This window comes from Ammodytes marinus (genome assembly GCF_949987685.1).
Source record: "Ammodytes marinus genome assembly, chromosome: 3".
In the NCBI taxonomy this organism is placed as follows: Eukaryota; Metazoa; Chordata; class Actinopteri; order Uranoscopiformes; family Ammodytidae; genus Ammodytes; species Ammodytes marinus.
Window position 1 is genome coordinate 11,074,753 of NC_137232.1, and position 144,179 is coordinate 11,218,931.

At 42.9% G+C, this 144,179-nt stretch overlaps 1 protein-coding gene across 3 annotated transcripts; it reads left to right on the forward strand.

The window, feature by feature from the left end:
* Nucleotides 1-26,748: 26,748 nt before the first annotated feature.
* On the forward strand, nucleotides 26,749-86,961 carry LOC307271374 (ephrin type-A receptor 4-like). Of its 3 annotated transcripts, XM_080053800.1 has the most exons (19): nucleotides 26,749-26,891; nucleotides 28,647-28,714; nucleotides 31,694-32,357; nucleotides 51,606-51,761; nucleotides 58,506-58,841; nucleotides 65,341-65,465; nucleotides 65,614-65,773; nucleotides 67,291-67,402; nucleotides 70,153-70,211; nucleotides 70,744-70,857; nucleotides 71,791-71,976; nucleotides 75,948-76,009; nucleotides 76,883-77,092; nucleotides 78,528-78,677; nucleotides 79,098-79,294; nucleotides 82,430-82,588; nucleotides 83,082-84,435; nucleotides 86,073-86,566; nucleotides 86,597-86,961. In XM_080053800.1, exons 1-17 carry the CDS (start codon nucleotides 26,795-26,797, stop codon nucleotides 83,194-83,196), a joined length of 2,970 nt encoding a protein of 989 aa, XP_079909926.1. In that variant the 5' UTR covers nucleotides 26,749-26,794; the 3' UTR covers nucleotides 83,197-84,435; nucleotides 86,073-86,566; nucleotides 86,597-86,961. The 3 variants fall into 3 exon arrangements, with proteins under 3 accessions (XP_079909926.1, XP_079909925.1, XP_079909927.1); XM_080053799.1 differs by having other exon boundaries at nucleotides 86,073-86,961; XM_080053801.1 differs by having other exon boundaries at nucleotides 70,156-70,211; nucleotides 86,073-86,961.
* The last annotated feature ends 57,218 nt before the right edge of the window (nucleotides 86,962-144,179 follow it).

A 144,179-nucleotide genomic window follows, 5' to 3' on the forward strand; every position in this document is an offset into this window, starting at 1 on the left:
GCCGCGGCCCTGTCAGAGCGCTAACCCGTGACACAGATGTGACAAGGACATGAGATGTTGCGCTATACGGTTCTGACCTTGTGTCATCTGCAGATTTGGCAGGATCAGCTGTTTTTTTTTGTTGTACTTTTTTGAGATTTATGCGCCGAGCACGTCAATGAGTTTCATGGTGTCCGTGACTGTGAGTGCAAGAAAACATCCTGGCGCACACACACATATACTCTCTCTCACACACACACACACACACACACACACACACACACACACACACACACACACACACACTGTTTTTCTCAGTTTTAGTTTTTGATTTCTGTTCCTTCCTATATCCTTTGCAAAATGCGCTCCTCAGATTTTTTTTTTCTGTATATGCATTTTTTGGGGCCATTAAAAACCCTTTAAGTAAATGGTTCCTTATATCCCTGGATTGTCCCTGATAAGTATCAGCCCTAATCTACAAGTGTTTAATGGACCGCATAGCATTTCTTTATTAGACATTTAAGTTCACCAATGGATAAATCCGACTGACTTCAGTCATTTTGTTTTCTAGTGCCACCAGCAGCAACCATTACAGACAATTAGCATGATAAAGTTTGCATTTAGCTCAAAGCACCACTTTCCCTATACATCTTTACAGAACCACTAGTGTCGTTGTAAACTCTTGCAACAAATGACATATTTCTTTCTGTCATTACATTGTTTTAGAACTCCTGTCATCATCAATGGAGCACTGAACCCGTCCTTTATCTGTGTGTAACCCACCTGTCTTCATTTCACATACACTTTATTTAATAGCTGTCTCGTCTTCTTCTCTTCCTCCCATTTCTGTTTCTCTGTCCCCCTCCCATTTTCATTGTATCACGTCAATCACGTTCTAAACAGGCTACGGCAGCGCAACATTGTTGTTGATTTCATACATGTCATACGACACAATTATGCTAATGGCTCCGTGAATGGATTTCATGTAGAGTCGGTTGGGATTTGTCATAGGGGAGGCAGTTTGGAGACTACAAAGAGGGCTGTCATCTCTGTTTGGCCATCAGCTCCACATCTCTCATTAGCAAATGAGAGATGTGACAGTCCTGCTGCAAAAAAAAACAAGTGCTGATTTCTTTATAATGGACACACTAGAGAATTGTTTTTAGATTAGTTCAAAAGATTTGTTCCCCCCTTTTAGCTGTTTAAATGTTAATTTGCAGTAACAGCAGATTTTTGTAATCAGACTTAATTGCTGTAAATGTTGGCGTATGCCTATTTTAATTTACATTTTGTGTATGTGAAGGTGTTTTTGATGTGACATAAGCGGTGTGGATTTAGCACATTCTCAACACTAAAAGGAAAGACAAGCAAACGTCTGGCCAGCAGAAAAATGCAAACACACACTGCTGGTTTTGGGGTTTGGCACGACTTGTGTGACCTTAGTGTCCTCTGTGTAAGAACTGGAGTGAACCTGAATTCCACTCTCTCCATTCATAACAACACACCCTTTGCAATTAGGTGTTCCTTTAAGAGACGCCGATGGCGAGGGGAAGCTCACTTTGTGCTTCACCAGCGCTGGCTGCTCCTGCTTCAGCGCAATCATGGTAGCAATCATCAGAGCTGCTCCTCAAGTATAGCATTTAAATCAACCTCGGCTTCCATTTCTAGGCTCTGACAGAAGTAAAAAGCTTTGAAAAGGTTGACCTTAAAGTTCTGTATACATGGTTTGATGCATGGAATAAAGCATGGTGTACTGGAAGATAGCTGTGTGATGTGTTTTATTAGTGGACCTGAATTGAAGCTTTAGACCCTTTTACATAGCAATTCTGGTACATCGATAATCCGCCAATATGCCAGTTTTGTACATTTAACTCTGACTGGACCAAGCAAAGCAGGCCTACTGTTGGATCAGTGTGTGCATTTACACCTAGTCCACATCCAAAAATGAAAGAGGGGCGTGAGATGCAAGAACTGGTCCTATTGACACTGCAGGGCGAGGCCGTACAATTCTGGAATATTCAAATTTTTCACTGGCAGTGTAGTAAAGGGGCTATTAAAAACATTTATCTGCTCCATGTTGTTTCTATTGATAAAGTTATGATTACAGTACATGTGTTGCCCTGTTATGAAGGACTGCTTTACTCACTTCTGTGCTTTTTCCCTTATTCATCATAGGAAGGCCTGTACATACAGTGTATTGGATCAGGTTCCCTATCTGGCACACAGTTGGGAGAGCTACAGGTAGAGTATTGGTTTTACAATTTGTTTTATTTCCTTCTCTCAGCCAGGAGGCTTCACTGTACAGCTCAGCCTGCTGTCGGAGCTAAAAGCCGCATTTCATTAAACAATAAAGCATGAGTTCCAATAAAACATGTACACAGGCAACATGAGGGATTGCTCCACGTTTTATGTCCTCAAAGTGGAAAGCTGCCCCTGAGTTTACGGAGCTAAGACAGAGGCGGACGCTCACTGTGCTGCTGCAGTCTGGCTCACAGCCACCACAGTACCAACAGCTACTGCGTTATAGTCAGTATGTTGCAGACAGGGAGCTGGGAGTATCTGTGCTCTGATTGCCCCACCATGCCTAAACTGAGTCACCGTGCTGCGGGGAGTCTCACCGGCGCGAACTGTTACTTTTTGTTTGACAGTGTTGCTGATGCCAGTGCGGGGGGAACTTGTTTTGTGTGTGCGAGGAGAGTGCCGGACTTAAAACTACTTTTTTCAAAGATAATGAAACATTCTCTGCCAACAGGAAAAGGGCAGCTTGACTTATGTTATCCTAATGCTATAACGGGGTTTGAAAGCTCCCTCATTCACTCTCTAGTTCCTAAATGACAAACACTCAGTGGGAGTAGAGTTATGGATTATTATGTTTTGGTGTAATGTCAAAAAATTGATAATTAACCACACTTAAAAAGGAGCCAATACATACTGTATACATTAGGGATTCAGTAGAACACATGCATCTTGATTTTCTTTATTGATTTGTGGGGAAAAAAGGCTAGAGTGTAAGGGGTTTATTTCCATGTGTTTCTTGTCAAATAATGGGAATGGGTACTGCAGTCATTGAAACTTCTCTTTCAGGGCTTAAGTGGTCACTGAAGTGCTTATAGATTTTAATGTATTATATAGACTATCGGTTGAGACGTCGACATAATTAGCTACACAATGTTTCTTTAATGGCTCTGAGCTTGAGGTTACATCTGAAAGTTCTTTCCCTTCTCCGGCTAAAAATATAAAATTTCCAATAAGTCTGCCAAAAATGCTTCTGTACTTTACTATATGTTTTTATAGCACAGTACGTTCAAAGGGAAAGTTTGTCGTTTTGAATCTGACCGATGCATATTTACTGTTTGTTTGATGTGGCTTAGTGGCACTCCTCGTATGTACAAACCTAGCAGCCGCGAAAACCCCGGCTCAGCTGCTGTGGTGGGTGGCTGTTGTTAGTTTGCAAATGTGTGTGTGTGTGTGTGTGTGTCTGCAGCTGACAAGGTTTAGGGTCCTTCTAAACTCCGGTGAGATCCTCTGTAATTAGCCTATTGTCTCTAAGGCCAGATGCCCCCCCAAAGAGCCTTATTAACCTCCCTGTATTAACTGTGCTGGGCCCAGCCGGGACAGTGACCAGGGGAGTGCTGCTCTAAATTAGCCTGCCTGCATGTGTGCTAACCTTTCCCTGTGGTTGGATCATGGATGCAGTGCAGGGACAAACAACCCAGAGTGTTTGCCATCCTTTCACGCTATAGTATGCAGTACGTATAGTGCAGAGTATACATGCAAATGTGTGGAGTGCACCTCTTCTTTTTCAGTGAACACTGCCTATAGTCAAATAGCCTAGTGTCAGTGGTGCATGTGGCAGCTCACATATATACTCCAAATGACACATTTAGCACTTTTACACAATACATGGGAACTAATGTAGTAAAAGCACAGGATATTCAAGAAGTAAAAAGTAAAGATATGTTTCCTCATGTTGAAAACGTGGATATATTTACCAAAACCTTCTGGGATTTATTTCCCCAGGTCGTTTCAATTTAAAGCCTCATCCTTTTAAGAACAACTAAAAGTGCCATTGTGGAGAGAAAATGAAATGTTCTGCTCTAATGAATGGTGCGCTTGGAAACGACTATCTCCTTTTAAAAAACAGGAAATGTTCAGGGTTGACGTCTCTGAAATTTTTATAGCAAATTGCTTTTCCATTAAGAGTACTTTCAAAAATGAGTGATGAGAAAAAAGAAAAAAATATCAGGTCTTCCTGAAAGAAAAAGAATTTAACCATCAGTCTTTGAAACTGAGCTGCATTAAATTGAGAGAGAGAGAGAGAGAAAGAGAGAGAGAGAGAAAGAGAGAGAGAGAGAGAGAGAGAGAAAGAGAAAGAGAGAGAGAAAGAGAGAGAGAAGATAAAGTGGTTGAATGAGTGGAGAGGCGAAAATGATATATGAATGAATTAGATCGGCTTACAGTTTGAGTAAATCCTGAACAGAAGGAGACAGTGCAGTGGGATGGAGACTGTGTGTGTGTGTGTGTGTGTGTGTGTGTGTGTGTGTGTGTGTGTGTGTGTGTGTGCTGGTCAGAGGTGGCGTTAGATGAAATGCCTGCCTCTCTGGTGACCCCACTCCCATCCGTCATGGTAGGTAAACAGACCCCTGTCACCCGCTGACACTACACCAGCACCCTGATCGCCTCAGAGTGCCAAGTTACTTACGGGTGGGCTTCTGCGGATATCAAGGACACACACACACACACGCACACACACACACACAAACACACACACACACACACACACACACACACACACACACACACACAAACACACACACACACGCACACACAAACACACACACAAACACACACACACACACACACACACACACACACACACACACACAAACACACACACACACAAACACACACACACACATATAGGCACAGCAATAAAACAAACCTTAAATTCTCCGTAGAACACAAACACACACGAAGAAGATCAACACACACATTTCCTCCTGGCTGTGGGGACCAGTGTGAGGTGCCTGGCAGTTTGTTGTCACATTTGTGACAACAGTGATGGGCTCTTCCACCACCTGGCTCAGATTAGCACCCGATGCCAGATGTATATATTTTCCACAACACACACGCACGCACACGCACACACACACACACACACACACACACACACACACACACACACACACACACACACACACACACACACACACACACACACACACACACACACACACACACACACACACACACACACACACACACACACACACACAGAAAGAGAAAGACCGTGCTACAGGAATAGGGGTGGTAGTAGTGGACCTGAGCCTGGCAGCCAGAGAGCAGTCCGGAGCGTGACATGCATGATTGAATGAGCGAAGCATCTGCTCTCCTTCCCCGGCCTCCTGAAATAACAAAAGCCTGATTTGAAAATCCGCTGCCTAAGGCCCTGGTTCATGCCTCATATGTGTCTGGGTGTGTGCAGGAGCCCTGTACCTCGCTGCAGTGCTTGGCTGCAAACTTGTCAGTGATAAATGTGGGGAAATTAAACTTTTCTAGATGCTACGCTGAGGAAAAAGTCCCTGGCCCCAACTCCTTCTTTTTGGGGGTTTATTTATTTAAAAAACTCTTTTCTGGAACGTTAAGGAAACACTCTCACCTCATGGTGCATTTAATAGTTGTTTTAAAACGCTCAATCATAACACATGGTTTTCAACAACCGATTGAGTTTGCTCAGTTGTCATGTACTCTTTTTTTGTAGGGAGTAGGAATGTTTTGTAAAACAAGAAAATAAGTCATTGAAAGTTACATTATACATAGCCTATTTCTCATGCAGGAGTATTCAATCACATTCCAAGATAACTTTGTTCTAACGCTCTAAAACTACACTCCTGTTTTGATTATCGCTACTGTTCAACAATGATGAATATAAATCTATAGATATACGTACATATAAACTCAACAAGTCCAGGTAGCCATGCTATTATGGTTATTACGGTAACGTTTCAAAAGGTTTCTTCTGAATTAGATATTTGTTTTAAAGTTTTCATTAACGACTTTACAGGGGCTGGAAAGTGGACTGTTACCATTAGACAGGCTAACAGTTCCCCCCTGTTTTCAGTCTTTATGCTAAGCTAAGCTAGCCGGCTGCTTGCCGCTTCTACATATTTACTGCGCATATAGGCCTGCCTACAAGAGTGGTATCATATTTTTCATACTTTGTAGGCTACTGCATGTGTTGCACAAATAGAAATCCCACTTGGATAAATACAGTTCTATGTCATTGTGATAAAGCTAAAAATGCTCCCTCTAGATGTTTTTAAAATGTAGAACTATCCCTTTAATGGTGCATTAAATACCTGTAATAAACATTAAGCATTTTCTTTTGTCGGTTGTTCAATGGAAGATATTTCTGCATATTTAAAGTTGTGTGTCCGACGCAGACCAAACAAAGGGAAATCTCCTCGTAAGGCGCATCTTTAACATTTGCATATGTTGTTGACTGAGGTCACATAGTCAAATGAATAAAAAGATGGACCAAGATTTAGAGGCAACCACATGCCTATTCGTGAGCGTATGTGTATGCATGTGTGTGTGTGTGTGTGTGTGTGTGTGTGTGTGTGTGTGTGTTTCACCCCCATCCTGCCATCTTTCAGCCAGCCTGCTTGTGTGTATTGACACCAAAGTGAGGACACCATCCTGTGTGATCAAATGATCGGTTCTCACCTGACCAATACATGAATCAATAGAAAGACAATGAGAGCAGGAAGTGCAGTGGTGGTGAGAGGAAACACGACAAATGCGACTCAGTGTGGAACAAAGGTTATTGTGGGACACACAGTCTATCTGGCTTCATAAACTGTATGTGCTCGTGGTAGAAGTCAGACTGTTGAGCTGCTTTGTGGATTTCCTCATATGCCTTCACTGCTTCCAAACTAAACACAAATGTCAAGGATGTCACGCTGTTCAATATTTTCATAGTGGAAGTAGATTAATAAATGTCCAACAACATACCCCTTGTGTAAAAGTCACTTGGCTGCACATAACTCTGAAGAAAAGCACATTCCATTCACTATTCTCTACAGAAATGGTAGTGTAATGCATTTCCTTTGAAAATTCATGAGCGGGGCTATAGATTATGCTCTCAAAGCACAATTTTCCAGCAATTAAGATGAGATAAGACTTTAATAATCCCCCTGGGGGAAAGTGGGCCACTGACTGAGGCAACAAAGAGACGGTTATAATGGGAGAACAAATACATGATTTCCATTGTTCCTACAATAGTTAGGTAGGATATAAAACCACTTTATTCAAATTCTAAGTAGCATATCCGAATGGTTTAAGTGTTGACTTTGTCCTTGTTTTGCATGGTGCATGGTGCTGGGAGCAGGGTCGCACCAGGCCAACTTTACCCCAGAAACAGTCTCACCTCAGCTGGTCCCCCCCTCCCACACACACACACACACACACACACACACACACACACACACACACACACACACACACACACACACACACACACACACACACACACACACACACACACACACACACACACACACACACACACCTCTGCTCTCACACCAGCTCCAGTGTTCAACTCGTTATCAAGCCGTTAGTCTTCACTGATCTTCAAGAGCTTCTGTCTGAACCAGCCCACCATCTCCATTCACCCTCCAATAAACACTCTACTGTCAGCCAGTGGCAAATCTGACCCAGGATCAGTTCAGCTGTACCACATGCTGAGTAGGCCGAGCTTTCACACATTTTTTAATTTGACCAAGTGAAAGTCATCCATTAGGGAACTAGTGAAGAGTGATCAAGTGTAAGATAAATATGTAACCAAACAGCCTTTATCGCGCTAGTGTAAAACTGATGAACAGAGGTATTCACAAGTGCTTTTAAATTCAAAATTGATTTACAAAAACGATCAAAGGTTAAGTTACTGGGCCTGCAGTAAAATGTCCCATATTACTTTATCATTTATATGTATGACATTATTATTTTGTTATTATTGGTTTATCACTAATGTAGCTATTTTTAACTGCTATTGATAGCTACAGTATATACTTTTGTCCAGTGGTTGTCAACCTACTGTATAGGGTTAAGGCCCCTCCAAAGTGTCACAGAATAAATCTGAGGTTTATAAAACAGTTATACGACACATATGTGTATTCATGTTAAAGACCATCTCTATCTTTTCTTCTTTGTCGAGCTCTTTGGGCCTCACAAAGTTATGCATGAAAAACATCTGAGGAGTTTCGAGGTGAACTTCTTACAACTCATGGACATCTGAGCCATGAGACAGGGCCCCCAACTGGACACTGGTTTATTGTAAGGGGCCACCAGCCAAAATGGTTGGGACAGCGCATGGTATATTGGAGTATCATATGTTTTTAATGTGACCTTTTCCTTCAGCTTACTGAAAGTACAAAGTAATGTGGTGGAGTAGACGTAAGGAGCATAAAATAGATATATTGAAGTCACGTAGTAAGTACCTCAAAATTATACTAAAGTCTGGTGCTGGTGTTACTCTGCACCACTGTTCACATTTTATAACAAATTTAACTTTAATGAATTCATTTTATATTTTTCATCAATGGACATAGAATTTCATGGGCTGATCATGTGTTTGGCTGAGAAAAATATAGAAGAAATATCTACAAACTAACCAGTAAGTTAATGTACATTAATATCTCCTCCTAAATGTATTGGAAAAAACTAATAAAGTGGCACAACATTGACATACTCAAACAAAGTAGCGGTACCTCAGAGTTACATTCCAACCTCTGCTGCCTGCTGTTATATCAGTCTGTTGTTCCGTAGAGAGTTGGGTAGAGAAAAAACTGCTCTGAGGTCAGTTTACCAGCCTCATTTCACCCAATAAGCATCCTCCAATTAGTCAAGTGTCAAGTCAGTTGTTGCAGTCGTAACCATCTGATCTACTGAGCGGAGCCCATGTGTGGCCAGGGGGAAGACAAAGGAAACAGCTAAAAACACTGCCTGTCTAAAATCAGAGGGACTGTCAGAAGAGAGTTAAAAGCAGCAGGGTGGACCAACAGGCTCTTGCTCTCACCTTCAACCACCCCCCAACGTATACTGCCGTCGTTATCAGCAAATGAAGAGGGGATGGGAGGTCTGGGAAATGGAGGAGGAGGAGGGGGGGGGAGTGATAATGCATCGATATCTTGTTGACAGTTAAGTTGCCTGATGGGCTGGCCTCTGTCCGACAGGCCTTAACCACAGAACTAGCGTTGACGTGTGTCGCTCTTTGAAGAGACAAACCGGGGTTCCTGTGTCACTTTTGTTGGAGCAGGAAGTTCAAAATGATCATCTTTTTACGAGGGCCCACGCTTGTGTTACAGGACGCTTCTTGACATGTTGTGATGTGTCACATTGTCCTTGGTTTCCGAGTGATTCAGCCACAGAGGATGGGGGAAAGTAACTGTACATGACATGCAATTTCCTGATTGTCTAAAGTGGACAACACTAGGATGAATGTCATGGGGGAAAAACATAATCATATGGAGCTCAAACTCTCATCCCAGACACAAGCTCCAAACATCTGCTGTGAAACTTTAATTTTTTTAACGATGTAATAACTCAAGTCAGTCGAGGAGACACGTTTCATGTTGGAATTCCTCACCTTCCTGCACCAGTCTCAATAGCCCGTGTCTTAACTTACTTTTTAATGGTGTGATATTTTCAACAGGGGCTGCCCCTTTTTGCAGAAACATTGCTCCATCATTTAGCTATTTCTGCCACACTGCTGCACACAATCTAACATTTTAATACGCAAACCGACTCGTTTATTGTGCTGTGCCTCAGCGCAGAGCGACCTTGAGCCTACGGTTGGTTGGTTTCTCTGCCTTTGCTATGTCGCTCGGCAAAAGGCGCTATGTGGGCCGCGGCGCTGAAACCCAATAGGGGCTCCATATTAGCGGGCACTGAGTGAAACAGTCAACGGCACTGTTTCAAGGGAAGCAGTGGAGCTTTAACACCTACTGTAACGCCCTGCCCTGCTTCCTGCTCTGGATTACATCAAGGCTTACAGTATATATATATAGGACACACGCACACGCACACGCACACGCACACACACACACACACACACACGCGCGCACACACACACACACACACACACACACACACACACACACCGTAACAACCTGCGGTATTTCCTTTCCAACGTACATGTTATTCTAATCTGTCAATTGTTATGTTAACGCACAAACAGCAAAACACTTAAAGTACTGAGCATTACTGAGGCAAAACCCACTATTCCGAACAGTGATGATATGCCCTCACACACACGTACACACACCCCCATCACATGCACCCTTTTGTTACATATTAGGGAACTGGTAATGGAAAGCTACCCACCCCCCCCTCCTCCTATGGGTGCTGGCCTCATTTTAGTAATTACTGTGTGGAAGGTGTAATGGAAGCTTTACCCCCCTTGAGCAACACACAACCACCAGCGTGCCGCACACACTTTAACACACATTCAAACAGTCTCTTATAAGTAGTTATGTATTTCACCTTGTTCATCTCTTCAATGTTACAGGCACAGTTTCGATTGGTAGAATTCTTCACACTCACACACACTCACGCGCACACACACATACACTCACGCACACGCGCACAAGCACACACAGGCGTACATGCCATCTGTCAAATGGCCAGTCCTATCTGTTATCAGCATGTCTTGGCCCTGTCATACCTGCCTGTCGTCTGCAGCCTGTGTCCCAGAATGCCGGGCCGATAAGCCTGAGTGTGTGTGTGTAAGCCAGTCAAGCATTAGTGTGTACTTTTAAGATCTCCCACTCATACACTTTTGAGGAGTTCCCACGTTCCAACTAGTTGTAGTTCAACCAACTGGCCAGCTATTAGACCAAGCCATCGCATTTTAGCATGACTCACACAGACACCCATATCACTGTTGTTCGGATGCGGACATGAGACCGCATGCTTCTAAATAAAGGCACAAGGGACATATAGTAAGAAGTCACACTGTAAAAATACTGACACATCATAACTGAGCATGAAAAAAGGCTTGACTATTCAAACTGCTACTTGTCATAGCGATGATGAATACTGATTTTTGTCTTTTTTGATTCCTGGTTAATTTCCCATGTCAACTCCAAATATGAATACAAGGGACAGCTAGTGCTTGCTTATAGACTGAATAAATGTTTCACACTATAGCTGTAGCAGTCTGGAGGCTTTTTGAGCGACAGTCAAGACTTATTTTGTTTTTTTTCTCCTCCTGATAGTCCTTGCGATATTGCAATGTGCTGCCTCAGGAAAAAAGGACTGGCATGCAGGAACAAGTGCCCAGAAATACCAAAAACTGGATACAAGTTCCTGTGAAAATCCCTAAAAGGCTCTGTGAATCCTGCAAAAGGTTCCTGCTTTGGAAAAATGGACACAGGCAGTGACTGTTGCACTGTGATTTCCGAAACCATTTTGCCGGGTGTAAAGACAAAAAGCTTTCCCTGAGTCCAAGAACTAGGGACTTAATTTTTTGTCCTCTGCATTAATTCCTGGCTTCAAAAAAAGTATCCATACTGGAAGTAGTATGGTGACAGAGTTTTTAATTTGGTGGAATGTAAGGGGGCAGTATACTCCGTTAAAAGTGCTACCCCGAACATTTTACAAGGTGTGATCATCAGGGGGCTGTGTATGACCACTTATGTAACATTCCCAAAACCAACAATTTAACATTCATAAGCACTTCACGTCAGGATTGGTCAAATGAACGGAGGTGAGAAAAGCGTCTCTAGCTCTCTTTTACCATTCTTGACAAAACTACCAATTCCTCACTTTTCACATCAACAACAAGATTGCAACACATCAGAAAATGTGCACCTTTTTAAACCTATTTAAGAAATATCACGTGTACCGCCCTTTCTATGACAGCTGGCTTTTCACCTCACATTTGAATGGGGCTGTTAAGATCATGATCAATTTACCAATATGGTTGGACAACACGTCACACGTTCTGAAAGAACATGCACATTTCTATCCATGGTTCCTTGTCCTAATCACCATCGGTCCCTAGATGTGTTGTTGCAACCAGAAATGCAACAAAATAATTGTTTTGTCCTCAAGCCTGTTGTTACCTAGTTCCTAATAATATTTCTTCAAAAAGGGTACACTCTTATACTAGTGTGCCATATTATCCAACATTCCAACATAAAAAGCAACAGTCACTTATCATGCACCATCCACCATCATACATTGTCTGAGGAGTAATGTCCAATATTGTTAATTATACTGTATACTTTATAATACAATACTATATTATTATAACAAACATCACAGGTTGTATTACTAATAGTCTCTCTCTTACACAAACTGTTACACACACACACGCGCACACACACACACACACACACACACACACACACACACACACACACACACACACACACACACACACACACACACACACACACACACACACACACACACACACACACACACACACACACACACACACACACACACACACACACAAGCCTAGAGCAAACAGGAGGGGACTGGGGGAGACACAGTGGTGCTTGGAGGTGGGTGGCACTCCTCAGCGGCTCTCAGTAATAAAAGGCGAGCGCGATTTGAAAAGGCTCTATTGTGGCTTCAGTCTGTTTTTCCACGAGGGTAGCATTCCTCCCAAATTGGACAAAAGAATTTCAATGGGGCGGCTAATGGACTGTGATTAGATAGCAGGAGAGGGAGAGAGAGAGAGAAGGAGGGAGAGAGAGAGACAGAGAGAGAGAGAGAGAGAGAGAGAGAGGTGGGCCTTGTTGGGATGGGGGGCTGAATGCTGCTGCTATGTTTAGTAGTGGGGGGGGGGGTTGAGTTTCATCCATCCAGAGAGAGAGAGGGGGCGATGGGCCAGGAGATTACCCCATTTACCTGCAACCTTTGAGGGGGAACTGGAGAGGAGCACAGGGGGGTTTTATTGCGGAGGTTAGGTTGCGAGGGGGGATCACACAGGAGACTCCACTCCAAAAGGTATATCCGTACATATAGTGCTGGGATGGATGGAAGCCCACCTGCTTTTAACTGTAAGTGGATTTAGGGTTACTCAAGTGGCTTAATGCAAGCTTATACTCACTGTTGTGCAAAGAGACATTGCAGGACTATGCAGCAAGCTACACAACACAACGATGCTAAAAATAGGACTGCGGCGATGTACATTTTTCCCAAACTATAAGTGTAAGTTTTAGAATGATAGACAGATAGTCAGAAAGGTACAATTAGTAAATAGCATCTTATTGTACAATGCTGCTACTTCCACCTTCCTCTAGTCCTCCTTGTATACATCGAAGGATTCTGTTGACACTATTAACTTGCACAGTCCAGGACAATTATGTTATTACTTCTATTTTAAAACCAGAAGTCTCAAGACAGGTTTCATTTCAATACCTGTGTGGAACATAACAGCCAAGAGACAAGATAACGTGTCCTTGAAACAGAATGTGTGGCTTGCTTGGTGATATCAGTCCCATGATTTGTTAATGCTGTGTTAGCCCTATCAGTAAAAGGTCACAGGGTCTTGGCTGAGGTGAAAGGAGGGTGGGTGGTTCCTCCTTATCATCCACCTGTCTGTGAGTTGAGACAAACAAGGAGCCTGTCAATTATTAGCCGTGCTACTGTTGACTTATTCATCCATTAAAAAAATAAGTGCAGAAGGTGCTGGAAATGCCCCCTTATACTGTGTGCTTTTATGACTTGTAGTTAATGCTATCTCGTAACTGTGCAATGCATTGTGGGCTTTTTTTTAATGTTGTTTGTCAAGTGAATGGATTTTTTCTTGTTTCTCGTCGTCATTAGTGGCTCTCTTGACATGGTTGTTTCACGACTCTGGTCCAGACTGAAATATTTCTACAACCGATGGGTGGATTTGCCATGGACGTTTGTACGGACATTTTGGGAATCCAGCAGACTTTGATGATCCCACAAAATATTTGATGGATCATGCCGCAGATTTTTTCGACGTGCATTAACGGTTCTCAGACAATTAAACCCTTATCGACTTTTAGCGATCCCCTGACTTTTTCCCTCTGGCGCCACAATGGTGTTCAACATTTGTGGTTTTCAGTCCAATGTCTGGACAACTATTGAATTGCTATTACATTTGGTTGGTATACAGACATTCATTCTTCCCCTGGGATCAATTGTAATAATTTTCGGTTGTAACTCAGCCATTCATCTATAGCATCAGATCATATTTAGTGCTAATTAACGAATGCTATGCTAAACCCACCACGCAGACTCTTACATAAGTGTGTGTTTACTGCATCTATCATGTCAAGATATCCATGTCACTGTGACTCATTTTGTTGTTCTTTCACTTTTGTTGGTCACACTTTTCAAAAGTTGTTCATCTTGAAAAAAGGAGAACTCTCCTCTCTTTCCCTTTATTTCTCAAATCCATTTCCCAACCGGATAGTCTGGAAAATACTCATTTCAGAAGTTTTTTTTTTCAATAGTCAAAATCCCATTTCTATTCTAAATAGATGGATCTCTTAGTGGCCTCTTTCCATGATCTCCTTCATCACATTTTTCTGACTCCCAATTCCACCGGAATGAAAACATTTCAAATAGCTTCCGTCTTCACAAGTGGACGCACGGAGCACACACACACACACACACATAGACAGACACACACACACACGCATGCACGCACGCACACACACACACACACACACACACACACACACACACACACACAGACAGACAGACACACACACACATACACAGACACACACACACACACACACACACACACACACACACACACACACACACACACACACACACACACACACACACACACACACACACTCACAAGCACACACACATACTCACAAGCACACACTCTACTCTTACCTTCATCCCTGTGCAGATAAACTTCCACGGCACACTAGCACATACATGCTGTCATTCTTTTCCAAATTGGATAGAGACACTGGTGTGCCATATTTACATAAGTAATAACAGGCGGCTGCTCCAGGGGGCTAGCAGCTCCTATCTCACAGCACAGGATGGGTAATTGCTATTTTGGCACTGAGGTGCTACCTGTGTGTGTGTGTGCTTAGGTGTGTGTGTTTGTGTGTTTGTGTGTGTGTGTGTGTGTGTGTGTGTGTATGTGTGTGTGTGTGTGTGTGTGTGTGTGTGTGTGTGTGTGTGTGTGTGTGCAAGGAGGGATCATCTGAATGAGAATCAAAGTAAGATTGGGGAATTCATTCATTCAGGGGATTTGTGTGTGCATGTATGGAAGCCTGCATATTTGGATTGTGTCAGAATAAACCTCCTTTTCTTTTTCTTCTTCTTCTCGTTTGTATTTGCAGCACATGTGCCGATGACTGTGTGTGTTAGTTTGGGTCCAGCGGGAGACAACAGGCTGCATCTGAAGCACACAGCTCCTCAGCTTGATATTTGGTGTCGGGCTGGCACAGTTTGTTATCAGCACACATTGTCCCGTAACTGCAAGCGTGCTGCAAGCGTTTTAGAGGGTTGGTGTGACTGGATCGCCCCTACCTCGCTTGATCATTCTCTTTCTCTGCCCATCTGTGCGTGTGTGTGTGTGTGTGTGTTTGAATATGTTTATTTCAAGCAAATACGTGGGGAGCTGTCCGTTGCTGTGGCTTACTCTGTTTCTCTGTGAATGTGTATGTTTTGAGTTTGTTTTACGTCTTTGCATGTGTTTTTGAGCATAGATTGTGGGAGCTGCGTGTCCGTACTTCCCTATTAGTATGCTCAGTGTGTGTATGCAAGAGTATGCTGTTGTACTTATAAGAACCATTTAAAAAAATATAATCAACGGAGAAGGGACTAATTTAAGATTTAGATTTATGCTGGGCTTCATGTTAGTGGAATTAATGCAGGTAATACAAGGTCTTCACACGTATAGTAAGTTAAACTGCGTTGTAGTGTGTGTACGTGTATGTGTGTGTGTGTGTGTGTGTACGTGGCTGTGTGTGTAATCCTCAGTGCTCTTGACAGCTTGACAGCTCTCTCCTCCTCTGTGCAACTCAATAAGCTCATGTCAGTGTGCAGCGGTGGGACGCCATAGCAACCAGCCCACCTTTAGGTGATTACCATGCTCAGCCCTACCTCACCCAACCTCCTCCATCAACACCCATGGTGCAAACACAGAGCACCCTCGGGAGAAGGAGGGAAGAAGAGGAGGAAAAGGGAAGGGAGAAGTGGAAGAGAAAAGCTGATCGGAATATTTTAGCGTAGCATCCCTGCATCTCTAAACAAGAGTCCATTTGCTGCTGCACTGTGGGCTGTGCTCAAATATTCTCACATTTTCTGCCTTAACTTGAGAAAAGGGAGCATCCATTAAGTTTAATTGTATGCATTTTTCAACCTCACTGAGCCTGCAAAGTATGTTAATCATTTTGGCGTGAACCAGACAAAGTTAATTTAGTCTACTTGGGGAATTAACAGACAGAGGTCATAATGTTAAGTCATGCTGTGTTCTAATGGTAGCAGGTAACATCTGAGTTATTGTGTTTATTGTTGACGATAAATTCCTCTCATTAATAAAGCTAAAAAAAACACAGCACATAAGAGTTGGAAAGTAGTAGTTCATGCAATGCCCTAACCATGATACACAGTACTCAAGGCTTGAAGGGCTAGTTGGACATCCTCGACTGACTTCCAATGGTGGAGGAAGAATTCTTTAAACTTTTTGTTCAAATCGAAGAAGGGTTTGACCTTCACTCTCAAGTTCCCTTTCTTTTTTTTTAATCAGCACACAAAAATTCCATTCATGTGTACAAATGAGTGCAATGAGACATTGCCCAAAAGTTCTGCACTTCTACTTTTCAATAATCCTTGGCCCTTTCTGTAATGTCAGGCAATTTGCATTGCCTTCAAGTGTGGGCACTCAAGAGCAGGAATTTACCCTTTTGCCATCAAATATGGTTGGATGCCACTTTACTAAGGGAACTAAGTTGTCTAAAGCATACTTAAACCTTAAATCCAATCAAACCAAAGCACTATATCACATATACTTTCTCATGTGTAGGCCATAAATGACACCACCTATTTTGTCCAGGGAATAAGAATGCACCACTCTGACTTTTCCTCTCCTGATTATTCAAAGGCCTAATACCAGACACCAGTTTTTTCAGCTAAATGTGATTACTATTCCCAAATGTTAAGCCGTAGATCTCACTCGATGGAACTCATTGGGAGAATTCTGATGTAAGAGATGAGATGCGAGCAGCAGCCCACCATGACTAAAGTGAATGGCTGATTGTGAGCAGTATGGATTCAGCTTTTGTCTGTGCTCGCGCATTGAAGCTCGTCTACAGGTTGATTGTAAAGATGTGTGTGTGTGTGTGTGTGTGTGTGTGTGCCTGTGTGTGTGTGTGTGTGTGTGTGTGTGTGTGTGTGAAATACTTTTCTGCATCTGAATGAGCATTAAATCAGGGCTGTACAGTGCGACAGTTTTGATCGCATTTGCTACTGAAATTGATCACGTGCGATGATGAATACGAATCCATTCGCATTCGTGCGACAGGTTGATAATGAGGAGAGGCTGTCTTTGAAACACAGAGGAGAGATGCACAACACTGCTTAGAGTGCTCTACATTAACACTGCGGGTAAATGAGTCTTAGGCAAGTAAGTTATTGAGTCCACCCTCCACTTTGGCTGGTGAAAGATGTGTGCTCGGGACCTGTGCGCGATTCTAGGTATAACAACTTCACGGCTTCAACGGCAATTACCGGAAGGAGACGGCACATTACCGCAGTTAAGTTAGCGCGTGTACAAACAGAACATTTCCTGTGCGCCTTCACATTAAAAGCCTGTTACTAGCCAAACGTGAGTTGACTTTTATTTTGAAGCCGGTAAGAACAGGAAGTTAGCGCTTTTTTCTAGCTTGAAAGGCAACTCCTTCAGCTGCAGAGAGCAGTCAACAGTAGCCTAGTCTATTTAAACAAAGTTTTAAATAGGCCACTGAAAAGCTACTCCCAACACATTCACAACAACCTATTTAATTTATCCTAAATTGTACCAATATGTATACTTATTTATTTAATAGGCTATGTTTAATGTTTTAAAGTTTGGTTTTAATTAACAGAAGGACATTATAATAATAATTCTGAATCAGCAAAAAATTGCAATTGGCAGGTTAGATTATTTTTTCTAAATTGCAATCAGTGCACCCCTATTCATTTTTCTACAATTATTACTGCACACACTAGGATATCATATTAATTGTGAATCTCAAATGAGACCAGGATGACATGCTCAAAGGTAATTAGAGCAAAATGCAAGGGTTAAGGTTATGCAAGTTTTCAATCATAGCCTACTTTGTGTGCTACCAAATTTATTTTTGTGCTACTGAATGTTTTTGCTTGCTAGCACCAGTGCTACCACCTAAAAAAATAAGCGTACAGCCCTGTCATTATATTGCTGACTCTGATTTGTATTGTATTCACCGTCAACCAGGAGATGGTCCATTTAAAAAAATATCTTCCTTTCTTACAGTAATGCATAGTATAAAGTAGCAATTCATTTGTTAAAGATACAGCATTACAGATCCCAGGGTTAAGACAGCTTTACAACCTGAATTGCATCTTTTTTTACCTTACACTACACTAAATCCAAACACAGCTGCCTTAACCGCAACACAAGTACGTAAGTAGTAGTATACTTTATACATATAAAAATAAAACGATAAAGCAGATGCATTCCTGAAATACAATGCTTCATAATGGTGTTGCATTCACTGCCTAGTCGCCTCAGGTTGTGGACGAGGGGAGGAGGCTTCTCACATTTACATCATCTTTAATTATTATTTTTTCCATCATTGGCATCAATCCATGTAATGAATGAGCTGATTTATGGACCTAATCAGTTAAAGACTGCACAATGTGTGTCATTTAACATCAATAAATCAGCGGCTCATTAATTTGCTGGCCTCTTGCTAGTTTTGCATATTGTGACAGTGGGATGTACTTGGCGGTACAAGGTTTTAATGTTTAATTGCTAAAAAGAAAACAGGAAGAGCAGGCTGTTCCCCTTGTTCAGCAATGGTACTTAAGTGTTAAGTAACAATATCGGAGATTTTACCGTAACCCACTTGAAAATGTAGTCTTAAACAAACAATACAACTGGCATGAGATACATAACTGAACGTGAGTGGACTTGTTTATAATGATCATATTAAGTAGCCACAATTCTTCTTTCATTCGCTCCAGTCTGTCTGAGCGTAACAGCTGATGGCCCCAAGTGCTCAATGTGTCATTCTAAACTCCCACTACCTTCTGTGCTTTCTCCTGGTTCTCACTAAGTTAGGAGATGACATCAGTTGGAACACCAACTCCCATCAGCAACTCGCTGCGTCAAGTTCCACGGTTCAGCCAAGTGTCAGTTTGTGTGTGACTGTGACGCTGGTGTCTACATCTGCGCTCAGAGTCGTAAAGTCACTCTTAAAACAATATATCAGACGATGAGAGAGAGAGAGAGAGAGAGAGAGAGAGAGAGAGAGAGAGAGAGAGAGAGAGAGAGAGGGAGAGAAGTCTGTACAGGGTTTTAATTAATGCAAAGTGACTGAAATGTATGCACGTTTAACTGCATAAATAATCCACATACACTTTCACTAACACACCCACAGCCTGGGGGTAGTGGCCTTATGGATGGGTACTTGTCCTCCGTATCTTCCCCATCCATACTGTTGCCTTCACATCACCGCCTTTGTCTTTCCCTGAGTATAATGCTTGGGAGGTGCTCCAAAGCACCTGACAGCGAGCCATACAATAACTCTGAGACACCTTCAATCATCTCTCCTGGGGCGAGTTTTTCACTTTTTATGCTGCCAAATGTCTTTTTCGTGTGTAATCTTTTACATAAGAAAATTCTAAAGCTGCCTAGAGTTAGAGGTGATTTGTAGCCCGAGTTGATGCTTTGAGCGTTGAGTGACTGCGCCGCCGCAGACATCTTAATGCACCTAATGACAGCAGCTTAATCTGGCAGCCAGATGAGAGTTTGCTGGATCATTACCCAGCCCCTCTAACTACCAAAAATGATGCTTCTACAACAAAACAGAAGGATAAGCGGGTTTTTCTGATAGAGTTACAGAGATTGATTTGTGACTTTGATACAACGTTGCTACCTATACACTTCATCAAACAAGATACAGCAACTTGTAAACGATGTGCATTAGTCACAGCCTAAGACATACAAGTGTTCATAAAATTCACATTCACTTACACTCTGCTTGTTTCTACCACTTGCCAGAGAAAGGCATGTAACTTCAATATGTCTGGATCATAGAGAAAATAGGGTTTTACAGTGTGGCATTAGATAACCTGTCTGTGTGAGCGCACACCCCCTGCTGTTAAGTCTCAAACCAGTGGCATTTCACAGAACAACAGCGCAGGACGGGAGAGTGAAGGGTGATAAACAACAGGGTAGAGGTACAACAATAGGACCCGCTTTGGTAATTCTGAAATGACACAAAGGCTCTTTTCCACCACCACAGAGAGGGCTTGCGCCTGCTGGGCTGGACTGCCGGACCTGCCGCAGCGCTTATTGACTGACACCCTGCAGTCAGGGGATTGGCTGGGTGGCAGGGGGCACCAATAGGTTAGAGAACAGCCAGCCACATGGCATGGAGCACAGGGATGGATGCTGCATGGCGGGCGGCCGGTTGAGCGTTTCAGAGATGACATGGCTATGCTATATATGTTTTTTTGTGAGTTGTGGTCATCTTTTTACTTTTCATGCAGTTGTATCACACCTGAAGACATTTGCTCATGTGGTGTCTTAATGTAAATGGAAACATTACTCAGAAACTGCTCAGTGTGTTTTCTAATGTCACAGGAAGGATTTTTTGAAACTTTTTTAAACGGCAGAGCAGTACACCTGATTGCTACAGAATGTCTAGCTAACGTAGAACTAAAGGTGTTCTTTTTAAGCCTGAATACTGAACATGTTTGTAAATCTCTGTGTGACAGCAGCGTCCGCCACGTGTCTCACGTTTAAATGTAAATGTGAATAGAGAAAGGAAAGTGACTGGTCAAGCAGCGGTTTTGTGAGATAAACACAGACTAGGATAATTATGTTTGAAGGTTCCCAAAAGCTGTCCTGAGGAGATAAAGAGCAGACAGTGGACGGGCATTATGAGTGCTGTAAATGGGAAATACTGAAAACAGGCATAAGATAGGCTATGTATTTAAAAGGAGACATCAACAAAGGATATGGAAAAGCATGCAAATAAGAGTTATTTTAAACATTATATATACAGGGTATACAGTATATAGTACTGTACAGTAACACTGATGACAGATGCGTAAGTGATTGTCATTTTGAAATGGATGATCAGTAAATTATGTTATGATAATGTGCTTAAATGAGCTGGCAAAATTAAAGGTGGAGAATGCTTGTCAAAATGTATTCTTTGTCCAAATCAGTGAATATCTCCTCACGATCCGCTACCTGTCCATACTGTGTTTGATCTGAAAAAAAATACAACTTTAATACACTACCTTGGCTCTGTAAAAATGAAAACTTAAAATTGAGTTGCTGACCCCACATTCAATGGGAGATGTACGTAGCCTAACTTGCAAAACCTCCTCGGGATATTTGGATGATCATATAGGCAAAGATAAAAAATAAATAAATAAATCCCATCTTGTATTAAAAAAAAAACATGTCTGTATATATAGCTAGCTTGTGAGTTTAAGTGAGCAATATTTTCCAGTCCAGTGGATTTTATCTCATCTCTGACATTCTGGTTGAGAGCTTCATCTCCCGCTGCTCCTTTGATCTGCTCTTCCCTTTCTGCTCCGGTCTCTACACTGACTCCCACTCGCTCTGACCTCCGGGGACCCGCTTCCTTAATGCAGGACCCAGGAACACTGCGTGAAGCTGGGGGGGGATCCGAAGGTGTTGGGCAGGGCTCCGTAGCCTGGGGGTCACAGGGCCAGCAGGAGGGGAGCTGAGGGGCTTTGGCTGAAACAATGGCCTAAACTGTATGAAGGGAGGTGGGAGAAGAAAAAGAAGGAGGAGGAGGGAGGGAGGGTTGGAGCTTTTTTGCTTTGCTGACAATCTAAAAGTGTGGTGCACTTCCTGAAAAGATGGGGAAGATTGAGCCCTTTCAACAGATCTGTAGGTGTCAATTCAGCATGAATGAAAAGAGTGCCACCTGCACAGTAACTCAACACTACAAAATAAAATGTAATCTATGAGGTAAACTTCTAAAAAATTGTTACCACACATATATACACAGCATACGCCAATGGGTTGGTAAACCCATGTGGTGATATCTTCAAACATTCATCAATTCACAAGCAAACAATAACATCAATCCCAAAAACGTGGACACAATAATCCAGCAAATATATGCATATGCAAATCAGAAAACTCTACATAGTATACCCCAACGTTGGGTGGTAGGATGACCTACAAGAAAGGTGGCCGACCAGTAACCATGAGATTGCTGGTTCGATCCCCGGCACCGGACAGGAGGGTGTTAGTTGTTAAACTAGTTGTGGTTGGTATTACGTCTACGGTGCCCACCATCTCTACCATTGTGTCCTCGAGCAAGACACTCAACCCCAAACTGCTCCAGGGGCGCTGTACTACGGCTGACCTTGCGCCCTGGCCCCATCCGAAGTGTGGTAACTTGAGAGGGGATATGCGGGGACACACATTTCGATGTAACCATTGATTAATTAATTAATAATTAATTAACTAACTAACTAACGTAACTTAACATCAAATGTACTTCATATGAAAGGACACATTCAAATGTTGTAGATTATGGAAACAACTCCACACATATAAACAACATTATATTAATAGACACTTCTATGTCATCTAAAATCAATAGTATACACTACAATCAACCAAAAGCTTTACCCACAATGTGTCTCTAGATTTACAACATCTCTGTTAAAGAATACTTATATTTCATTATATTGATTGAGTCCCATGGCTGTCGTAGTCTGATGTGTAAAGGTGTTGAAACTCTCCCTGTGGAGAAGTAATTCATATTATTAATGATTTAATATTAATGTCACCTCCTCTTGTGGGCGTTCTAACATGCTCGACGGCGATGTTGCTCAGGGATGACACTGGCTCCATGACTAACTATAATAACAGGACTATCTCAACAGGAGAACTGATTTGATTAGTGCAGCATGGACAGATAAAAGCAGTTGATGTTTGTGAGGCTGCTGTGTAAGAAAGCCTCTGATTTTCTTCTAAGCTGTGGCAGTTCTCAACGGTGTGCCTTATATTGAAAAATGCTAAAATGCAGGCAACAAGGTGATCACAAGAAGCAACCTAGTACTCACACACACCCAATGTTTGATGTGAACAGGAGATGTCCTTGTTGTTGGATAACATAAAGTTCACACTTCAATTCATTTCATATAATCTATTTATAGCGCGTTACCATAAAACCATGGTATGGAGCACAAACCTACACTTATAACAAAACAAAGCAATGGCACATATATATCATGGTCAAAATACAACAAATATTACTCAAAACAATGGGAGGACATTTTTTAAGAAAGCACATATTTTACCAATAACTCTTGGCCCATCTGACCTCAAAAGTAAAACTAATTTAAACTTAGATGGGCAGTTCATTTAATACAGGTACTATTTCCTATAATTCATTAAATGCACATACTTACATTCAAACAGGACATGCTATTTACATTGTTGTTATTTTAGTGTTTCTCAAATGAATTTTCTTTTAACTTTTTCACTCATCTCTCACGAGTTTAAACATCCCTCTTGGTAGAGGGAGACATAACAGATAGCCAGTTTGAATCAAAGGTGATAGAGGTCCCGAATATCAGCAAATCGGTCGATATACGATTGTTGAATTTATTAGTGTGAGCTTGTGTGTGTGTGTGTGTGTGTGTGTGTGTGTGTGTGTGTGTGTGTATATTTGCTGCAACAAAGGATTTGGACTTGGTGTGCATGATTGGCACACAATGCAGATGTGTGGGCAGCGGATGCCATCTGGAGAAAGCGGAGTGGGCTGGTATAGAGGAAGGGGGGTAAGTTGTGCGGCTACTTACCCCCCTGAAATGGCTGGCTTGACAGGAAGATAAAGGAAATGATGGGAGTGTAATCAATCAAAAACACTTTGACACAAATAAGAAGAAACAAGAGAGCCAGCCCGCCCACTCTTACCCTGTCCCAACCACCATCACAGCCCTTCATCGTAAGACCACGGAACTTTTGTTTTACCATTTGGTTCGAAAAGATCAAAAGCGGCCCTCCAGGTCCCCCTCTGGCTTTTTAAGGTTACCAGGCTTTTCGTCAGGGGAAAAAAACAGGGGAAAGTGGCCCTTCATCTGGGGATGTAGTTTTGGACAATCAATGTTCTGGTGGGTAAATTGGCCAATTTCGGTAGAGCACCAGGTGCTTTGTGTGCTTCATTACGCCGGTCCGAAATCTACTTCTGCAGGAGGGACCATAACACCCCACAGAGGCACAGAATCACATCCCGGGAGACTCTCACAAAGCCCACACACACACACACCTTTGCATCTATTCATTCTAAGTCAACCTCATTTTTCTTGACCCACCATCATTTCCTTGAGCAATCCAAGATTAGGACTCCATAAGTGCCTTCCCAGACCAGTTATCCATATAAAAACACCATACTCTGTCTCTTACTTTGAGTGGCATCTGTGAGGAGAAAAACAAAGCCACGCTATGTCTGTAGAATCAGTTGAGACAAAGGCAGGTCTATTCGCAGTGAGAACAGCCCAGTGAGAAAAACTCCTAGACGTGTCCTTGTATGGGCAGAGGTAAACACATTGTAGCCAAGTCTTGGAAGTTTACTTGAGGTTGCTTGGGACAGCTACATAAAATGGCATGGGAACTTGAGCGCGTGCAAGCTGTCAAACGGGCATGCTGAAGGCTACAGACAATTTTTATCCACTCAAAGACACATTATGTGTATGGCACTGTATGGAGACGAGGGGGAAAGGGACATTCACAGGACACCTGCTGTGTGTAAGGAACATTTCTTCCATCATCAAATGGAGCTGCCATAATTCTAAATGCATGCATTCATTGCAATTTGAAAGATTGTAGGGTTTCACATAACAGAAATAACAATAATTAGATACTTTTTTTTTAAATTTGTGGAATGGCATTCTGTCGAGGCTCCCCACACTTCAGAATCATCAGTGGCCCTACACACTGATAGGGATCAAATGACTTGCCTAAGGACACTTCAGCAGAGTGGATGCTTCACAGCTGAATCACTGTCTTTGTAAGGCTGTTAAAGGCCACATTCCACTCTTAACAGGAGACACAATATTATAAAGGTGCCGGTTGTGATTGTGGAAACTGACCTGTGGTCAGTGGCAGTGGCGTGTGGTGATGCAGAACGCCCTCACCTGCCCACTCGGTGACAATCTCCTCTGCGGAATCGTTGAAAGGAATTGCCTGCCAGTCGCATAAAACAGGGCACATCTCATGGGAGCAATGGAAGACTTGTGTGTAGGAGGACATAAAGACAGAGAGAGAGAGAGAGAGAGAGAGAGAGAGAGAGCACCCCAGGCAAAAAGAAAAAGGAAAACCTGGACACAGCTGGCTTTTGACAAACACGAACAATGCAGCCTTTGTTTGAAGAAAGGCTGCAGATGTAACATCCATTATATTTGTGCACATCATTCACCTTTGCTGCCTCCTCATCACCAGGACCCGGCCTGCTCTGTAACCTGTGCTGACGGACGTATCCCTGTGCACATTTCATCATAAATATCCCCTTAAAAGCCCCAATAATATTAGAATAATAGCAAGCGACAATAATCCAATACAAGCTCACCACCGATCACAAAACGGGCATTGTCAATTCCACAAAGTGCAATGCCATGTATAGTGCTATGGTAGGTCATGCCCATGCTTGTTCTTTAATCCAATTGTGGAGGCAGAACAGGCGTCGGTATCTCCGCTAGGTGGCGACCTTGCTCCGATGCGGCTCACCTTGGACAGCGCTGCGCTTGACTGGAGCCCAGACTTACATGGCAGGATCAGCACAGTCAGTGTGGCTGCTGCTGCTGCTGAGGAAAACACAGAGGACAAAACTGACGCATTGCATTTTATGCATACATACATTTATAGTCGAGCAACAGTCTGTATTTTTCGTTTAAAGCTAAGAAGGCAGTGAGTTAAACTGACTTAATTTCCTAGATAAACTGTGCTCTATGGATTCTGGGCAGCGCGCACACACTTGCACATACTCTCGTTCTTTACCCCCACTGTTGACAAACAGGACATTTCCCCCCCGCAGTTTATTTTTGTAATGTCAATAGGTGACTCACAGTCATGGTGAGTTTTACATCACCTCTGTACCTGTGTGGCCAAAAATGTCGTGGAGAAATGCCACCTCGTCACACAGTCACCAACTCGCCGCGTCACTGGCTACTGGTCTTCTCTGGTAAATAGAGACTTTTTTCGGGGGTGTGCAGGGGGGGTTTGCAGGGGGGGTAGTTAACGATTATTTGCGCCCCCCCTTTTCCCCCTCCACTAAGTTTCCCATATGGATTGACGCGTCAGAGCGCACAGAGTGGACCCGCCTCCTGCCTGGCTGTGGTGCGCCCGTTGCGTCTCTCTCCCCGTCCGCTTCAAATCCATATTCCACTGGGAAAGAGAGAGAGAGAGAGAGAGAGATAGAGAGAGAGAGAGAGAGAGAGAGAGAGGGAGTCTGTGTGTGTGTGTGTGAGAGAGAGAAGGATTTGGGAGAAGAAGAGCAACGAAAGAAAAAGAGGAGAGGAAAAAACGGGAACAACGACACACTAAATGGCACTCATGGCAGGGATTTTGTTCACGGCCACCTTTCTCGTTTTTGGGATTTCTACATTTGTTTCGTCGGCACGGATATATCCCCCAAATGAAGGTAAGGTTGTCGGGAGAAAAGAAATAACTGCCAGCGGACTTCTGACTTCATCTCCGCGCTCCGTCTCTGTCCTGTGTTTGCGCTGCGGAGCTTCACTTCTTTGGTACGAGTCTAAATGGTGGCAAACACCGACAGACAGTGCACCTTTTACGCAGTGACTTTTTGCGGGGTTTTGTGTGAACGAAACTGGAATGAGAAGTGCCTGTCCAAATGCGCATCGGCTGTTTTTTTTTTGGCCACGGCTCGGGTCTTGGATCGTACCAGCTGCAGAAAGCCTGGGAGCAGGCAGGGATACTTGTAGCCCCCCGTTAACGTGCTGATCTCTCTGTTAGGCGAGAAGGTCAAGCCGATATGCTCAACAACAGTTAAATCTATACCCTTCCGGACATGTATTGTAGAAGAATATTTAGGCACAATGGATAAAGACAGTGTGGAGAAAATTCGACACACATCCGACAGGCAAAGCAGCTCTTTATCAATTTCAGAATTAATGTGCACACGGTGATCACTCCTGCTGTCAAGGAAAAACACAGTCCTACAAGTTAGATGGTGCTGCTCGGTGAAGTACGATATACACGACGGATTAAAGAAGAGCAATTGATAGAACACTGTTTTATGCTCTACCAGGTTGCCACACGCTTGGTGAAATTGCGACATAAAAACTGCGAGCTGTTTAAATTGAGCACGGCGTGTCCTACACGAAACAAGCGCTCGCCTCGGAAGGTTTCGGGAGCGAGAGGTGCCTGCTCACAGGGTCCCGGGGCGCAGCACTGTGTATCCAGTTTCAAAATGTTAGGCCCAATACAACCTATAGGTTACTTTCCAGTGAAAACACTAATAAACACAGCACTTTATTTTCTTTAAAACAACACCATGGGTTGCATTGTATCCCTGCTGAATTGCGCTCTCTAGTTCTGCCATGCTCGGCAAAGCGCAAAAATAAAAAACTGTGGAACACAACACACCCACAATGATCAGTAAGGTTAAATATGAAAGATGTTTCAGATGTAAAATGGATCAGTCTGTTCCAACTTATAATTTATACCGTGGGTTTATATAACGGGCGTAAATTTATTAATTTAAGCAGAGCAGTTCATTTGGCATTTTGCTCACACCGCATTCAAAACAACACCTAGACAGACTATATAGGCACTCGATGCCATTTAATTCAATAGAACATTATTCGATTAGTTCACATGAATAATCTTCAACTTTTTTGAAGAACATTTTGTGAATTTTTCTGAACGTTTTTTTTTCTTTCAGTGTAATTTTAAATGCGTATTGTTCTTCAACGACCAAGTTTTTTTTATTGCCGACGGCTCCCTGATTGATTTCGATCCCATCAAACGATCAATTGTTCAGAGCCGACGCTGAGCAAACTCACTAATATTGGTTTTAAAAAAGACACTGGGGGAAATTCATTTGTCATTTGTACACAATCTCTTTTTCTCAACGGAAATCAATCACAACGACACGCGTAAAGGGCAGCGGGGAGTTCTGCATAACAAGACGTTTGCCCGTTTATCATTTGCAAGACGTTGGCCAACAAGTCTTAATCCTCTCTCTCTGTACTGACATTTATCATGATGATATTTTCCTATACATGATATATCGCTTTTACAGTTATTTCTAGTCATTAAGCCCCCCTTTTTCCTCCAAAGTGTGTCAGACCTAAGTGGATTATACATGCCAATGCTGATGTTGTATGGACTGTCTGAGACTGCATGCTCACTTCTCCCTGTTCTTGTTTTCCAGTCACGTTATTGGACTCCAGATCTGTACAGGGGGAGCTGGGATGGGTCGCCAACCCAACAGAAGGAGGGGTAGGTACTGCAAAGAAGTGTCCCCTTGTTTCGGACGCATGGTCCCCTATTGAGCAAAAAAAAAAAAAAAAAAAAATGGAGAGATAATATCCACTACTGGCAGGAGCTCTTGAGTGGACTGCCAAATAGATACACAGCTCTCTTTGATAAGACTCTGTCCTGGTGAGCCCCTTTTTGGGAAATATCTTTGGTAATGATTTATTGTGCAGCTGTCTGCACTGTAGGGATAGGAGGCTCAGGGTGAGATCAAGGCATAATTTCACTCCCAGCACACTCTTTTTCACACACTAAAATATGGCTAAATGTGAATTTGCCATTTTGTTCTGTATAGAGACACTCTGGAGCACCCTCCAGGGCCCCCATGGGGTGCCCGGAATCCACTTTGAGAACCACCGGTCTATAGGCACCCCCCCCTCCCCCCAACCCTCTTTCTCCTGGCTTCCCCTCTCTCTAACCACGCTGTAATGGTCAGATGCAGGGGCCGATACTGCAGCGGGCGTCAGGTTTCCTGAATAGACGGTGGATTGAATCGGTCTTTGTGGAGAAACTTTATATCCCTTTCCACCATTGAGTCGAAAGAGAAGCGAGCGAGAGAGAGGAACTTGGCAGCAGAGAGAGAGAGGGTCCTCTCTCTGGAATGGATGAATAAAGGGGAAGGTGCAGCGGGGTTTTAGCTCTCGCCGCAGGATGACTGGATCTGGCTATAAAGAAACGGGATAGGGGTCAACCAAATGCATGATCCCTCAGTCTAATTGGGCTATCTACAGTGGCTCTGATAAGAGGGAAAAAATAGGGCCAAAGTGGCACACTGCGTGCCACAGGCATAAGAGGGTTATAGGAAAATGTAAGGCTATTGCCATGCCTTACATTTGCAGTCAGCAATAGGGAGAATGCTTGTTGTCAAAATAACTTCTTGTCAAAACCTGTACGTTCTTGTGTGTGTTGAAAAATAAATCCAGTGTTAATACACAGCCTATGCTCTCTGAAAGGGCATGTTGCTCGCCACAGTGGGCTACCTTTGTTTACATTCCCTTTGTTTACATACCAGTTTACAGGGCCTAGGCTGTGTATTAACACCAGTTATTTTTCAGTAGCATTTTGTGAGGAGATAATTAACTGATTTTGACAAATAGGGATTTTGACAACAAGCAATCCGCAGAATAGGAGACTCCACCTTTTACTCTGTCTTTATTTGATCCTATAGAAATGACCAACATTGGATTTGAATGCCATGTTGTTTTAAAGTGAGGGGTGACCTTAATTAATATTTCACATTTAAAAAAAATCAGTGTTGAGTAAGTCAGCGTTCCTTTGTCCATTTATTCTACTTACAGAAATGTGATGATGAGCCCAAGCTAACCTTTTAATGATGTATGAGAATTACTACAAATTTGCAACAATCAGCTTAACTAATGAATTCCAACCCAGGGGAAACAGAATTTCACCTTGTGCAGCTGTTGCAGGCTCTGAGTGCAAGCTTCCCTGAATGAACTTGGCCAGTGCTGTGCTCAGCCCCCCCCCCCCCCCCCGACCATTTTATCACAAACAAGTGATTGACAGGGTCCTGGCAGCCACAGCAAGCCAGCATTCACCCTCTCATTACCACCAATTGGCCTTATTCTCCCTCTTCCCTGCTATCGGGGAAAGGTACGGCCTTATCTCAGCGCCCGCTTGATTTCCACAACAAAAGGGGGACTAAAGTGAAGAGAGCCGAATGGAATGGAACAGCAGGGAATGATAGACATATTCTCAAATCATACAGCCACAGCTATGTTTAGCATTATCCCACCCTCCCTTGGGGATATAGGGCTTTAAAACCAGATTGTTTATGATAAGGCGTCAAATCAAATCTGGCAGCATAACCCATATCCTCCACTATCCCATTATGACTCTTTTTTTTGCTATGGTTTTTCTAAATGGCTGAAGCGACGGCAGCCAAAGGCCTGTCTGCTCTTGTTTACAGCCCAGCTCAGTCAAAGACTTCATTTAAAGCACACAGTGAAAAACTTAGGAGGGGAACACAGCGCTTTGAGCCTCTCAAGACGTGCTCGTGTTTGCTCAACAGGGATCTGTCGAGAAGGGGGAACTTTATCATAAGTAAAACAAACATTCCCTCCCGGCAATAATAAGCCAGGCCGCGCCGGATAACGTAATCCATGCGCCCCACGTCGACGACTCCTTCTCTCTCTCTCTCTCTCTCTCTCTCTCTCTCTCTCTCTCTCTCTCTCTCTCTCTCTCCTGTGAGTTCATACTAACAACACCGGGGAACATGTGTGGCTCTGTAGCCCAGTACCCGTCATGTATGTAGATGAAAAGCAGGCAAACATTAGATCATTACCTAATGATCTTAAGAAAGAAAAAAAAAAGATTTTCATTCCTGCTTTTTTTTCTCAGGCCTTTCAGTGTAGGAGTGTGTGTGTGTGTGTGTGTGTGTGTGTGTGTGTGTGTGTGTGTATGTGTTTGGAGGATGTTGTATACCATTCCCCAATTAATTGAATTGAACACATTACAGAGGTATGGAACTTATTACAAATATATTTTCTCGCAAAGAAAAAGCCATAAATATTTATATATCAAATATTCTTTATTAGGACCTAACAAGTCCATTAGGTGCCACATATAAAATATGCTTCCAGTTTAGCCCTCAATTAATTGCTCTGCTGAGACTCAGATATTGACTAATCTTTCTTGCGTGCCCTTTTGCACATTCTTAGACTTCCAGGTCTTTTGTGTTTACTTGCACTGTCCATTTTAATGAGGAGATCATTTAGTTGTATTATTTCATTGATGGCCTTAACCTTTAGCAATCCAGTCATGACTTTGTTATGCCATTTTCAAACAGTTTTTCCCATAATGTCTCAAATAACCAAATTAAACAATGTTTTGGAATTCAACAACCCCAATCAATTTGCAGATTTGCCAAAGAGATCAGAATACCCTTGTAACAATGTTGTAATGTTGTGTCCTTTCCCCATGCAGTGGGAGGAAGTGAGTATAATGGACGAAAAGAACATTCCCATTCGGACGTACCAGGTGTGTAACGTCATGGAGCCCAGCCAGAACAACTGGCTCCGCACCGACTGGATCCCCCGAGGCGGTGCCCAGCGGGTCTACATCGAGATCAAGTTCACCCTGAGAGACTGCAACAGCCTGCCGGGGGTGATGGGAACCTGCAAGGAAACCTTCAACCTCTACTACTACGAGTCCAACAACGACAAGGAGCGCTACATCCGGGAGAACCAGTTCGGCAAGATCGACACCATCGCGGCCGACGAGAGCTTCACCCAGGTGGACATCGGCGATCGCATCATGAAGCTGAACACGGAGGTGAGGGACGTGGGCGCCTTGTCCCGTAAAGGCTTCTATCTGGCCTTCCAGGATGTTGGAGCGTGTATTGCCCTGGTGTCCGTCAGGGTCTTCTACAAGAAGTGTCCTCTGGCGGTGCGTAACTTGGCCCAGTTTCCCGACACCATCACCGGAGCCGACACCTCCTCGCTGGTGGAGGTTCGCGGCTCATGCATGGATAACTCAGAGGAGAAGGAGGTACCCAAGATGTACTGCGGGGCCGACGGAGAGTGGCTGGTGCCCATTGGGAATTGCCTGTGTAACCCTGGATACGAGGAGCGCAATGCAGAATGCCAAGGTAAAGAACTGACGTTTGTCTTGTGTTTTTCTTTTGGGAGGAGGAGGGGGGGGACTAACTCTTTCTCTATTTATAGATCACTCTCTCTTTTCGAAGCCTTCCAGTCCCTGCAGTGTCCTCACTCTTTAATTTCTCCCCATTTTCTTGCTCCTTTCGTTCTCTTTGTCCTTCCCTCCTCTCCCTCCTTCCTCACCCACCTCACACTCTGTTGGAAATGTCTTTTCTCCACACTCCACCATTCTCAATAGTCTTTTTTCCAATGTCTGCTTGGGTGATAGAAGCAATGATGATTGTAAATGGAGTAATTAGCAGGCCCACTGGGAGGTATTGTGCAGTGGGATGCATCCCAGGAGACTTGCTGACACTGGGAAAGGAGGGTGTAGAGCTCCTGCTGGTTTGCACTACCACTACTGTATGTCTCTCACCCCCAACCTGCCTCTTTATTCCCTATGGAACCCGGAGCTGGGAAAAAGAGATAGACAGCTTTGGAAGGGAGGGAAGGAAAGAGAGAGAGAGCAAGATTTTTATCATTCCAAGCATGTATGAGAAGAGTGAAAATACACAGCAGCGAGATGGGGTTGAAATAGTGCTATTTGGTAGGACGGAATGGCCCTTTCGGGACGATTATTCTAGACTCAGCTCGCCTTGATCCTATACCAGGCTTTTTGATGAGGTTTTAAGGTCACGGTAGAGTGCCCCCTTTCATATTTTTTTTTTACTAGGAGCATGATAGAGCCTTCAACATGTTGGTAAATTCACAACATTACCTTGGAATTGGCTGTCACACAACACCTGGCAATGGATCTTTACAAAATTTGCGCTTTGAGACGTTTCCAGCTCATTCTCTCGTGATGAATGGCACTCTTGATTGACCGTACGGTAATTTCACGTGCTTGTTTCACTGCGGCAGATTGTAGTTTATGGTATGCAGCAGTGCATTGTGGATAGCATGGAGTGGTGCTCAGCAGCTGTTTTGTGGATCACAAGCAGCATTTTGCTAAGCCGGGGCACAGTTGTCAGCTGGCCAGGCCGAGCGGATGCCAATTCTGCCACGATAGTTTATTGGTATACTATACTCCAGCAGCCACCCACCACCATTGCACACAACAAAAAAGCAGTTAAGCCACAGCAGTGAGGGGGTCAGAGGCTGGGCACGGGTGATTAACAGGGGGACGGACCACTACACCTCTCCTAATTTACGAGGGAGCCTTTATCTCAGAGGACTAATTGCATGACAAGCAGATCTGCTGATTTAGGGGTACCACTGGCTGCTTGGGGGGGTAGAGGAGGCAAGGGAGCAGCAAGTAGTCACAGATGGGGGTCGTGTGTGTTGTTTGTATGTGGATTTGTCCAAAAGAGTATCATCTGAGCTGTAGAAATGATCTGTGAAATGAATGCTCCCCTGTTGCTGGGTTCAGATGGCTTTCTTTCCCCATGGCTGGCTTCAAATCAGCACATAGGGGTGGAGGGACCACTGGTCTCCTTCTCTTGAAGGAGACCAGACAAGTAGTTGGTTACAGACTTTAGGTACATCTATGCTGGATCGGCCCTTTGTCATGCAATTTACTAAAAAAGCCTCTCTCGTTTCAAATCAGAATGAGAACCCTGATCTCATGCTGTGTATATCCTGGTGTTCATGTGCCTGGGACATTGAACTGGGCCGCTCATCTCTCCTCTTTCATTTCAGTTGAGATGAATAGCTGTTGCTCCCCGAAGAATGGCAATGTAAACCTTGATTTTTTTTATGACTAATGCAGTCTTGTTGCGTCTGCCAGCCTCTGAGCTGGCAGTATTGCTTTTCATGCCAATATATCCATTTAGTTCTCATATCGCTGCATCTGCTTCAGTTTGTTTAAGTTAAGAGTGCCAACACAGCCGCTCCATTCGCTTTTAGCTCCAATTACACAGTTTAAAAAGTTTCCTTACATTTCACTTCCAATTGGAGACTGGATAACATGCACTGAGTTTGAAGCTGCATTGCCGCCAGAGGCTCCAGTATCGGTCAGCTCCTGTGACTGAAGGGTTAGTAGGTACTGGCCACTGTTAGTCTACAAGTGCACTGATGAGCTGGTTAATATTCCTTAACATGACAGGCTCTGCGGGCTACTCTGCTATATGACCATGCTATTGAAGGGACCTGGAGAGGAGCTGGTATTGGGGGAGGGAGACTAGATATCAGGGTATAAGTGGGCTAAGGTGTTTTTTCTGAAATATTAGCAAGTAACTTATAAGTGTATAAGAGTTTGACAGCCTGTGTTTATGATCATATGGCTTGTTCTGTTGTAACCTTTATTTTGGAAAGGTATTCCATGGTGAACACAAGCTCAATTGTGTGTGCCCAAGTGTATGCGAGTATAGCATGCTTGTGTGTCTGTGCTTGTCTTGTGTGCGTGCGGGGTTACAAGGGCACCTTGGCCCTTGGTTCCCAGCCCAGGATGAATGGGCTCTCCTCCATCATTGTTTGGGGCAGCAGCGGAGCCGACTGGGACTGGCCATGTTTGAGGGGGAAAGAGAGGTAGCAGCGGGGGGGCTGATGGGGCACATTGGAGTTGTATTCTCCAACCCTGACAGAGGTCAGAGGTTGTCCCCTTCTGTATCCATCTTACTGCTATGTCTGACAGGGTCGGGGATCCAGGATTGATTAAGACGTCAAGGTTTTGACAGCTGTGGCAGGGGGCTTGTGTATTTGAGGCTTTGCTTGGGGAAGGCCAAGGGTGGCCAGGGTATACAGGAGGGGGCACTGAGGGCCAAGCGCCCCCTGATCTGAGAAGAGGGGACTCTGTCTGTTTGCATTTGGGATCCCTTTCCCTGTTAACCACCACCCCATCCCCCCCAAAGCTATGTTGGGGAAGGGTGGGGGTCAGGGAGTTACCTCGCTCCACATCTGGTGAGGGGGTCCCTACTGTTGGAGGGGTGGGAGGGAGAGATTAGTGACAACTACGTATGTCATTATGGGAATGATAATTGCCTTAACTGTTTTTCTAGTGAGATAAACTTTTGAACGCTCTTGGCAGCAGTGGCGTGCGTTTTTCAGGAAAATGTGTGAGTTGTGTGTGTGTATTTGCCTTCATGTGGTCGTCATGTGTGTTTGTTGAGGATGTAGCTTGGTTGGGGCGTGAAGGTGACAGACACATTTGACTCTGCAAAATGCTGGTTCATGGTTGAGCTGTTAACCAGCATATACACACACACACACACACACACACACACACACACACACACACACACACACACACACACACACACACCACACACACACACACACACACACATACACACACATGCATGCAGACACACACTCACACACATGAATATACAATTCACTTTTAACTCCCTTTAAGCCTTGGGCCTTCATTTTCACCACTTTGTTTGTACCCTCACTCCATAATTTGCATGTGTTTCTGTGTGTGCATAGCAGCTTACAGCTTGATAGTGATGTCATTGTGTGATCGGAGCATTTTCTCACCTGAGACCCCCCTCCACGCTCTCCATTCCCTGCAGCCTTTGCTGAGCTGCAAACTCTCATTCATATTGGATTAAGAGGTTTAAGGGATGAAGTTTCTCTCCCATGCTCTGCTCATTGAGTGTGTGTGTGTGTGTGGATCTTCCTTTCTCTCTCTCTCTCTCTCCCTCTGTTGACAGTGTTAAATATGCGCTCGGGAGCATCATTCTAAATTCACCACGTAATTCTATTTAGCCCGCTGGTCCCCAATGGCTTTAAATACACAGACTCAGTCCTCTTGCTCTTCATCTCCCTTCCGTCTGGCCAACCACACACACACACACACACACACGCACACGCACACGCACACGCACACGCACACGCACACGCACACACACACACACACACGAACACACACACACACACACACACACACACACACACACACACACACACACACACACACACACACACACACACACACACACACACACACACACACACACACACACACGCAGTGTTTGCATCTTCTCCTTGGTCAACACGATTGCTTGCTTGTTTTTCTTCTTCTGTCTCTTCAAATTTCCTGTTGCTTTAATGGCTCTTTATGAGCTATAATCTCTTTTCATTCTTTTTTCCCCTCTCCTTTTATCTTCCTGTATTTTGTGGCTGAGTTTCCGCTAGCAATTCTCCCCCATTCACACTTTATCCGGCCGTCAAGGTGGTTAGTGTTCGTCAGGCTGTCTGTGGTGGCAGAGGCAGGAAGTGGGCTGAATAATGAGATTACCTTCACTGTTGGGAGGGAGGCAGCTATAGGAGCCGCACATCATCACCGACATTGTTCCCACAAGCAGACACACACACACACACACACACACACACACACACACGCTTACACCAGTGTGAGTGTGCACGCAAACTTGAATAGTAAAAATCTAAACACTTGCAGGGAAGGGCGCATGTATGTACACACCAACATGTACAGCGATGCATGCATGCTTACACAAACCAACACAAAAATCCAGGTGCACACGCAAAATGTAACACCGGACATGTTAAGTAATAGACTCAGACACGTTCATAAATATGTATAGCAGATCCCTGCACACACTCTCAAGCTTTAGTGTGTGTAAGCAGCACTCACAGACACACACACACACACACACACACACACACACACACACACTCTCAGAGCTGAGTACAGCGCAGTAGTCGAATGGAGGTGAATGTACTCATCACTCTCCCTGCCACCAGAGAGGCTCATTTTGTGCTGCTGAATAGAGACGAGGAATCTATTACCGACAGAAACTAGGAAAGAACAACACATAGAGAAAGAAAGGGACACAATGTCTCATGGGTAATCTGCCACCAGCCTTCCCCTTCCTCCTGAAGTAATCGCTAAAAGCATTTTTCCTTTATATGTTCATATTGTTTTGTTTCTCAAATGATGAAAATAAAAGTCCCCTAAACACACACACTGACTGGATAGAGGAGGGAGGTTAGGGGAGGGCGGAGGTAATTCAGCCATCATTAGCCGAGGTGCTGAAATGTTTTTCCTGTTGGACTGCCGTCCTGCCTCAGTGTTTGTTCCCTTTGCAGTTCTCAGCACTCATCACCCCCCCCCCTCTCTCTCTCTCTCTGTCTCCCTCTTTCTCTTTCCCCTTGCCGTGCCTTGTCCAGGGCAGGAAGCCACAAGTGATCGAGCATGCCCTGATGGCCACAGTGTTCCCACAAAGCTAGTTAGACTGTACCAATACCCATCTTTACGTCTTTTTATCTCCTATTGAGTTTTAAAAGCCTTTTCCTGTAACAGTCAAGATCCCTGAAAGCATTTCCCAGAGGAATGCATTGGGCTACCTTTCAAGGAACTAACACAGGTTTTTTAGGAGAAGCTCTTCTTTAGAAATAAAACAAATGATCCCAATGTGTTGGTAAAATTATACAATGTAATTTTGTAAATAGCCCACAACAATGCCATCACATAATGCAGAGCAAATAGGACACTGCGTTTCTCTCAGCATGGGGTTTGTGTCATTTCAATATGTGAATAGGCAGATACACATTTTGAGTGATCTTAATTAAATTAGCTTTATAAAAGCTGGATTTCCTTTTTCAACACAAGATTAAAAATCAAGCTGTGTCAAAGCCCCGTTTTACTAAGCAGCTTTTGATTTGGGAGGTTTTAAGTAGTTCATTGGACGAAATTAAGCATACTCACAGATGCCAGCATGCTTAAAAAAGTTAGATTTTTCTTTTAGATTTCGCTGTTGTCCTACAGTGCAATGCACAATGGAAATTAAGTGGCTACAGAGTTGGATAATGGTGGTGAGACAAAACATCTTAGAGAAAAAAAGGGAAAACTAATGTTTGAATCTGTGATTTTTTTTAGAATTTAAAACTTCAGTGTAAGTGTTCCACAATTGGAGTTTAATTATTTTCACATGGTTTTGCAGTCTTATGAAAACCACTATGTAACATACTAGCTTTCAACCCATAAAGGAACCCTTGGATCTTGAATTATTTCAAAATCTCCCAAAACTGTAAAAATGAAGTTATTGGCGAGCTAGCAGGAGACACTACCTTCCAAGCAGTATACAGTACAATGTAGATCAGTGCAAGTGTTAATCTATTAGCCTACTCTAAGTGTTGAATGAGGAGTAATGACAGCTTAGCCTATATACTGTTAAAATGGAGATTTTTCTGCTACTACTGCCACGGTTGTCTGCTGACATCATGAACATATAGCTCTGGAAGGGTCGAAAAGGTATTCAAAGGGATGATAAAATTTTTCTCTCTCTTCTCTCCTCTCATCCTCATCTTTTTAAAAAGCACCCCCCCCCCCTTTAAAGCCTGCGATGGGAAGAGGGAGCGATTAAAGCAGTCAGCAAGCAAATTAGCATGTCAAAAGACCCTGAATCAATACCCCAGCTCTCTACCAACACAACCCTTCACCCCCTCCCTCTCCTTCTCCTTCTATCCGTCCCTGCCGTTGCCCCATTCCTCCGGCTGTTTCCCCTGTCTCTCCATTTTCTCCTGCACACTCTCCCTCTTGCTCTCTTGCCCCCTCTATTTCTCTGTCACTCGCCTGGACATTTTTTTCTTCCCCCGAGTTTGTAAGGGAGAGATGGACGGATGTATAGGCAGAGAAAGGCAGACGGAGGAGAGAAGTGGATAGTGATGAAGTGGGCATGGTGGTGGTGGGGGGGAGGCTGTTTCAGAGAAAAAAGATAAAATCCTCGAGCGTTGTGGTTCGGTTTGGCATTGCACACATTTATTTGGGTTTCCACTGTCAAAAATGGGAAAGGGTACCACAATAAGGGAACCGTGACGCAACTTGTAGCTGTTTATAAGGGCCATTGCCGTTCATAGCTCTGACCTAGAGAGGTTACTGTTCCTTACCAGACCTCACTGTGCCAAACCAAACCGTGCTGCTCAGTGGAAACGGTGCTTCGGCCACCGCTGTAGTGCTAGAAGAGAGGAACAACGGACCTCTCTCGCCAAGAAGAGCGGATATCATGGAGATGAGGAGGAGTGGGAGGGAGGTATAGAGAGGGAAAAAGAGACACAAAACATGGGAGGAAGTGAAGTGGAAAGAGATTTAGTTCCAGTCAGGCAACCGTGCTTTTCCCTGCACTTCAGCCGTCGGTTCACCATTGCACGGAAATCCCCTTTGAACCATAGGGCAATATGTTACTGATCGCGAGGACTGTGGGGTGTGAGTGTGGACAGACAGAGGGTATGTGTGTGTGTGTGTGTGTGTGTGTGTGTGTGTGTGTGTGTGTGTGTGTGTGTGTGTGTGTGTGTATGTGCGTGTGTGTGTGTGTGTGTGTGTTTGTGTGTGTGTGTGTGTGTGTGTGTGTGTGTCTGAACCATTATCTGTCCTATATTTATTCCGTGCATCTGTTGCGGCAGGGGCATATCGCATGGTGTATCATAAACTTTCTATTAACGTTCCAATCGGGTTGAGCAATCTGCAGCCCGGAGACCAACTCAGCCCTGCAGCTCTTCAGATGGACCGCCAACAATCTCCCTCAGCGTCTGACAATGGGAGGCTGATTGCAAACACCTTGAAAATGTTACATCTCTCGCTCTCTCTCTCTCTCGCTCTCTCTCTCTTTTCTCCCGTTGATTTCTATCTTAAGCTCTCTCCATCGCGCCGGGGCGATAGTAGGTGGTCTTTTTCTTCTCTCCTGTTTGTCATCCTCTTTCTCATGGGGGGGGGGGGGGGGCGCTGAGTTCAGTGGCCAAAACAAAAGGCTGCTCCGTGGCAATCAGTTAGGGGTTATGACAAAAAAGCCCTGTGCAATAAAAGGGCCGCTCTGTAATCTGATGTGCCCTGAGACTGGACACAGTGCCCATCTTAATGAGCTAAGATCCCCCCCCCTCCCCCCCACACTTTTCCAATCTCGGTGGTGGAGGAAATGGCTTGCTGGTTCATTCGTTCTCACACACACACTTACACTATTTGATTTATATGTTGGAAGAAGGTGAGGAACACTGGCAGGTGGTTGCAAGGGCGTCTGTCAATGCAATATAGAGTTGCGTGAGTGTGAGGAGGTATTTTGGGATGTCCCTTTCATTACCTATAGAGTACATAGACCATGTTAGATGAGTTTGGAGCACTTCCAAGGCTTTAATGGCAGTACAAATCTCCCCGATGAATCATTGCCACAAAAGGTGAACAGCTGTATTGAAAAATAAAATAGCTGAATCATTTATTAAAAGCTCAAGGTACGAGTCTGTGCACATAAACACACGAGGAAGGAAGTCAACCGAGATTCCAATGTGCAAAATGTAAACTGTTAATGAGAGGTGCAGATAGAGAGGCAGATATTCCTACCTTTGGCCAGAGCCAGGCTAGCTGCTTCCTCCCGCTTTCAGTCAGATAAGCTAACAAGGTGCTGCTCAAACCCCTCATGTAACCCTCAAAAACCCCTCATGTAACCCTCAAAAAAGAAGCAAATCAGCGTATTCCTCAAAATGCTAAAACTATTCTCTTGGAAATAGGGAATGTATTGCTGGAACTGCTTGGCAACTCATTTTTTTCCCACTAGTTGCCATTAACTCCCAACACCTTGTCCTGGTGTTCAGCCCAGAAGCATATGAGATCAGATGGCTGACCTCTTGCTGCAAAATACACGCTTGCATGTGTATCAAACAAGCCGTGGGGGTTGCCAACCGCCTGTGTAACCTCTCGGTGGGAGAGCTGAAATGTAATTTGGGGATATGTGGAGGTTCTTTGCAGCACACCGGGGGTCCCAAGCTTGTCGATCTCTCCAGCCCAAAGGCAAAGGTGTGTCCATGCCATAGGGCACGTCTCTGGGATTACTGTCCTTGATCCCCACTGATCTGTGGCTAGCTGTCAAATAAACTGTTGGAAGCGGAGGAAGAAGAAGAAGAAGAAGAAGAAAATATATAAGATAGATCCATTGAAGGTTCACATACCACAGAGTAAAGAGTATGAGAGAGAGAAAGCAGATAGATAGAGAGATAGAAGTATAGAGATTGAGAGAAAAGAACATGATTGAAATGGAATGGGAATGCACAAGGATATCCAAGTAGAGCGTGGATGTGTGTGACAGAGGGAGCGTGTGTGTGTGTGTGTGTGTCGAGGAAAAGGAGAGAGAGAGAGAGAGAGAAAGAGAGCCAGATGAATTGACTCCTGTCTAGCTGCCCTGATAAACGGCTGGAGATGTGAAAGGTGAAGTGGGGGGTTATGGGTACAGACGGTGATGGCTCTTTGAACAAGCCCAGCGTAGACATGTCACGACCTCTGGCAGCTGCGGTTGATATTAACGTCAATATCTCTACCTGTGTGTCTATCGTAGGGGATCTTTCACCTTACTTTATACTTTTAAAGAAAATATATTTTTTTATGGGAACTACCTTCGAATCAAGAAAACCCTTTTAGTATACTATGTAGGAGAAAAGGATAGTCTACCGAAGCAATTTTAAAAAGAGCTTTGTGCCGGTACAATACAGATCCCTTTTGTTTGGCAAGTAAATATAGAATGATGGCAGTGTTAGGCAAAAGAATACAGAAGGTTAAGGAGAATTTTTTTTGGCAGCTTTCAGGAGGCATCAGAAGCTGCCATAGGTGCTGCCAAGTATGGCGTATCGCTCCCTAAGTGCTGAAGGAATCCATAAAGATAAGGAGAGATAACCGTGAAGGCACAGGAAGAGAGCAGTAGACATACCTGGAGTGAAAGAAGGCGAGACGTCCCGAGAAATACAAAACATAGCCCATGCAGAAACTCGACTCTGGCCCTCTTCCAGTGGTGGCCACACACACACACACACACACACACACACACACACACACACACACACACACACACACACACACACACACACACACACACACACACACACACACACACACACACACACACAACTTACTTCAAAGCTGGCTGCGCGTTTGAATCGACGCTACTCTTTAGTTTTTTCGCCTCGCTATCATGGCCGTGCCTGTGTGTCCGTCCTCACATCAAAGCTACAGGGTAAAATGTTACACATTAGCAGAGTAACCCGGTCTAAGCAGAAGCCATTAACCCCAGGCTCCTGTTACACACCCTGTAGCCCCCACCGACCCCTCCCCCTCGCAAGGGCAGGTTCAACTAGCCTGAGGTTAGGGAGGGCAACGCACACACCCAACGGCTAAGTTTGCCGACATACATAGCACAGGAATGCACACACATACATACACATCATGCGAAGCCATGCCCTGCGAACAGGAGCTGACACAGTTTCAAGTTGGAGGGGTATCAGTTCCACGACAGCGATGACCTCAATGCTGTTTTAAGAGAGAGAGAGAGAGAGAGAGAGAGAGAGAGAGAGAGAGAGAGAGAGAGAGAGAGAGAGAGAAGAGGGGAAAGTGGTCTGGAGAGAGTGAGGCCAGAGTGACATTAGGAGAGGTCAAAGGTTAAAGCAGTGACAGCCACAGTGGAGACCAGCAGACCGTCATTGGGCCGACATGAGCTGTTGAAGAGCTAGTGACCCAGGAAAGTTATTATGTACCCTGACTGAGCACACACACACACACACACACACACACACACACACACACACACACACACACACGCGCACAGTGGTTAAAACTGCATGTAAACAAGCACACATTGCAGTGACACAATGGTGCGCCCAGTTACTCTCAGGGACACACACCCTCACGCACACACACATGCACAATAGAAGGTGCTTTGAGGCCCCAGACAGGCTGTCGTCTGGGAGCTGCCAGTAGATTACCTAAACAAACAACCTAAAAATACCTTCCTTTTTGCACCCATAAGTCGACCCTTTCCAACCCCTCCTCGTAACCCCAGCACGCCACTTCTGAGAAACCGACAAGGTTGATGTTAAACTTTACCCCCCCGAGACCCCAGGCAGCTAGGTAATTAAAGCTTTTGTATGCATGTTTCTGCACACGCGTTAAGTGTTGACATGTGTGTTCACTCCGAACGCGTCACGTGTGTTGGAAGTGTTTTTGAAAGTGCTTTGTTTTTTGATCTCATCATCTATCTACAGGGACGCAGCAGACTAGAACCCCCCCCCCCCATCTTTTTGGGTCAGTCTATGCTAAGAATGAAACTTAGTCATACTCTCCAATGCAACGTATTATTTGGGATTGTTTGTGGGTAATGACAGCATGCTGGAACCATTTTCTGGTACCATCATAGCCACCTGAGGTCACACATCTGTGGGAAGCAGGGTGGAAACATTGAGAGGCATTTTAGAGTTGGACAATAGACTGAACGTATCAAATTATAGGCATTACGGCTTGAATCTCATTTTCTATTTCAATAAATAACTGACACTAACCACCCACATTGCACACTTTTTTAACTTGACATACTGTAATTAGGCGAGCCGAGGCATCATGAGCATACACATGTGTTCATAGATGCAAAAAAGATGCATGGGTAATACAGGAATTATTCAGTTGGTTGCTCTGATACACTTTAGACACTTTTTATGAGACAATTGCTAACAAAATAGCAATTGTTTTAGGGATCAATCAGAAGATTAAACATTTAAAATCCATTCCTTAGCCTTTTTTTCTTTTTCTAATATGATGACCAGGCAAGGAGAAAGATTGTCCGTTCATTTTACTGAGCTACAACAGTCCAATACTGTAAGCTCCCAGCATTTGACCACTTGTTGCAGTTGTTTCAAACCTGGATAAGACATATACGACATGTTAAGGCAATTATAATTAAGTATATCTCAATGGCACAATCCCCAAATCTTACATGCAATCGAAACTTGTATAACCACAATCAATATCATATTGATTAATTGCCCAGCTCTATAATGTGGTTAACACATGCTATGGAAGCATGAATCAAAATCTACCATGGACACATATAAACGTGACAAATCTACTGTGTTGTAAGTTTTGCATTGTGTGGGGGGGATTTTAGTGATGTGTTATGTATTTGTGCTGCAGCGCGACACAGGGTTTACCCTTGTTTACAGAATTGGATATGAGGCCCCATTGAGACTGCTTCCCTATCGCTTCCTCTTCCTCTTCACCTATTCTTGGTTGTGTTCTCCTCACACATCCTCCCTTTTCCTGGCCCTATTCTCCCCGACTGGCTGCGGGGAGAATAGTTCAGCTCTCCTGATTGTTTAGCGGTGTGTGCTAAACAGTGTCCCCTAGCATAAACAGCATTAGCATATCCCCCCCACCTCCCACCTCTCTCCCTGATTTATTTTTCATAAATCGAATCCAAACGCGTCTCTTTTCATTGTAAACAATGTCAGGAAAAGCGTGCTAGATACACACAGGCCTGCTCGCACTCACACATGCAGGAGCAGCACACATGTCCAACAGGAGACTCAAGTCCCCGGGGGCCTTGGGGCCGAGACAATACCTTGACGGAGTTTGTTTACCTCCCGTCGTCCCTGCTGTGCTCATGTCCCTTGCATACACAAAGCCTGTTTGGTGGAGGTGCATCGTTTTGTGTGTTCTGCACGCATGGTACCGCAAAAGTGCCTCGGTGTAGTCCAGAGTGGCCTTTGAATGGCTCTGTTTGCATACCTGAGAGTGTGCAGGTGTGCAGAGGTTTGTAAGTCTCTGTTTGTGTGTATGTCTCTGTCTGGTTTGCCTTGAATTAAAGTCCATTAGCCACCTGCTGTGCAAATCTTAGGTCACAAAAGGTCCTCACTGATTTGGCGCTCTGCCCAGCATTGGGTCGTGCCACCCTTGGGGACCTAGCATGGGTGCTAAAGTAGAATCTGAGTGGCCTCCCCTACCCGATGTAGCCAAGTCAAACAGTGTTCTGCCAAACAAAGAGGCCTATACCGCTCCCTGTTCTGTCATTCTCTTGAAGCTTTATGTAATTGTATTATTTTTCCTCACATACACCTTCAGTACCCTGGTCTCATTTATTTATTAGGAGTGGTCTTATCCAATTCTGAAGTGGCTGGGTGGAATGCTTAAGATTTTAGCGATATAACCATTGTGCTAATATTCCTTGTTAAGGCCAGGCTAGAGGAATTAGGGAGGAAGTTGAGGCCTACGTGTCAATAAGAACGTGGAGACCTTGGTCTGCAGGAAGCCTTCAGAACAATATTTCAGTTTTCGTCAGTTATGCAATCCAAACGGTAACAATGTGTAGGTGGCTCCGTTCTTAACAGCAGCTCTACATTGGAGCAGGGAATGGTTCGTTAAGCTTGTAAATGAACACAAACCCTGTTATTTATGCAACAGAACGTTTTCCGAAAGGGGTTGTACACTTTTTAGGTTGTGTACATAAAACGTGCACATTTCAGATGGCACTAAATTTTTGTAAAAATTCAAATGGTTTCCAACCTTTTCTGCTCATCTGCTCCTTTGGCTGTTGCCCCTATGTGTCAGGTAGAGACATTTTAATTAGGCCAGTGTCGTGGGTGGCTCTTTTGGTGATGGATTGGTTGCTGCTGAAAATACAGTTATAAATCATCCCGCGTTTGACAGACAAACTGCTGGCAACTCACTCGCCCTCCCCCCCCTGGCACTGGCCAACGTTAGCAAAGCTGCTGTGATTGTCAGCAAAGGTTGGCATGTGTGTTATGAACGTCGTTAGCCTCACTGGCTTTTGTTCTTGGCCTACATTAACACCAGTCAGGATGTCAACCCAGACGCGACTTTTTGGAGTTTTGCATTTTAAAGGGTGGCACCTCTAGTACGGGACCTTGTCCCCCCTATATGTCAAGGTTAAGATGTGTGACGAGTGTTATCTCATCAATCATGGTGATCAGTTTTCGGTGGCCGTGTGTCCCTCATCCATCACACTGATGGCTTCCGCTGGCCGTGTGGCTACGCGCCGCCGTCAGGGCCCGAGGTAATTAATAACCCCCAACTGACGGAATTAATGAGTTAACCTGCTCCACTCTCCTGCTGTTCTCAGTGACAGATGCTAACGGTCAGCGGCTAGTTATCCATGCTAATATGCCACTTGCTCAGGTGTATTGATGCTGGGTGGTGTTTTAGTATTTGTATGCAGGTCTGAGTGGGAATCAACAAGATAGTAGGCCTAGGTGTTTTCAGTTTTGAGTCCAGTTTTGGACTGCATGCCATAGGGTAAACAAAGCCGTCTTAAGAATGGTAATCCTTTTTTCAGCAGGAGTCTCACCTGTGCAAAGAAACTGCTTTCCACTGGGAGAAAAGCAAGAGAAAAATAGATAGAAGAGACACAAAGGTTGAGGGATATGGCAGAATGGCAGCTTGAATAGCGTTCGCTGGCTCCTTTAGGTGCAGGAGAAGGAGACTCTCCTTGCCCTCAGGTCCTGAAAGCCGATCGCTATTTTTTTTAAAGAGCGTCTTTGTGAGGACGCCTGTGACTGCTCCTCTGAAGAGCGCTCGCTGTCTGTTGTGACTTAGAAAGAGTGGCCGAGTTTTCATCACCCATAGAAGATAAAGCGCCGCCTTGAAAGGAGAGAAAATGCAATAGTTTGAACTTAATTCTCTCTTTTTGATTGTAAGAGAGGCCAATTGTTCTGCCTGGGCAGGCCTGGTTATTGTGGGCAGGGTTTTTTGGATGGCTATTGTAGTGCAAGTTTGCTCTCAAGCTTTCAGTCCCCAGTGTATTGGATACTTTGTTGTGTGTAGGCTGCAGAATAGCTTGCCTCTCAGGCTTTGCATGCGGGTCACTCAAGGTGGGCTGCATTGTGTGTGTGTGTGTGTGTGTATGTGGGTAGATGTTGTTGCTGTATTTGGCTTCAGTATAGGGAGCATCCTCTGCTGTTCGCAACCTGGTTGTGTAGGTTGTTGCTATACTGAGTTGAAAACTTAGTCGTAGATTTCAAGCAATACAGAATGACTGTGAGCCTTACTTTTTTGTTTCCTTTTTAACTTGCAATTTTCATTTTATTTGCTTCTTTTATTATGTTTTTAAATCGAGTTTTTTTTATTTTTTTATTATTTGCTTCTTTTATTCGCTTTTAAATGTTTTATAATGTGTTTTATGTATTCTAATCTTGCCCCTGTAAAGCACTTTGAGTGGCCTTGTGTCTGAATTGTGCTATATAAATAAACTTGCCTTGCCTTGCCTTACTGCATTATATTCCATTATAATTGTGTCACAGGGAACCTGCATGTTGTCTTTTCCTTTCCAGAAATAAACACATTTCCCCCCGAAATTGATGCAAATTGGTGCATACAAATTCACCAGAATGCAGGGAAATAAAGTGTTTGACACTGAGAACTTTCTGGAGGAGGAACCCCAGCTTAATGTAGTCCTCTCCAATTTTGAAACATAATCAAAGCCCTTGTTAGCAGGGTTTTAGTAGGCTCACTTGATACACTTATCATTGTATCATTAGCTTTCGTACCCTCCTATTTTTTTATCAGATGGCTGCGTCAACGGTTTTGTCTTGAACACAAGTTCCCGTTTTCCCCTCCCCTCACGCGGCACAACCAATTCAGCCAGCAGAATCCCCTGCACACGGGACCAAACTACTCATTAACTCACACAAACCCCTCTCCCTCCACCCCTATTTACCCCCTTTTCCTCCAAACGTGCTTTAGCTTTTGAGACAACAGCGATGGTGATGGGGCGGGGGGGGGGGGGGGGGGGGGGGGAAGGCTGACAAAAGAGGAAAAAAAGACTAAAGCCAGCTGAGGAGGATTGAATGAGAGAAAGAGCTGCCAGGGGTAGAAAAAGGGGGGAAGAATGCGATGTCCCCCGGTCTATGAGGGATTCATTTTTTTATTTTTTTTTGCCTTTTCAGAATAGAACAGTAAGTCACCAGTCTCTTTGTCTGCCTTTGATCTCTCAGCTCAGGGATTTGGCACCTGACAAACCCCTCTCTCTGTCTGAAAGGAGGCCTGCCGAGAGAAAGCCTAGGAGAGTGGGAGAGAGAGAGATAGAGAGAGAGAGCGAGAGAGAGAGAGACATAGAGAGAATGAGAGTGAGAGAGAAAAAAAATCAGTCGAGGTTGGAGAGCGGCAGGGCGAGAAAAAAAAAGAGACAGTATATAAAAAAGATGGTTTGGAAAAAATGGGTTAGACCTTTGAGAGCTGCATGAAGAGGATATGATGATGAGGGCTGCTCTGCACAGATCCCATAAAACTAAATACATGTGTGTTCATGTGTGTCTGTATTTGCGCCCGTGTGTGGCTTTGCCAGGCCTGCTGGCCCGGACAGTGATAAATCCAACGAGTCTTAGGGGATGATTCCTCTCCGAAAGCCGCGGTATCATGGACCACCCACTACTTGCGGCCTCATCCCTCACACACACACACACACACACACACACACACACACACACACACACACACACACACACACACACACACCCACACACACACACACACACCCCTAATAGGAAGCAAACTCCCCAGCCTTTTTACTTGGAGATGTCTTCTTCTCGCAATTGCTCCTTTCTGCGGGGCAGTTGCTGCTATAAACAAGCCCTCATATGTTGACATCACATTTTCAAACACAATTTCTGAAATGCAGAGCTTGGAACCACAGATAAATATATGCCAGTGCATGTCTATGGCACAAACAGGGATTTTGGAGTTTTTTTTTTTGCGGAGAAGTCCTGGGACAGCCTGTGGGGGACTCTGAGGTCAGCCTTGGACAGCTTAATAATTGACGAGCGAAAAACTCATCAAGCGTGCACAGTTTGAGGTAGGGCTGCTCTTAAGACTGTGTCCCCTTAAAGAGGCTCGGGCCCAAAGGCTGTGAAGCATGGGACTCAATTAACTCTCCCTACAGCTTTTAGCCAAAGAGGGCATAGTCCCTAGCAGCTGTTTGACCCCACTCTCAACTCAGGGGGCACTTTCCTGGTCAGCGCACATGTACAAACCCCTCACAGCAACTTTGTGTTTTGTCACCTGAAGCGGTCACAACCTTCTTAAACAATACCCACAAATCCCAGTGTCCTTCAGTCTTTCCAGTGATGAGAGCGAGGAGTTGAAAGATTGCTCCAAAGATAGAGAGATAACACAAAGCGCCTCCTGACTAATCTCTCCCCCCCTTTAAAAAAAAAAAAAGGATAGAAACGGAGGCTTCACGCCCCCCCCTGCAGGCTACAATCAAAGGGACCCTTAGCTTAGCATTAGCAAGTGAAGCGTCAGGGATTTAGCCCTGATTGAGTGGGAACGGGCAAAGAATGGCCCAGCAGGTACCAGCTAGCCTGGCTTCGGTTAACGCCAAGGCTACGCTAATCCAGCTGCAAGGAAAAGAGCGGCCGCGGGGGGAAATTGCCCAACTATATTACGCCTCCAAGAGATTTTAGGGGTCGCTCGGTGGAATGTGTGTTTTTGTTGGAGGACGGACTTCCTCCTCACCACAGTGTGTGTGTGTGTGTGTGTGTGTGTGTGCGGATAGGCTTTTTGATTTGATTTCTAGTGTGGTGAACACATGTGGGAGTTTGTTTATGGGACTCTTTTTTTTGTATGTAGTGTAGGATCCCCTGATGTATTTATGACTTTGGCATTGAAATCCATGCCTTTTTCAAATTCACTTTTAGATCTGGTTTGTGTATGTGCTCGTGAAGACAGCACGGCTCTGTGTGTGTGTGTGTGTGTGTGTGTGTGTGTGTGTGTGTGTGTGGTTAGGGGGGGATCACTTTACCCCTGCAGACTATGAGTGTGTAATTATCTGATTTATATTGGGTATGAATTTACCCATCTGTCTCCAATGGGTCTTTTTACATCATAACAAGACACACACACTCACACACGCACACACCCACACACACACACACACACACACACACACACACACACACACACACACACACACTCACCCCCCCCCCCCACACACACACACACAAACACACACACTGCCCGCTCCACCTAAACCCAAAAACCACCGACCCTCCGGCCTCACTTCCATTTGCCGCCCACTGCCGCCATGCACACGGGCAGCCTCACTGACTGGCAGGTTATTTAGTCCAATCGGTGTCGCGACTGACTACGCCGCACCTCTCAGAGAATTGTTCTCTTGTCTCTGGTTGAGCGCTCGCAGGGTTGAAATAGAACCCCGCTCGGCTTCCCCGGCCATTATAGAAACGGATAGATTAGGGAGAAACTCCTTGAAACACGAGCCCTCCAATCAAACTGTCACTCAAAGGAAAGTCGAGCACTGTCGCCAAAAGTAGGAAAAGTGTCACTTAGGTTACCATTTCAGACAGAGGTGTGTGTGTGTGTGTGTGTGTGTGTGTGTGTGTGTGTGTGTGTGTGTGTGTGTGTGTGTGTGTGTGCGTGCGTGTGTGTGTGTTTGTGTGTGTGTCTGATTGTGTGGAAGTGTATGTAATAGCGCCCACAGAGGGAAAACAACCTTGTGAGAGTGACAGAGCTCCTGGTGCGCCAAGTGTGGTGGCATTTGTTTGTTAAATGGTCTGAAATGCCAATGGCTCTGGTTTCATTGCGGCTCCATATCTCAACCAATAGAGCGTCATTTAAATGTGTGAGTAAAGACAAGAGGTGGTTATTTGAGATTCTCTTTTTTGTCAGAGAAGAAAAGGCACCATTTACTTCTGTTCTGTTGATTTTTGATACAAAAAAAATGCAGGTTGGTGAGAAAGGGGAATAGGGGGAGAAAGCAATGAAGGTGGAAAATGAAGACATAAGGAGGAAGGATTGGGGGAGAGACAGACAGTGTAAGCCTCAGGGCAACATATTATTTTCCTGCTGCTAATTGGGGGGAAATCGGCAAGATCACAGAGTTCTCTTCTTCCTCTCTTCCGTCGGAAAACTATTATTTGTCAAGTGCAATGCAATGGCAACGTTCTCTGATTACCATACACTACTATCGTGATCATTTGGAATGCTTTTTTCTGGATGTAACTTCTGATTTGATATTTTTTAAATCAGAGATGGCAATGGCGGTTTGTCTTTTAGTCATATCATAACTATAAAAGATAATATCTTATACATATTTGGATGGATTGAATTGGATTGAGATTACTTTTTGTCTAGCGCCACACACATTTTTGGTTTGGAGTGACATTTTTGTAGATCTCCACTTTGATTTATCACCTAAGCCCTGCACAACTAATGTCATTTGCATCAGCCTGAGTTTTACTTTGTGTTTTGATTGGGTAAAGTATGCTAATGGCCTAAGCTTAGATGGTTGCCTTTGTGTGAGCATCTTAGCATGCTGACAATAACATAATACCACCTTGCACTTCTAGCATGGCTTTCGACTGAGTCTTGTCTCCAAAACCTTCCTCTCTACTATTAGGCCACAAGTGATTTACCTGATTTACTTGTGTTTCAAGTCAAAGTAGTACCCAGTTGATGTAGCATGTTGACATCACATCTAAGCAAAGCTAACCCCTCACCTCTGTTGTCCTTATTATCTTTTCAGCCTGTAAGATCGGTTACTTCCGGGCCCTGGCCACCGACGGCTCCTGTTCCAAGTGTCCTCTCCACAGCTACTCCGTCAGGGAGGGGTCCACCTCCTGCGTCTGCGACAAGGGATACTTCCGCTCTGAAACGGACCCCGCATCCATGCCTTGCACCCGTAAGTACACTCACATGTAACACATATATACAGTACATTGCAATGCATAGGAATTCCTAACATACAGTTATGTTTGACTTGTAAGGCAGGCTGAGATTCACATCGATTTGGAGAAAAAAAACCAGATTGAGATATATTGCTAAGCAGGCAGGCTGTAAACTGTATTAATAACCGGTCAATGACACACACACACACACACACACACGCACGCACGCACACACACACACACACACACACACACACACACACACACACACACACACACACACACACTGCTTTTGCTTTTTCCTAAACATGGTCATGAATTCTGTCTGTTTCTCTCGCTCTCTACCCGAATTACTCCCCCTCACACACACACACACACACACACACACACACACACACACACACACACACACACACACACACACACACACACACACACACACACACACACACACACACACACACACACACACACACACACACACACACACACACACACACACACACACACACACACACACACACACACACACACACACACAAAGCCAGTCTTTCTGCAAACATAAAGAGAGCAGGCCGCTGCCTGGTTTAATAGGTGTCTTTTGATTCCAGGTGGTACTTAGTGATCAGTCATGGTGACAGAGAACTAATGAGGGTATAAACCACTGCATCCCACATTCACACTTGCACACAGAACAGTGGAGGGCGAGAACGATAGAGGAAGACACATAGAGATGAAATGTTAGTGGAGGCTCTGTGTGAGGTGAAGAAAAGGGTGGAAAAACAAGGGCAGAAGTAGAGCTGGAGATGTGTGGAGAGAATGAGTAAGGTGTTTGTGATAGAGGAAGGGGGATACGGTGGCAAGGAGGAATGAAAGGGAACTCTATACAGTGCTGCATTTCTCAGTGTGTGTCTCCACTTTGCCCCATCATGCTCTGTGAGTCAACCAATGGTGAATCTCTTTCTTCCCATCCTCGGCCCTGACTCACCGGGACTGCGATAAGACATATTGTTAACAACTCTATTCCATTTTAAGACCTAATTCCCTCTCTGAGTCATTGGAACTGGGAGATAATAATATACACAAAACGGAGGAGCAAAGCCCAACACTCTCATTTCCCAGGAACATTTTAAGCATAAATACTGACACACATGACAGACTTTTTTTTTGTGTATGAGTGAGTATGTGTCATAAAACAAATTTTGAACATCTGTTAAGTCGCTCAGATCATAGTTGGCACGCCGTTTGGGCCCAAATGATCTGTCAAGTTCCTGTGGATTCATCACTCAGCGAAACAGTTTATTGAATCAGACGAGCCCCCGCAGCATAACATTTAGCTGTCTCTTAAGCAGCAACCGAACTGAAAGGGCCTCTAATTACGCCCACGCATTACGGTATCTGTGCAGTATCATAAACAAAGCTCCATTGTCGCATTTGATCAGACATATGAGTACTTAGCTTACATTTTCTCCCTTAAACGCATGTGATTGTTACATTCTGGCTACCTCGTTGGTGCTAGATGCTAATTGTTTAGCTAATTTTAGCTCACTAAAGGCTATAATAGTTAACTTAGTGCAACACATTGAACATATTTTACCAATCCGTTGTATGTCATGGAACTTATCATATGAACTGGCTTTATTTGTGTGTTGTTTGAACATATCTCTGCAACATGATGGCACTGTTACAGTGTGGAGCTGGTGACATCACCTCAGCCTCTAGGAAGTTGTGATTGGCTTGTTTCACAGTTTTCTAATGTTTTATGGACCGAAAGATGTATTGATTTATTAAGAAAATAATTGGCAATTGAATCGATAAATTAAATAATTGTTAGTTGCAGCCATTTCTCCACTGATTCTTTGATCAGACAAATATGACTTATACTTGAATTTTAGCTCAAAACATAATCAAAGGCAGCATATTACATTTTCAAAAACTGGGTATTCACAATTTATTTTAGCCAGATATATATTTTTTTTAAATAAAACCAAAGCCTAACTACTATGTCATACCCCTTACTGTTTGGTCACATCACTAATATATTAAGTTACCAGCCCTGTTTTAACGAATGAGCTGGGAGCTCCGTCCCCATTGTCCTGTTAGCGAGGCATTTGAGTAAGGCATGCTGCAAGCAACAGCTGCCAAAGCTCATTACTTGGGTTATTTTATAGGAGGCTGCTATGCCATCTCTACTATACGCTCAAGGCTCCACACTCAGGAACTCAACATTAGCTGGAATCTCTCAGCGACCTTTAGCCCCGCCTCGTCAGACGGTCAACATCTGATCTCTGAACTCTCACCCTGTCTGTCGTCTGTTGTTTTCCTTCCTCGTGCGTTTCTTTTCCTTTCTTTTTTTCTTTATACTTCTCACCATCGTTAGGGCTCTGTAATTACAGCTGTCACTCACCCATCCCTCCTCATCCACGCTTTGTTTTCTCTCACTCTCTTTTTCTCAAAAAACCCACTCAAAGTCACGAGCACAGCTTATGAAGTAGAACAGAAAGAAAAAAAACCCTCTTATTTGTAATTTCCCAGTTTGCCTTGCTGAAGGTCATGCTGGAAAAGAGCCAGCGTCTCTGGTAATTGGGATGTGCGTGTGTGTCTGTGCTTGTGCATATGTGTGTGTGTGTGGAAGTGGGGAGGGGTAATTGAAAACGCTTTTCCCCTCTCGAAGCATGGAGTCTGGCGATGCAAGATGGAGATTAAAACGGCATAATTCCGTCATTGTGTGACTGTTTGTGAGCAGGCCTGTTGCTCCTGCTGTACATCTGTCAGCGCCTCTCTCACATCTTTGCTCTTTTGCAGCGTTTACTCTTTTGATCTCTGATTAATGCGTGCTACGTTAGATTGAAAAAACCCCAAAAAACTCCAGATGAAAAAACAAGACATAACTCAATGGTTTGACTCCCACACTTAGGATCATTCTGCCTGAGCCAGGATAAAAGAGTTAGATTACCTTTAAGAACAGATATGGTGTATATTTTCCCTGCAGAGTTAGGGTTAACAACATAAAACATAAAATTACTTTCGATGAAGTAAAAAACATCCGACAATTGACAGCTCCGTTTGCTATACATTTTCTAAATATGTCCAGGGAAAAATTAGCAATATACAGGAGTTAATGTGAGTATAAATACACACACATACACTTCAGGGCAGTAATGAGGACCAGTGACAGACACCCGTGGGAGCTGCTTGCTCCGCTGCGTTCAGGTTAGAAGGAGGGGCTGTTCTCCATTTTGGGGTTTGCTGTTGGGCCCTTGATGTGTTTCTCAGATTTTCCCCCAGTTTTCTTAGCGGCGGTTTTTGGTGGAGGAAGAGAGGGAGGGATGGAGTGAGGAATGAACCCAGAGTAGTGGAGGACTCGAGGGGGGCATTGAATGAATCCCAGCCGGATGGTAATAGCGGGGTCGATGTTCTTGCCAATTTAGCTCGCTCTCTATACTCCGGCCCTGCGCAACACTTGGGCTAACAATTACTGATGGAACGGGACAGAGTGAGAGAGGGATGAAAGAAGGATAGAATAATGGGAGTGCAGTAAAAAAATGAAAAAGACAGATTAAAGAAAGGGGGGATATGGAAACGAAGGCGTGACAGGAAAAAGAAAGAATTAAGGCTCTGAACAAATTGCAAGGCCGTTAAGTGAACGGAAAAGCAGAAGGAGGGGGGGGGGAAATCACCAACTTTCTTCAGGAGTAATTCTCTTAACTCACCCTATGGATTGCACCCTTAAGGACTGTGCATTTTAAGGCCATGTTGAGCTAACATTATACCGAGGGTTTGTGTGAGTGTTTTCACGCTCCCGTCTCCCCCCCGCCGCTCTCTCTCCCCGAGGATTAATTACCGGGTGTCAGTCACACCCGACGGCTCTCCCACGCTCCCTTGCTCCCACAAGTGCATTCTGGGAGAGCGACAGGTATATACCGCCAAAGGTATAGTGTGCGTGTGTGTATGTGCGGAGAATGCAGAAGGGAACGTTGACATATGGTGGAATGTGCTTAGACTTTATACAGTCATAAAGTTATATAGCTCTCCATGCAACCCTTGCTATAGTAACAAACAAACTAAATAATCTTCCTGGGGCGATGAAATACACACACACACACCCACACACACACACACACACACGCACACACACACACACACACTCTATAAGTAGCTTAGTGCTTCTGAGGACACTGATGTCATAGCAAAGGAATACATGTTTTGAAATATGTCATGTGCTTTCATGCCAAGAGTTAGTTGAGAGGATCAATACTGTCTGTATGCTAATTATGATGCTTGGTGAGCAACAGGTTAGCTCCAGTGTTTTCATCACTTTACCCTTGCGAAGACAAGAACCGAAAGAACAAGAGCAGCAACACAGGATTGATGTTATTATTACCTTTGTCCTGTTGGGTTTATGACGCCGTAAATCCAGACAACAGCCCGGGAATAGCTTTACAGTGTATCTCAGGCAGTGCATCGTCCATGTGCGGAAAGGGAGTCGGGGTTAGTTGAACTTAGCACACTGACAAAAGCCACTGTTTTAATGATGGCTGAGTGTAGACTATGGCACCTTAATTTAGAATCCCCATCTGTAACTTGTTCCCATTGTCTGCGAGGCAAACGGAGAGAGGAGCGAGAGAGGTGAAAGAGCGAGCGAGGGAGGAAAAGTAGATGATGAGGAGGAAAAGCAGGGGAAATAGAGGGGGGAAGAAAGACAGCGCTTTATCATTATTCTTAATGAGAATTTATTAATAGGTTTTCTTTGAAGGCTGCGGCTGGTAAAGGGGGGAAGTTAAGCGAGGCTAATATTAGCACAGTGGGTCCATAGTGCATCCTTTCATCTCACTGCGGGTGTCTTGTGCTGCCAGTGAGTGACCTTTTGGGGTCATTTTCACTTTGCTGTCCCCTCCAGCCCTCCATCCATCAATCCTGACCGGCTCCTTCCATACCAATCAGAGGGTTTCTGCTTGCTTCCTGGTTTGAACAGACGGTGTTTGTCTTCTCCTTCTGTCCTTTTCAATCTCCCAATCCTCACAGCCGTACACAGCACGTCCACTCAAGCATTTGCTCATTTACCCCCTATATCTAGACGTATGCTGACACACACAAGTCACGTCCATACAGTATAAACATATGGTAGAGTGGTGGCATTCATCAAGGGGTAAAATTCTACTTCCTCATTAAAGCTGTAGTACGTAACTTAAAAAAAATTGTGAAACCAGTTGACACATGTTGATTGAGCCTATCGGTTTATTGTATTATTGTCTATTTCTCAGTATGGCAGCGGTTTCAAACTGCTCCCCCCCGCCCCCCCGACACTGGCGCAAGAGCTCAGAAAAATCTCGAGAAGCGCCAATGGAATGATTCAGTTGTGAATTTTTACTGCTATGAAAAAACCTGGTCAGAAGGTATAGAATGCAATGCGCGATCACCGAAGGCTTACCTCAGTGTTGATGTTGTAATTTCTCAGAATTCCTCATGGGGGGCAACAGAAGTCACGCACTACAGCTTTAATTCAGCAAAAGTAATGTACAAAAGCCTACTTATTCATCCTCGGGCAAACACACACACACACACACACACACACACACACACACACACACACACACACACACACACACGCACACACACACACACACACACACACACACACGCACACACACACACACACACACACACACACACACACACACACACACACACAGGGTCCCCTCCGCTGCTCCCTGTGTCTCTGTGAAATCACTCATTGCCACTCTGCTCCTCCAAAAATAACACTGATAATTAATTTCCGTTGTGAAATGATTCGTCTGTGGACTGACTAGCTTTCATATTTCACCCTGCATCGATCGCTCCTCCCACCCCTCGGCCCCGCTCGCGTGCGCTTCATTAGTCAAAGAGAGAGAGAGAGACAGCACAGCCAGCGAGACAGGGAAAAACACACAAGCACGGAGAGAGCCAGTGAGGGAGAGTTAAGTCAATTACCGTCGCTTATGTTTGAAAGGGACGCAAAAAAACACATTAATTACAATAGAGCTGACATGTAAATTGGGATTGATGAGCAGCCGAGTCTGTGTCACACGTCTCCAGAGCCCGGTCCCCCATTGCACATAAGACTAGAGCGGGTATAGGCCAGCAGTACATCAAAGCAAGGGAACTTAATAACAGGGTCCAAAGCAAACTTTGTCTAAAGTTATTGAGTGGGTGCCATAAAAGCCCCACTGTTTAGCAGCAGGCTCTCGGGCGCTCTGCCACCTCCAGCTGATTCGACATATTGAATGGGAAAGAAATCTGCCGGCCTATTGGATTTCAGTTAACGTGCTGAATTAACTTGAGGTGAAATGGTATCCTCCCCTCGCCGTAACGGACAGGACATTAAAAGGGAATTTAAGAAGCCCTCGGCTCCCAGTGTAGGGACAACCCAGTCAATTGAACATTTACATCTTTTGATATATGTACGGAAAGAATCCATTCCCTGCAGCGGAGTCTGGATTCCCCCCAAAGCTTATTGTTGGTATTAAAAAATCACCAATTTGTTTCATTCTCCTCTTTAAAAAACTCTTTAATGTGATCCGAGAAAATAACGTCTCTCTCTCCCCGCACTCTATTTCTCAACAGCGGCCAACCACAATGATATGATAGTGTTACTCTGTACCTGCTTAGCATTTGGCTTTTGCTAAACCACCGACTGGTAATAACATCAGCTCTTTTCTTTCCTCCTCCACACACACACACACACACACACACACACACACACACACACACACACACAGGCCCTCCGACGGCGCCTGTCCACCTCATCTCCAACGTGAACGAGACCTCGGTGAATCTGGAGTGGACCGTGCCCAGGAGCAACGGAGGGCGCCAGGACTTGACGTACAACGTGGTGTGTAAGCGCTGCACGCCCGACGGCCGGCGCTGTCAGCCCTGCGCCAACAACATCCACTTCAGCCCCCAGCAGCTGAGCCTGAAGGGGACCAGGGTGTCCATCAACGAGCTGCAGGCCCACACCAACTACACCTTCGAGGTGTGGGCCGTCAACGGAGTCTCCCCTCAGAGCCCGGGACCGGAGCAGGCCGTGTCTGTGACAGTCACCACCAACCAGGCCGGTAAGAAGAGCTATTATACCGTATGGGTGGTTTGGAGTGTGAGGGGGGATTCACGTATACGTTGGGTTAGTGGAAAATGAGGTGGTGGTAGGGGGAAAAGGGAAGTGTTTGCTTCCAGAAGTTCAAGGTAGTGTTTATATAACATACAACATAAGATGACCGTGAAAACTACACAGTTTGCATGCAGGTGTAAAATAAGGACATATGTTTACTTTAGTTAGTTCGTAATAACATTGCGCCTTGAACTTGCATCTATACAGAGGATCAGTCGGTGTGACGTAACTTCCAAAGAGTATTGGATTGTGGGTCAGAATCGCCCATAAAGAAATGCTGATTTCCACGCTAAAGATTATGATAGGATGCAGCAGGGCATCCAGGGTATCTTTCATCATGCTGCATTTGACCACATGTATTGGGACATCGTAAACATGTTTCTTTCATACTACATAGCTGGGAAGTATAGGTATTTTACCGCAGCCGTTTTGAAAACCTTCTCATTGCCATTAGGACCAATATGCATTTTGACATCTGTTCCCTGAAGATCAGCTGTAGTGAACTAGTTTACCTTTTAGTGAGCATCCAATAGCCAGTCAAAGTATTACATCAAAGAAGGTTTTAGCTTCCCATAAGGGACTGGTGTAGTATTGATTAATACAAGAATAAATAAGGGTTATGTCGATCTGACTGGAAGTGGGGAACACTGCTTGGCGTGAGAAATTGACATAGCAATATATCTTTCAACCCACTGAACATGTCATGGTTAAACCCAATGAGAAACTGCAAATGACCTGTTCTTCTGCAATATTTATGTGTTTGGCTTCAAGGGGTTCAGCATAACAGGCCTAGCATTACTCTACAATTAGTTAGTTTTGGAGGAAGTAATAAGATAATGGGAGTAATTAAACAAAACTTCTAACTTCATTATAACATGTTTTAATTTTTGTTATACAAGTTAAACCAAACTTTAACCTTTCTGAAAACCTGAGATTGAAAGTTGATTTTTGAAATTGAAAACAGCAGTTAACAGATACCATCTAATCTCAAAGTCTCCACAGCAGTTTTTTTTTTAGCTTTTGACTTGAAACAACCGCCTTAATGGTTTGGTTTGATCATATTTAGGACATCTCCAGTACTTTACTAGCTAATCTATGTTAGCTTCCTGACTTGTCTGTGTTAGCATTTAGTGTGTAAAGAGTGTACGTTGGTGGAGAAGCTTTGTAGCTGTAGTAGAGCAGGAGCTTATATTTGATGCAGGGCACAGGGTTGTTACACTGAGCGCTTGAAGTGTGTTTTTGGGAGCCAATCTGCATGTCAAAACATGCTTATGAAAGCTGTAAATAATTTGGGTGAAGCCTGGATGATTACTGAGGAGGATGATGGATTCTCTGCAGTGGGAAATGATTTTTCTGCAATATTTCACTGGAGTTTTGCATAATTAGGCACGGGAAGCCAAGGCTGAAGATAGGGGCAACGTGCTATATTTAGCCTCCCCAGCTAATGAATTAGATGAGTTGTATTGATCTGTGGAGGCTTCATTACAAATGCTGCTAGATTGTGTGTGTGGGTGTGTGTGTGTGTGTGTGTGTGTGTGTGTGTGTGTGTGTGTGTGTGTGTGTGTGTGTGTGTGTGTGTAGGTTTGGAGGGGTGTAATTATCATGGTTGAATAAACCAATGAATACAGCCTCTCCTCCAGGGCTAGAGAAGAGCCCTCTAGCCCGGAGGTGCGTTCAAAGCCTCCCATTGTTTTGTCATTTAGCCATTTTGTAACTGGTTGTTGTGCAAATGGATTCTACGACCCTGGACCCTTTCTCTTCATCCCTCCCCTGCCCTCCTCCACTTATAGCCAATCATTACTTTGCTCTTCTTTACTGCCCCGCTCTTGGGTGGCAAGCTAAGTGCCTTTTTGTGTTGTTTTTCTCTTTTTTTTATCACTAATTTCCATCCCTGGGAAAAGCGAATATCTTGAATAGGGTCTCGGACTGGCAATTTAAGGGCGCAGTGGCTTGATTTATCAGCTGGGGTCAGGGAGATAGAGATGAATAGATGTGCTGCTCTGTGGGAGAGCCGCGAGGCCTGCCAGACAGGCATGTGTGGGGGCTGTAATGGAGCACACCCCGGAGTCCAGAGCCAAGGGCTCGTAATAGCATGTCAGTATGGTCACACACTGACGCACGGTCACTCCAAAGTGCACACTGTCACACAAGGATTCATACAAAGACATAGCACATAAAACACACACACACGCACACACACACACGCACACACACACTGATGTCCCCCCGAGGTTATACTCAAGGCTAATCTGCTGACTTTAAGTTGTAAGATATAGATGATGTTGCTTTTGGCTCGTCACTGGCGCATGTTTCACAACTGTTTGCCAGGATTAGTTATATGAAGCTTGCAGCTGGAAGCTCTATTATGGTGTGCCTGTGTGTGTGTGTGTGTGTGTGTGTGTGTGTGTGTGTGTGTGTGTGTGTGTGTGTGTGTGTGTTTGCACATGTGCATAACGGACTACATGCTTGGCTAAAAGCGAGAAAATGTGTTACGCAGAATGTTTGTACGCCAGTGGATGGAGATGATCTAGATTTGCCTCTCAAACAATGTCCTCTATGTGTCTCTCCGGGCGTGCGTGTCTCTTCTAATTTGTGTGCATATGTGTGCGTCTGTGTGTGTCTGTTTTAAAAAGAATAGCTCCAGACTGATTGGATTTCTTTCTGCTAATGCTCAGTAGGGGCTTTAGAAGCTCTGGTTTCAGCCGCTGGTAATCCAGCCAGTCATCTGTGGCTGTCCTTCTCTCTCTGTGTATGGCCTGCCCTCATCCAGACACCGTGGATTACACATTTATTATGATAGATTTATTAGGATTTATAAGTGCTGTGGAAAAGACACCCCCGCTGCCACTGCCTTTTCCATAAAAGTTCAGCTTTCAGCCAGAGAGGAAGAAGTGAGGTAGACAGGTTGGAAGGAAAGGATCGCTGATGTGTTTTTGCGTGAGAGGGAAAAGGGGATAAAGGTGCAGTGGTGAAATATGCCAGGCGACAGAAATGAAGACATAAGTGTTGGTGATTACGTGTGTGACCAGGCATATGCATTTTATGTGTGTGTGTGTATGTGTGTGTGTGTGTGTGTGTGTACGAAGAGGTCAGATCCCTGGTCTCTCCATGAACAATTCCACTGTCGTAAATCAGCCTGGGTGTGTGACCCTTTCACCCATAGGGAGGATGGATAGGGGGGGATGTCCAAGCTTTGAACTGACCCCTGGCTCTAAATGGAGGTTTTTTTTCCACTTTATGGGGGATCAGCCACTTAGTTTATGTGTGTGTCTGTATGAGAACAAGGGAAAGAAAGAGTCAGAGAGAGATAGAGATAGAGAGAGAGAGAGAGAGAGAGAGAGAGAGAGAGAGAGAGAGAGAGAGAGAGAGAGAGAGGTGTTTATGTTTCGATACAAAATCCTTGGCAGGCTTAGATATCTAAAAGTGAATTAGCGCACAAGAGAAAGAGTGTGTGTGGGCACGTCTGTCAGTGCACATGTGTGTGTGTGTGTGTGTGTGTGTGTGAGTTTCCATCTTTCTGGCAAAGCGGACAGGCGTACATGTGGAAATGTGTTCACAGAGAGCTTTATAGGCGGGAGAGGTGGAGGGGGGGGGGGGAATCTTGTACGCAGGAGCCATTTTATCCACACCCTGAAAAACGTCTCCCTCCGCGGCTATTTTTTTTTCCTTGGCGGCAGCAAAAATCGAGTGACTCCAATCTGGCAACCAGGCATCCAATCTGGCAACCACATGTGCACCACAGCCCAGCGACTCTTTTAATGTCAAACTGTAATCGGCCGCACATTCGCGCAAGCAGTGACCGCAGCTGCACCTCGCAACACAAATACTTTGAGATGAACATGCTCGCATAGACAAACTCAGTTCACAAATTGTGTTCCATGCAGCAAACATCCCACACATCGCCAAAATAACGCAGCGCAACCTTCACTATTGTCCTGATAGGCCGGTTTTTCAAACCAAACCAAACCCAAAACTTTTTTTTTTTTTTATATACCGCTGCCAGGTTTCTACCCATTATAATTTATGCATAGGTGGTATGATTGAATTCTTTGCTGTCTGTGAGAGATAATGGGGCCAGGTGTATATTTTTCTCTGTGTGTTTGTGTAATGAGGTCCTTTGTGTTGCTGGGTACATGTGTGTGTGTGTGTGTACTGTATGTGGGTGTGTGTTCGGCTGTGAAAGAGTTGTTTGGAGCGCACAATTTTGAAATGAGATCTGAATATTCATTGCATCTAACACTTATTATTCCGCCAGCGTTTTTTGCCCACGCGTTTCGGGAGGCAGTACAAAATGACCGATCTGCCCCACATATTTAAATTCATCCACAGAGGTGCAAGCTTGTCTAGCGTGGTCTGTCCAAGTTGCAGCCTCAAGTTTAACTGTTCTCTGTTCAGGAGGGACAGGTTTAGTCCTACACTTTCTGCATGCAAAGTTTGAAACTATTTTGTATTTGTCTGTGTATCATTTAGCTTTTTAGACATTCCTGTGACTTAATGGATCTTTAATGAATCCTTAAACTTGAACTGGATGGATTTTTGTGTCTCTCGGCTGTTGCCGTCTCACATATAGGGAACCCCAGAAGGGACCACTCAGAAGATCACTCATCTTTATCCTCACATTAGTCTAGGGAAAAATAAAAATGCAACAAGAGACGGCCAACGCGATTAAATTGCCATATCTGTCATCTTTGGAGGAAAGATGGATGTGTGGATTACCTTCGGGGTAGCGGAGGCCAGTGACCCCTCAGGGGGTTTTCTCTCTGAGCCCGAGCGTCCCCGGTCGGCCCCAGGAGAGCCTTCAAATTGGCTCTCTCTGCCGGGTAAGATTGATCGGATGGTTACAAATGGCCGCCATCTAATTGTTTAACGGAGACGCGACACATTAGGCCAACAGGATTACACAACCTTGGCTTAATCTATTTACCAAGAGATGGTCTGCTATCCCATCCCTCTCCATCTCCATCTCAAACCCCCCGACAGTCACATTCCCCCTCCCACCCCACTGAAACCCAATCCGTGGTTGGTGCTTGAATTCCAGGCCCTGTTTGAACTCAATCCCTGGCTAAAAGCATGGGTTTCGTTAGCGTTAGCTCGAAAGGCTAAGCTCCCTGGAGAAGCTGGTCAAAGTGATGAGAATGTATATAGTGCCATAGATAATCCAATCATAATCGGTGGACCACGAACCCCTCATTAATCATCCCACTGTAATTTTTAAAAGGCAGATGGTCTAGAACGAGTAAGGTTACAGTATCACTGAGGAGCAGAGGTCAGAGATTCACTCCTTGTGGGGGGGAGGGGGGGGGGGGGGCAGGCGCTACGGTGAAACATTACCTAAGCGTCAGTGGACATGTTTTTTGGTCTGGAGCATTGTATATAATGAGGTTGGTGAGGGTGCTTGTGTTAGGATGTAATCTCTTTTTGGAACTTTGCTTGAACACTTCAAAGTGCTGGATATCTGAAGGGTGAATGTGTGTGTGTGTGTGTGTTTGAATGTGCGTGTGTGTGCGTTCTTGTGACCCAGGTCTTTGAGAACCTGAGCTGTGTGTGTCTTGTCCGTTCTTCCTGTAACTCCACCATATATCTTCTTTACTGCTCAAAACTCAATCGGTACATGAATGTTTCTCTGTTTACGACACTATCTCTGCTCCGCCTCTGGCTTTCTCTTTGTAGCGACAAGAGTGTGTATGACCCAATTTTAGTGTTGTCACACTCCCCCGAAGATAGAGGTTTGATTTGTGCAGCGGCGGCACACCGGAGGGGAGGGGATAGAGTGTAAGCCATTATCTGTGCTTTAACCTTCACATGTTAAAAGGCGTCTGAACGCAGATAGCGCGGCTGCTTGAAATATGGCCTCATTATCAGCTGCAGCAGAAAGGACTTGAGATAAGATCGCTCGCTGGCGCTTCAATGAAAACCAATTGATTTGCTCTCTTCAAGACAAAAAAGCAAAGGCGTGGAGCTCATTTGGAGCTATCCGAGGCGGACTTTGTCACAGCGTTGGGTTTCCCAGGGTGACCTGGGTATCATGCAGAAAATGAAGTTACAGACATTATTTTACCAGCTTGTAGGAAATGTGGCGCTCGCTTCAGCCAAGGGGAAATTGGATTGGTTTTTATTGATGCCAAGCCTTAGTTCAGAGATAAAGCACTGCCATACTCCACTCCAGCTTTGGCAATTCAGCTGTGTGGCCGTACAGCTTTGAAAACGCCTCCAATTTTGAATGGAAGCCAAGTTCAAAGACAAATGGAAGTGATTGCCTTGTGGCCTGGCCCGCTGTTTGACTTTCTCAGCAGGAGCAAAGTGTGGGGGATTTAGGAGGAGAGCAACACAGAGGAGACATGGTGTCTCCAAGGCTCAAAACAACATGGAGCGGGGCTGGGGGAAAGCATGCTGAGCTAAATCTGTGTTTTCTTCTGCTTTCCTTCTTTCTTTGATCATCTCACCAGCGCCCTCGCCAGTGTCTTCCATCCAGGGGAAGGATATCACCAGACACACCATCTCCCTGTCCTGGCACCCTCCGGACAGAGCCAATGGGGTAATCCTGGAGTATGAAGTCAAGTACTATGAGAAGGTGAGGGGTCCCATGGGCGATGTAGTTTGCTGATGACATTATCTCTAAAATAGCAAAAACGTTTCAACAGACTGTGAGATGAAAACACTCTGATTCTTTATTCTTTGTAACTTTTGCTTATACTCATCATTATCTGTCCCATCCTCAGGACCAGAATGAAAGAAGCTACAGAATCATAAAAACCTCGTCAAGGAACGCAGACATCAAGGGCCTGACCCCCATCACCTCCTACGTGTTCCATGTGCGCGCTCGCACAGCGGCCGGCTACGGAGAATTCAGTGGCCCGTTTGAGTTCATGACCAACTCCGGTGAGTTCTTCCCAGCCCTGCTCTGCTTGACTTGATCACATCTGCTCAATGAAGAGCCAGAGAGGCTTGATGCCAGCTCTATCAGGCACGGTTTTGCAAAAATCCTGCAATGATAGCATCTTTTTTACGAGTTTCTCTTTCATTGTGGAGTCATTCATCAAAATAGCTGTCCTTTATAAAAGATGAATATATTGTGCTCAGGCACCTGACTTGACACACCCACCATTATTCACATCGCAATGAGTCTCAGTGGATTTGCCAGATAGGGTTCAAGCTATATCGGTTTTTGATACAGTTAATTATATTTTTAGTTGGAAGAGGCTAAAGCTTCTTAATTCTCGTTAAAAGCCTTATTTGTTATTATTTTGAAGTATGTTCAGTAAAAGAAATATTCAGTTTCTCTAAAACTATATAAAACTCCCAAGATAAGATAAACAGTTACAGCGCCTACATGGGTGGATTCGGATCAAAATATCAGATTACTGGCTCTCCAGTGATTCAGTAATAACAAAACAATGCACTGAAGCCAAAGATTGTTCAAACTAGTGGAGTTTCTAGTGTATGTCCCAAGTTTCCAAATGTTTCTATTTGATGCAATAGAGCAGCCACAAAAAAACATAAAATGTTGGGATAAGCTGTTTCAAAACAAATATAATACTGTCAGACAGCTTGGACAAACATGATTTTTAACAGCCTTAGATCTACTTAAGCCGAGACACGACAGGCAAAACATTTTTGCTTCCATAACATGTCTTCTTCCATACTAGTATAAATAAAAGGTCCAAAATGTAGATGTATGTGGTCATTCGACAAAACGCTGTCTGTTGGCATCTGTATATTTCTCCTATACAACCAACTTTAACAGCCATTATCTCAACAATAGCTTTTCTTTCAATACTCTAAACCAAAAATCTCAATTTCCTTAAACTCGTACAAACAAGTAAACTTCCAATAATCATTCTTAGCACTATTTTGGAGGTCATTACAGAATATTTTCATATGTAATTAATTGTTTGATTTATTAAATATTTTCTTCTCAAACATTATGTTTTACGATATTCACCCACAGTGTCTTAACTGCTATGTTTTTCTTAAAAAATACCCGATTCTCCTCGAGAAAATAATACTTTTGTGTGTGACAGTTACTGGGGGGGGGGGAATCATGCCTTCAGTTGAGGGTTTACATGCACTGTAAGCACAGATGTCCCATTGTAATGCAGATGGAGTGCACTGCATAATAATGACTTGGTCAAACAACACACATCCTAATGGCCCGTCATTGTCTCTCTCAATGGTATAGGAAGAGATACGTGGAGAGAGGAAGTGGCTGGGGGGTGTAGAGGGGGGTGTCAATGACTTTGACAAACACAGAATGTACACTGGCTCTTTCATGTACGGCGGTTCGATGGAGCGGAATGATATTGACTTTGCCCTTTGTCTCTGTCCTACTTTCCTCCCTTTCCAATTTCTCTCTCTCTTTTCTCTCTCCCCCCATCTTTATTTCCATTTTCCCGCAGTCCCAGCTCCCATCATAGGCGATGGGGCCAACTCCACAGTGCTGCTGGTGTCCGTGGTGGGGAGCGTGGTCCTCCTCATCATCCTCATCAGTGCCTTCGTCATCAGCCGAAGGTGAGCTCCATCCATCTGTCCCTCTTCTGCTTTCTGTCTCTCACTCTTTCCTCCCGGGCGAGGGATGTCTTGCTTAGCACCGGGGAGAAGTAGCTGTCAGGAGACGGACGTCACTCGAAAAACACACACAAACTCACACACACACACACACACACACACATTCTTGTACGTCTATCTTTGTGAGGACACTCATTGACTAAATGCATTCCCTGCAGCCCCTTTTCCTAACCTTAACCATCATAACTAAATGAAGCCTCACACTAACCCGAACCAAACATGCCTTTGAAGAAGTAAGGAAGGAACGCTCAAAATGTCCTCACTCCGATGGTTAAAATCTTAAAGCTGTCCTCACAAAGACGCCTGTACAAGTACACACACACAAGTTGACAGCTAGTGCAGCTCGCTCACGTCCAATGAGTGATGACTCGCCACACCGGAGACGTGATTGACAGCTCCGACAGCTGAAGAGATGCAATCAGCGACCCCTTCGCTCCCTGTCCTCCGTGTCCATCTCCCGCTCCTCGCATCCCTCCATCTTTTTCCCTCCATCACCAAGATATAGTGGCTGTAATCCCGTCGGCTAGTTATTTTCCCCTGCTGCGCCTTGCTGACCGCCGTGGAGAGAGAGAGAGAGAGAGAGAGAGAAAAGAGAGAGAGAGAGAGAGAGAGAGAGAGAGAGAGAGAGAGAGAGAGAGAGAGAAGGATAGGAGGGTGGACAATGAGATAAGCGGGCAATGAAAAGTAGGATAGAATAGAGGGAGAGCGAGACAGAGAGGCATCAGGTGGATTTGCAGTGACCCAATCTCAGGGTGTTAACCAGCGAGCAGGACAAAGCACCATCACACAGATGGGATTACATGCAGATGGGTCCGTCTCACCTCAGGGTGTTAACCACACTCACTCTATGTGTATGTGTGTGTGTGTATGTGATGGGGGTGTATAGGCCTATTTGTGTGCACATCCTTATGTGAAAAAAGGTATTGTTTGTATGTGTGTGGTGGTGGCACTGGGGGAGGGGAATCTTAATGGTGTGTGTGTTGATTCCTATATATGTGTCTTTTATGGCGTTTTCTTGATCCCTTTAGGTGTGAGTGTGCCTCCTTTTATATGGAAAGACCAATACACACACGCAAACAAATCATTGTTTGCGTGTGTGTATTGGTGTTGAGAAAGATGGGGAGTGAAAAGGGGCTGTTGATTGTGTGTGTGTGTGTGTGTGTGTGCCTGTGCCTGTGTGTGTGTGTGTGTGTGTGTGTGTGCCTGTGTGTGTGTGTGTGTTCCCTCTCTTTCCACCTGATTGCCTCTCTCCACAGCCAAGCAGGTGGTTGTCTCTGCCTTTTATTCATATGCATGTGACGGCCAGGCGTTATTGTGCCGCTAGCCGAGGCCATCCTGTGATTGTGGGGAGGGACTGTAATCACATAGCCGTTTACCATCATTACAACCATAGAAGCTAGACAATGTCTCGCACATCTGGTCATTTCCAACGCTGACCCTCAACACATCAATATGAGCACAGGTGTCAGGCTGCCTGTGGGATTGGGAGGGATTTGAAGTGCATCTTATCTCAGATTGATTTGCTGCTATATGCTCAGTGCCCTTCTGAAAGCCTCACTGCAAAATATTTTTTCGGACTATTTTGACTTTAGAAATACCACAATTTAAAAATACACCATTGCAACACAACATACTATAATGAAAGTACAGATGTATTAGCAGCTAAATATATTTTTATTTATTCAACCTTTATTTATAAGTAATCTCAACAACAGTAGAACACAAAGTTACAGACAGATAGGATATAGGTACAGAGAGAACACATCAAGTAAAAACATAATGCAACACGTCAAATTCAAAGTGCGTAGTAATCAAGGTTTTCAATTACAAACACACACAGATAACCACTTTTTTTTAAAATCTTGTTTAAAATCCCCAAGGGGAATCAAGCTTGACAGATTTATTTAAAATAAACTTAAAGTAGTAAAAACTAAGAATGTTCTCCACGCTTTAATGTATTTATTGTATCTTTGGAATATCAATACTGGTGCAGTTAACAGCATTTAAATGTTGAAGCCGGTCAAGGAGGAACAATTTCAAAGTAATATGTGAATTTTAACTTAAAAAAAATGTATTCAAAACTTACGGAAAAAAATACCCTTTTAACATATTAATTGTTGTACTTAATCAAACATACATGTTGATCAGTGAGCTTTACAGTTGTTGGTAGTATATACTTTACATTTTTTTTCTAAATCTTTTGGCAGAGACATACACGCTATTATTTGCAGTTTACAGTATCACTGCTAAACTAAGCCAATCCCTCCCACCACTGCCACCACCCACAGTTCTCATCAACACTTTTGCTTAAGCTGTTTAGCGTATCATATCATCATATCTAAGAGCAAATACAGATAAAACCAGATCTTGGAGTTAAATATGGTTAGCATCCAACACCGGTTACTGTCTTTGTAATGAGCTCATTTTAATAAATAATGACTTAAAAAACAGATTAAAAATCTCTCATCAGTAATCAGTGATTGTATCACCACTTCACATCATTTGATTGATGCATAAGTGGGTTTGGAGTCTTGATTTAAGTTTTAAATGAGGGTTTAGTGAATTGACACTTGTGTCTGATTATTTTCTACAAGTTTTGCTTTCTAACATGAGATGTTCTTTTGCCAATTAAACAAAACTTAAAATTCTACATGTGCCATTTTTCACTGACCGCCTGCTGTCTTTGCCCCCAGAAGGAGTAAATACAGCAAGGCCAAGCAGGACTCCGACGAAGAGAAGCACTTACATCAAGGTAACTCACAGTTAACACTTCACACCTACCTACACACTCTGTAATTGAAAAACATTAGCGCTGTCAGCCAGGGTGTGTTCATGTGCATGCATTATGAACCGCAAATGAAGCCCATAAAATGGAGAAGGGGTCGGAGAAGAAAAAAAACTATTTTGAAGTTAATGTACTTGCATCCTCACCATGCTCCAAACACCTCATTATCAAGTCATCAGCATTGTTATTTGCCTCCCACAAAAAAAAAGAAAAAAAAAATTCAAGTTAATGAGCTCCATCTTCATTGGAGTCAGCCGTAGTGACATGAAAAGGCAACGGAGTTAGAGTGTGAAGCGAAGTATGGAGAGAAGAAAGGAGGAGGAGGAGGTGGAGAGGTTCCACAGTGGAAGGCGGTATAGCCTGCAGCGCGATGGAAATAAAGAACAGATGGAGTGTATAGTTGCCGGAATGAATTAACCTTCACATTTCACTCCTTTTCTTTCTTTCTTACTTTCTTTTGCTTCCTTCCTTTCTTCCTTTCATCCTTTCCTTTCTTCAGGAGTGAGGATATACGTGGACCCCTTCACCTACGAGGACCCCAACCAAGCCGTCCGGGAGTTTGCCAAAGAGATTGACGCCTCCTGTATCAAGATTGAGAAAGTCATTGGCATCGGTAAGGAGATATGTTTTGTTTTGAATCCAGCGACCATTTTTTTTTTCTGATGGCGTGCGAGTGGGGAGTGTTTCCAGTAAGCCATATTGTAATATACTTTGGATAAAAAGCATCAACCTAATGCGATAATAGTATATTTGGTATTTGCTTTTGAGCAAATAGCCAGCTCCCAGCATATTTCTTCTTCTTCTAAGGAATTCAGGTTTGAGTGAGACTGTGTGCGCTCTCATGTGCAGTCCTTGAGAATAAAATAAATACATAGTGTTCTTTGACGAAACCATTTGGTCAATGATGATTTAAAAAAAAAAAGAAAAGAAAATAAATCTGGGGAGGCTAAGTACATTGTCCGTGCTATTCCCGTGGCCAGAGAAAAGTCATCCAATGACAAAATAATAAAGAGAAAGAATCAATATCCATTTCCCCTCTCTCTCTCTCTCTCTCTCTCTCTCTGCTCCAGTGGGTGTGAGGAGGAGGGGAGTGAGGGATTAGTGGTCTGATCAATGTTTAAAGTGGACCCCTTCTAACCCTGCACACACAACCACACACACACACACACACACACACACACACACACACACACACACACACACACACACACACACACACACACACACACACACACACACACACACACACACACACACACACACACACACACACACACACACACACACACACACACACACAGACTAACACACCAGAACATTTTTGAGTTTCAAACACTACATATCCGGCATTTTCTTTTACAATTCTGTGCACCAATTTGTGCCTTTTCTGTATTCATTTATGGTGGATGTGTATTTATTTCTGTCAAGGAAAAGACAACATTCATGTACCCGGTGCCACAGATATAATTTGATCTTTTGGAAAATGAAAAGCTAGCTAGCTAATATTCCATATTTTTCAACTGTAGCTGTTTTTTTTTATTTTTAGGTGAGTTTGGCGAGGTCTGCAGCGGGCGCCTGAAGATGCCGGGCAAGAGAGAGATCTGTGTGGCCATCAAGACGCTGAAGGCAGGATACACTGACAAGCAGAGGCGGGACTTCCTGTCTGAGGCCAGCATCATGGGCCAGTTCGACCACCCCAACATCATTCACCTAGAGGGCGTCGTCACCAAATGTATGTCCGGCACGTGACATTTTTTTAAAATTTTTTATTATCCAATTGAAGAGAAGGCATATACTATACATACGGGAAAATGCAGTACAACTCAGCTCTCTCTCACACGCACGCACGCACGCACGCACGCACGCACGCACGCACGCACGCACGCACGCACGCACACACACACACACACACACACACACACACACACACACACACACACACACAATTATATTATAATGACACAGAAAGGACATTCATTTCTGCTGTCCTTTTGCGCCCTTTAAAAAAACTCTCACAATTAATCATGAACGAACTACGTCTGCGGTTTTTGGGTGACTTTGGAGATGGGTGAGTGTAGGGATGAACCAGTATGGTGAACCAGTTGTGTGGCACTCTCTGTCTTCATTATCACACACCTACAGTAAATCTTAAGATGCACAACTGCTTATGTTGCATTTGTTTAAGGATGCCTGCGTTTGCACATATAAATGCTTGTATTTTGTGCATGTGTGTGGTGTCCAGACGTGCCATCCGGGGTATCCCCAGGTGGGCTCTGTCCAGATGGAAAGGGTCCAGTGTTGGTGTGGAGGGGGGTGGGGGTTGAGTTAGAGGTATAGCTGGGCAGTTGGGGAAAGAAGGGGGGCTCTAATGGGTCCAGGAACAGAGCCTGTAGCGGGGCACCAGGCTCATTAATCATGGTGTCAGCTGTAAATGTGTTTGGGGTTAGGGAGTGATACCCTATCCCTCCTCTATCTGCTGCTGCACGGCCCACAAAACACCGGCCAAATCGCCCTCCCGCTGCACTCTCTCTGTCTCTCTCCATCGCTCTCCATCACTCTGTTTCTCCATACCTTTTTACACCTTTCCCCCCCGATTGCTATTTGTAAGGCTAGTGTGTGTGTGTGTGTGTGTGTGTATATGTCTGTATGCGAATGTCTTGTCAGCACATGTTGGCGTGCGTGCACCCTTTGATTGCATGCATGTGTGCGTGAGTGTTACCATAGCTGATGGCCGGTCCTCGGCTCGGGTTAGACGGATGAAGTGTCTTAATGCGTCGTGACACAACATCCTGGCCCTATCTGTACCAGATAACGCCGTCTCTTTCACTCTTGGACACACTGTACACTACACAGGCACACACACACACACACACACAAACACAGCAGAAAATGAACAGCAGCACAGGCAGAATTGTTTATCACCTATCACACCTCTCACCGTGGAGGGAACCACCTCTCAGACCTCACATGGATGGAGGGAGAAAGGCAGAGGAAAGAGGTGGACAGATGGACAGGAGGAAGGAGAAGAAATGGGATCCAAGAGGGCAGCAGACAGGGAAGGTGTTAATATAGACGCAGACAGAAAGAGGCAGGAAGGAGGTGCTGATGGATTAGAGGAAGGACGGAGAACAACTGTGGGAACGAGAGAGAGAGAGAGAGAGAGAGAGAGACAGAGAAAGCAGAGCGGTGGTAGAGCTACTGAACCGAAGGGCTGAAGGGAAAAGAGACGGAGCGAGGCAGATAGGCAGATTCAGATTTCAGACAACTTTATTCATCCCAAAAAAGGGGGCTATTCCTTTGTAGCCTTCCCAGCCATACATCCATTATAAAATCAGTCAACCGATAACTACATCAAAGGACACATATTAAGGACATGGGACAGAGGGTAGTATCATTTACAATAAGAACTATATTCAAGTCAGTAAATAAAAATGACAACTCCCTCTCCAACTCCTTCTACTAGTTCCTTTGAGAGGTTCGACAAAAGGTTCAGGGCAAATTAGTCCTTTACACTTGAGTGTGTCAGTGGAATCTATTAAAAATCCATTATTTGAATTGCACTCCCCTCTCCATTACAATCAAGTTAAAAGGAATTCTCAATCTGGCGGACTCCGTTTGCTGGCATGTCCAACAGATCCCAATTAAGCCTTATTAATTATGGAGGAACTCCAAATAGCACTGAAAATACATAAACGTGCAAAAATCTCTCATTTAGGTTAGCTGGCTGTAGTCCACCATCTTGAATGCCTCTGTGTACTTAATGTTTCCATCACGCCAGCGTGTAATTAAAATCTAGCCTCCATTAAGAGCTCGAAATCAGGCTGGATATGTTTGACGGATGATTTACATAAAGTAGGAGCGTGCTAATTTGAAAAATAAAATAAAAAGGTCTGCATTTAATAGCCATAGTCTTTGTTCGCTGCAAACGCCAGGGCCTCTGGAGAGAACGTTAGACCAACGTCGCCCCGTTATTGTCCCCCCTGTTGAATTTTTTATCCCCTTCTCCCGTTTTTGATGGCAGGTGATAATCGGCCCATTGGCGGGGCCCTTGCCCAGAGTTCATTGCCAAAGGCGGCGGGGCTTACTCAGTAAACAAGGAATTAGCATGCAAATGGCAAGGGAGGAAGAGGGTGGGGCTGGGAAGGCGGGAGTTTAGGGTCGCAGGTCAGACGCTCCTCAGACTGGATTGGGGAGCTGTCAATCACCGGCTGGCCCCCGGGGCAGAGGCGCTCAACAAAGGGAACAAAGATGGCTGACAGAGAGGGCCCCCAGCTCTCCCCCCCAAACTTTAGCTCCACTACTTCCTCTTTTTTTTTCGGGGGGCATCGCCAGCTCGGCCCTGTAATTAATGGCGTGCCAATCACGCGGCGGGTATAAGGCTCTGACTGACGGCCTCTTGGCACGATGAGAGGCCCGCTGTGGAGTGGAGGAACTTCACCTTCGAGACCTCAGCTGCCAACCCTCTCTCTCTCTTTCTCTTTCTCTCTCCCTCTCTTTCCCTCTCTCTCTCTTTGCTGCTTTGGGCAGTGCATTCTGTGCTGCTGGAGTGCACCAGAGATTTAACACAACCCTTCTCCCTCAAGGCGTTAGGGTTTAAGTCAGCACTTCTCTTCAGCGCAATAAGCTTTTAAGTCCACCGTTAACTGTGCCACTCGAAATGGAACTGCGAAGAAACAGTAAAAAAAAAAAACAGTTTCTAGGAGAAATTTGTGGCAGCACTTTTGGGGCATGTGTTGCCGCCATGGCTGGTTAGGCACCAGCTTGCTGCCATTTTGGGACAAAAACAAGCTGCCCTCCCCTTCTTGTTTCTCTCTCTCCTCCTCCTCCTCTCTTCTCCTCATGGCGGCTATGCTATCCCCCCCTCAGTCCTATGGGGCACAATGACAGACAGAGACACACCAGGGAATGTCAACCCTCCCCGCAAGCCTGCCCCGACTCAGATAAAGACACAGACGCTCCCCCAAGAGGGACAGAGAGGGGACAGGCAGAGGGACGGGGTGAGAGAGGCCAGAGAGGAGTGTCTGGGTGAAAGAGAGATGGAGAGAGAGATGGAGGACAAAAAAGAAAGCAATAGAGAAGAGCTAGCAGGAGAGTGACAGATGCGTGGAAAGTTGGCAAAGGAGATAGAGGGCAAAAGGGAAAGTGAGTGACATAAATAGCGTGTCAGAAGGATACTGAGGGGGGGGGGGGGACTGTGATGAGACTTTGGATAATTCGTCCAACGTCAGTTCATATTTGCATAAACACAAGATGTTGCGTGTGTGTATGTGTGTCTGCATATGTGTGTGTGTGTGTGTGTGTGTGTGTGTGTGGGTTTGTGTGTGCTTTTTCTTTGAGTGGAGATGCCTTTGCATGTGCAGTGAAATAAGAGGGACGTCAGGGCAACCGTAACGCTGAGCTAATTAAATCACTACGGGACAGAGATGGATGGCCTAACACCGCACACACACAGACACAGACACACACACACACACACACACACACACACAGAAACACACACACACACACACACACACACACACACACACACACACACACACACACACACACACACACACACACACACACACACATTCCCTGGAGAGCCCCTTCCCCTGCCGTGTCGGGCTGTGATGTGCATCGTTTACCTCCATAATCATCTGCCTTTCATTCTCTCACTCACTCTCTTCCTCTCTCTCTCTCTCTCTCTCCCCCTCTCTCTAGGTAAGCCCGTGATGATTATCACAGAGTACATGGAAAACGGATCGCTGGATGCATTCCTGAGGGTCAGTCATGTGTTTCTGTCTGCACACATGTATAACACTACTTTTGGCGTGCTGATCCCCATCTTATCTCTGTAATGTCATCCACCCCCCCCCCCCCCCTCCCCACCCCCCACTACCCCGAAATTACAAGCACCGGTTCAGAAAACATTCGCCCTAATCTTTATCCTTCCCCCTTGATCGACTTACCGTTTATCCGACAAGGAGGCTGGCGCAGGTTTCACCTCAGCGTTTCCAGGGTTCACTGCGCTTGACATTTTTGATGATGCCTCGCTACTTTACCCAGTGAATATGTATAGAGTTAGACCAAGCAGAAGTAAATGAAAAAAGGAATGTGCACTTGAAATGACACTTGACACGGATGGGCATAAATTATATTGCACAAATCAAAACAATGGTAGGCGTAGCAGATATATGAGGATGTTTTGTAATGATTCTGTCTTCAGCCGTAACATATTTTTATGATGCATCCATCACCGGGTAGAAAACATTAAATGTTTTAACATAGTTATATAGTTTGAATCTTAGATAATATCTTCATGAGTTTTGAAAATATGTATAAACAGTTGTAAACCTGCCTTTGAATGATTTGTACAGGCATATTGACTGCAGTAAGATTAGTCGCAGCCTAGGCTCTGTAAGCAGGCATGTCAATCAAAGGTTAATGTAAATCAAGGGGGGCCATAGTAGCCAGCAACATGCCCGTTTAATATAAGATAAGATAAAATGCGGATCTTGAGGAAATATTTGCTGATTTTGACAATAAGCAATGTCCAGGATTGCTGAATGTTGAACACATTTCAAAACATTTAAGATGCCATCGGGATGATATGAAGAGTTTTTGAAACAATTTTCAATTTTTTTTTAATTCTGCAGAAGAACGACGGGCGCTTCACTGTCATCCAGCTGGTGGGCATCCTGCGTGGCATTGCGTCGGGCATGAAGTATCTGTCAGACATGAGCTACGTTCACCGCGACCTCGCCGCACGCAACATCCTGGTCAACAGCAACCTGGTGTGCAAGGTGTCCGACTTCGGCATGTCCCGAGTGCTGGAGGACGACCCAGAGGCTGCGTACACCACCAGGGTGAGTGTGTGTGTCTGTGTCTGTGTGTGTGTGTGTTTGTGTGTGGGCGTGTATTACTGTTTCTGAGGACTTTTTCTGTTTACACAATGATATTGTGGGGACGTACCTTCCTTTTGGGGACTGAAATGGAAGTCCCCATAAGGTAAGGCTAGACTTAGGTTAAGGTTTAATGTGAAGGGTGGGGTCAGGGTGAGGGTCAGGCAAGTAGTGGTTATGGTTAGGGCAAGTCTCCAGTAAATGAATGTAGTTTATGTAATGGCGCTTTTCCACCGCAAATGTAGCTCGACTCGACTCAACTCGACTCGACTCAACTTGGTTTGGTAGCAGCACGGGTCGTTTTCCACCGCAAATAGTACCTGCTGAACGTGGGCGGGGTCGTCGTAAGGGGCTGAAAGCCTACTCCGGAGCAAAGTAGCAGAGCAGAAATTGCGAGCAGTTGTTGCACTATTAACTGAACCAACCGCCAAAAACACGGATGAAAAATGTTTAAGAAATACCCCCCTTGTATCTGTTTGCTAAAAGAAGTAGAAGAATATTGCTACGGGCCATTAAAAGGGATGGTTGTTGTCCCGATGTGTGACTCTGCCACACAGTCAGCTGTAGGGATGCGTCACGTACATCCCTATGCACGTAAACACGGGCATGATAAAGTTGACTGTTTAGTGCTTGTTTCAGGATACGTGTTTTCAAATGCAAGCCGTGTCTCAGCCTGAATATTTTATTGAGGTAATCAGTTCAGTCCGAGGCTTGTAATGTAATCGCTCGCTATCATGTCTGTCCCAGCTGGCTACTAGCCTAGCTGCTAGCTGCCCTACATGTCTCCTCTCGTATGATAAGTAACTTCCCCAACAACCAACACTGGGTGAGCTTAGCGAATATATGGAAAATAAATTCAGATCTGTGATGCAAATCAAATGAAAGAGAGCCAGAGAAGGCTGCACGCGGCGTAAATACACTCAAAAGTCCCGGAGAGTTGGGGAGAATAAACAACAGAATGAAGCCGGTAGTCTCTGGCCACTGATTGGCCAGACAATAGTCTCTGGCCAAACAGTGGCCGGCCGTCTGCCGACATCACCTTTTAGCATCGGCTCAGCTCGCTTGGAACCTAGAGCGAGGCGATACCAAAAAAGCAGCCGCTACGTGGTACCAGGTACCATGAAATTGCGGTGGAAAAGCCAAAAATGCGAGTTGAGTCGAGTCGAGTCGAGCTGATACCATGCGGTGGAAAAGCGCCATAATATCCCCACAACATGAGGAGTGAATGATACAAAACCGGTATGTGTGTGTGTGTGTGTGTGTATGTCTATGTTTGTGTGCAGTCCGTGCGTGTGTGTGTGTGTGTGTCTGATTGCAGTCTGTCTGTCTTTGTGTCACCTTACTTGTCAGTGCTCTTGTCAGCTTTCATTAATCTATCTGAACCCCGTTTCCATCACAGGGAGGGAAGATCCCCATCCGCTGGACGGCCCCCGAGGCCATCGCCTACAGGAAGTTCACCTCGGCCAGCGACGTGTGGAGCTACGGCGTGGTCATGTGGGAGGTCATGTCCTACGGCGAGCGCCCGTACTGGGACATGAGCAACCAAGACGTAAGGCCTGGATGGAAAATGGAATCACATGCAAAAACAATCGTGAATGATATTAATATACTATCTTGAATTAGGCTGGATTATTAGGAGCGCAAACAATAATTCCCACTTTCCTTTTAAAAAGATAATTCATTATTATTTCAACTTTGCAAATCAAATTACATATAAGGATGATAAAACAGAAGGCGGCGTATTCCCTTTATTTCTCATTACCGATTTGAATTTGCATTTCTAGAGCCGCTAATGATGGTAAAGGATTTCATTTATGCACGAGCAAATGTCTTGCGTAGGCGCCTGAAGTCAAAGTTAGGAGATGAGATTAAAGCACTTACCCTCTGACGAAAAACCGCATACAGTTTGTATTTCACTTGAACTCAGGAAGAAAATGACTTACAGTTACATTGATCTAACTGTCTGTAGGTGATCAAGGCTATTGATGAGGGCTACAGGCTGCCCCCGCCCATGGACTGCCCCGTGGCCCTGCACCAGCTCATGTTAGACTGCTGGCAGAGAGAGAGGGCGGACCGGCCCAAGTTTGGACAGATCGTCAACATGCTGGACAAACTGATCCGCAACCCCAACACACTGAAGAGGACAGGGGGAGAGACCGCTGCCAGGTGAGAGGGGGCACTCCAATAATACATACTGTATGGTTGTTAAAGGTGCACTATGTTACTTTGAGTGTGTCAGAGAAGTGAACATTTTCTAAGTCGTATTCTCATAACTGAATAAAGAAAACTTTCCACATGGGTAAAATAATATCCCCTTGGAACACCGTTTGAAGTTAGTAAGCTACCTTAAAAGTTTCTGTTTCACTGTTGTTGTTTACAGCAGCAGGGCCCACAGTTTGGTTTACAAACATATTCTAGTCTTACGTTGTTTGGTGCCAGGTTCCTCAAAATAATTTTGTATGGATTTATGATGACAGAATTATTCAATACTAAGAATTACATGTAGAGAAAACACGTTTTGTAAACTAACTGCAGGCTCTTCAAATGTAAACAAATCTCCCCTCCCCTGAAACTACATAGTGCACCTTTAACACACAAATCAAAGAAACAAAAATACTAAATGTTTTTATTCACTTGTTACCATTTTAGCGCCATTTTGCCCCATCCATTGCCAAGTTCCAGTCCTAGTTACTCTTGATAATTCACAGAACACACACAGACAGAAACGGTTTTCCTTGAAAATGTTTTACAACAGAAAGAGTCCCAAACTGTTAAAATCATGGCTACATACCACTGATGTTTATTGGGAGTTGGTAAAATATGTTAACGCTGTAAATGTGACAAGATGTGATGAATTCTCTGAGAATTCTGCTAACATAAAAGCATTTTAGAGGTCACATTATTTAGGAATATTACTTTTCATAAATCAGCCTGACTTTACTACTGCAAACTCAGCTCAAAATCACACTTCCAAACATTGGCCAGACATTGGCTATGTGGCTCCATATGATCCTCTCGTTTCCTCTTGAATTTACCATTAAAGTGCAGACTGGCAACCCATATGCATTATTGTGTTAAAAAGCTAATGTGCCTAAACAAACATATGCAGCGTTTACGTACTCAATATTCTGCCTCTTACACCAGAGCAAACACACTCTCTCATACGCAAACACACACACACACACACACACACACACACACACACACACACACACACACACACACACACACACACACACACACACACACACACACACACACACACACTCTCTGTCATACACAAACACACAGACACACAGACACACAAGCTCGCCTATTCTCTCTCTCACTGGTGTTTACATTCACCATTAAACCTTATCTACCGGCAACGCGTGGCTCTTTCAGCACAAACAACCCCCCCCCCCCCCATAATGGATGTCTCTGCAAACTATAGCTTTAATGGTGCTGTACACTCAGGAATGTAAGCGCTCTAACATGGGAGGGATTGAGGGGGGTTAGAGAGGAGAATTACGATGTAACGGCGAGTTAGAAAACAAACATGACCCGTTCAACTCCGACACCATTACTCAGGAGCGGCTAAACGTGTTAAGAATGACCTATGTGTGTTAACAGACTTGCTGGACAGCCAGTGTGGGACTCTGTTTGAGTTTTTAACGAGTGTGTGAGTGCACACGAGTGGGTCACACACACACACACACACACACACACACACACACACACACACACACACACACGCTCACCTAATGGGACACGGTGAGAGAGCGGGATGGGAGTCCTCAAGGAGTAATTAGCAGAGCTGAATCCTATAAATGCAGCTTTTTACAGTTACAAGATGGGAAGGGAAATTAGAATGTGTGTGTGTTTGTGTGTGTGTGTGTGTGTGTTTGTCTGTGTGTGTGTAAGGAAAGGGATCCTAGTGCATAATCTTTTTTCACCTACTGTGTAGAGATGGCTTATTAAAGAGCCCAACATCCTATTCTCACGGCCCGACCAGACGCCTTTTTTTTTAAAGAAAAGATGCAGGGTTGGAACGATTAAGAGAGAGAGAGAGAGAGAGAGAGAGAGAGAGAGAGAGAGAGAGAGAGAGAGAGAGAGAGAGAGAGAGAGAGGGAGAGAGAGTGTTTGTGTGTGTGTGTGTGTGTGTGCGAGTGAGTGAGTGAGAGAGTCACCAGAGCGCGGTGAGATCGCCACCGACTGCAGACTGGCCGGCCCCATGTAAATGTTTCATGGCCCGCGGTGCTGCTGCGGCAACGCTCAACAGAGAGAAAGGATTGGAGGGTGAAAAGAAAGGGGTTAGAGTTAAAAAGCAGGAGGTAAATACTGCTGATGAATAACTGAATGCAAGGAGGAAGAGGAACTCCACCGTGCCGTAAAAAAAATTCAACTCAAGTGTGCCCGGGCTGTGTGTGTGTTTTTTCTGTAACATAAGGATTAACTAACTGTGTCGGTCACACCCAGGAGGAACCATGTTTGCCTTGGCTGGGTTTTGTGGTAGGAGCTGTGAAAATTAGGGGACACAGAACAGAACAGAACAGAACAGAGCAGAACCCAGAGTCCATTGCGGAGGAATAGCGAGAGAGAAATGTAGCGTGCTGCAGTTTTTACAGCTTTGTGGGTAGCTTTCTGTCAGCACCCGAGGTGTATATGTCATGCCCTTCTGACACTACAGTAGGCTATACAGTGTCTTAGGGAGGAATCAGGGGGAACACCTAATTCCCATAATGCTGTCTGTCTTTGGCTGTAGTTGTCATGAATCAATGGTGTTCCAGACTGTGTAGAAAAAGTGGATCATTAACCTTCACCGCGTCAAACAGCACTTACACAGAGCGTAACTTTTATTGTCTATGTGCACAGACGGTTGCACACACATCATGGTTATGGGCTTGAAGTAAAGATGCATCACACGTCAGGGTCGCTTCCCACACAATTTTAACAATATATTTTTTATAAACTTTTCATGACTTTTCCATGACTTTTTTACTTAATTTCCATGACTTTATTTAGGCTTTATTTCACATAATGAGACTATCCCTCTACAGCCATGTGTTATAGTATTTAAATGGTTTAAAACACTAGCGAAAATGAGTAACTTTTCCAAAACATTGATCTTACAAAAACATACATTTCAAACCATTACCAAGCTTGGAATTTTTTTACTTAACGTTACCAGGAATTTCATAACTGTGGGGAACCCTGACACGTTTGACTGTGACTGCAGAATCAACAGTTCGGACAACATCTTTAAACCCGAAAAAATCTCATTAAATTAACCACAATTTTCTCTATCCTCCACCCCGCCAGGCCTAACACCACCCTTTTGGAACCAGGCAGCCCCGAGGCGTGCTCTGCTGCGGGCACGGTGGACGACTGGCTGCAGGCCATCGGCATGGAGAGATACAGCGACAACTTCACAGCCGCCGGATACACCACTCCAGAGGCCGTGGTCCACATGACACAAGAGTGAGTAAAGAGGGGAGATGGAAAGTGGAAAAAAGGGGAATTCCAAGTTTGTCAACGCGGCGAAAAACACTTTAATTTAAGAGGGCAATCCTGTGAAAGGACTTTGATATTTTTTCAGCCCGCAAACTTAGCTTAGCATAATGTCAAGTAACTAGCACGTCTACATATGACCAATGAACCTGCTCTATGTCATGTCCATGGTTTGCAGCTGAATCAATTTGCTGACACATTTTGCAAAAAGTCTTTATGCCTAAAAGGTTTCTCAGTCCGTGTCAGTTGTCTGTAATATTTTCATTTTTCACCTATTAATTCAATTTTGCGCCTGCCGTGTTGGCAAGAGAAATTTCTTATTCAGCAGTTAAAATGTCAGGGCCAGTTTCCAGTGCACGGCTGTGAAATTCATCATGTGGATCGGGTCTACGCGTGTTTGTTATTGTTGTCTGCCGTCCTAAAAGGCCTCTCTCTTGTCTCCTTGCATTTCTTTTTTTCTCAGGGACATGGCTCGCATAGGCATCTCCTCGGCAGCACACCAGAGCAAGATCCTGACCAGCGTGCAGGGAATGCTGTCCCAAATGCAACAGATGCAAGGAAGGATGGTTCCCGTCTGAGATTTTAAAAGCAAAGAAGAAGAAAAAAGGGGAAAAAAGGAAGCTAGAGCGACTTTGTTTCTTATGAAAAAAATTAAATAAAAAATCAATAAAAAAAGAGATTAAATATAAAAAAGAGACAAATAAACTATGAAGAAATAGTTTACCTCATCCATGCACTTTAAATTTGGATTTAGAAGAAAAAGAAGACGTTGACGAAGAAGAAGAAACAAAAGTGGTGAAAACGGCACTTTTTAAAATGAAAAACAAAAATCTGACCTTTTACTTTGCCCTTTTTTTTAAATGTTGCTTTCGGAGAATGGGAACGCTTTTATGGATGGATGGATGGATGGACGGCTGGAAAAGTGCTTCCGAGGAAGGCCAATCTGGAGTGCCTTTTAATGGTTTTGGAAGGAAAAGTGAGAGAAGTACTTTTTTACTTCCTCCTCTTTTTGGGCAGAGTGTTGTTTCTGGAACCTTTTTTTTTTCTTTTCTGGAATAATCCGCAGAGCAGATTTTTTTTTTTTTTTTTCCCCGTGACTGTGTTTATTGTACATGAGTCGTTTTCAGTGCGGGACTACTTTGCAGGCAGGCAGGCTAACCCCCCTTGGCCACCATTGTTCCCCTGCTCAGCTGGATCTGTTTGATATCTCACGGACAAAATGGAGGAAAAGTGACCGACCGTCGTGTCTAAACAGTGGATCTCTGAGAAGGTTGAGGAGGGTTGGATTGCAGTGGGGGGGAGATGGAGGTGCACGGAGAGGGCTTTATTTTTAGCAAGCTTTTTTTTGTGTGTCTCTACTGGCTCCGTTCTGGCCTTGTTTTTCTCCCAGAACGCTGTATTTTGTTGCCCTCAGGACGTCGCTGAGAATGTCTTTTGATCTACCAGAGGATCCTTCTTCCCACTCCCCATGTCTTCCCACCAAAAAGAAAATGCCCTCCTACACTACGGATAAACACACAATTTGGATTTTTTTTCCCATTCATCTTCCACATCTGAATCAAAGCCCCCCCCCCCCCCCCCCCCCCCCCCAAACACAACTCTTCCGCAACCCCAGCTAACCCCCTTTGCAGCAGTTGAATTGCTTTCATAAACTGGACGTGAGAATGAAGGATTACTATTGGCAGGATTTATTTTGGAAAAAAAAGGACGCAGCAAAGGCAATATGGATGCCTTGTGAATTTCGATTCATCTGCATCATCAGCGCCAAGAAAACAAACAAGAAAATACACCAGAGGATTACTCAAACTGTCATCAAGGTAAGGATCAATATTTTTCTTCTCTTCTTACTTCTAACTCAGCACAAAAAGCCCTATTGAACTCAAAACAAATAAAGTTAATGTATTATGATTACAGTGTGCTTCTAATACACAACTATGTCAAGTCGCAGAGAGCCTAAAAGATGTATTAACCCCCCACCCCCCTCCCCCCCACACACACACACACACCTCTACCTCATCACTGGCCCCCATCAGCTCCACAAACTCTGTTAATTAACAAGCGAGGGCGGCGCCATCAGGCAGCCAGAGCAGATCAATAGCCACTGGTCTGTGATCAGTCTGCAGGCCTCCACGCCGCTGGCATGTTAATGAGCAGAATTACACAGCAGCTTACTCCCAGTCAGCAGAACAGAGCACCACACACCTTGAACAAACCAAAACCTTTTTCCAAGGAGAGAGGAGAAGGTGCCTATTAGGTGGACACTTTGTCTTGAGTCAATGCATACATAATAGATAATATGTTGCCATGGTACCAGGCAGGTCTTAGAAGCTCTCATCTTGATTCACTTATGTATTTTGAAAATGTATCTTTCTAAATATTATTGACTCTTTTTGGTTTGGCAACATTTCCATTTTTTAGACTTTTTGAACAGCACCCAAATGTACCCACGCCCACAAGTTAATAAAGCATGGATATAGCTGTCTCAACATGTTCACCAGTGATCTCACCCACTTACATCAATAGTTTCATTTAGGTGACGCCATTGATTTATTTTAGGCACTTAGTCGCCAGTTAATTAGGTATTGTAAAAGTAGCTAAAACTAATGAAGTCGAAAACACAACAACCCTGCAATAGATCCTATACCCTCAGGAAGGTTACAATGTTCAGTTTGTTAATGTTTACACAGGTGGCATTGTAGCTTTGTGGTCATTTTGGAGCCTGTAGTTTGTGGTGGTGCTGAATCGCACTGCAAATAACTGCTTAATTATCTTCTCAATTATGATTATTATGTATTGATTATGCTCCTAAAATCACTGAAAGAGTATCAAAGCAGTACAAAGCAAGTTAGTCTCTGAAATACAAAAATACAAAAAATCATTCAATAGGCTTTTTTTAACATGAAACAATTCCTATAATACATATTTAAAGTCAATGAGCTGTAATGAATCAATAATCCTTAAGGAATGTTGACGACCGTACAAATGACTTATTTCCGTTGGCATTGCAACAAAGGACGGTGCGGTTGCACTGGCTGTTTAATCCGTACGTGGAGTCTCCCTATAACACACAGGCTATTAGTTATATGTGTCGGTACGCTTTTGATGCGTGCCAACAAATCAAGGGGCATGTTTCCTATATTATGTAAACACAGCAGCATGTGGCGAACACAAGTTAATACGTCGTTGCCACGAAATCCATATTTTTCCCCCCGTAGGGGCGGCCGCTTGCTCGCCGTCTCCAGGCGCTCTGGGCTTTGGCATTGGGGTTTTTGTTTAGCAGATGAGTCGAATGTTCCATGGAGGCTGGAGCTAGAGAGAGAAGCAGCCATTGTTGGTCAGGACTGGATGCCAAGCAGAAATTGTTTATATTCAAAACCGCCGTGACTGATGCAGCCTCTCGTTTCCTCTCCTCTCCTCTCCCCTCCCTTTTCTTTCTTTCTTTCTCTCCGTTCAGCTGCTGCCGTCCATCACTAACAGGATCCTGGCCTTGCTTTGCTCGCTCGCCGCCACGACAACCCAGAATACTTCCTCCACTTCCTCTTTGTGTTCCTCTTCCTGCTTCCCGAGTGTCTTCTTCCTCCGACAAAACCCAGATGACAAATCCAACCTGCCCCCGAGCATCTGGGACGTCCGCCCGTCACAACGCGTCAACTTGACAAACTAGGCTGCCATGTGCTTGTGGCCATGTACTGGAATTACTATGAATGATTTAACAGCATCAAAAAAAAGAGACAATACGAAGAATGTAATATAATGGAGAAGCCCTGCTCCAGCGGATAATGTACTTTTTATTTTGAAAGTTTTGTTTCATTTTTTTTTTCTATTGTTTTGTTCTGTTGTTGTTGCATGTAAAGTAACAAACGTTTGATTTGAGCGTGCGAATGGGATGACGCGAGGAGTGCACGTGTGTGTGTGTGTGTGTGTGTGTGTGTGTGTGTGTGTGGGTGGGTGTGGGTGTGTATGTGTGCGTGTGTATAGCTGTATGAGCGACAACGTCTATGAAGTACTATCAGTAAATGTGTCTGTTTTCATGCCACTGTGGAGGAGGAGGAGATATCAGAGATGTATTTGCTTATGACATAAAAAAAAAGAAAAACCCTGGACTTTGAACTTTTTGCTTTTGTGTCGTCTAAAAAACGATCTATAGGGTGTGTTGCTCCCATGGTGAGAACCCTACTACCACCGCAGCAGCATTTATTAAAAACAGCTTTCTGGAATGCTACCCATTTCTGCTTTTGGCAGTGACAGCGAAAACGGACACAGAGACACAGACTCAATGTGAATTATTGCCTCCTGTCCGGAGAAACTAAAGTTTGGACTCTCCGAGGTCAAGGAGAGAATGTCGGAACCATCTCTCTACTTGTGGAGGGGAGGGGGGGGGGGTTTGAAAGACGCACCTATACACAACAAAGGATCAGACAAGTGAGGGAAAAGGTGTTTTAAGAAGGGAAAACTGTTGGTTACTTTTATTTTTTCCACAGCACATCATACAGCTACAGGTTTAACCCAATGGACTATATTCTTTTTTTTTTGTTCCTTTTTCTCTTTAAACTATACGTATGTGAATGTTTTTAAACTCGTAAGTGACGCTCCATATACAGTAATACAAGAAGAACACCTCCGTCCTTAATACAGCTATACAGCTCTTTTCTTTTATTTTCCTTTTTTTTTTTTTGCGCTGTTCTTTTGGGTTTTTGTCTTGGGAAATGAAAAGGACCTGTTTGGAAATATGCAAGACATGTAGGGGAAGGACAAGGAAACCAGAATGTACTGTAAAATACTTATTTCCTTTGCTTAAATGTTGGACGATTTGAAAAAAAAAAAATAACGAAAAAGAAAATAACAAAAACGCAAGAGTTAATGTTTGTCATTGTATGCCTTCCGATGCCATATGATCTAGCCACGTAGATCTAACATTCTCTCAACCTTTTTTTGTACATTTTGTTTTTAAATGATCATGTTTTTTTTTTCCTTCTTTGGCCTTGTTTTGTTTTGTTGTCAATGAGCTCTAGGTACATGTAACTTATGTCATTTATTTATGTCCTTTTATATCTTGTAAAATAATAGCCTAAAGTGAAGAAAATAAAGGGGTGCCAAAGTGCATTCTTAATAAAGTAGAAACCATATGATGATCTCCCTGACTCTCATTCACACACACACACACACACACACACACACACACACACACACACACACACACACACACACACACACACACACACACACACACACACACACACACACCAACACACCAACACACACACATACACTGCATTGTCTATTGCAAGGGCCGTCAGCATTTTCACCAGCTATTGCCGTCATAAGGTTTGCAGACGAGAGCTGATCACCTAACTATCATGCACTGATTACTTCATTATATGACTGCATATAATGGAAGGGGTTATGTAACGGCAGGAAGAGGCCGTGGCACATCGAGAGGTTGCTTTCAATTTTTCACCATTGCTCTGTGGAACCTAAACACACACACACACAAACTCTCTCTCTCTCTCTCTCTCTCTCTCTCTCTCTCTCTCTCTCACACACACACACACACACACACACACACACACACACACACACACACACACACACACACACATAGCCAGTATGTTGGCAATTTATCCCCCGTGCAGCACATGCTCAGCAGATATCATGACCACGGACTCGCAGGACTTGGCCCTCAACTCCTGTCAGGCCTGGAAGCGTTGAGCGAGCGTACCTCACTTGGCGCCGCTAATGTATGTGTGTGTGTGTGTGTGTGTGTGGATGTATGCGTGCGTGTGTTTAATCAGAACAACATCTGCTTCCTGTACTCATTTCCAGCAGCGATAAACCGCTGATTGTCCTGAGTCTTTGATAAGGGGGGGACCAGTTCAGTGAGGGAGCTCGGGCGAACGTGGAGCCAAATGGTGTTTAAACACAATTCCTCAGAAATCACCAGCACAAGGCATGCATACATTAAAGCTCTGAAGTTTGCAATGGGAGATGTTTATCGGCCCTCAGAGGGAAAGTGTGCCTCCTGCGCAGATTGGCAAGCGGAGAGGGGGAGATAAGTGAGGCTGAGTTTGATCAAACAGTCCTAAACACAGCGTCTTTGCTTTTTTAGAATTTAAAAAAATATGTATATTGGCATGTCATTTGAAGTGTCAAATTTATATTAGTATATCTGCACAAATTGTTTAGGCCTACCTATTTATCTTTTAGATGTCAAAGTGCTAAATGACAAGTCAGAATATTACAGACGGGGAAAGGTCAGGGTATATAACTTATAGATATAATGTAACTTTGCCAGTTAATTACTTACATTAAAACAATTATTGGATAATTGTTTGTATTAAACAAGTTTCAGATTATTTTAAATATGTATGCACATGTGGCTATATCTAACTGTGTACATTTGTGTCTTATTAATGAAACAAACATCTAGATGTTGGATAAAGATGTTAACCAGAGTTAACATCTTTATTTCATTTTTACAGCATATTAATATCCAGTTTTACAGAACAGATTTGGGGGAATAATGCTATGTACAGCTCTTACATTTTTGGCATGTTTTTAAGAACAACATAATAAATAGGACAATAAACAACATATTAAAAAAAATATTCTCTTATAACCTTCAGAATAGTGCTAAGAATGATTATGGAAATGTTTAGTTGATGTACATACTTTAGAAGTTCAGAGTATTGAAAAAAAAGTAGGGGGTGCCCTTAGCTCAGTTGGTAGGGCGTCCCCCCATGGGCCTCGGCCAGCAGCGGACCCGGGTTCGATTCCAGCCCGCGGTTGTTCTCTGCATGTCACTCCCCTCTCTGCCCCATTTCAACACTGTCTCTACACTATCAATAAAGCATAAAAATGCCAAAAAATATCTTTAAAAGAAAAAAAGATGGTTGTAGGAGAAATATTCAGACTCAAGAGTTAAATAAGCACCTAAATGTTAATGTTGGCCCTTTTATACTATGAAAGAAGATATGTTATGGAAGCAAAATAATCGAAAATCAGAAAAGAAAAACAATATTTTTGCCTGCAGTGTCCCATCTTAAAGGAAATTTCACAACAATTCCAAAAAATATTTCACATAAGGGTTGTATCTTTCCCAGCTACATACAAAGTGGGGAACATAGGACCCGGGGAACATAGGTATACGCTCCCGTGATTAAGCTACTGACCAACAGACTGACCCACCGACACAACAATTCCCAGGCCCACACTGCTAGCATCGCTAAAAAAGAAGAAAAGGGTGTGTTTGTGTGTCTGAAAGAAGTAGACCGGGTGGAGCAAGACAAAGAAAAGTGCTGAATGCAGCCCTGAATGCAAGCCAACAGGAGGACAGAGGGGAGACAAAGTGAGAGGAAGGAACGCAGACAGGGGAGAGTTTGAGAGTTACAGCAGGTCACATGGAAAGGAAAAGCTGCTAGACTTGGCTGATCGAGGTAAGCCCAGTCATGTTGAAAGTTCAGGTAGTGGCCATGATTCGGCTGGAACGCTGCCTCTCTCTCTCTCTCGACACACAATCATCACAATCCTACACCTCTGTCAGTAAATCCTCTCTTCTTACCTCAGCTTCGGCCCAAGAAAATGATCTCTCAGGTTATTTCAGCCAATTATCCCTTTTTTTTTACGGGTAAAAATGCAGCACAGATGGTGGGAAAAAAGAACATCCAGTATTTGGATAATAGCTGCGTTTATTTACCGCTGATATGAAACTTCAGATTTACAAAGAAATATCTGTCATGTGGCTAATGCTAGCCTGTGGTTTGCATTTATGTTTTTACAGCTGGTGTTTTACTTTCAAGAACAACTTTAATGGTATATACACACTTTTTAAATACCTAAACAAAGTAACTGTTGTACTTATTTTACAGTACAGTGAAAGCACATGAAGGCTCGGCAGTAGGTTTCAATAACAATATTATTGTTGATATGTTTCCAATGTTGATGTGCATCTCCTTGCAAAATCACAATTATCAAAATAAAAATAATTACGATTTTTCGCCAAACGAACTGTTCCACTACTTTGCATTTCATAAAAAAACAAATATGTCACATTTAAAATATAATAATTGATTGTCATGTTTTTATTTTATTATGATGATATATGCTTGAACATTCTTAAACTTCAATTTAAAACAGTCCTATTCCAAGACTTACCTTTAACCAGCACATACTGAGTGTTAGACATGTTCTTCCACATGTATGTCTTCAGCTTGTTAAGTTGTATAATACAAATATATGTTTTGTTGTTGCTGTTACTTTAATTTGAAGATTCAAGCTGAAGTGTATTGGTCCACAAGGAAGTTTAGAAAGCTGTGATTGCAGGACTCTTCAGGTTGAAACTGTTCTATAAAACCTCTTAATTTAAAGTTGAAATGCATTTGTGTTTGGATGTTATTGTTTGAGTAACGTTCAAACAATAAAGCAATTATATTTGGGTGAGGGTAAGCAAGAAGCGCTTAAGAGTTGATTGCTTATTTAAAAATCAAATAACCCAAATGTATCAATTGAGTATGAAGTACTTTTTTGGTTCATGATTGTGAACAATTAGTGTTTTGGTGATGCAAGAGGATTTCACATGAAATAAGACTACTGCAAAAAAACAATGAGTCAAATTGTGACAGTAAATGACAAGCGATAAGCAGACATTTTTATTTGAGTATTTTTTATTGAACTGTTGTTATTGGTCTTATTGCTATATGTCATCCCCTCACCCCCACCCCGACCCACCCAAGAAGCCAAGTCCTGCCTTGCTCTGTGGTTTTCGGCAAACCGGAGCACCCAGAGTTAACCCTTTATAAAGACAGAAGCCAGTAGTTGAGACATTAGCTGATTTAGACTAGAGGCAGGACTTGAACTCTGTATTTTTATTCATCCTGAAAGAAAACAAGAGATTACCAAACTGTTGCCCCCAAAATGAATGCTACACTGCATGTAAAGCTGAATGCTGTTGTAACTGGCTTGAAGATGACTTTGTCCTTAAAGGAGGAGTATCTAAAGGTGCCCACCTGCCCTGAGCCCTGATAAGTGGATGGCGATGAGATGATATATGTTACAAGTTCTTGTTTTTTTAACCAATAGCTAGTGTCTAATTGCTGTGTGGTTTTCGGGAAACCGGAGCGCCCGGAGTAAACCCTATGATGTTACACTGAGGTGGTCCTAAGAACCCCAGTCCTGCCCCACATAATGGTCGGAGTAGAGGAGAAGATAGATGACTTAGACTAGAGGCAGGACTTGAGCTCTGTTTTGCATTAATTTTTGGAAAGAAAAGAATAGCGCCCCAAACGATAACCCCTCAATTTAATACTACCTTACATTTCACCAGTTACTTACCTCTATACTTACTTCTGCATTTGAAGGCTGAGGAAAAGGGCATGAAGATGACTTTTCATAACGGATGAGAAACTAAAGATGGAGCAATGTTATTTTGGTGGGCTCCCATGTTGGAGCAGAGGTGCTCAACTAACCTGACCCAAGAAGAGCAGATGAATATGACATGAGATGATATATGTTACAAGTTCTTATTAATGAAACCAATAGCTAGTGTCTATTTGCTGTGTGGTTTTTGGGAAACCGGAGCACCCGGAGTAAAACCCATGATGTTAAACTGAGGTGGTCCTAAGAACCCCAGTCCTGCCCCACATGATGGAATAGAGGAGAAGATAGATGGCTAGGACTAGAGGCAGGACTTGAGCTCATTTTGAAAGAAGTATGAGTGCTACATTCCACTTAATACCTATTTCTAGTAAAGGGCTTAGAAATGACTCTGAATGTAGCAGAAAGGAACCTGCAGAGGATATAATTCTCTTTTGGTGGTGCTATCAAGTCATACTTGAAAAATGAAGCAATGCATTTTTCAAGGTCTGGCTCCCCTAAATACATTGAGACCAGCACCATCTCTGCACAGCCCCACTTTTTGCACAGGTCCTTAAATACAGCCTTGTCCAGTTTCTTAAATGTTTTTGGGGTGATGTTAAAATCTGTACCCTCAATCTCTGCCCATGTGCTTTCGAAGATACGTTTGATGATCTCCTCGGGGTTTCCAATAGTCCATCTTATCTTAGCTTCGCTGAATGTACGCGAAACCAGCTTCTCAACTAGTACTCTCACCGACATCTTTCTTTGTTCTTCCTTAGCTTTGTTATCTATGACAATTTCAGTTGCAAAAGGCTCACTCACTTCCACAGCGGTGACCTCCTTCAACTCTGTTGGTGACCCAGCGCCCATTAATGCCAGTGCCACCCTTCTACTGTGGCGGAGGACCTGAGTGTTAACCCACCAGCCCATCAGTGCAACAAAACCCCAAACTTTTGTCCTAATGTCTGAATACATGTGGTCATGTGACGGAAGAACCGTCACATTCCTGCAGGTTGCCTCTCTTCTAATCGGTTCTGGGTTGATATCGGGCGCCACCCCATTGGTAATGTGAGTGTAGAGGAGATCTGATAGTTCTTGTGTAAATACCAGCATGTTATCACTGGAAACATTTTTAAATTTACGAAATACACAAACCTCCTTTCCACTCTGTGTGTCACCCTCCTCTGTCAAGAGTAGAGAGTTGATACTTTCTATCAGTGACTCCATTGACTTTTTGCTGTCAATCTTCGGGTCAAGGTTGAACTGGTTTTTCAGTTTTGTAACTAAGTGATGAATGGATGCTTTGGCGAAGCGCTTTGCGAAGAAGTTCTTCATCTTTCCTCCGACTCCTTTCATGACTGGTTTGGCCATCACTGGGGATTCTGGACTTGTGTCTTTAGCACCCATCTCCTCTGAACTCTTTTCAATGATGAGCTGAGTAATGTCATCTGCTGCATGATCAATCTCAATAGATGTTTCCTTCAGCAGCAGCTCATAGTCAGAGTCAGACACATCATCCAAAAGAGGTTCTATCATTTCATTGACCTCCTTTCTAATTATATCCTGGACAGCCTTTGTTGTTGCTTCCACCAAGCTGTCATGGGAGGAAAGGTTTTCAGGGGTCTCAGCTTTTATGGAAACTGAATTGGTATTCATTGATGACTGATATCCGTCATCAATGACTACCAACGCAGTTTCTTCACTGTCCCTCTGTCTAACTGGTCGCGGTAAGCACAGAGTCTTTAACTTGCCTCCAAATGCCTGAACCATTTTGCAGGCATGATTAACCATAGTGTTCAGTCTGCGGGGGGGAATGACACGCTGAATGACAGTCAGTTCCGCCCTGCCCAGACTGCCAGAGAGGGCAGAGGTAACACTCTCTGCAATCTCCTTTCCTAACAGGTCCGTGAGCTGTTTTGAGCTGGCACTCTCAACCTGGTCTGTTACTTCCAGAACCTCGGCAAAACATTGAGGGAGTTTGTCGCCCAGATTTGACAACACATCCTCCTCAGACACAACTACATTCATGCCCCTAAGAGCCTCCACTAATGCCTTGCACACTGTTGCTATGATGTCTAACAGCAGGTCGGCCAACATTATCTTTGTGGCATCATCAGCGGTCCCTGATTTCAACAGTGTCCATTGTTCCACTGTCATCCGTTCAAAAAAGTGTTTGATCAATGGACGAACACCTTCCACTGTTATCTGAGGCAGCTCCTCTGTCACAACTGGTACGGCTCCATTGATGGTAATTGCTTCTGTAGTTTGATCCATTTTGTTTGATCCTTTTTGGTTTCTCTTTTCTAAACTCCTTGGTTATTTAGTTTTCACGAACAATTTTGTCAGTAACACCGGCAGTGAAGAAGACTAAGAATGTTCTGACAGAAGGAATTCTCTAGAAGTTCAAATGTAATGGTCAGGTGACATCAGAGGCGTCAACAACCTGAGATCAAAGGATCTTCAGAGATCAGAGGAATACTGTCCATAAAGCTCCGCCCCTCAACACAGCCAGTCAGAGATTAAAGGAATACTGTTCCAGATGCCCCGCCCCTCAAAACCGCGACTAAAAAAAAAGAACTGCAGCCTAGCAACAGTTGCCAAGCAGTACTTTTTTTTTTGCTTAATTTTTTTGTTTCGTCTTCTGATGCAGTTCGATGGAAATATTAAGGCATGAGTTTTTCTACCAACTTAATAGCAACACTACTGATACTATATCCCAGTGATAGTGATCAGACAGTGATCCCTGCTTCTAGGGTACTAGGATACAGTTTCAAAATAAACAACATTGAACAAGGTTTATATGTCCATCCTTCCTTCCATCTGTTTCTTTTTACATTTTTAAATCCAACCAAAGGAAAAAAACTGAAAAGCATGACAATGTTCAACTTGCTCTAAAAGGCTGATCGAGTTCACAGTTTCCATGAGAACATCAAACATATCTGATGTGTGACTTTTGAATTATTCTACACATACACATCCCAGTTTAGATGAACACAGTTGAATATAAACCTGGTCGAAAATCAATTGTCTGAACCAACTTAAGTGTATTTACGGATTAGAAGTTTGTTCAATTTTAATCACGTCTGATGTCTTTTACAACTACAGTTCAGGTCGATTTGAATAGATTTTTAATATAAGATAAATATTTCAGTGCTACTGTATATATCAGGGTTCGACATAACGTATAGCCCGATGGCCCGGGGCCAGTAAAATCATATGCAGGGCAAGTTGATTGGCCAGTCACTGTCCCGCCCGGGCCAGTGACTGGCCAATCACAGTTCAGTATCTTTTTGTAGACTACATCATGGTTCATTGAAATGCGCGTTCTGAGTCGTAATGAAAGCAGTGTTTATTTAAGACTCAATATAATAAACCTAATATAAAATATATTTTTTAATGAAAGGCCAGTGGACAACCGATGCGTGGGCGTTTTGACAGGCACCGTTGGCAGAGCTGCCTACCGTCCGCCTGCGAGTCGACAAATCAATCGACTTACTCTGCCCCCTTTCTTTCTTCCCACAGCAGAGGTTGAGGCGCAGAAAATGATAACTGCGCTTTTCCTTTATCTGCCGCCGTAATGTTACAATATTTGCATCCAAGCCCCAATGGTAATACAAATGAGAGGCGTTATTTAAACGCTGTGAATGCGTCTCCGGTGATTGTGTCGGTTGTAGACAGAAACGAACGGAGGGACTCCGCTCACTGTACAGTTCCTATAGTCGCGCAGTTTGGCACTGTGTTTTCAGGCTCGAGACATTCAATCAGATCGCGGAAGTCTTTCCCATTGAAATCGCTAACGGGGAGAATATCCCCGGTTATTATTTTAGCCACAAACCACAGTTCATCTGCGCGGCGGCTCACTCGCTGGCGAGATCACACGGTGAAACGCTGCTGTGATCGGACGAAGGCATTGTGTGTTTCTAAGGTGATTTAACGTCATAGTCTTAGACGAGCGTTTAACTTATGCTGCATATTTTGCACTGCATTGTTTTTTATCAATAGTTTGAAAAAATGGTCCCACACCGGACTCTTATATGTGAAGCTGACACTTCATGGAGAAGTGACACTGCTGCAGCGCGCTCACGACCAGACGTGAACTCACATACACGGTGAAATCTCCCATTAAAAAAACGGCATAACCCACTGATTTTCGGATTTCTATTCTATTTTTAAAGTCAACTTGAGCGAAAGTGGAAAACCGGTCATTCGGTCGACACATTCACATCCCTAATGCATATAGAGAAAGTAATAAAAACAGCCTACCACACCACAAAGAATGATCAGACCTTCATCTCTTATTTATTTTTTATGTTTGAACATGACTTCTGCAGGTGAACTATTCATTAAACTGCCCAAATTCAAGAATAAAAACAACCTTCAAACTACTGGACTTTAAAATACTGGCCGACTCTTTCAACATACTTTCAGTTGTAGGCTTCTAATTCAATATGTTTGCCTGGTTTTATATTATGTGTATGAGCAATATCAACATTTCATATAATTAACTAAAAGAAAAATAACCAAATCTAAAGGGAATATCTATACTGTTACAGTATAGATATTCCCTTTAGATCTGGTTATCTTTCTTTATTTTTCTAATACAGGTATTATAATTATTGACACTAAATTATGAAGAAAAAAAAAGTGTGTGCAGGGCCAGTGAAAATATACAAGGGGCCAGTAAAACTCGGATCCACTGGCCCGGCGGGCCAGTAGGAAAAAAAAGTTATGTTGAACCCTGTATATGCATTATTACATTCAGTACTGATATCCATTTATACACAGGAAACAACAATGTTTCACTTATATTAAAAGATGCACATTCAACATTGTGTCTCCACTAGAAACAGTATAACAGTGAGGATTATTTAAAAAATAAAGTAACAGACACTGCCCTGAGAATATTATGACCGAGCAGATGCATTTCCTTAGCAAATTAATGAATTGGCAAACAATGTTTTTTTTTCAATATTTTCTCCTAGCCTTAACCATTCCATCGAATGTGATTCAGGGTTTTACTGAATCATCCATATTGATGTGTTTGCCTGGAAATAAGTTTGTTTTATGCACATTATGGATACACTTTAGTTGATGGTGACCTTTACAGTTTTTTCCGATTGCTAAAGCACAGTGGGCACAACTGAAACCACAAGTGCAAAACTCTTAACACAGTGTTCATCACTAAAACCCATCAGTGCAATTCAGTTCATTTTGCCTCCAAAAGTCACTCACAGCAACAAAACTCTTCATACATGTCTCAAAACAAGCTCACCGGTGCAAAACACTGGCAACATGTTACAATGAAAAACACACATTGACACACACAACACACAGACTTAAAAAACACTAACAACAAGCAGCAAAACATAAAAGATGAACTTTTGATATTTAAAATCTTTGAGGTATAAATGATCTGAGTGATTTCAAATAAAGCACTTTCATTAGAAAATACTGTAAGAGTAACATATTTCCATTTGACCATACCATATTGTTTAGGTAAAACAAGAGTAAATGAAAACAGAGCAATTTGATTCAGTATTTCATGGCCTGAGTGAGTCCAACCTGACTTGCTACACAGTAGCTCCATAACTAGGACATTTGGACTGGACAACAGGCAATATTTTACTACTTGCTAGTCAGAGGATGGCATTGCATGTGATGTGGATAAGGCAATGTGCTTTTTTAAGCTTTTCTATTTTTATTTTCATGTGTCTAGATAAACTTTACAGTAGGCTAGCATATCAATATTTCAAAAAGTCTGTTTAAAAAAGATATAAAATATAGATAAGATATAAAAAGATATTTTTAAATTCAAAAACCTTACAAAGTTCTAAAAACATCTGTGTTTCGCATAAAGCACATCCATGTATACTGTTGCTGCTTTGAAAGAGTAATTCAAATGGTGCATGTGTGTATCATATTGATGCTAAAAACTGTTTAGAAAAGGGAGTGTAAGGTTTGGTTTCAAGAGTTTCCTTTTGTGCAATACATACGAAAAACAAAAAACCAAAATGTAATAGAGTATAATCTCTTATACAGAGTGGGTGAGAACTGTTAGGTTCCTCCCTATCTTCAGCATTGAGCCTCACATTTTACAGTGATAAACATCATATCTTACATGTATTTTCTTTTTTCTCTGTATGGAGGTATGTTTAGGGCAGCAAACCAGTCTGTGATTCAGTGGAACGCCACATTAACCCTGACAACTACAAAAACAGTTTCTTGCCCTCGATTTCTATCCTGGCGGATAATTTAAAAAAAAATTGTAATATTTTATTTTCAAGTTTTGTGCTTTTAGCTGAAATTCAATAAGCAATTTCTTTTACATATTAGTCATATTCTTGGTAATATTCTTCCACAACTTCAATAAGGTAAATGTAGAATCCAATATTTTGTTTTGAATGTGTTCCTAAGAGTTTTGAAAACAGTGTCTTAGCAATTGAACATTTTGCCAGAAATACACAGTGTTTTGCAGGTTGTTCATTATGAATGGTAGAAGAGCTCTTGAGTTTTGGTCAATGAGGTTTCTGTATGCATTTTGTGTGAAATGAATGAAAAATGAAACACTGTTTGGAACACATGGACTTCTGTAGTGCACACTGTGTTAAGAGTTTTGCACATGAGGTTTTAGTTGTGCCCATTGTGCTTTAGCAATCGGAAAAAACTGTAAACTTGTCTGAGCTATGGTATCTCAATCAAGCCTCAATTCAGTTAAACCTTTCACACTTTAAGAGCACAAAGGAGCTCAAATTGAGACCAGGTCAAGAGACAACAATCCCACCACTTCAGGTTATTTTGCATGGGCAAGCACACACACACACACACACACACACACACACACACACACACACACACACACACACACACACACACACACACACACACACACACACACACACACACACACACACACACACACACACACACATATGCCCCCTCAAGAAGCCACAATGCTTTTATCAGCCAATCTAATTAAGAAACCTTTAGGTGAAGTGCCAGCCTTTCAAACTGGCTTAACCCTGGCAGCTCTGTGCTGTGCCCTATTCATTGGGTCACTTTGTGTCATAATTCAATTTCCTGATACGACAGCTAAAACCCCTCCTGGTTCCGTCATCTAAGCCAATCACAATGGGGCGCCATCCTTCACACTGACATTATGATTACTCTGTCCTTTGTGTTGTCATCCTTAAGTACGTCCTTAGGCCAGCACAATATTACAATCCATAATCCAAAGGCTTCAATCTTAATCCCCAGCTGCTTCAAACAATCCTGAGTTTTCTTTTCTCAACTCTCCAGGTGAAAGGCTGGCATTTTTGTTGCGAGGAAGGACAATTTAAGGAGAAAATAAATGAAGTGCTCTTGTGACATATTGGGAAATGTCTGACATAGGGAAAAAAACAACAAGAGCTGAAAGCTTCAGTGGGAAAATAGCCAGGCAGAGCATCTCAAAAGTCTGAGCGTATTGATCCAGAGGCTTCCAGCACAGAGTTGACCTTGTGCCTGATGGTAGATGTATAACTTCTGGGGACTTTTGATGGACAACACAAATGCAGGGATAACCATATAAGGGCCGTTAGAAATGCCACAATCGGAACACAACAGGGGCAAATTCTGACAGCATGAAAGTATGTGTGTCTTAATTTAGCTGTGTTTAAAAATCTCTCAGTTCACAGTCAAACGCTGTCTGTGTAAACTGTCAAACGCAGCTTCGGTTCAGCACACACCAGTGGCGGAAGATTTCGCAGACAAACAACCGACAACATGAAAAAGCACTTACAGGAGAAACACCCTGAGTTGGAAGCAACCCGGCCAAAGGCAACTTTTCACCGCCAAGAGTTTCCCGCTGTGAGTTATAGAAATTAAAGGAGGATGAATGAGAAACAGAGAACAGAACAAATACGTGAAAACAGAGCTCTGAGTTATAGCTATAGCGCCACAACGACAGAGAGACAAGGGAACTACAAGTGAGAGCAAAGAGAGTGGAGAATTGATGGTTGACAACTTTAATTGATACTTTTACAAGTAATTGGCTGCAGAGCTGAAAGCATTTACTTAAATGTGCTTGAAAATGAATATATTTAAAAGAATATCGCTAATAAATGTTATTTTTTATGTTTTATTTCTGATTTCTGAGTTACTACAACATTTCATTCAGATCTTCATTGTACACAGGTTACATACTTGACCTTTCATCTAGTGCCCTGACTATATTCACTGCTGTGCTGATGTCCTGGGAGTCCAAACCAGGGGTTGTACATGCAGGAATGATAAACGCATTCTGGGGGAGATCTGAATGAAGAGGCGGATAGGTTTCCTGTGTTTATGAACTCACTATTCAGCACCTCATAAAACATGGCTGTTTTCAAATATGTCATGACCCTGAACATCTGTCTAAAAGGTTTGGAGGACAGATCTGAAGACATCAGCCAAACTATGCACTGGTTTAACATGCAACCCAGTCATTGCATACTACAGCTGCTGTTCCGGTAAAAGAGAATCATAATTGTCCGACAGTGACGACGGCAGCTAACCTTAATTGGTATGTATTTGCTTGAGGCTGTGGCCACCAAACCCTTTTTTTTTTGGTAAGAAGACTTTTCATCTGGCCCCACCTGCTTTGTGTGGGAAAGCATCTCTCTCCAGGAGCGTTATTCTCAGTGACTGTTGGTCTGTTGGGAGAACGTGGAGCTTTATCAGCACCACCAGACTAATCTCAGCTCCAGGGCCTAAGGGTGCCGGCGGGTGGCCCCTGTTCCCAAGCGAAGGCGAAGGGAGGTCATCTACTTGACCACTCAATCACTCCTTATCCAGATCCATTGGCTACACTGCTGGTCCCACCTGATAGGCCGACCTTTGGCCCTACTGAACACACATGCACGCAGACACACATGCACACACACACACACACACACACGTATGCACGCACGCACGCACGCACGCACGCACACACACACACACACACACACACACACACATGATAATCTCGAGAGCAAACAACTCCCCCTTTATAGCCACCATGTCTCTTGTCTTCAGAAGCTGGCAGGTTAAAGGTGGAGTTGGTGTTTCTGGAGAATGCTTGTTGTCAATATCAGTGAATATCTTATCCCGATTTGCCACTTGTATGTATTGTATGTGTGCTGCTTTTTCTTTTCAGTGTTAATACACTGCATAGGCTCTGTAAACAGGCATGTTTCTTGCTACAATGGGCCCCCTTTGTTAACACATACCTTGTTTACGTACCATTTTACGGAGCCTAGGCTGTGTGTTAACACCATATTGTTTTTGTGCACACACAGTACAGACGGGTAGCGGATTGTGAGGAAATATACATGGATTTAGATTAAAAAAGTTATTTTGACAACAGGCTTTCTCCAGAATCATTGACTCCACCTTTACGTAGGCAGAGTGCATGTGCGATTGGGTGATGTGAATAGTGCTTCTGTTCTCAGTCAGCAAGATGAGATTAAACAAGTCGACGCCCACTCTCATCTTCCTCGTTCTCCTCAGTGTCTGGGCGGCGGCCTGATGAAGGTCCAGCAGGCTATCAGCTCAAGCACAAACCTGGTTATCACAGCGAAAGCAATGTTCAAAATCCCTTTCACAACTGCTGATAGACCCAATGGACAGACAGCTATGTATGTAGAAAAACAGAGGGAGTAAAGTGGAACAGAGGATTTAAAAGAAACCTGTAGATGAAAGGAGGAGTTTGGAGACGGCCAAGGCATTCTATTCAAGGTCTCTGCAATTTGAAATCATTTTTGAAAGCAGTATTTTTATTTAAAAAGATGGAGAAAAAAAGGTAAAGAGAGGGAATGATGGAGGTAGAGAAAGAAAGTAAGAATATGTCCTTTGTGACACAACAGCCATCCATCATCTGCTGATTTTTAGCCCAACGTTGAGAAAAAGGAGTGTAGATTAAAAGAGACAGAAGGCTCAGGCTTGGGGATTTTCTCTGTTGGCCTTTGGACCGTTGACAGCAATAAGATTCCAATCGCTGCTCACATGAGGGCTACACTTCACATGCGGGCCGGCACACACACACACACACACACACACACACACACACACACACACACACACACACACACACACACACACACACACACACACACACACACACACACTGACATATTGATATACATGCCTACATGATCTGCACACCGTTAATCCTCTGTTTTCAGCAGGTTGGAAAATGGAATTAGGATAGCGCCCATGCTAGGGGATTGTGGTACAAAATGTGTTGATAAGATCATGAACAGAAGAATATACAGTATGAAGCAGCATGGAGGGGCTTTTTCATGCCTCGCAGGTTTTTCTCAACAAAGGATAGTAGTACATGTGTTTATTTGACATAAGATAATGTGATCTACTACCTTGGTTCCAAAAGTAATACTCCGGATGGATACATGTAGACTAAAAGAGTAAACTAAAATAGCTTCAAAACAAACAAGATTATGCATCATACTGTATGGAAAGCTTCTCCTGCAGCCATATGCATAGTTAGGCTTATGATCCATATGTTGATAAATCTGTAGCCTCTGGATAGAGATACATGTTTCTTGTCTTTGGCAGTACTTGCCTATGTTCTTATTTTCCTCTGTTTAGTGTTATGCACCAACATACCAAGGCAAATTCTTTTTTATCTGAAAACTCACTTGGCAAAAAAACTTGATTCTGATGTGCTGCGCCACACAGGCATGCCAGACATACACACTCACACACACACACACACACACACCAGACTGGTCTGTTTGAACTCAGAATGTTGCCTGTTTATGCAGGAGACAGCGGATTACAGCCTCTTTTCAACTTTTTACGAAACAAATTCAGCGGTTCATGTTTTATTTTACAAATGCATTACAAAGCAAACACTGCTGTGTCACATTTTTAGATATGACGTAATCTTTTACAGCAGATATACAGTAGAATTAAGTAACTGCATTCTTGTCCAATTGAGCCAATAATATGAACTGCTTCACCGAACATTTAACAAAATAAAACATTTTCATTATAATTTTACCAATGAACTGTTGAAAAGACATATGTGGTTTTGTGCATCCACATTATGCTGCTTTGCACCACTCTTATCACTCTTATAAATCTATTTATTACACATCACACCCTTTCATCAATAGCCAACTGCCTGTTGCACATTGCTATATCCGACTCAATTCTCTCCTCATGTGAGTGTTAGATTTGCAACTAGAAGTTATCCTAGTGGTTTGTTTTGCCTGTCAGACACCAGTCATGATTGAATCATCATTAATAAAGCCAATCTTTTAATGGAGGGTTTTAATGTGGGTGGCTCATCCATTTTGGTTTTCCTCCTGTACTCCTGTAGGCCTATCCTTAATCCAAAAATATCAGTTTGCATTAACAAGAGACTCAAAATAACTCGCATTGACAGTATGAGTGTCAGTGGTAGCTATGCGGTGAACTGAGGTCCGCTCAAGGGTGTTTCCACTCCTTCTGCCTGTTGCATTCTGGGATTGACTCCAGCGCCTTAACGATTCCTAATTATTGGAAATGAATGACTCAATACATTGGCCTTTCCGCCCGTGCTCCTCACCTTTCCAGCTGATTATAAAACCACAAAAAAAACACACAAACAGTGATATAATCCGATGTGAAGAGGGAATGTGTGTGTGTGTGTATGTGTGTTTTTAGAGATAAAAAAGCTCAGCATGTATTCTTTGGACAGTGAAAATTGAGAACTTAATAAAGCTGTGTAATAAGCCGGGCTGCTGGTAGCAGGTTGGTATTGGTCTGCATATTTATTTTCCAGTTCTTTCATGCAGCCACGCTCAGCTTGCTTCCTTGCATCCTATTTAAGACATCATTCAATCAGTGAACTCCAGCCTTCACCCCTCCACCCAGCCTTCCCTGCTCCTCAGCCCCCCTCGGAGTGAGGGATTCTGGGGCTGGACCGGGGCTCTTCACCCATACACGACCCCATCGAGTGAGCTGCTCTCCACGGGCTAAATGATTGATACGAGCCTTCGCTAACTAGACTCCTGAGTCCAAAAACAACTAAAGCTGCCTGGCCAGTCGGCTGCAGCTTGTGATTGTGTGTGTGTGTGTGTCTGTATGTCTGTATGCATGTATAATCAACCCAGGAGACTCAGTAAAAATATGTGTGCAGTAACGAAGAAGATTGTGTTTGTGTATGTTTGTGCGAAAATGTGCTTGCGGGTATGAAAGTTTAAAATAGCAAACCTTTTGAGTACTTAAGTTGTGTCTATTGGGGGAGTGTGTGTTTGTGTATTTCTAGTGAGAGTTTGTTTGTGTAAGGTTCAGCACAGCATTGCTTTCCCACCTTTGTGTTTGCCCTCAAATCCCGACAGTGCATGTAAATAACATGAGCTCTTTGGTGTGGGGATACGTGTGTGTGTGTGTGTGTGTGTTTGATTGTGTTTGTTGCGTATATGTTTCACTGGTTGACTTTAAATGCAGTGGGACCAGACAGCACATACTGATGGAGTCGTGGCTTGGTCCTAATAAGGTTACAGCTGGGCTAATTGAATGAAGTGCTCCGTGCCTTTGCTCACCAGTTAGCCTGCTGACGCTTTTTGAACCCATGACACTAATAGTACAGTCCATTAAGTAGCAATAAAGGACCAATAACAAACATGGCATCGGGTCACGCAAAAAGAAAATGAACAAAAAGTGTACATTACCTGGAAATATAAGGTTGTACATCATTCCAAGTGACATTAATGAAAGACCATTCCCTAAAGATTTACAGTTTGATTATCTGAAGGTTATATTTATTTTTAGCTCAGCGCTGTATTCAGTTCTCTTTAACCCCGAGGCTCAGCACCTATTAATAAGTATTATTGCCGTATCTCCGACATCATTACTGCAGGTCAATGGAACCATCTGGGGAATTTGTAGCTACGCTTTCACCATGGAAACAAAACCCTTGCCTTTTTATTAATTGGCAATTAAACTGGGTTAAGAAACCTTTCTTAACAAACCCATGGTGGTCCAATAATTTGAGTTCCCCCTCTCGTCTGTCTCACGGGTATTTGTGATATTTCTAAAAGGACAACTACAGCTCGCCACTGCAGCTCGCCACTATATGACTATAGTGATAACTTTGAGGAAGGCGTCAGGAGGAGAGAAAAAGATGGAGGAGAACGTACAAACAAGAATTTTACCAAACCACACCCATCTTTCACACACACACACACACACACACACACACACACACACACACACACACACACACACACACACACACACACACACACACACACACAAACACTCTACTCTGTTGCACCAGTAATGTCTAAATTGCACCATTCTGGTTGGTTACGACATAGAGTAAAGATACAAGTCCCTGAGCGAGACTGAGCAATTGCGTATTAACTACTGTCATGTCAGAATGATGGGAAATAAGGTAAAAACAAACCAATTGCCAGGCAAAAACTATTCTTGCATGCTGGGGATTACTGACTTGAAGAGTACTAGAATTAGCACTGAGTCTATTTTCTTTTTCAAACAGAGATCTCTCTGCTGGACTGTGCTCTGTATGCTGTGTTGGTTCCCACTTAATTTAGTCTGAATTGTGTTCTTTTTTTCCAAGCGGTGTTAGTATGCTCAATGTGAATGCAGGCATCTGTACTGTTCCCTATAATGTACAATTCTGTTAGAAAGAAAAGCTAGGGCACGGAAATTATTTTAATGCAATGCATGGAATGGGAATCGCTGCTGACACCACTTGGTTCCTTGTAACATAAAACATGTTGTGCTGTTATGGTGTTGACTTCAGCAGACAGTTTTCCGAAGACTTCTGACTATTCATTTCCATAGTTACGTGGAATTGAGCCATCCTTGACTAAGTCAAAACATTACATTTCATTACAACAGTGTGTTGAATTATTAATGCGGAAAAGACACACGCTGTTTATGAAATGTTGCTCCCTTTTTCTGGCTTTCACTACAACTTCATGAAGAAGATGTGCAAAACGATACTCTCTTTGACAACGTTTAGATTAAATTGCATTGAAGTCAGGTGAATAGGGTTACATTCTTGAAAAAAATACATTGTACAGGCCTTAAAAATTCATTTTCTGCATGTTTTTAAGAATACATGTAGCATAAATCAGACAATGAAAAACATTTGAACAAATCCTTCTTTAAAAAACTTCAGAATAGTGCTTAAAATGGTTATGTAAAGTTTAGTTGATGTATAGGTGCTGTACTTGAAATTTTTGGTTCAGAGTGTTGAAAAAAATTATTAATGTTGAGATAATGGCCATTAAAGATGGTTGTGAGAAATATAAATGCAAACAGACTTTAGGTGTAGTAAAATAAACACCTGAATGTCAATCTTGGACCTTTTATTTATACTATTTTGAAAGAAGACATGTAATTTTTATTTTTTATTTATCCTTTATTTAACCAGGTTAGTCTCATTTAGATTAACATCTCTTTTCAAGAGAGACCTGGCCAAGATGGACAGCAGAACACAGTTACACATAAAACACAATACAAAATACAAGTTCGATATTAAATACAGTTGTACAACATAAAAATAAGATTCTTAACTAAAAACATTCACAATATCCGATGGAGTCCAACTTCAAACTCTTAACAACAGCCTTAAATTCATTTAGAGTTACTAGGTCCTGAAGCTTAAGCTGCTTCTGCAGGTTATTCCATGACGACGGCGCAACAAACTTAAAAGCTGTTTTACCCAGCTCTGTACGAGCTTGAGGAACAGTCATGAGCACCATGTCCTGAGACCTTAATGCATGGGGGACACATTTTCTGGACATATACGATGACAAATAACAAGGGAGTTTACCTAAGATCGCCTTGTAAATAAAAAGATACAAGTGACTAAGTCGTCTCATAAAAAGAGAAGGCCAGTTTACTCTTGAGTACAGTGTACAGTGATGGGTTAAGCCTCTGCTGTTTGTAATGAACCTCAAAGCTCCATGGTATACAGTGTCCAACATATGTAGACAGTGAGCTGATGCATTCATGTACAACAGATCACCATAATCAAATGGAAGCCAAAAATCTTGAAATCCTTTTTTGAAATGCTGAAAGGACGGATGGATCTAGAATAAAACAGCTGATTGTTTCTGAAGTTAGTAGGCTCATGTTTATTTCCTTTGTCATGTGAAGGCCTTGCAGCTGAGGTTCTGGTGATTTTCAGCTTTGCACTTCAGTTGAAGGATTACGTGGTGCCTCTCTGGGTCAAGAACAGTCTATGACCCATAAACTGATGAATCACCTTCAAAAAACATGTTGGCCGCACTTCACTGAAACAAGGATGCATCTCTTCATCAGCCAGAACTTGACATTTTAACAGTATGCATTCAGGAATAAACATGCACATATATTTTTGATTCATCAATGTGATGAATGTTATGCTAAAATATACTTGTTTTGTTACGTATTTCCCTGCACCTCGTATACCCTCAATACTCTCGTCCCTCCAACCTCTACTCATTCTCTCTCTCTCTTTTTTCTCTCTCACTCTCTCTCTCTCTAGTCTAAATAAAGTGTCTGCACGGGTAACTCAGTCCCTGAAAAAGTGGAGATTAACATGTCCATTGGGGATAAGAATGAGTAGAGGGAGAAAGAGGAGAAGAAAGTGCGCTGTGATGAATTCAGTTCACTTAAAAATAGACCTCTGGCCTTCCTCTTAGCACTTAGTTGAGGGGCACAAGAGTGCTGCACTACACTAGTACTGTTTGGTGAAATCTGTCTTTTGATTATGTTTGTGGTAATAGAATATTTTTTATATTTGTATTATTGTTAGTTAGTTATGTAGTCAATACAAAACTGCAAAAAGTAGAGCACATCATGCTTTGTTTTCCTATTAATTATTTTCACAAGGAAATTCCTCTGTCTGGTCGTAATATTCTCAGGTTACTCTGTTACTTTATTTGTAAAATAATCTGAACTGTAATACTGTGCCTTGTGGAGACAAAATGTCAAACTGGGACACAGTTTGATAGATTTTGTACCTCTGTAAATATAAGTGGAACATTGTGGTTTCCTGTATATCAAATACTTTGCATCTCAAGCAGAGATAGGATAGGCCGACAAGTAATAGACGTAATAATGCATATATACAGTAGCACTGAAATATCACTAGTGATGTCATATTAAAAATTTATTCAAAATCGACCTGAACTGCTGTTGTAAAATACATGTAGACGTGATGCAAATTGTACATACTTCTAGTCCGTGAATACACTGGTTGGTTCAGACAATTGATTTTCAACAAGGTGTAAATAAAACTCCCAATTATCTCTCAAGAAGTCAAAAGTCACACATCAGAGAAGTCTGATGTTTTCATAGAAACTATGTGGACTCAATCAGCCTCACAGGCCATTTAGAGTATGTTGAACACCATCATGCTTTTCAGTTGTTTCCTGTGTTTGGACTTAACAATGAATAAACAAACAGATGGAAGGATGGATGGACGTACAGAAACGTTTTTCAATGTTGTTCATTTTGAAACTGTATGTCTTTTCAGACACAAGTACCCTAGAAGCAGGGGTCTCGTTTTAGTCTGCCTTTGCTGCTTAAATGACATAACTGGGATATTTTATCAGCTGTGATGCAATTAAGTCTGTGGAAAAACTCATGATTTACTATTTCCAACAGACTCCCAAAAAAACAAAGCAGAAAAAAAATGTTGCTTAGCAACTGTTGCTAGGCTGCAGTTATTTTGTTTTTAGTCACGGTTTTGAGGGGCGGGGCTTCTAGAACAGTATTCCTTTAATCTCTGACTGGCTGTGTTGAGGGGCGGAGCTTCATGGACAGTATTCCTTTGATCTCAGGTTGTTGTGATGTCACCTGACCATTACATTTGAACTTCTAGAGAATTCCTTCTGTCAGAACATTCTTAGACTTCTTCACTGCCGGTGTTACTGACAACATAGTTTGTGAAAACTAAATAACCAAGGAGTTTAGAAAAGAGAAACCAAAAAGCATCAAACAAAATGGATCAAACTACAGAAGCAATTACCATCAATGGAGCCGTACCAGTTGTGACAGAGGAGCTGCCTCAGATAACAGTGGAAGGTGTTCGTCCATTGATCAAACACTTTTTTGAACGGATGACAGTGGAACAATGGACACTGTTGAAATCAGGGACCGCTGATGATGCCACAAAGATAATGTTGGCCGACCTGCTGTTAGACATCATAGCAACAGTGTGCAAGGAATTAGTGGAGGCTCTTAGGGGCATGAATGTAGTTGTGTCTGAGGAGGATGTGTTGTCAAATCTGGGCGACAAACTCCCTCAATGTTTTGCCGAGGTTCTGGAAGTAACAGACCAGGTTGCGAGTGCCAGCTCAAAACGGCTCACGGACCTGTTAGGAAAGGAGATTGCAGAGAGTGTTACCTCTGCCCTCTCTGGCAGTCTGGGCAGGGCGGAACTGACTGTCATTCAGCGTGTCATTCCCCCCCGCAGACTGAACACTATGGTTAATCATGCCTGCAAAATGGTTCAGGCATTTGGAGGCAAGTTAAAGACTCTGTGCTTACCGCGACCAGTTAGACAGAGGGACAGTGAAGAAACTGCGTTGGTAGTTATTGATGACGGATATCAGTCATCAATGAATACCAACTCAGTTTCCATAAAAGCTGAGACCCCTGAAAACCTTTCCTCCCATGACAGCTTGGTGGAAGCAACAACAAAGGCTGTCCAGGATATAATTAGAAAGGAGGTCAATGAAATGATAGAACCTCTTTTGGATGATGTGTCTGACTCTGACTATGAGCTGCTGAAGAAGGAAACATCTATTGAGATTGATCATGCAGCAGATGACATTACTCAGCTCATCATTGAAAAGAGTTCAGAGGAGATGGGTGCTAAAGACACAAGTCCAGAATCCCCAGTGATGGCCAAACCAGTCATGAAAGGAGTCGGAGGAAAGATGAAGAACTTCTTCGCAAAGCGCTTCGCCAAAGCATCCATTCATCACTTAGTTACAAAACTGAAAAACCAATTCAACCTTGACCCGAAGATTGACAGCAAAAAGTCAATGGAGTCACTGATAGAAAGTATCAACTCTCTACTCTTGACAGAGGAGGGTGACATACAGAGTGGAAAGGAGGTTTGTGTATTCCGTAAATTTAAAAATCTTTCCAGCGATAACTTGTTGGTATTTACACAAGAACTATCAGATCTCCTCTACACTCACATTACCACTGGGGCGGCGCCCGATATCAACCCAGAACCGATTAGAAGAGAGGCAACCTGCACGAACGTGACTGTTCTTCCGTCACATGACCACATGTATTCAGACATTAGGACAAAAGTTTGGGGTTTTGTTGCACTGATGGGCTGGTGGGTTAACACTCAGGTCCTCCGCCACAGTAGAAGGGTGGCACTGGCATTAATGGGCGCTGGGTCACCAACAGAGTTGAAGGAGGTCACCGCTGTGGAAGTGAGTGAGCCTTTTGCAACTCAAATTGTCATAGATAACAAAGCTAAGGAAGAACAAAGGAAGATGTCGGTGAGGGTACTAGTTGAAAAACTTGTTTCGCGTACATTCAGCGAAGCTAAAATAAGATGGACTATTGGAAACCCTGAGGAGATCATCAAGCGTATCTTCGAAAACATATGGGCAGAGATTGAGGGTACAGATTTTAACATCACCCCAAAAACATTTAAGAAACTGGACAAGGCTGTATTTAAGGACCTGTGCAAAAAGTGGGGCTGTGCAGAGATGGTGCTGGTCTCAATGTATTTAGGGGAGCCAGACCTTGAAAAATGCATTGCCTCATTTTTCAAGTATGACTTGATAGCACCACCAAAGAAGCATTTCATCCTCTGCAGGTTCCTTTCCGCTACATTCAGAGTAATTTCTAAGCCTTTTACCAGAAATAAGTATTAGGTGAAATGTAGCATTCATTTTGGGAGGAACTTTTGGGTATTATTTTTATTTCAAAATGAGCCTGCCTCTAATCCAAGTCATCTATCTTCTGCTCTATTCTTATTATTATGTTGGGCAGGACTTGGGTTCTTAAGGTCACCTCAGTGTAACACTATGGGTTTACTCCGGGTGCTCCGGTTTCCCTAAAACCACACAGCAATTAGACACTAGCTATTGGTTTCATTAATAAGAACTTTTATCATAACATAATATTGTAAAATTCATCAACTCATGTCATTGTCAACCACTTGACTGGGGACGGGTCAGGTGGGCACTTGCTCCAGCACGGGACACCATCCAAATATAGCATTGATCCATCTTTAGATTTTCCCCTGTTGTGTAGTCATTGTCAAGCCCTTGACCACAGCCTTCAAATGTAGAAATATTAAGTAAGTATTAGTTGAAGCAAGTATAGGTGATAATGGCTTTAATTTCGGGGGTTATTGTTTGGGGTTCTCTTCTTTTCTTTCCAAAATGAATGCAATACAGAGCTTAGGGCCACCTCAGTGTAACATCATTGGGTTTACTCCGGGTGCTCCGGTTTCCCGAAAACCACACAGCAAATAGACACTAGCTATTGGTTTTATTAATAAGAACTTTTAACATCTGTCATCTCATGTTATCGTCAGGTCAGATGGGCATCTGCTCCAGCAGGAAATACCATAAAAAAAAATGGCTCCTTCTTTAAATTCTCCATACAACAGCCTTTGGAGTTACCTGAAATTTAGTATTCATTTTGGGGTAAATTGTTTGGTAATCTCTTGTTTTCTTTCAGAATGTATACAATACAGAGCTCAAGTCCTGCCTCTAGTCTAAATCAGCTAACTACTGGCTTCTCTCTTTATACAGGGTTAACGCAGGGTGCTCCGGTTTGCCAAGAACCACACAGCAAGGCAGGACTTGGGTTCATGGGTTGGTTGGGGTGGGGGCCGAATGACATATAGCAATAACATCAAAGTTATTAGGTTTCATTGAAAATATTCTGTAACAACTTAAAAAAAACAAGTTCAATAAAAATACTCAAATGAAAATTTCTGCTTATATTGCTTGTCATTTACTTTCAACACTTTATTCAGACTGAAGTTCTGCTAATTGACTTTCACGCATGAATTTCACTTGTGTACAAAAAAAAAACAAAGAAAACAGTGTGTTCTTTTGGAGCAGTGTTATTTCATGTGAAATCCACCGCATCACCAAAACAATAATTGTTGAAGTCAGAATCATGAACCGACATTTGCAGTATTTAATCAATTAGGGGTTATACAGTATTTGATTGTTCAATAACCAGTTATCTCTCAAGAGCTTCTTTCTAACCCTGACCCAAATATCCTGGCTTTACTGTATTGTTATAAAACAATACAATAACATCCGTACACAAAACAATTTAAACTTAAAATTGAAGAGTTTCATACAACAGTTTCAACATATACAATCTTGTATTCACAGATGTCTAAGCATCAGTGTGACACTACGTTTTAATGGGCACACTAAAGTAATAAAAGCATCAACAAAACTTAATTTAAATTTTAAAACTAATAGTTGTAACCTTAACAACCTGAAGAAATAACTATGGGAAAACTGTTTTAACATTCAGTATCCATGATAGCATTTAGTATTAATCAAACGGACGTATTGTTTGTAACCAGCACTGGTCTAATGGTGTAATCCAGAAACACACACATTGAGCATGTAGACAAACAAACGACCATCACATCATTATAGTCATTCTTCACTCCTCACAAAATCATTGACACGATCACACTTAAGAGCAAAGCTGCTGTACATGACGACACTATCCCCATTGCAGGTGTTATAATGTAACTTAAATCGGAGGGGTAGAGGGTGGAGGGAGAGGTGGTTACCTCCAAGCCAGGCACTCCCAGCCATCTGAGGAAATAAAACAGGCGGCCTGACAGACAATCCTGCAATTTATTTGGCTCACAGTGTGCTACCGGCGGAAGGCGACGCTAAAATGGAAACTCAGTAACTGACCTTTAACAACCCTTTCTCATCAAAATTACGTTCCCAGAGGACTATTCGGCATTCTCAATTACGTTTGACCGTTTACGTATTTTGTCCGTAATTACGTTTTTATGAACATATTTTGCATTCTCAATTACGTTTGACTGAAAAACGTATTTTGTCCGAAATTACGTTTTTATGAACATATCGCAAACAAGTTCGTTCTCAGCCTAGAGCTGTTCAGGATGCTCAATTACGTTTGGCTGCAAAACGTATTGATTACGTTTTAATAAACATATCGCATACATTCGTTCTCAGCCTATTTTTTGCCATTTATTTACCTCTAGGATTATGTTTGGTTGAAGTGTGCATTGTCTGGGCGGCTGCCTGAACTACAGCGCTGCAGGAAATTAATATGTTCCATAGATATGTTCACATGTTTCTTCATTCATTCATTCATTCATTCATTCATTCAAACAAACTGGTGAAGGCAATCGACGTTCCGACATGGCCACGCCCCCTTTGGGTGGAAAACAAAGCGATTTTGACTATAATGCAAAATTGCGGTCCAAAACAGCACAAAAAGAAAACGATCAGAGATAAATAAGTTACAATTTGACCGACAGACACAATGTTAAGATCCTTTATAACAACTCTGCCAGCTAGATAACGTTAAAGACACTTATAAATGATTAATTTGATCAATCTAAAACCATGTGTGTAGTCTCTCAGCATCAAGCTGGCGAAATGATCCGACCCATTGGCCAGAGATATCATGCCCTGATGTATATATTCACCTCACTGAGTCTCTATGTAAGCTGATTACACGTGAACTAATTGTTTGTTACGATAGCAAACTCCCACTGAATGCAGAGCGCAGCCGGGAGCTTCCTGCTGTCATACAGCCCTTCTTTAGGGGAATTTTTGGGGGCATGGCAAAGGAATAAAACCATGATGTTTGTTTTTTACTTTGTAAACCACAAAACAGCTCAGGACATTGCAGATTTGAGCTATAACGCTTATTTAGAATGATCGCGCTGTCTTTGAGTAGCCTACTGCCACGAGAGTTCCGTCTAGATGACGTATTGCCGACCTGAGGAAGGGTGACGTCAGACGCACGCCCCTCTACAAACCAATCAATGGCGAGGAATGTCACGTGACGCGAAACGAGCCTATAGCGGCAGCCCTGAGCTACGAAGAGCATAAATCGTTGTGAGATGATCATTGTTGTTTGTGAGAAATGCAACACAATCGTCACTCAGTAAATGTGCACGATGTAGTTTGATGGTTATCACGAATAAGGAGTTGTAGGCGGCCTTTACAGTTAAATAAGCAGGACAACTACAACCATATACCCACTTTGCTTGTCTTTTTACCTCTGCATAACCTTGTGGATTAAATTACTTCTATTTTCTTCAGTATTTTACATTAAATGATCTTTGAAGTAAGATATCATTCACAACTTTTATATATATATGTATATATATATATATACATATATATATATATATATATATATATATATATATATATATATATATATATATATATATATATATATATATATATATATATATATATATATACATATATATATATATATATATATATATATATATATATATATATATATATATATATATATATATATATATATATATATATATATATATCTCACCTGCAAAATATGTTGCCTTTAAAAAAATGTTTTATATTTTATATTTCTGTGGCCAATGTTCTTTGTTGTTTTTATTGTGCAAATAAATTAAATCTAATCAAAAGCATGGTGGTGAATTGTAGGTGTGTTTAAAGGTAAAATTGTACAATCTTCACACTCTCAACATTAGCACCTTTCCAGCAATGTATTCAGTTGGTGTTCTTTACCGCAAGGTTGATTTTCTGATAAATTTGAAGGCCCAATATGGAAAATTAAGCTTTTTGTTTGCTCATTTGTTTTCTTGTGGAAATAGTAAACCAAAAGGTGTGTCCTTCAGAGATTATAATACAGAACCCATATGCATAGGCGTTGTTTAAATATACCTGCATGGATGGATGGACTTATAGATGGATAATGTACTTTATTTATTGCCATAGGGAAAGTGTGGCATTGTAGCAGCAGTTATTGTGGATTGTATCAGGAATGACTTTCTGTAGTGGTCAAATAGCTGAAGGTGATGCTGTCCATCATCTTCAGCAGCTTGTGCATTATCATTCTCTCCACAACCAACTGGGCTTAAACAGGTTAACAAGGATTTGCTCATGAAGTAGAGTCTGCTCTGTCCCTCCATGCAGTTTGTTGTTTAATTAAATGCCCAGGTTTCTGTAGCCCTCCATCAACTCAACCTCTTCTCCCAGAATGGAGATTTAGCCTATCCTCCTGGTCCTCCCAAAATCCATATCAATCTCTCAACCTTGGTTACATTTAAGAGGTGTGTAGCTCCTACCATGCCCGAACACTACTGTCCACCTGTTCCCTGTCCCTGTAAACTGTCCTGTGAACTGCACACAGAACTGACACACCTTGCATCTGCTGAATCATCTGAATATTTAATTAAAATAGGCCCATGTGAAAGTGACAGGTGCTAATTGAGGGATGTGAAATACAAAGGCAGTTTGAACAAAATAGGCTAGAGTCATTGGAAAAACTGTTATAGAGAGATCTTAACCTTGCAGATTAAATCAGGGCGCTGTCAAGGCTTCCTCGCCCAATGCTACACCACAGGTCCAGCGCGATACACACGTGGAATGTCGCTGCCCGTATGAAAAGAACAAGAATAAATCTCTTATCAATACAGGTGAAACTCGAAAAATTAGAATATCGTGCAAAAGTTCATTTATTTCAGTAATTCAACCTAAATGGTGAAACTAATATAATATATAGACTCATTACATCCAAAGTGAGATATTTCAAGCCTTTATTTGTTATAATTGTGATTATTATGGCTTACAGCTTATGAAAACCCCAAATTCAAAATCTCAGAACATTTGAATATTACATAAAATCAATAAAAAAAGGATTTTAAATACAAAAATGTCGGCCCTCTATAAAGTATAATCATGCATATGTACTAAGTACTTGGTTTGGGCCCCCTTTGCACACATTATTGCCTAAATGCGGTGTGGCATGGATGTAAGTAAGTAAGTAAGTAAGCTTTTATTTATATAGCGCCCTTCACAGACCAGGGTCACAAGGCGCTTCACAATGCGCTTCCAAAGGATGCTATCTGTCTGTGGCACTGCTGAGGTGTTATGGAAGCCCAGGTTGCTTTGATAGTGGCCTTCAGCTCCTCTGTATTGTTGGGTCTGGTGTGTATCATCTTCCTCTTGACAATAGTCCATAGTTTCTCTATTGGGTTCAGGTCAGGAGAGTTGTCTGGCCAATCAACACAGTAATACCATGGTCAGTCAACCAGTTACGTGTGGTTTTGGCACTGTGGACAGGTGTCAAGTCTTGCTGGAAAAAGTAATTCAGCATCTCCATAAAGCTTGTCAACAGACAGAAGCATGAAGTGCTCTAAAATCTCCTGGTAGACAGCTGTGGTGACTTTGGACTTGATAACACAGTGGACCAACACCATCAGATGACATGGTGCCTCAAATCATCACTGACTGTTGAAACTTGACAGTGGTCTTCAAGCCCCTTGGATTTTGTGCCCCTCCACTCTTCCTCTAGACTGTGGAACCTTGATTTCCAAATGAAACGCAACATTTAATTTGGATCAGTGATGATTTGAGGTATCATGTCATCTGCTGCTGTTGGTCCACTGTGTTATCAAGTCCAAAGTCACCACTGCCGTCTACCGGAAGATTTTGGAGCACTTCATGCTTCTGTCTGTTGACAAGCTTTATGGAGATGACAATTTCCATTTCCAGCTAGACTTGGCACCTGCCCATGGTACCATAAACCACTGGTAACTGGTTGACTGACCATGCTACTCTGCATGAATGGCCAGACAACTCTCCTGACCTGAACTCAGAAACTATGGACTATTGTCAAGAGGAAGATGATACACACCAGACCCAACAATACAGACGAGCTGAAGGCCACATCAAAGCAACCTGGGCTTCCATAACACCTCAGCAGTGCCACAGGCTGATAGCATCCATGCCACGCCGCATTTAGGCAATAATTCATGCAAAAGGGGCCCAAACCAAGTACTTAGTACATATGCATGATTATACTTTCTAGAGGGCCGACATTGCTGTATTTAAAATCCTTTTTTTATTGATTTTATGTAATATTCTAATTTTCTGAGATTTTGAATTTGGGGTTTTTATAAACTGTAAGCCATAATAATCACAATTATAAAAAATAAAGGCTTCACATATCTCACTTTGTATGTAATGAGTCTGTATAAGATATTATTTTCACCTATAAAGTTGAATTACTGAAATAAATGAACTTTTGCACGATATTCAAATTTCACCTGTATATCATGCCAAGTGTGTGGTGGACAAACCGCCGTCAAGACCACTTACCATTAAGACAGGGGACAATATACTGAGTCAACTGCATATGCAGAAAATAATAAACACTGCCACACCACACCGCAAACACTGATTAAGCACTGTTCATAAGACTGCCTAAAATTCTACCTTTTTAAGGTCAAAATCATGAATAAAGCAATCTTTAAACTACTCCCATTTGAGTAACTGGCCTACTCCTTCCAAATACTTTCAGTTGCAGGATTCACATTCAATATGCACCTAGTTTTATATTATGTGTAGGCTATGCACAATTTATAGCAACATTTGATATCATTAACTAAAAGAAAACAACCAAATCCCTGTCAGGGTAGGCTACAAGATGTGACACACGCACGCACGCACGCACGCACACACACACACACACACACACACACACACGCATTGTAGAGTACTGCTTTAGTAAGTTCAAGAAGCCTATTCAATGACATTTTAAACTGTACATTTAATTGTTTTATAATTTCATGTATAATCCGCCACATATTTGATCAGAAACTTTAAATTATACAACCACAAAGGCTATAAAACACATTTTTCTTACAGAAATAGTTTCCCTAGAATAGTGGGTAGGCTACAATGAGCCTACATGCTTTAAGGTTTAGGGTAGGCCTATAAAGAATGTGTTCAATTCAAGTTATTTTATTAATTTTTTGGTAGTGCAGCATGTTTCTGTAAGTGGTTCCATTATTCCTAAGGGCCCTTATGATGTTTCTGTGTGGAAACGGGGACGTTTCGGAGGAGGGGAATAATGTAACCTACTTCCTGTTAAGTTTTTTTTTATTATGATGGGGCAGAACGGAAGTGTCAGCCGTGTGAACATGTCTGACTTGTGGTTTTACGGCGGAGGCCCTGAATTGTAAATGGAATGCGCCCTGAATCGGCAGACACTCTGATAGGAGTCCAACGGGTCCACCCAGCCCTAAAAAGGATGATGGGAAATGTAGGATTACATAGCAACGGTGGTAAATACGTCAGCAAACTAACCAAATAGAGATCAGATACTCCCAATTACCGAATATAATGATATTCTGATGTATTTCTCGCTAGATATGTTTTCAAAACATATGTTTATGCACTTACTAGCTGAAGTGTGACGTATTTGTGTCACCATGATAACCCTTGACTTCAAAAATTTGCTCTGGGAAAAAAAACTCGGCGGAGGGTGGAGGGAGGGAGGGAGCGCTCTTGTCAGCTGTGTGTGTGTGTGCTATCTTTGATTGTGTCCAGTTGATCAACAGCTTGGCACGTAGCCTATTTGTGTACCGAACATTTCTTGAGAATTAGCCTATCAGACTTCAGACAGATCATATGAATTCGCAATATCAAGATTATGAAAATAAAGTACATAGGTCTCGCTAGAAATCTTTTTAGCTCAGGGCTGCCGATAGGCTCGTTTAGCATTCCTCGATACTGATTGGTTTGTAGAGGGGCGTGCGTCTGACGTCACCCTATTTTCCCTGCAGCCCTGTGTAGTTCCGTAGTCTAGTTTAACGTTATCTAGCTGGCAGAGAAGTTGTAAAGGATCTTAACATTGTGTCTGTCGGTCAAATTGTAACTTATTTACCTCTGATCGTTTTCTTTTTGTGCTGTTTTGGACCGCAATTTTTTGCATTATAGTCAAAATCGCTTTGTTTTCCACCCAAAGGGGGCGTGGCCATGTCGGAACGTCAATTGCCTTCACCAGTTTGTTTGAATGAATGAATGAAGAAACATGTGAACATATCTATGGAACATATTAATTTCCTGCAGCGCTGTAGTTCAGGCAGCCGCCCAGACAATGCACACTTCAACCAAACATAATCCTAGAGGTAAATAAATGGCAAAAAATAGGCTGAGAACGAATGTATGCGATATGTTTATTAAAACGTAATCAATACGTTTTGTAGCCAAACGTAATTGAGCATCCTGAACAGCTCTAGGCTGAGAACGAACTTGTTTGCGATATGTTCATAAAAACGTAATTTCGGACAAAATACGTTTTTCAGTCAAACGTAATTGAGAATGCCGAATATGTTCATAAAAACGTAATCATGGACAAAATACGTAAATGGTCAAACGTAATTGAGAATGCCGAATAGTCCTCTGGGAACGTAATTTGATGAGACAGGGTTGCCTTTAATGTAACACGGCGCCGATGGCTCAGCAAAGAACAGCCTCTGGAGTAGCGGCCGCTGTGTGACTCTGGGTGTGTGTGTGTGTGTGAGAAAGTGTGTGTGTGAGAAAGTGTGTGTGTGTGTGATGAGTTATGACCAGCTCTCATGTCGACATTTGGGAAGTTGAGAGCCAAAGCCAGGTGGATTAGGGCAACTCGCCTCTGTGGGAATGCTCAAAACGGCTTTAAGAAAGTGGGATTGTGTGTGTGCGTGTGTGTGTGTGTGTGCGTGTGTGTGTGTGTGTGTGTGCGTGTGTGTAAGAGAACAGAAACACACAACAGACAAAAGCGGAGGCATAAAAAACGCCGCCCTAAACAAGAGAAAGCAAAATAAAGAAGGCAAACCACAGGAACTGCATGGACAATAAAACACGTAAAAAATAAGATGTGAGTCAAAAGCTGACCTATAAAATCTGAATAGCGTCTGTGTGCGCTGAGGGATGGTTTGAGGCACTATAACTCACAGATATACACTTCCTTTGCCCCTTCGTTTGCAGGTCACGACCCCTCTAACCTCCAAAACAGGTGTGTCAGCGAGGCCTCACAGAGTCCCTTTGTGTGCCAGAAAACAAATGATACTTACAAACAGCGGCGGTGGAGTGGAAAAGAAGTTTTCATTGACATGACTTGTAGAGTGAAAGTTTGAGCAGAGGGGGACATTCCAGAAGGAAAGTACATTCAGCAGAGTCAGTGAGGAGGACAATACTCTCATATTCAAATGTTTGGACGGTTACTTGAAATTCAGTCGAAATGTTATGCAAACATGGAAATCCACCAATATCCATGAAATTCCAACCGTCTCGCAATACGTTCTTCACGTCAGCACATTAGTAAAATAACAAACTCCTTACTTTTATAATAATAATCACTAAAAAGGTAAATACAAAAATACTATTAAAAGTAGACTCAAGATCCAAGAGATTTATTTGCCATCAGCAGTACATTGGAATACTTGATTTTAGCTCCCTGGGTCATTTTAAAAGAGAAGTTGAATGAAAAAGTAGCAATTAGAAGTGAAACAAAAAAAACACACCCTGATAAGATTAATAAAAGTAGATGTGAAGTAAATATATTAAAATAAAAAGCACATTTCATAGAAGATGAATGGTAAGTAAAGTCATTGCATATTATTGTTTCCCTTTAATGTTGTTTGCTATCAGTCTGTGAAAAAAAAAATTGTTGCGTTGTAAAAAGATGAATTATTATATAGCCATAAGCCCTGATCACACCGGAGTGACTAAATAAGTGGTGCTTGGTAACATGGTGCGCTGAGGGGCTGGTTGGGCGAGCTACTGTGATTTCAGGGCTTACACACTAGCAGATTTGCTAGTTTGGTGGCTAAACAGACAGTAGATTGACACAGTTTATTCAACAGACACATCTGTAACGTCAACTCCTGTCTTCTTACTGTTTGCAAACCATACCATATGAACTGTGCAGGATGGATTGTACAGTTGTTTCAGCTCATTGCATCATTACCTTTCAGAAGAGACACTCAACATTTATAGTAAGCAACAGAAAAAGAAAACCCCAGCTCCAGTCAATGCTTGTTCCCTGCTTTTTCCCTTTCAGGCAATGAATATCATTTATTTATTAATCTTTTCATCCTTTTTCGAGCGACACATGAATACATTCATCAAAGCCACCCTAATCCTCTGGTTAGTGCACATGTGTTTTTGTAAGCGCGAGTGATGTTGCATCAGTAAACATTATTATTCCGGGACAAGGTGTAAAATGACATTGATACTCAAAGACAGAGAGAAAGAGAGAGAGAGAGAGAGAGAGAGAGAGAGAGAGAGAGAGAGAGAGAGAGAGAGAGAGAGAGGGGGGGGGAGAGAGAGATAAAGAGAGAGAGAGATGAGGGAACTGCTTAGGGGAGATATCATTTGTGTCAGTTGGAAGTGAACACCTATCGATTTACATCCAGCGCTCCTCTGCGCGCCACAATGAGACCTCATGCATTATTCATGCAGGACCTATGAAAGAGCCATAAACATAGCACACTCTCAGCACTTATTGTCACCGAACACTGCTAGTTAGCAGGGGAAAGTGTGGAGGGATGTAGGGATGAAGAGGGAGATAGTATGCACTTGGAGCGAAGATTAGGATGATGCGTTTTGGCTTGGTGCTCGGTGTCCGGTGAGTGCCCTTTAACTAGAGTCTCGTTTCCACTGAGTGGTTAGGCATGGAACGGGACGTTTCAATTGCATTCACTTTGTCAAAAGTTGGAAAGGGTACCAAATAAGCGAACGGTGCCGTACCTATTTTTGTCACCCTTTCATTGGGGTACCAAGCAGTCCCAAATGGTCCAGCTACAGCAGGGGTGTCCAAACTTTTTTCACTGAGGGCCACATACAGAAAAATCTACGAAGGGCCGGGCCAATTTGCAAAAATAACACGTTTATCAGGACATGTAGCTGCTCTGATGTTTAGTTTCATAGTGTCTTCGTAAATTGTAATCCTTCTTCACGGCAACACTTTCCTTGCACATTAAACAGATACATTCCCCCTCTTGTTAAATGCCATTGATACACCCAGTGTTTTCTGCTTTTTTGTCCAATGTCCAGCTGGGTGAAAATAGTAGCCAGCTGAGATCCCGACTCTCCTAGGGTGGTCCGGGGGTATGCCCCCCCGGGAGATTTTTTAAAGTTTTTAAAGTGAAATGCATGAATCTGGTGCACTTTGAGAGGAAAATTAAGAGGCTAAATCTGAAGAATTTTGTATGAAAAAAATGGAGACAATGTGTCAGATGAATTAGAAGCTATTGGAGAAGGACACATAGATTTTCCATAATAATATTAATTTAAAATAAAATATTATGCAGGGTCCTCTGGGATGGGCTTAGTGCTCTTTTTCTTTTATGGGACACATTTCTGCAATGCAAAAAAAAAAAAAAAAAAAAAAAATTTTTTCAAAATTATATTTTTAAAATCGTCCGCGGGCCAATAAAAAGCGGGCCGCGGGCCGCAGTTGGCCCGCGGGCCGTAGTTTGGACACCCCTGAGCTACAGGGTGGAGCTACAAACTGAAGACTGTCGATTGGTCGACATACAACTCTTTGTTTGATGTGCCACGTTCCTCTTCATTGAATTTACACTGTGGCCCGCTGATTTGATGTCATGATAGTTTGTGCATAAACTTTTTATAAGGGCCAGTGCCGTTCAGTTGCTCGGGCTGGCCATAGCTGGTATATTCCCCATCTACCATGCAGGGTTAGTGTTCCTGACCAAACTGTACCGTACCAAACAGAAATACGCTGCTCAGTGGATACAAGGCATAGGTTGTACCTGCTGGGGGGGGGTCCTTAATGATTGCTTGCTATTTTGTTTCAAGTTGTACCCCAGAGTGGTAGAGGCCTTCTTCAGCCCAGCCGCCCCTGCTTTGACGACCCAGAGGACTTACATTCTACACCCCCATCGTAAAACAGCCTTTCATTCCTTCCAATTCCGCCTTTATGATCTGGAGTGGAAAGCAGACCTGAGTTATGGGCTTTGTTTGGGGACAGAAAGAAAATAAAAATGCTATACTGCCGCAGCATGTCAGAGATGTCAAGGAGGACTGTCTGCACCGCGTGTGTGGTGAATTTAGAGCGGGCCCGACTCGGAGATGTGGTGGTCTTACGCTCGAGCGCACGTGTGTGGTTCTTTAACTGAACCATCATTACGTCCAATTAGATTGATGAATATATCACGCAAACGCAGCACATGCACATGACTCCGGGTGAAGTATTTGATACACTTTACCGCATCAGGGGAAGGCAGAAGAAGGGGTTACTGAAACTGAAGTGAAGCTATAGCGTGTGTACTTTTGGAAAGGGAGCCGTATGAAGTATGATTGGAAGACTCTCCTTTCCTCCTCACACAATGCACGCTCTGTTTGCCACTAAAACGACTGCTGTCTAATGACTTGAAATGCACACCGCTTCATTTGTCAAAAGAGCGCATTGCCCTTATACACTTCACTAAATCTCCGCGCTAAGGTCATCACCTCGAAAACGGCCATCCCTCTCTCGTCTCCCGAAGCTCTGCGACTCCTTCCACAGGCACGGACACGCACACACACACACACACACACACACACACACACACACACACACACACACACACACACACAAAGTAGAACAAACCATCATTTCAAGCCCGGCTCCTCCACACCGTAAAACATCAAACGACCGCTCCGTCCTTGAACGGTAGAAGTATTAGGGAGACGGACGAGGCGTAGGAGGACCAGAGAAAGAGCAGGAGGAAGGAAAACAAGGTAAAAGAAAGGGCCTTTTTCATACTGACAGTCAGCTTAATGAAAAGGCAGTTAGGGCTCATATATCTGCTGGCCCCAAGGTTCAGCCCCCCCACACACACACACACACTCCCCATCCTCTCTCGATGAAGAGCCGCCGGGCCAATGCAATCTGTGCAGTAGTGCCCTGGCCGAGGAGGGTTGGGTTCGTCTGAGGATAGGGTCACCTATAGGGCTTGGAAAGGGTCAGGCCGGGCTAATGAGAGCTAAGCTAAGCGGGTAGGGGAGGGGCTTAGGTGAGAGCAGTGCCTGGCCTTGAGTGTGGTGCAGTTGGGCACATCCATCCAAAGGAGGCAGACAGGAAGGACGGGACATCAGTCACCGGAGCTGCAAAACCGCAGAATGCAGCCCACCGCAAAAACACACATTGACAGTCATGCACACACACGCACACACACACACACACACACACACACACACACACACACACACACACACACACACACACACACACACACACACACACACACACACACACACACACACACACACACACACACACACACACACACACACACACACACACACACACACACACAAATACTCCCCTTTTCTCTTTACATTCCTCCACTGCAGCTTCAGATCTCTGCCAATTCTACTCCCAGTAACACTCAGGGCTTTAAGTAACTGATGCACAGCAGAGTAAAACCCATAACGGTTAATTAGCAGCTAACGAGTACATCTAGGAGGGCACTAGCGGTGTAGAATAGAAGTTGTAAAACCTTTTCATTCAACACACTACTACAGTGGGATTCTACAGATACGTCGCCCCCCCCCCCCCCCCCCCCCCCCTCTCCTCCCCCACCCGCTGCCGAGGGAATGAGGAAGTCAGTAATGTTCAACGGCACGTGAAATGGCCCAACATGGCCGACCATGTTGACGTGCATGTGATGAGCTACAGATGAACTGGGCCAAGGGTATCTAGCTACAGTCAGATGAAAAAGCCCTCCTGTACACAAGGGAGCCTCTATCCACACAAGACCAAACTCATTTCTAGGCCAAGAAAGTTATCGGTGTGTGTGTGTGCGTGTGTGTGTGTGTGTGTGTGTGTGTGTTAGGGAAACTGAGACAGAAAAAAAAGCGTTAGCATGCAAGTGGCACTGCAAGATAAGGTGAAAAGTTTCAATCAGTAGTGTGCGTGTTGGTGGAAGGTCTTAATGTGTGGTTTGAAGGGGCTTCTAGAGCATGCAACATCCAGTCATAACAAATACCACAGTGTGTCGGAATGTACAATGCTTCTCTAAGTCCTTCAAACTCCCAAGGTCTGAATGCATTACACCAGTGCAGGATATCTCGAAAACAATTTAACCCAGAAAAGACGAGGCTATATGTGCTAAGTGGTCAAGGAGCTTGTTGGCATTCTTTGATCATCAAGGTAAATACTTAAGAAGGAAAGGAGATGTAGGATTGCCTTGAATGCATCTATCAAAAGCATTCCATTTACAGGGAACATGTCTGGAATGATCTGAGAGATACACTTTCTGTAAATGATCTCCTTGTTTCTCTTTCATGCACGTTTCATGGTAGAGAGAGCTCTTTTCGTACCTACCTCAAGTGAAATCCAGAGATAATTTGAGATTTTGGATAGCCCGAGTTTGGAGATGCCCATCTCTGAAAATCCTGCTCCCACTATAGTAAAATAGGATTGGATGTCACTTAATTTGTGGGGCCAACAGCATTGTAAACTGTCCATCATCCCTGAAAGAGTTGTGCTACCCAACTCCATCCACAAAAGGTCCCATCAAAGGGACAAGTTTGTGTTGTTTTGTTGGGTTCTGGTTTGAATATGTACTAAAGTAATTTATAGACATTTGTCTTTACTTCTTTCTGACTAAGCTAATTGTCCATGTCCATGGTTTTTCATGATGCAATGCTCAGTGGGAAAAGTGAAATCTAGAAAAAAAAGACCAGTTCCATACTAAAATGCTGATGGGCAGTCACAAATGTTGGAACAAAACCATAACATAATTTACAAGGAAACTCCCAAAGGCACCTTTGAGCAAATTAAGGCCTGATCAGACAAAGGTTTTGTGTAGTTTCTCTGGAATATGTAACAGTTTTTTGAAGGCCATGAAAGGATGCAATCTTGTTTTTTTTAATTTGGAGAACTGCTGGGTACTGGCTGTGTTTGGCTGTCAGTTTTAGACCTGTGCAGGATTATATTCTTCCGTAACTTTGGATAAACTACGTAACATCAAGTGAACATTTACCATTGAGGCCATTTCTTTGGTAGCAATTCCACTGAAACAATTCTCTCCATTCCGACATAATTTGATTGGCGGCAGATTCTATAGAGAGGAATATCCATTCATTTTAGTTTTTGCATAAATATAAATTAATTGTTCAGTAATTGTTTGTTTTTGTGTGTGTCATCTGGTCCAAAGGTCTGCTTGACTACTCTTCTCCTACACTTCTCTGTTCACACACAAGAATGTCAGCAATTGCTTTTCCATGCAGACTCCTGCTTAGCAGCTCATTTAATAAACACTGAATTTCGTCCCAGGCCTTTGCCCCGTACGCTAGTTACGAAACCGTGTGAGTATAATAAATGTAAGTGCACAATAATAAACATTGAGTACATGTGTGGGTTTACACTCTGCTACTGACCCTGAAACCTTGAATGTGTGATAAGACGTAATGAATTTCTTTGGCCTGACATAAAACATAGCATTGACTGGGTGTTTACCCTGCAGTGGAAAGCCAGATACAGGGGGCTGCTCTCGCTCTCCGAGGGCTAGGCTGCAGCTTGTATCGGATCACTGCCATCTCACACCAACACACACGCACACCAATACGAGCTTTTAATTCTTTACATTTTTATTTGTAATCTTTACAAGGCTGTTAAACTGAGGACAAGGCGTCTAGGCATGTGTGTGTGTGTGTGTGTGTGTGTGTGTGTGTGTGTGTGCATATTTGGGTGTGTTTTTTTGCACTGTATTATACAGCTTATGTCTGGAAACGTGCTGCTTTCCCCGGAAATATTTCTTTCCATCTTTATCTTTATCGCTCTGTCTTTTCTGTACGCTTTTGCCTCTAAATCAATTCGCCTGTGAGCCGACGTTCAGAACCAAACTTTGTGTACTTTTCCCCCCTCCTGGTGCCAGGATTGATAACTGGATTACAGGCTGAATAATAAGCATACAATGGCCTTCTTTGATAAGAGGAGCGCAGTCGTAATGGGAGGCTGTGAGAGAGGGAAACTGTGCCTCATAGGAACCGCGGTGGATTACTAAATAAAAGAGCCATAAAACACCAGCCCTTTGGCCGCGGCAGAGGAAAGCTTAATGCTGCTCACACACAGCAGTGATGTTTGTAATTTCTGCGTTTAGAGCTAGACAGACCACACACTGTAAATTTTCAAGTGCACCTACCAGTGTTGAGAGATACACCGCTCATCAACTCTGTGTGACTCCTTTTTTCCCTCACAATGCCCGATGAGCAAACATAAGGGGAATTTCTCCATAGTAAAAAGTGGTCTGGAAAAATCGGACATTTTTGCATTATTATCTCCAATGAGACTTGTTTTCTTTTCCCATCTGATCTTATCTGATCCAAAGCAGGTCTGCAAAAATGATATATTTCTATTCTTGAACACACAAGAAGAACACATCTTGGAAATGGTGGGTCCACCTTGGAGGCCGTTCAAGCATCTGGCAAGTAGCATCAAGCGCACTTGGAGTTCCAAATCTTTTGTGCCAAGCCGTATTGTATTAGCCCACAAGTTAGCCAGAATATGATAAGAAGGGGAAGCACAAATATGAGAACGGTGCCTCTGCTCTCTTGCCCCTCCATCTTCTGTCTCTGCATCTGTTCACTGTTAGCAGCATAATGATTTCAGAACCACCCCCTCTGCTACAGTATATGCTCTACATCTTAGCCAATGCTGTTCCTTTCCAACTGTCCAGGATCTGTTTTTGTCTGGTTCCACAGACAGGTTTTATTCAAATAAAGAACACATTCAAATACGGACTGACTCACTATAAGTTGATATTGTAAGTTATAGCTCAAATATTATTGTCATTTATACAAACAATATATGCACACCATCAGGAACCCAAAGTAGAACTAAATTTCAAATCACCAGTAAAATAAAAAAGAAGTTGTTGGAGTAAAAGAATAAAAGCCCTGCTCAACAGTGGATCATGGAGGAAAAATACAGTACATCTGCCATACCGTACAATTTATCTCACTGCCATACCGTACAATTTATCTCACTGTCAACCGATGAAGAATGCACTCATGCACATCTAAACTCCCTCGCCCACATGTACTCAGAATGATGCAAACCCTCTACGAAACGCACAACACATAATAACACACGCCCGGTCGCGGCCGTCCTCTGGCTATATCTGTCAGTAGTGGTTTATAGTAGGAGCCAGGCACTTCATTAGCAGACCACTGCTGCTGCTGCTGCTGCAACACCCATACCTTCACTTCCTCATCCTCTCCCTCTCTCTCCGCTGCCCTCACCCTGAACTTGTCCTGAGGGGGGAGAGATGGAATGAAGGGAGGAATGGGAGAAGGAGAGGAAAGAAGAGAAGACCGGGGGAGAGTGTGTGTGTGTGTGTGTGTGCGTGCGTGTGTGTTGGGGGTGAATTCCCTTTTAATCAGTGTGGGTGAAGGTCCACTAAAGTATGAAGGTATAGAATTTGTGTGTATTTTGCATAATGTAACTGAGCAGATCGCTGTTAGTTGATTCAAACTGTCTTGTCACCAAGCACACACACACACGCACACACACATTTGCGCGCACACACACACACACACACACGCACATACACACACACACACACGCACACACACACACACACACACACACACACACACACACACACACACACACACACACACACACACACACACACACACACACACACACACACACACACACACACACACACACTTGCATACAAAGAAAGGAAAAAGGACAGAGACAGAAGCCGCCAGTGTGTGAAAGTTACTCTCAAAGATAAAGAGAGATGTAAACATGAACTTTATGATATGAAATACTATATCGGCCGAGTATCGTGTTTACAGCAACATCCATCTTGACAGAACACTTATCCGTCCCATCTTTGTGGCTCTTTTTCACCCGCTGGAATAAATCCAAGCTGTTCATGGTCCCGAGAGCCTCTCAACCAAAGTCCTCCCCTGAAGGGCCGGCATCAATCCCCAGCCCCCTCTTTCATGTCTAATCGACTTTTACAAGCCCTGTCCCTCATAGGCTGACTTTTACAACTTTTTTTTTTTTTTTACTCCTGATTGGCCCGGATGACTGAGTGTCACCAAAGCAGCGCAGGTGCAAAACATTACTTCCCTAATCGGAGCCAATTACAAACAGGTGTGTCAGAAGAGCAGACAGCGTAAAGGTGACTTTGTAGAAAAAGTGAGCGAGCCGCTTCAGGAGGCAGCAGGCAGGGGGATCATTATTACATGAAGAGGGCTGACTCGTTGTATTTCATTTAACTCATTTCAGGTTTACAAAGCATGGGCCTGGGTGGACGCCAGTTTGATTTACACACATGTTAACTTCTGCTTTCATCCAAATGTGGCCAGGAGTAGATTTAATAAAAGGTGGCTCAGCCGGACTGAGTCACTCTGCTGCTGAAACTGCAACTCACTCTGCGTTCCGAATCGCATACTTTCTACTATATAGTATGTGGAAAAAAGATTTAGGATGTCCCGATTCTTGTGGCCAGATTAAGGATGGTTAGAAGTACCCGGATGTCCTACTTCATCCGGCCAAGATTGTTAGTGTTGAAAACAGCATCCTATTTTGGCGATTCTGACCCACAATCCGGTGCGCACGTGAAGTGACGTCACATCGACGAAGCCTCCATACGAAAACAAACGGGGATGCGATGGATATAAAAGCAAGAGGCAAGATCAAGGCGCAATGTTATGATGAAATAAAATAGTAAAAGTATGTCCCAATAGTATGCCTACTATGCCTAGTATACATCCGAACTAGATTATTGTTATCGTCGGATGTAGTATGTAAAATAGAAAAAAGAAAGAGTATGCGATTCGGAACGCAGGGTCAGTATCATGTATGAGGAATTACAGGAGACTAATAACCTCTGTACAATGATAAAATCAGCATTTCAAACGTGCATTTTTCTATCCTTTACAACAATCTCTGTACCTTTCTTTCAGCTGTTGTGTGATGCAATTAGAGACCTCTGAAAACAATAGTGTCCAGTAAATTCCAGCTTTGACATTTACACATGTTAGTAGGCACTCAAGTTCATTTCATCAACTCAGTAGCTTTCAAAAAGACCTCTTGCATAAATAAGCATGTTTTTTTGCCTGTATTCACCTCTTACATTCTATATTTAAAGCCACTACAAGTAACATTTAAATATCTTTTTAACAGCCTCATGTTTCCTCTGATAATCATACATTACCTTTAACAACAAACGAGACCAGCAGTGCAAAGAAAGACGTTTTTATATAGTTTTATTACTGCATTTGGTCTGGTCGCACACCCAGTCTGATTTTCGGTTTGCGCATGCAGGCTCTATGGTCGCATATCCGTATTGGTCGCAGATTTCAGTGTAGCGCTGCAACGCGATTTGAGAAGCCTATCCCTCCAGGTGAGGAATGGGGAGCGGGAGCCTTGTTTGAGACAAGGCTCAGCTTGTTTGAGACAGCTTTACAACAGCTGGCGTCGTAAAAATACTACCGCTTTTGTCTAAAGGGGCCGCCAACTGACAAAGTTACTCGTAGTGGCTTTAAGTAAATCATTTTCCACCACATAGTTATGCACTTAAGGAAACAAACATCTGGTTTACTAAACCAGTTATTTATTGATAAGGGCTTTATGAAAGCTGATCAGTCTAAATCAAATATGCATTTCTTCCATGTAAACAGTGCTTCCAAGTCACCGCTGCAACCGCTCCATATTAGCACTTCTTTGTGTAAACTGGAAAATTAGTAGTGAAGGCCAGAGTGTGTCAGTAAGCTGCCAGAAACATGCTCAGTGTGTTCCTTTTAGCGCTATCTCACCCTGGAATGATACATTTACTGTTGAAGAATGGGGGAAAATAAACTGTTTGTTTTAGTTTTGGACTGCATTCAGACTTAAAGACAAACATGACATGGAACACGGATGTAAATACAATTGAGATGTACGCAACACCTCATGAACCAAACAAAGAACATTGATGCATTTGCCGTCACGTAAATGGATAATAAGCCTTGTCGTGTGGGTCCGGGTGACAGGCAGCTTAGTATAAGTAAAACAGCCAATAGTCAGTAAAATATTGTTGGGATAAAGCAATAATCAAGACGTAGTGTTTATAGCACTTTTACAGCATGTAAATATTAGGAGAGGAAAAGACTTGGCAAAGGAAGGAAAAAATTAATCTGATTATGTTAGAGGCTGAGTTGAACGTCAAGGGAAAATGTAATTCAGCTCAACTAGACACTGTCCAGATACAGTACAAGATGTAGGGGGGGGGAGGGGGAAAGGGTTCTCAAGAAGGAAACCTAAAGTCTTCTGAATCAGGAGCTTATGAATACTTATATGTGAGTTTACAGATCCATAATACACACAGAGAACATTGTAGAGATTCTGGAAGCATTTCCACTGGGAAAGGGGGGATATTGCTTGTCTGATTTTACCACTAAAACCATTTTATTTTCCCAGAGTTTCGTCTCTTGGTGGAGCTTGTTGGGGCCATAGCCAACCCGAGGGGAAAAAATATATAAAAAATGCATTTTAATTTACATTTGCTTCTATAATATGCTTTGAACAGTTCCAGAAAAGGGAATGATACATTCCATTATTTAACACCTTTAAATAAATATAACCAAGTAACTGAAACAACTGTGTTCATGAATCTGTAAAGAGACATAATTGCTCACCACAATTAGAAACAGATACATATAGATATTATGGAATAAAATAAGGTTAATGCTGTTGACATACTGTACTGTTCATTTTTTTTTACTATTATGTACTATGTTAAAAGTACAATAACCAATTCCACCAGATTGTATTATTTGTTGAATTGATTTCCCTTTTTATCAGGGAAAGTTTCTTTTTCTTTCCTTTTTTTACCTAACCCGTTGGGCCGGGATACATCTATGTCTATAAGTCAAAGTGGTTCTTTAAAACATTAACTTGTGAGACCCGCTGATTACTTAGAAACTCTACTCAACTTTACCATTACTTGATTAGCTCCGTAGCTACAACATTATGCAGCAGATGGTAAATTGTGTTCCTGCGCCAGTCATTTAGTAAAGCTTGTGTGGAATCAAACAACGCAGTGACTCATTTGCTGACTAAGGCCCACGGCTGAGTGAAGCATAAGCAGTTTTACAAGATTGATACATTCTAATTCCTTCATCTTGATGTGACTGGCTTTTAACTCAGGTTTTACAGCAGCTCCTTACAACGATGAATGATGAGAAAACGAAAGCTGCGGAGGAGTGTGTGTGTGTGTGTGTGTGTGTGCGGCTATTTGTAAGGCCAGTCGAGGGCGGTATGCCTTACACAAAGGCGATGCCAGAAACTTGTATAAACAGAGCAGTGGCCGCAGTGGCTCCCTTGCCAAAACACTGGGTTTCTCATCACACACAACTAACCACACACAAAGACACCAACAAGCAGACAGGGAAATGAAGGAAAATACGCGCAAAAACATGTGAGAATACAGGCGGACTAAAAAGACACACGAAAATAAAGGGGGAAAAACACACACACAAACAGGCACATAGGCACATGCGCTGTAACAACCTTGTGACTCACATCCCATTACTTTTACAACTATGTGAGATTGAGCAGAAGCCGAGCAAATCACTGTCAGAGTGGATCCAAACTAAACATGAAACCGCATCTCCCGCTGACCTTCTGCAGAGCCATCTGAAAGAAAGAAACACACACACACACACACACACACACACACACACACACACACACACACACACACACACACACACACACACACAAATATACACATACATACGCTGCATCCAAAACGTCAAAATGATCCAATCTATTCTTCACTTTTTGCACGTATTGATTTAGACGAAAACGGGACCGCAAGCAACCACAAGGCTAACACAAGAGGGCCGGCCCCCGTACAGATGAGGGTTCCGAGTGAGAGAGAGAGACGGACGGAGGGATTTCCCACATGTAAGAAGTGAAATGTAAGAGAGGCTACACAGAGAGAGACAGAAAGGGAGGATGAGGAAGAGGGATTTATTTCTTTGGGTCTGATATCCATCCAGCGAGTTTGGTGGGACAGGAGAGAGAAGAGCATACAGGGAGTTTGGGGGGCTGGCCTTCCTCCACCTTGAAACACATCCAACTGCATCCTGGCTCTGAGATCAGAGTGAAAAGTAGATGGTTGGAGGAGGCCCCACAGGCAACGGCCCATGGTGTAAAGAGTGTATGGTCAATGTCGGCTCTGTCCCTGTGCGCCCTGCCTGACAGCCCTATGGAACCATGGGGGAGTATGGAAAGGTGGAGGTGACCATAATAGTTTTTATGCCCTTCACTGTTAAGTTTGAGTAGGGCTCTGAGAGGATGGGAGAGTGGTTGGCAAGTGTGTGCTTAGACATTACGTGTGCATGCATAAGGTCGGACGGTGAACACTTGGACACTCTCCTAGCAAAGTGTTTTGAAGTCCTATGCAGCACGTATACGCCAAAATGGATTTCTTTCTGGATAATAACAACTTCTTGGTCTGGTTTTCTTCCATTAGTTCCAAGCAGCAAATACCAATTCATTGATAAAAAGCATGATCTCCAAAGTAGTCGTGAGACAGATGGAAAATGTGAGATGATCAAATTGGATTTGGAAACAATACAACACCTTGGTAGCTTTTCTATTTGTATCGTTAGAAGGTAACCAGTGAACAGTCCCACAAATGATCTTTAGCAATATGTAAAACACACCCTATACAAGGGGCAACACATATAGTAAAGTTGGTTTATAAACCTGCCTTTCACTTTTATTTTGCTCTGACAACGCAGAAACTTATCACACAATGTCCGACTGGATAATGATGAGGGCGTTGCTTAATTGTTTCACAAAACAGACCATGCTATGAGACGTAATCCAAACGTAATTGCCTTCCAAAGTATTCACACAAGCAGCAAACATATGCTGGACCAGTCAATGTCTGGATGCCTATGTAGACTCCCAAAGAAAAGTCAGTTGCAAAACACTTTTTTTAAATGTCCGCCATCATTCGTTCGAGATCGTTCCCAGGCTCGCGCGCGCGCACACACACACACACACACACACACACACACACACACACACACACACACACACACACACACACACACACACACACCAGTATACGTAGAATGAGGAGTGATTTAATGGAAATAAAAATTGTTAACTTTTAGGAGCAGGAAAACAGGCAGAATACACAGTGGAATACAAGGAACACATGGATCAGAAACCCACGTTTTGACGCCCAAACACAACACCACAGAAGTGTCTGCTATTGAACAATGGATTGAGTCAAATTTATGAGATCTGAGAGTAACAAATAGATGGAATTCTTGGGAGGAATTGTTCTAGTTATTAAACTATTATAACTTTGAACAGGAGACCAGAATCGTCATCCTAGCAGACCATGTTCATTGTTGGCAACCATGTGTTAACGCTATGTGAAAATCCAACTTTTTTTGGTGTTGAACTTGGCCACCTCCTTGAACCCCACTGTTTCTCGAAAGCTTTGCAGAGTTGTGATGTAAAAATGTTTTTAAACTATCCTGTTATCTACTCTCTTCTTTCCCCTGGCAAACACTTCTTTCTCTCTCTCTCTCTCTCTCTCTCTCTCTCTCTCTCTCTCTCTCTCTCTCTCTCTCTCTCTCTCTTCTGTCTGTCTTCCCGTCTCTCTCTCTCTCACTTTGAGCCATGGCAGGCTGCTCTCAGAGGAAGTGATGCAGTCCATCTGGGGTGGTCGTTAACATGCTCGGCGGAGGAGCGAGCGTTTGGCAGCGGGACACATGAAAAAAACATCTTACGCACACGGGTTAGTCCACAGCCAGGGGTGCATTAGAACAGGAGGGAATCATTTTGGGGGAAAAGAGAGAGAGAGAACGTCTGGAAAGACAACAAAGCTGTGGGAATTTTTTTTTTTCCGAGACGACCGCGAGACCACTTCATTTTCTTCTGGTTAGTTTCAGCAATCTGCTTTGGAAATTGTTCACGGGGGAGAGAGGCAAATCCAATCGTTCATAGAGGATCATTTCTAGAATGTCTTTCCTTTTGAAAATAATTGGCTGAGATGTTTGCCTGTCCCCTCCTTTTTATTTGAGATTCCGCTTGATCCACTGACAGAACTCTGCGTCAGATGCACTCGGCATGACTTTTTAGTAGTAGCGCTACGTCATTGACCTGCAATAATACACCTACAGACATTTAACACCGTCCCATCGTACTGTTAGATGAAATGTCAAGATGATGACCATTTTAAAGTGACAATAACTTCTTACGTACATTATGTCATTCAGCTGATTACATGTCCGATATGTGATCATGTCCTACACGTTAACACTTCCCTTAATTCATTTGCATATTTATGCCTTTTAAATGCGGGTTTGCATACATAATGATCTCAGTGCTGCGTCATGCTGGGTGCCGGTATCTGCCGTCATAAATCTAGTGCCACTCTAAAATGCAAACCACTGCGACACACCGCTTTCACGGAATGATGATGACCTAATGCCTCAGGTTTTAAACCCCACCTTGAATACCAAAATACAAACACTCGTGCATACTAATAGTACAAAGGAGCAGTTTATAGCTTGGGGAAATGCACACTCATTCTGTTACTTGCCAATGAGGGAATAAATACCGTCAATGTATGTACGATAAATATAGCTGGACCTAGCATCCAAGACAACGTACAACAATAGTAGCACATAACCCCCAGTAACACAGCAAATTGTAACAATTTGTTTTTGGAAAGGTATACTAATGTATATAAAGGTGGTAATTAGTGAGCTTTAGAGGTGCTGGCAGTCAGACTATGGTAACTTTGGATAAAGGGGCAAATATCTAGACTCTGCCTAGTGGTAATGCTAAGCTAAGCTAACTGGCGACCTTACGTATATTTAAACATAAAGAATCAAGTCATTATTTTCATGTTTACTCCCAGAAAGAGGGTATATGTCTATAAGTGTATTTCCCAAAATTAAAAAATATTTTTGTGTATGTATGTGTATATATGTTTATATTTTCTGTTCTTCTCTAAATGTGTTTTAGATTATATTTTCAGATATGTGCTAAATAAAGTAAACTAAGTCACACTCAACATGACATTGCAGCCACTTTAGCTGAAACACACTGTGTAACCATGCGTGAGAGAGTCATGCAGCTAATAAGATATTTGATCCTCAATATACTACACCTAATACAGAGGGATAAAGGCCTTTATGGGCCTTTTATGTGACTGTGAGGTAGGTAAAATAAGGCTAAACGATTCATATTAAAATGTAAAACAGGCTGGCGTATCTATTTATATGGGCCAAAGCAGCTGTAACTGCTAGCTAAGTGATTCATTAATACCTCCGTAGGAAAGGCACTTTCTTAGCCCAGGGGAGTGCAGTAAATGTAACATAAGCAAGTGTGTGTAGGCACATCCGCACCAACACACACACACACACACACACACACACACACACACACACACACACACACACACACACACACACACACACACACACACACACACACACACACACACACACACACACACACACACATTCTCATTCCACAGGAGGTGCATTTGGAGGTGTACAAATTAACCTCAAACTATCATTAGTCACAAACAGCACATTTGCACTGTGCTACAGAGAGCACTTGCTGATTAATTTGTTCCTTCCGCCAGTGTAAAACATATAGGTAAACACTAAAGAGCGAGGGTGTGAGAGGCTGAGCTGGTAGAAGAAGAAGAATCATCCTCCATACTGTCTACTCCCAGAGGAATCTGGTGGAGGCAAAACTCTAATAGGCCAAGTTATCAGAGTCTACTCAAGGCTTACACTGCTGCAAAGTCCACGGGGATTAAGAGGCATGCAATAACTCTGTTTGTACATATTAAGGTGAGACACTCCAGGCAAAACAGCTTTATTACTGGTCAATTTTGCTATGTTTGCCTATTTTGGAAAGCATGTCTGTTGTACACTGGCAATGAATAAGGAGACCTAAAATTGTCTGTGTATTGGAATGCATCTTCTTCAAAAAAAAAAAAAATAATAATTGTTTTAACTGTATCAGTAGCTGTGTATCTGAATCTGATGGCAGTGGGGGGCGGGACCTGATAAGCCTTTGGCTTCTCCTGCCACCCTTCGGACGATAACACAAAGTAATATGTATGAATATGCAAAGAGAAAATTGTGTATTGTGTGTAATTGTCCGGAAGAATAATAAATAAATAAATAATAAATAAACAAATACATTTTCTCAGAAATTATATAATATTGTAAAAATTTAGATTTTTTTTTTAAACCAAATTCTCAGAGGCTTCAAAGGGTCTTGTTTCAGTGTTTCAGTGCTGTGAATGACCAAATAAATGGGTCAACCTCTCCTCTTCCTGCTTCTCCTCAACATCAGACCCACCATTGCTCTCACACACCGGCTTTAACAGGCGAAATGGAGAGGAGAAACTTCAGACCCTAATTTGCCACTTAGATTTTGTCACATATCCTCGGCCAAATCCTCAACTTTTTTATTTATTTTTCCCTTGGTGCGCTTCCATCCACTCCCAGCTTCCCCCTCCCCCCACACTAAATGGCTCAGTATCATTTTGCAAATCCACACTAGAGCTGTGGAGTTACTCTGCCTCCGTTTCATGCAGGGACATGACAATTTGAATTAAATCATCGCCCGAAACCTCCTCCCTTATTCTCACTCCCTATTCCCCAAAATGTCTTTGTTGGGTTTTTCTTTTCTCTGTTTTTTATTAGTTTCCACACACACACACACACACACACACACACACACACACACACACACACACACACACACACACACACACACACACACACACACACACACACACACACACACACACACACACACACACAAGCCCTTTTGCCCGCGGATTCGATAATCTGCTTAAAAACCTCTGGGCTGAGCTGTCTTTGCAGTGCGACCAGCCATGGCCAAACGCACCAAGACATGGGGAGAGGAGGGGGGTCTGAAATGAATCTGGATTTTCCATTTAAATACGTCTCACTCACAGGATTTGGCAGGTTGTTCCCATGGCAACAGTGGCCCATCTTATTTGGATTGTGTGTGTGTGTAAGTGTGCTTGTGTACATATCATTGTGTGTGTGTGAGTTGCGACCTCTTAGCTTGACACTTTTAGCCTGTTAGTTTCGCAGCAGAGGCCGGAGCCGACCAGTCGCTCTCATTTCAGAGGAAATTTTGCAGTGTCTCTCTTCACCGACATTAAACATTGCATCCACTCTGCTGCACTCGAGAGGTCTTCTCTGAAATGCTTACTACACTGCAGTTTAAGAGCAAGTTATAACTGCTATCAGTTTTGACTCTATCTGACAATGCATGGTGGGATTAAAAGCTATTATCTGGTATCAAGTCAAGTCATGGATTAGAGTTTGCGAGTTTGAGTGTAAACTGATGGATAATGGACAAAGACAAGTACAGTAAACAGTTAATACTGTCCATAGTATTAATCCTTGGAATCAAGGATGGATGGATCCACATACAGAAAACATGTCACTTTTCAAATACTTGTTTAGAGGTATCACACATAGGGACTTCATACTGACTCATCATACTGACTTACAAAGATGATGACTGAATATTACTGTACATGCCAAACCAAATGTTTTTTTTTCTTTTTTGTTTCAAACAAAAACAAAACTATAAAGTCCTCCCTTGCTGCGTGCACCAAAAGCTTATTTAATTCAAGGGAAAACCCAGCATACACCAGGCCTTTCTATTGACAAATGGAAACGCTTTAATAAACTGGCCTAAGTCTCTGTGTCATTACATTTGTTGGAGCTAGTAACACTAAAATTAACTGGTGTGTATTTAGTAGAGGTGGGCATAGATTAATTTTTTTAATCTAGATTAATCTAGATTAATTTTGAAATTAATCTAGATTAATCTAGATTAAAATGGCTCATTTGAATTCATTCATAATATGCGTGTGCTCCCTAAATAATGACTCAAAGTAAGTCTTTGAGAACGTGTTTCTCAAGCCAGGTGGCGCATCAGACCAGGGGCTCATCTCCTGTTTCCAACATGCATCACAAACTGCTTGAGGAAGCTGTTCTACTATGATAATTGGTGATGAAAATAAATAATGTTCAACAAGATGTACTTGTGTTTACAAACTGTTTATTCAGTTAAACATGAACTTTGAACTGTAGGCCATAAGAGGTAACGATGAATTGTTTAGGGCTGCAACTAACGATTATTTCAATAATCGATTAATCGGTCGATTATTTTTTCGATTAATCGATGAATCGGATAAAAAAAATAAACATTTGTAAATGCTGCATCTTTATTCAAAAACTGAACATTACTTCAAATTCACAGTGCACACTGAAGTGTCAAAACACCAGGTTATTGCTCCAACGTCCCGGAACTATTAAAAGTAATATTAAATGATAAAAAATTAATAATAAACTTAACTGGGATAACACAAAAAAAAACATACAATGTATGATATACATTTATACAGTATAAGGGATGTCCATGGTAAACCAGTCAACCGATAATATTTTTAACCGGTAAATACTAACGGTTAAAAAAATTAAATCATCTTAATTTCTCTCAGATGACAGGAGAGTTAATTTGTATTGATATTGATACCATTTTCAAAACTCCTTAACGATCCAAGTCTTTATTGATATCAAAATTGATAATTTTCTATTATTTTGTTGAAATAGAACTTGTATTATTGCTTTAATTGCTGATATGATCATAGCTCTAGATAGGACATTAAACAGGTCATAATTACATTCCATCTTTACTATCTATTTTATCTTGCTGGGAAAACAAGTTTCGCCAAAATCTCAAATTTCTTTTTTTTTGTGTTGCATTTGAACACATCAATCATATTACTGAGCCGGCCTGAACACATCACAGTTGACATGTTTGCTACTTTTTTTAAGCTAACTAGCTTTATATCCTTCCGATTTTAACATGGATTTAAAATCTGGATCACTATTTTTAACTGACGGGACTTTCTACACCGTTCGGTTGTATGATTACTGCCGCTGCATTGAATGACTGTTGATGCGCCGATGCCGATTCTCCGAGCACGTCTGCACACCGTCTGCAGCAGCAGCTGACAGAGTTTTTTTGGACTAGACGGATACTGAGTTGATGGAGTTTTTTTTAACCCAAAGAAAGCAAAGGTACAACACTTTTATATAGGCCTGCAGTCCAGTGTTAGATATGACCAAAATACAAGCTGTGGCCGCTCACACTATAGCTTTCCCGCACGTGAAGCGAGCCTTCACGTGCGGAAGGGGGTTCACCCCGACGGCGAACAGCATCTCCCCTGAGCCGAACAGGAGGTGGAATTAAGAGATTAACGGCGATATTTTTTTTATCGCCCGATAAGAGTTTGGCGTTAACGCAGCCGTTAACGCCGTTATCGGCCCACCACTAGTATTTAGATACTGTATTCACTAAAATATTTTTTCTTACCTGGTCTTAACCAAGTAGGGGAGAACGGGGGAATCTGAGGCATCGGGTAATGTGAGCCACCCCCTGTATCTAGGCAACGGAAAACATTTGTGGTCATGTGATGTGAGATATATGTTTTCAAGCCCCTCTCATTTCCCCATGGCCCTGAAAGAGAGGACCTCATGGTGCTGTGGTAAGCATGTTTTTTTCACCAAAATAGGTATTTTGCATGTAAAAGTACATTTTCTTATCAACTGTTGTGCCAAAGCAAATGTATTCACATAGAAAAACTTCTATCATACGTGTTGATGAACTACCAACATATGAAACCATGTGATGCTGATAACTGAAGATTAGCCTGAAATGCTAAGAGAGGTAGTTTTTTCTCAAATTGTGGTGGTGAGGGAAAGTGAGCCAAATGCTGTGGGGGAAAGTGAGCCAATGTCTCACTTTCCCCCACCATGAGGCACAAGTTAAGTTTAGTCTTACACATATTTTAATGTAATATTACATATGTTTTATTTTAATGTCATACACATTGTAGAAAAGCCATCATGCCAAGGAAATACACCAGGAAGACGACCTGGGACAACCACACGGAAAGAGCACCTTCTCATCTTTCCCTGTAACCTTCAGGGCTGGAATGTAAAGTAGGCCTAGTTGTAGAGTATGACAGGCTGATGTTATAATCCAGTTGGGTCTTCTCCTGTGTTCTGAGTCCCAGGCTGTTCTCGCTGGTTCTGATTTTCCTATGCTTTGACCCCCAGACACTAGCTGGCTCTAAGGGTCCTGTGTTCTGACCCCCAGACTGTGTTCTAATCTAACTGGTTCTATCTTTCATTTGAATCTTATTAAAACCTTTTGAATTATAATATGTTGTATTTGATTTTGTTCAGAGTTACTTTCAAGTGTTTAGAACATTTGCTTTGCTTAATTGACCAAACCCCATCATTATTTTACTAGTCCGACATTAGTTCTGGTATGTGTGGCTAGCTTTCAGGATTCTTACTGTTACAATATGTGTCGTTATGGTAGTTTCAGAGTGGAAAAAGTAAGTGGCTCACTTTACCCCACAGCTGGGGTAAAGTGAGCCACATGACAACTTTTTTTAAAACAATCATATTTTCACTACCCTTTGTCTTGAAAAAATTCTGCTAATGCCCATTTCTAGGAAACATCCTGAATTAATGGGACATGTGTAAATTTGAGTGATAAATCATTTTAGCTCGCTTAGAGGGGAGCAAATGTAAAAAGTGGCTCAGATTACCCCGTTCTCCCCTACTTGTTGTGCCTACACCAAACTTAAACCAGAATCATGGCAGACCAAAAAACAGTAAGTCATTCTCATAATGTTCAAATGCCTTTTGGAAGACGATGTCATACCTGTGGCTAGAGGCAGCGGAGCAGAAAACACTCCATATGCTCCTTTTTGGAAGGCAACGACGAATGACCTGTGTTTTTTGTAACTGAATCCAAATGCCTAAAACAAGACATACAGCTGTCTCTGTACATGTGATCATCATGCTACAACAAACAATCACACATTTTGAATATCACATTTTGAACAAATAAACATTCCAAGGATAGCAATCCAATCCGGCAGATGTCGGAGCATGTCACAATAAATTGCCCCGGCTTATTCACAAGTCTGACTGAAAAGACCAACCCAGCCGTGCACTGATCAGTTGAGCCCTGACGCCTCAAAAACTTAAACCCACACAACTAGAATCATGAGACACTGCAACAAGGGCAAGCAGGAGGTGGTGTGTGTGTGTGTGGGTGTGTGTGGGTGTGTGTGTGTGTGTGTGTGTGCCTGTGTCTGGGTGTGTTAATGATAAAGGCTCACAAATGGAGGCCGCGTGAACATGCTAAATGGATTACTTCCCCTCAAATTGAGAGATCATTGTGTGTCAGGAAACTGGGACCACATGCTGTCTTTCGGTCCAGGGGGTGTATTGAAGGTTGGGGTGCGGGTGTGAGTGTATAGGTGGGTTCACTGATTTTGCAGACAGAGCAGGATCCAACAGACTGCAGGCAAAGGCAAAGCTCCTCGGAGGGAGCAACCTGAGACAATATCTCCAACAGATAAAGCTCATAGAGCAGGAGCCGGTTGTGAAACTCACAGATCCCAACCCCTGCTGTGCGTGTGCAGCTGCGGTGGCGCATGTTTAAAAGACCGGCGAAGAATTGGGGTGGGATGGGGTGAGTTTAGGCGTCAAAGGGAATGTGAGACTATAATATGTGTGTGTGTGTATGTGTGTGTGTGTGTGTGTGTGTGTGTGTGTGTGTGTGTGTGTGTGTGTGTGTGTGTGTGTGTGTGTGAGTCCAAGAGTCCACAGCTCGAGCACAAAAGTGGTGTGCCAGACAGTTGTTTCAATATTAGTAATTACAATAGTTTAAGATTTGAAAAATGACTTTGGTTTTCATAGCCTTCTAAATCTCAAGCTTGAACTAAATGCCCCAAAACCAAATTTCACCCTCCTTGCTCCACACGGTTTTTCATCATCGTCTTTCATTACATTCAGACAAGTTCACTCTCTAAAGATGTAAGGGTTCACTTTTTTCTTATCTCAATGAGAAAACGTATGAAATAAAACTCACGGATAACTAAAATGTGTTCTCAAAACAAACAAAACACAGAAGTCAGCAAAATACCATACACTGCCATAACAAACTTTACAGTGCAAGCTAAACATTTAACTAAAATAATTTTTTATACGTTTTTTGCAAAATTGTTCTCATCTTTCTTTTTCCATAATGCAATTACAGCAAAAATCCCACCAAAGCTATTTCCACAGATTCTGAGAAAACTAATCATGCCAACAATACATCTCATCGAGATTACTCTTGTCTCGTAAGTGTTTTGTGCCAGCTTCAGCTTGTTTAAAGTTGGGCAACCTGGCTTGTACTGTAAGTGGCCTGCTCATATCACTCTTCTATTATCCTCCATACAATCCCAGTGTCTTATATTGGATTTGTTCACACTGGCAGTGCCCCGTCATGCAGTTCTGACCTTTGGTTCTTCCACTCCACCTAAAGTGTCTCCTTTTTTTCTGAAGAACCTTTTAGCAACCTATAAACTGAAGGTGACACAATAAAAATAAACAATCACTCACATATTACCTGTTTGAAAAGTAATGACAGTGCAGTTTGGAGCTATTTGAGACCGACTTTATATAGCTTAACCTTAGCCCTTAATTCTTTAAAGAGCACATCATTTTTTACTGCTAATTTATTTTGATGTTTTGTTCCTTTATCTACTTTCTATGTAAATCCCTTTGAATTTCCTTAGTGTATTAAACATGCCATCTAAATAAACATGCTTGCTTTACTTGGATCTCCCCCAGAGCTACTTTGCTCGAAGCTGTGTGTTTCACCCTCCAACTCTCAACTTAACCTACCTAACTAGCATGGCAGCTTACAATCCACAACATTTAAATTACACCGGGTGTTGTGAAGGACCCTCCATAAAACTCTTTATAAGACAAACAACAAGCCCATCCCCATACTGAACAGGCATCTATCTCCTCTCATAATTCCAATACTTTTCGATGCACACAATGTGATACAAGGTCCTGTTTCTTTGTCTTTCCACCAATTCCTTCCTCTCAGACATGACATCACCTGTCCTGAGAGCGGGCCTCTGTTACTCAACCCACCTCCACTCCAGCTCAGGTGAAAGACAGCTGTGAGCATTGTGGAAACAATAGGGATCCAGATAAACTGTGGGGGTCACAGGGTCAGATAGAGTGCCACCTGTCCCGGG

What these genes read in the sequence shown, in the direction of transcription:
- LOC307271374 (XM_080053799.1), top strand. Translation starts at nt 26,795, where the DNA reads ATGGCACTCATGGCAGGGATTTTGTTCACGGCCACCTTTCTCGTTTTT. An exon ending in CCAACCCAACAGAAGGAGGG is followed by an intron (nt 28,715 to 31,693) that starts GTAGGTACTGCA and finishes TTCCCCATGCAG; the next exon opens with TGGGAGGAAGTGAGTATAAT. An exon ending in CGCATCCATGCCTTGCACCC is followed by an intron (nt 51,762 to 58,505) that starts GTAAGTACACTC and finishes ACACACACACAG; the next exon opens with GCCCTCCGACGGCGCCTGTC.